Source organism: Anser anser (genome assembly GCF_964211835.1).
Source record: "Anser anser genome assembly, chromosome: 6".
Taxonomy (NCBI): domain Eukaryota; kingdom Metazoa; phylum Chordata; class Aves; order Anseriformes; family Anatidae; genus Anser; species Anser anser.
Window position 1 is genome coordinate 16,850,387 of NC_139726.1, and position 133,575 is coordinate 16,983,961.

The 133,575-nt window shown below is 55.1% G+C and overlaps 12 protein-coding genes across 28 annotated transcripts in view; 5 read left to right on the top strand and 7 right to left on the bottom strand.

Annotated features, from left to right (window-relative positions):
- Positions 1-4,049: 4,049 nt before the first annotated feature.
- LOC310901332 (glycerol-3-phosphate dehydrogenase [NAD(+)], cytoplasmic-like) lies at positions 4,050-21,053 on the top strand. 2 transcript variants are annotated; one of them, XM_083840668.1, is made up of 9 exons: positions 4,050-4,179; positions 4,724-4,847; positions 10,422-10,599; positions 11,980-12,120; positions 13,321-13,459; positions 15,365-15,477; positions 17,010-17,243; positions 17,437-17,543; positions 18,845-21,053. In XM_083840668.1, the coding sequence occupies exons 2-9, from the start codon at positions 4,807-4,809 to the stop codon at positions 18,939-18,941; spliced, it is 1,050 nt and encodes a 349-aa protein (XP_083696794.1). In that variant the 5' UTR covers positions 4,050-4,179; positions 4,724-4,806; the 3' UTR covers positions 18,942-21,053. The 2 variants fall into 2 exon arrangements, with proteins under 2 accessions (XP_083696794.1, XP_083696793.1); XM_083840667.1 differs by lacking the exon at positions 4,050-4,179 and adding an exon at positions 4,310-4,331.
- A 1,798-nt stretch (positions 21,054-22,851) lies between these two features.
- Positions 22,852-39,044, bottom strand: LMLN (leishmanolysin like peptidase). 2 transcript variants are annotated; one of them, XM_083840658.1, is made up of 17 exons: positions 38,748-39,044; positions 38,533-38,630; positions 38,404-38,434; positions 37,654-37,736; positions 37,052-37,169; positions 35,695-35,864; positions 34,902-35,007; positions 34,558-34,652; positions 33,681-33,798; positions 32,326-32,433; positions 30,583-30,659; positions 29,840-29,950; positions 29,026-29,155; positions 28,265-28,424; positions 27,488-27,618; positions 26,539-26,749; positions 22,852-25,240 (listed from the first exon to the last, which is right to left on the bottom strand). In XM_083840658.1, the coding sequence occupies exons 1-17, from the start codon at positions 38,874-38,876 to the stop codon at positions 25,146-25,148; spliced, it is 1,971 nt and encodes a 656-aa protein (XP_083696784.1). In that variant the 5' UTR covers positions 38,877-39,044; the 3' UTR covers positions 22,852-25,145. The 2 variants fall into 2 exon arrangements, with proteins under 2 accessions (XP_083696784.1, XP_083696783.1); XM_083840657.1 differs by having other exon boundaries at positions 29,026-29,158.
- Positions 39,045-39,191: 147 nt separating this feature from the next.
- LOC310901319 (protein mono-ADP-ribosyltransferase PARP14-like) lies at positions 39,192-63,528 on the bottom strand. 2 transcript variants are annotated; one of them, XM_083840638.1, is made up of 17 exons: positions 62,841-63,528; positions 60,439-60,578; positions 60,314-60,347; positions 56,384-56,641; positions 55,606-55,842; positions 52,261-54,554; positions 50,993-51,229; positions 50,504-50,725; positions 49,960-50,023; positions 48,874-49,023; positions 48,113-48,175; positions 46,749-46,916; positions 45,209-45,415; positions 44,515-45,120; positions 43,833-43,978; positions 42,080-42,254; positions 39,192-40,430 (listed from the first exon to the last, which is right to left on the bottom strand). In XM_083840638.1, the coding sequence occupies exons 1-17, from the start codon at positions 63,199-63,201 to the stop codon at positions 40,141-40,143; spliced, it is 5,652 nt and encodes a 1,883-aa protein (XP_083696764.1). In that variant the 5' UTR covers positions 63,202-63,528; the 3' UTR covers positions 39,192-40,140. The 2 variants fall into 2 exon arrangements, with proteins under 2 accessions (XP_083696764.1, XP_083696765.1); XM_083840639.1 differs by lacking the exons at positions 60,314-60,347; positions 60,439-60,578; positions 62,841-63,528 and adding an exon at positions 58,366-58,813.
- Positions 63,529-68,020: 4,492 nt separating this feature from the next.
- Positions 68,021-72,912, bottom strand: GLB1L (galactosidase beta 1 like). Of its 3 annotated transcripts, XM_083840662.1 has the most exons (17): positions 72,754-72,912; positions 71,900-72,072; positions 71,592-71,742; positions 71,412-71,472; positions 71,196-71,290; positions 70,910-71,090; positions 70,770-70,828; positions 70,558-70,679; positions 70,411-70,451; positions 70,030-70,148; positions 69,832-69,906; positions 69,666-69,755; positions 69,454-69,567; positions 69,086-69,217; positions 68,708-68,792; positions 68,577-68,649; positions 68,362-68,500 (listed from the first exon to the last, which is right to left on the bottom strand). In XM_083840662.1, the coding sequence occupies exons 1-16, from the start codon at positions 72,805-72,807 to the stop codon at positions 68,597-68,599; spliced, it is 1,605 nt and encodes a 534-aa protein (XP_083696788.1). In that variant the 5' UTR covers positions 72,808-72,912; the 3' UTR covers positions 68,362-68,500; positions 68,577-68,596. The 3 variants fall into 3 exon arrangements, with proteins under 3 accessions (XP_083696786.1, XP_083696787.1, XP_083696788.1); XM_083840660.1 differs by having other exon boundaries at positions 68,021-68,500; positions 68,577-68,792; positions 72,754-72,911; XM_083840661.1 differs by having other exon boundaries at positions 68,021-68,500; positions 68,577-68,792; positions 71,900-72,045; positions 72,754-72,908.
- Positions 72,913-73,014: 102 nt separating this feature from the next.
- On the top strand, positions 73,015-75,040 carry STK16 (serine/threonine kinase 16). 2 transcript variants are annotated; one of them, XM_083840677.1, is made up of 7 exons: positions 73,015-73,106; positions 73,338-73,557; positions 73,635-73,768; positions 73,860-73,980; positions 74,085-74,180; positions 74,252-74,373; positions 74,452-75,040. In XM_083840677.1, the coding sequence occupies exons 1-7, from the start codon at positions 73,093-73,095 to the stop codon at positions 74,588-74,590; spliced, it is 846 nt and encodes a 281-aa protein (XP_083696803.1). In that variant the 5' UTR covers positions 73,015-73,092; the 3' UTR covers positions 74,591-75,040. The 2 variants fall into 2 exon arrangements, with proteins under 2 accessions (XP_083696803.1, XP_083696802.1); XM_083840676.1 differs by having other exon boundaries at positions 73,023-73,178.
- A 1,006-nt stretch (positions 75,041-76,046) lies between these two features.
- Positions 76,047-85,091, bottom strand: LOC310901331 (tubulin alpha-5 chain). 2 transcript variants are annotated; one of them, XM_083840665.1, is made up of 4 exons: positions 84,975-85,091; positions 77,898-78,120; positions 77,309-77,457; positions 76,047-77,108 (listed from the first exon to the last, which is right to left on the bottom strand). In XM_083840665.1, the coding sequence occupies exons 1-4, from the start codon at positions 84,975-84,977 to the stop codon at positions 76,137-76,139; spliced, it is 1,347 nt and encodes a 448-aa protein (XP_083696791.1). In that variant the 5' UTR covers positions 84,978-85,091; the 3' UTR covers positions 76,047-76,136. The 2 variants fall into 2 exon arrangements, with proteins under 2 accessions (XP_083696791.1, XP_083696792.1); XM_083840666.1 differs by lacking the exon at positions 84,975-85,091 and adding an exon at positions 79,349-79,489.
- On the bottom strand, positions 81,544-85,214 carry LOC310901330 (tubulin alpha-5 chain-like; the record flags this gene model as incomplete). Its single annotated transcript, XM_083840664.1, has 4 exons — positions 81,544-82,609; positions 82,791-82,939; positions 83,114-83,336; positions 84,975-85,214. The coding sequence occupies 4 exons, from the start codon at positions 85,212-85,214 to the stop codon at positions 81,638-81,640; spliced, it is 1,584 nt and encodes a 527-aa protein (XP_083696790.1). The 3' UTR covers positions 81,544-81,637.
- A 5,611-nt stretch (positions 85,215-90,825) lies between these two features.
- Positions 90,826-96,159, top strand: DNAJB2 (DnaJ heat shock protein family (Hsp40) member B2). 5 transcript variants are annotated; one of them, XM_083840671.1, is made up of 10 exons: positions 90,826-90,984; positions 91,887-91,976; positions 92,821-92,930; positions 93,352-93,405; positions 93,517-93,636; positions 93,763-93,852; positions 93,960-94,065; positions 94,190-94,260; positions 94,498-94,719; positions 95,731-96,159. In XM_083840671.1, exons 2-10 carry the CDS (start codon positions 91,912-91,914, stop codon positions 95,739-95,741), a joined length of 849 nt encoding a protein of 282 aa, XP_083696797.1. In that variant the 5' UTR covers positions 90,826-90,984; positions 91,887-91,911; the 3' UTR covers positions 95,742-96,159. The 5 variants fall into 5 exon arrangements, with proteins under 5 accessions (XP_083696797.1, XP_083696798.1, XP_083696799.1 ...); XM_083840672.1 differs by having other exon boundaries at positions 93,520-93,636; XM_083840673.1 differs by lacking the exon at positions 95,731-96,159 and having other exon boundaries at positions 94,498-95,718.
- Positions 96,160-96,367: 208 nt separating this feature from the next.
- On the bottom strand, positions 96,368-105,811 carry PTPRN (protein tyrosine phosphatase receptor type N). Its single transcript, XM_083840643.1, has 23 exons — positions 105,630-105,811; positions 104,110-104,160; positions 103,815-103,928; positions 103,516-103,621; positions 103,211-103,409; positions 102,739-103,063; positions 102,458-102,574; positions 102,299-102,366; positions 101,924-102,213; positions 101,728-101,814; positions 101,557-101,636; positions 101,393-101,457; positions 99,696-99,908; positions 99,375-99,584; positions 99,146-99,293; positions 98,921-98,994; positions 98,604-98,681; positions 98,313-98,432; positions 98,003-98,169; positions 97,242-97,295; positions 97,089-97,153; positions 96,922-96,995; positions 96,368-96,839 (listed from the first exon to the last, which is right to left on the bottom strand). Exons 1-23 carry the CDS (start codon positions 105,727-105,729, stop codon positions 96,768-96,770), a joined length of 2,877 nt encoding a protein of 958 aa, XP_083696769.1. The 5' UTR covers positions 105,730-105,811; the 3' UTR covers positions 96,368-96,767.
- Positions 105,812-106,359: 548 nt separating this feature from the next.
- On the bottom strand, positions 106,360-110,484 carry DNPEP (aspartyl aminopeptidase). Its single transcript, XM_083840692.1, has 15 exons — positions 110,425-110,484; positions 110,206-110,293; positions 110,034-110,122; positions 109,833-109,946; positions 109,556-109,681; positions 109,313-109,443; positions 109,068-109,152; positions 108,675-108,782; positions 108,426-108,503; positions 108,044-108,127; positions 107,663-107,823; positions 107,524-107,563; positions 107,059-107,160; positions 106,814-106,981; positions 106,360-106,468 (listed from the first exon to the last, which is right to left on the bottom strand). The coding sequence occupies exons 1-15, from the start codon at positions 110,428-110,430 to the stop codon at positions 106,418-106,420; spliced, it is 1,431 nt and encodes a 476-aa protein (XP_083696818.1). The 5' UTR covers positions 110,431-110,484; the 3' UTR covers positions 106,360-106,417.
- A 5,550-nt stretch (positions 110,485-116,034) lies between these two features.
- Positions 116,035-121,562, top strand: DES (desmin). The gene is made up of 9 exons (XM_083840693.1): positions 116,035-116,698; positions 118,370-118,430; positions 118,598-118,693; positions 118,782-118,943; positions 119,015-119,140; positions 119,840-120,060; positions 120,174-120,223; positions 120,483-120,565; positions 120,685-121,562. Exons 1-9 carry the CDS (start codon positions 116,148-116,150, stop codon positions 120,724-120,726), a joined length of 1,392 nt encoding a protein of 463 aa, XP_083696819.1. The 5' UTR covers positions 116,035-116,147; the 3' UTR covers positions 120,727-121,562.
- Positions 121,563-123,543: 1,981 nt separating this feature from the next.
- The window catches only part of SPEG (striated muscle enriched protein kinase), a 34,944-nt gene continuing 24,912 nt past the window's right edge, over positions 123,544-133,575 (top strand). For 2 of the 6 annotated variants that reach the window (XM_083840681.1, XM_083840682.1), the window contains exons 1-2: positions 124,131-130,459; positions 133,490-133,529. In XM_083840681.1, the coding sequence (XP_083696807.1) occupies positions 130,427-130,459; positions 133,490-133,529 (73 nt within the window). In that variant the 5' untranslated portion in view covers positions 124,131-130,426. The other 4 variants (XM_083840678.1, XM_083840683.1, XM_083840679.1 and 1 more) reach the window with 4 other exon arrangements.

Genomic DNA, 133,575 nt, shown 5'->3' on the forward strand with positions numbered 1-133,575 from the left:
TTATCATGGTTTGCTTCTTGTTATCTCAGTCAAATGCTATTTCCAGGTGTATCATGATAACAAGATCAGTTTGGAAACCAAGCCAAAGCACTCAGTAATTTTGGTAGGTGAAGCTGTCCTTTGTAATCCGACTGCTCCATCACTATATATGTAAGATCTGCATATGGGAGACCGATACTGAGCTCTTCTTGCTACCAGTTGTCCTATTGTACCTGCATGCTCCTCTAATCAACTCTGCATCCACTTCATAATTTCCAGATGACATCCTTCCTTCTCATTGCTGCCCTGCTGCCTACAGAGTAGGTATATTTGGATTCAGGAAAGTCTCTGTAGGTCTGCTGTCTGGGGTTTGACGTCTATTTTGAAGACAATTAACAATAAGTTACCAGTACGGTTTTCCTTCCAGAAGATGCATTTTTCACTTCTGTTACAGTCCTGTAATATTTTACTATGCCTGAAAACCTTATCCATTGGATTGCAGGAAGACCTAAACGCTACAGACTGTTTACAACTGGCTTCTTGGTCCATTCTGCTTGGATTATGAAAATTGCTTGGAGTTGACTTTGATTTCTATACGGCTAAAATTCAGCCTAATTTTCTGCTAAGTACCTTTTTGGAGAACTTATTTAAGTGTGGGAAAAAATAATAATAATTAAAAAAAAATCTTGCTATCTAATCAAACCAGAAGGTGCAGCAGAGAACTCAACTGAATAGAATGAGTGGAGTAAAAACTTCACTGTTGATTTATTTTCTGTATCCCATGAACTGGTAAAGCCAGACTGCAAGAAATCCATGTGGAAGCTGGAAATGACTTGGACTGTGAGTTCTTAAGGACATAAACTGGCATTGTTTATTTGTATCCAACATCCTGAAGGAGCTACGCTGAGCTACAGGCTGGCTCTGTATAAATGGCTACTACTTAATACCTACAATTAATAGCAATTTTGCATGCAATAATCTAGTGTTTATATATACATTTTAAATTCTGCAAACCTTCCATTTAGAATATAATTCAGGGAAAACTTGTGCCAAAAATTTTTCCACTGGAAAACAAAGAGGCCCGTGTTATATTTGTAATTTTGATGCTAATGCCAGCCAGCAGGCTGTCTGCTTCAAGGCGTGGGCCAGGTGTGGTGCTTGCAGTTTGGGTAGAGGCAGAGTATTAGCTCGAGCTCCATATGCCCATCTAGGATGTGAACTGCAATGCAGACAGAGCAGAACATCTCAGAAAAATACAGAAAGCCTAGTTACGAAAAAAAAAAAAAAAAAGAATGATATACAGAGAAAACTATGCTTCAAACATCAACAGTTAAAGGTATAAACTCAGAGCTGCTCAAAATGGAAACAAATCAGAAGGAAGGAGATCAAGAGGAAAAGGCTTTTAGCTACATCACTATAAAGCAAAAAAAGGAAAAGGATCACCAGCAATGACAGCAGGGTAGAAAGCTGGATAGCTAGAAGCTAAAGGGATAATATGTTGCTTCAGTTTCCATAGGGAAGATAATGCAACCCCGGAAGGCAGAGGCAGCACTGTCAACAGGCTCCAGGGCATGGGTATGGAAATTGCTACATGTAACACCGCCACAAAACTCAAAGCTTCTCACCCTTCAGTTCTGAAGGCTGAATAATCGCTATCAGCAAAATCTATAGGCTGCTTAGCACAAAATCTATAGGCTTTTTAGCACACGGGCTGTAGGGCAAATGAGTAACAAAAGTCGTGGAGGGAAGGAGAAAATGGGTTAAAGTGCAAGATAGGCATGTTAAGTGCAGACCAACCCAATATCTTTCTTTGATAAGATAATTGCTTTTGTGGCCAAAGGAAAACTGGTAAAATCTTATCAGCTTGGACTTTGGTAAAACATTTGATTTGGTATTACTGGGAAACTTATTAGTTAAACTCAAGAAGATGAGGATTAACGTAAACACTATAAAATGCTGAAGGAATCTAGTACAGGGGTGAAAACTGCTGATGGTGCTGATAGCAAAGTTACAGGACTGGAGGAATCTGTCTTACTGAATAATGGCATTGTCAGCTTGGTGCAAAAAATGACAAGTGGGGTAATGAAGTTTGCTAACGACAAAGTTGGGAGACATTTTCAATAGAGAAGAAGTCTTACAGGGAGGACTATATGATTGCTGTGCCCTGGGAACAGACATGGGGTGAAATGTAACCATATAAAATGCAAGGACGTGCACTGAGAGACTAATAACCTAAATGTAAAAATTAAAATTCATCAGCTGTGAACAGAAGAGGAAAAGCCAATGCCCGATGTAGTTATTAAAATAATAAATGCAGGCTTACATGTAGCAAGGCGAGTATTTCCAGGAGAAATTAGTAAATACATACAAGGCACTGGGTGAAACTCCACTGAGGTTTTAGGGCATCATTCAGGTTATCAGTCCTCAGCAAGCCGGGGTTCATGCCGGAACAGGTACAGTGAAGTGTCACCTGAATAATCAGAGAAACAGCAAAGAGGTGATGAGAGGGCATGAGCTTAGCTGAATGAGTGCTGGGAAGGGATACAATTCCTCCCCGTAAACGTGTTTGGGGTGGGCAGAGAGGGAGGAAAAGCACCAGTGGGTACTGCGCTTTACCCTGCCCTCGGTTCGCTCCCCACAGGGCAGCCAGCCCCACATCTCCTCCCTCCCCACCTTCTGCCTGGTGCCTGCCGCGTTTGGCACTTCTCATTCACATCTGTAGGGATGTTAAAAGACCACATCACCCCCATAGAAAGAGCGCACCACTGACAGCAGGTCTGGTTTGTTTGTTTGTTTGTTTGCAGCAGCTGTTCGGCTGATGAAAACCCGTCGGCTTTGTGAACTCCGACTGTTGACATGTGCACAGCCTATTAGGTGCTGAAACAGACCAGGTGAGCGTGGGTGGGGGTGGCTTCGGGAGGGTTGTCTCTGTCCTCCCTACTAAGCGGACCAAGCTTTTATGTCTGCTATGTACTAATGACTCACACTTGAGAGCTCTCCTGGGCTTATGGGAAAAACAAACACTGTGCCTATGTCAGCAAGAACAGATCCTTCTTCTCGCCTGAGGAAACAAGTCATCAGCACAGTCAGTGCTACATGGCTCCAGGGCTCAAATCTGAGAAAGGACCCATTTCTTGTGGCAGTTCTGTGTCCCCGGTTAAAACTGCTCACCCGCTGTCAGTCTCACCCCTGGTCAGTGCAAACCCCACGTGAAGGTCTCATAAATCGATTGATCAAGAGGCTACTGAACTGATATAGCAGCATTTTGTAATTAAAAACTTGCGCTTTAATTTAGAGGAAACCATTACAGTTTGCAATACTCAAGTACTCCATAGACTAGGGACATCTTATGGGGAGGGACTCTTTATCAGGGAGTGTAGTGATAAGACAGAGAGTAACGGTTGGGTAGATTTAGATTAGATATTAAGAATAAATTACTGTGAGGGTGGTGAGGCACTGAACAGGCTGCCCAGAGAAGCTGTGGATGCCCCATCCCTGGAGGTGCTCAAGGCCAGGCTGGATGGGGCTTTGGGCAACCTGGGCTGGTGGGAGGTGTCCCTGCCCATGGCAGGGGGTTGGAATTAGATGGGCTTTAAGGTCCCTTCCAACCCAAACCATTCTGTAATTCTGTGATCTTCAGTTGCATGAATTAGATCCAGAAGACAGCGCTTTGGTGACTGTGTCCACACCCTAGGGGCTGAGGACCCACCAGGACTGAAGAGGTTATGACAAGCAGAGAAGTATCAGGAGGGTTGGTGGCTCCTCTTCACCTCCACATGAGATCTTCACAGGGAGGGGATAAGCTAAAGGGAGAAGAAAGCCACGAGGCACAGAGGAGCTATCCAGCCAGGGAAAGAGCTAACCATGGTGAACAGGCAGGAGAGTGGAGGAAGGTGCACCTAGAACCTCACAGAGCTCCCTGTCAGGCCCCACACGTGCCCAGGGTCCCAGCCTTACCTTCACCTTCAGGAGGCTGTACCCTCAGTGCATCGTTTTGTGGTATTTTCTGTGAGCCCCAGGCACGCTCCCCACCAGCAGGATGCACCAGGCAAGCAGCTGAGCTGCTGTAGCCGAGAGCAGCAGGCGGGCTGAGCTGATGCCTCCCTCCAAAACCACCCACAGGCTCTTCTCAAGCGCTGGCAGCCGGCCTGCCTCTCCAAACCCCTCGTCGCGGAGCCAGGCGCCGCCGAGTCGGGCCCGGTGGGTGCAGGGCACAGAGGCTTGGCAGGGTGGGAGCGTGGGGCTGGAGAAGGCAGCTCTTGGGCTTCAAAATGGGGGAGAAGGCTGCTTTGGAGAGGAGATGGGCTGCCGTGGAGGGCAGAGAGGAGACAATTTGCAGGGAGTGATGGATGGTTAGACCATGTAGGGAAAAAGAACGACGCTGTGCTTCGTCCTGAGGACTTTGATTTGCCGTGCCACCTCGGGAGCTGTGCTGTCGGCTGGGTTTGGCTCTGGGAACGCGCTCCAGGGCTTTGCGAGCCAGCCCCTGGCGTGAGGGACGAGCCCAAGGAGCCCCGCCGAGGGACCCAGCGAGGGACCCAGCGAGCTCCTCACCGAGCCTGGGGCCCTCCGGGTGCCCACCCGGGGTTGCCGCAGCCCAGGCTCGGGCTGAGGCGACCCTCGGGGCCGCCACTCCCCCTCGGGGCCGGGCAGAAAGGCCCGGCGGTGGGGCAGGAGAAGCCGGCGGGGCGCAGGGCCGGGCCGCGGCCCTGGCAGGCTGCCTGACGCCCGTCTTCTCCCGCAGGGGCCGGGCCGGGGGCGGTGCTGGCAGCCGGGCCGGGCCGTGCCGTGCCGAGCCGAACCGAGCCGAGCCGCGGGCACAGCAGCATGTCGCCGCTCCGCGTCTGCATCGTGGGCTCGGGGAACTGGTGAGTGCCGCAGCGCGGGGCGCCGCGCAGGGGACCCCCCCTTCCTTCCTTCCTTCCTACCTTTCTCCCTTTATCTATCGCCTTTTTTTCTTCCCTTTTCCCGTTCCTTCCTTGCCCTCCTCCCCACCGCACCTGCACCGCCGGAGCCGGGCAGGGTGCCCCCTCGGTGCCCGGGGGTCCCGGGGGCTCCGCAACAGGTGCCCGGCGGGTCCCGGGGGGCTCCGGGCTCGGCGAAAGATCTCCATGGTCCTGAAACCCGGCCCTGCCCGGTGGTGTCCCGGCTGAACCTCGTCCCTCCCCCGCTCCGCTAAACACAATAACCCCGGGGAAATAGAAGATTTGGAGCCAGGGCAAAAGCTCCTCTTGCTTTGGGGCTGGGGGTCTCTTTGTTTTGTAAGCTAAATGGGAATTGTCGGGATGCTCGCATCCAGTAAATGCCAGTAACAAAGAGATGCCCGAGCCAATGAGAACTGCAAAAACATGAGGCTTCGACTTGATTTCAGTAAGTGTATAAAGCATTCCCAGCCTGGCACCAGGACAGCGAGATCCCAGAGAGGACCCGAGCTGTGCCTCTGTGGTTGTGTTTGTCTGTGGCAGAGCCCAGGCACTCCACATACAAGCATGGAGCAGCGAGCAGAGCGGTGATGCTGTTCGTACTCCTTTGAAAGAACCAGGACACAGGTTTCATTTAAAACCATGACTTAAATGTAGCCTTCATTTCTGTCATCTTCAGCGTGTCGTTTTGCATCTTGGAGGAGACACAGCCTTGTAAAAGCATTGAGTCCCCAGCTTATCCCTGCCCCCATTTATAAGAATATACCTGCTACTGCTCGGTTCTTTCTAGCCTGGACAAAAACACTGCTTGCAAAAGCTCCTTGGCTCTGGCAGACTCACCGAAGTCAGTAACCCTGTCTGAATGGACTTCGCATCTTACAGTTTATATAACCTAAGCCCAAACAAACCAAACAACATGTATATGCATGTGCTTGTGATTAGCAAACCCAGCCTCCAGGTAGTTCTTTGATTGTTTTTGTACAAGGAGGGCAAGTTCTTTAAGATTTTTTAAATACCTGACAGCTAATTGGAAGCAAATACCAAAAAAGTCAATAGGTGAGGGAGTGGTTGGTCGTGAGCTGCTGAGAACACAGCGTAGTTACAGTGCGGCTCTGGACCCTCCTGCCTGGTAAAATCAGCCCACGGCTTTTTGAGTCCCTACATGCATGACATGCTTCCAGATCACAGGTTCCCCGTGCACGACATCTCTAACATATGGTCTTTCACAAACAACCGTACAGCTAGGCCTTCTCTGGGAACCCACCATCGCACAGCTGGCTCACTGCAGCATCCCCTTCCTTGGCCCTCACGGACCCATCACTCCTGCACCCTGCTTCCCTGACTGCCGCTGTTCCCAAGTCATTCCAGCGCTTGCTTCCCTCCCTTGCCACACTCCTCCTCCTCGCCTTAAACACAGCCTGCATGAGCTGCTTGTTATTGCTTCCAAGCCCCCCAAGAGCCATGGCTGAACATCCAGGAGTCAGCTTTTACCTTTGATCAGCCAACAATTAAAGACTTAGTTACTCTCTTGCTCTCATCCTCAAGCAAGCATCTCACGCCTTTTCCCAAGCTGTTCTCTTTCCATAAAACATTCTCAAAAGCCAGTTGGTTGGTTTTCTTTTTTTTTCTTTTTTTTCACAATGTGTATCTACAAAACTGAAAAGAGCTATGCCATGGAGATACTGAGACCCCAGCCCAGCAAATTGCTTAGTACTATGCTTACTTGTACTACCTGTCTGCCTGGGTTCATCTCTTACTTCCTACCGTACGGACAGACTGTAAAATCTCTGTGAAGTAGATAAATGTTGTTCTCTAGTGTTTAAATTACATCTATGCATAGCCCCTATGGCAGTACAGGTAATCTTAGCACAACACAGAAATATGTTTTTCTTTGGCAAACATTGTCTCCTTATATTCCTCCCGAATATTTGTGCGACAGCTCAGATAACTGCACGTGAGGCTTTCCTGCAGCTCAGAAACATGGCCAACATGTGACACAACATTTTGCAATAGCTAATGTCAGCTGCAGAAGTTCAGCAGGTCACACTGGCTTACTAAGTCAACACTGTCAGGAAACTCATGACTGATGTGGTTAAGTAAAGCAAGTGCTATGTTACATCTTGTAGTTGTCAGCCAGGTACAGGAGGCTTTGCGTTTGTTAATCACGGTTCAGTTATCTGTTTTTAAAAATACAGGTTTATTTCACTGCCTGACCCTTCAGAACCCAAAAGCTCTTCCAATCTAATTATATTCATTTGGACTCTCCTCAGTGAAGATTCAGCTTGAACTAGGCATATGTCCTTACCCTGCACAGATGGCCAGGCTTTTTACTGAGGTGCATGGAAGGAAAATGAGTCAATGGCCACAAATTGAACTGGGGAGGTTCCAAATGGATATACAGGGGGGGAAATCTATGAGGATGATAAAGCAGTGGGACAGGCTGCCCAGAGAGGAGCTGGTCCTTGGGGAGTTTTCAAGACTCAAGTGAACAAAGCCCTGAGCAAACTGATCTGAATTCAGTGTTGTTCCCGCTTTGGAGACCTCTCGGGGTCCATTACAACCTAAGCAATTAAAAAAAAAAAAAGAAAGAAAAAAAAAAGAGGTGGTTGGCTAAGAGAGTCTGAAGGAAGATATGATCCTCATCAAGTATCTGAAGGAGAGAAACAATATCCTTCCCTCTTAGAACAGAAATTCTTAAACTGCAGTAAGATTTAGGTTAGATGTAAGGACAATCTTGCTAACGCTAAGGATAAGGATAGTAAAGCCCTAGGAGGCTGCTCAGGGAAGGGAAGGTAGCGGCTGTAGCTGAGGTCTGTAAGGCCTCCTTGGAACAGCTCCTGTTAGGAATGGCATGAGTACATTTCCTATGCAAGATGCAGTTGAAAGGGATTAGCTGGTTTCATGGGGTCTCTCAGCTCTGTTTTTCACCAGTTCCAACGTGTGTCACAGATACCTTCATATTTGCATATAAAAAATAATGGGTCTTATTTAAATTATTCTTCATCAAAAAAAAAAACCCATTGTATCAATAAGAAATTTCCAAATAAGAGAGCTTTTTTTCTTAGCAATATGTAAATCACTTCCACCATGATTGAATGTAATTGGAGAAGAATAATGATTGGCAGTTTTCACTTACTTTTAAAAACGATCTAAGTAGAGTTCTCAGCTATCTATTAATCTTCACCAAAGAGTTTTGAAGAAATAAAATAGAATGTCAGTCTTCATGTGTGTGTGTCCTTGGTTTTGTTTGCATAAGCAGAGCTTCTCTGCCAAGCCTGTGAAGTCTACTGAGCACTGGCTTCACAGACAAAGCAATTCTTCTTTCCAAGGCTGATTAGTGGTGACTGTAAATTTTAAATGGCCCAAATGAAACAGTGCGTCAGTTTTTGAACTGTTTAATTGTTTCATGGAGAGAGATTTTCCCTGATGACCAGTGGATGCCATTTAAACATTACACCTTGTCTCCCCAAGATTCCCAGAGAAACCAATCAAAAACATGGTGATTTGTGAAGCTAGCTTTATGCCTGAGATACCTTCATGGGTATCTTGTCAGTGGGAGAATACTTGGGCGGAAACATCCAAGCACATTGGTAATGACAGCTCTGCAGGAAGGTAAGCTTTATCTACTGAAAGCTGCAAGTCCCAGTCAGGATTTCAGAAGTTAGAGCTGGAACCTGCATCTTTCAACAGAAGACCACAAAAATTTGGTACAGTCACAGGCCCCCCCCAACTACCCCCCCCCCAAGAAGTCACCTTGATGCACATTCTGTACATCTTCTAAACATTTCTATATTGCAGTCTTTTTAGGTTTGTCTTCAGCTTTTCAGAGTGAAAGAGAATGTTGGGGCTCCACTGGGGCTTTCAAAAAGTTCTAGTCTAAGGAAAGAAAGAAAAATGGAGAGGTGATACTGGGTGTAAGCAGGGAAAGTTATTACCGTTTTGTAGATAAGAAGCAGGTAAAAATCACCTCTCACTAAAGAAGGCTACAACACAACCTAGAAAATGAATTTAGATCTCAAGTCTTAGTGTTTATGTGTAAAAATAACTTTTCTTATTAATACATACTTATGATGGTGAGCCACAATTCCTCTTCAGTTCAGGCCTTGATTGTGCTCGCTGTTGGAGAACAGGGGAAGAGAACCAGAACATAAGAAATTTTACGGATAATACGAACATATGATGTAATTATACGCCTTTCTTTCAAAAAAAATAATAAAGGTTTGCCCTGGAAATATTTACGTACATATTTTACACTCACAAAGGACCAGAACAAATTATCCCCCCTTTTTGTTTTTCTTTTTAATTTGAAAGAACGCATTACAGCAGCTCAGGATATAGCATGCAGTCAACACTGGGAAACTGAAAATTGATCTCAGTAGGGTTTCTTTATAGTTAAAGATTAAGATGAAGCCCTTATTCTTTTATTATTTATTGAGCAATTAGCCTTGTGCAAGCCTGTTACATCAAAAATCAAGTTGAGCCAAGGAAAGCCAGTTACAACATGGCTTCCCTTTGAACCATTCACAGCACAGACCTGACTGGACTTCGTCTTGGATGTACTTAAGACTTTTATCAGTTACAGAAAGCAACTAAATCCTGTTCATGCTCCTAATTGCAGGTATATCACAAGTGAGTCAGAGGACAAGAATGTCATAACTGGAACCCCTCTTTCAGTTATGTTAGCAAAATAGCCAGTACTTTAAAGTAGTATTAAAGCAAAAAGAAGAGGAAAAATAAAAATCACCCTTTCCTACCCCAAAATAATTTAAAGGGCATCAAGCAACATTCTCAGTATTTTTTGCAGATTTTTAATTTTCTCTTGCTAAGAGAATAAGTGAAAGTTCACAAGGCAGCAGTGCTGGATGGGGTAATAAAATTATTGCCTAAACCAAGATAAAAAATGCTCAGCACGACCACGAGTAAACCGGATGGTTCAAATATCTTCAGATATTCTGGATCTTGTTACGCTGATAATTAGAATCACATCTAAAGAGAAATCACCAGGGTGATTTTTTTTCTGAAGATAATTTCTTAGTTTTTATATCTTACATAAAATCCTTATTGCAACTGTTTGGCTATTGGTAGGAACTTGGCATGCATCTATTTTAGATGAGATGCACAAAGACTGGCACAGTGAGATCATTCAGGAGTACTTCACTACCTGGATTATTTCGGAGTTGGTTTTCAGAAAAAGAAAATCTCAGGAGCAAGAGATATTCAATTAGCCCCAGAGAGTATATTTTTAGCGCTGTTGATGGTATATCACACTTCCACTCTGTAATCTTTCTTATGACTCCAGATTCCTTATTAATGTTTTCTCTAGTTCTACTTTTTGTGATTTTAAACTATTTTTTTGTTTTGTTTGATGGAGGGTAATGGATACAGCTTTCTGATAAATTTAGAAGCAGATGAAGCTTTGTAGCACAGGCTTTTTATGAGTTATTATGTTGAAAGTAACTTGTGTTTCCAGTTGGCAATGAAAGTTTGTTTCCTATCAGTTATATCTTTCTTTTTAAAAAGGGGATCAGCCATAGCAAGAATCATTGGCAAAAATGTCCAGAAGTCCAACAGATTCGATCCCACTGTCAAGATGTGGGTATTTGAAGAGATTATCAATGGAAGAAAACTCTCAGAAATAATCAACCAGGAACATGAAAATGTTAAGTATCTTCCTGGATACAAGATACCTAAAAATGTGGTAAGTTGGAAAAAAAAATCACTGATTTTATTTATTTTAATTTTTGATAAGGAAGGCAACAAGTGGCAATCTTTAAACTAGGAAGTAGTTCACCACCTTGTTGTGGTTTGCCACCTAACTCACTCCAGTATTTTAAGTATGAAATATAACTTACTTCTGGGACTTCTGCTCCTCTCTTGTCACGCAATTTCAAACAGCCAACTGTGTCGAATACTGATACATAATATGCCATCCTCCTCCCCAGCATAAATCAGCATATCTCTGCTTGCTATTTCTAGAGCTGCGTATACACAGAGCAGAGAGATTTTTAAGCCCACAGCATCTTCTGGATAAAGAGGGAAAGCTACTGCTCTCCCTTCTTCTAAAAAAGGGAATCAACAGCATGGCTAACAAGGAGATGAACAGTGAGCTAATGGTTTTTGGGTGATGTCAGGATAGCAACACGTTACTAAATAACGCTGCAAGTTCCACCAAAATATAAGGTATTTAATTTTCATATACATTTGAAATACCAAATTATACCTCACTATTTAATCAGCTTAGATCATTTAGAGCTATTGAAGCAAACAAAGGGAGGCTTTTTGGCTGTTCAAGATTTTGCCAAACGACAGAGCTCTGCAAATTAAAGAAAGTAGCACTGCATTTCTAGAATAGCCGTAGTTGTAAAAGGAAGTTAAGATGCTGCACGTGGTGGGTCTCCTTACTTGGAGAGTGGTTATATATAGAACCACATTTAGTGCTGGGATTGCAGTTTTGCACTCCCATGGTTTGAACTTGGCATGCAGCTCTCCTGGGTTCAAACTGAATTGCTGTTGTTATTTTCACAGTCCTGTAACAAACAGATCAACAAGCTTGTTTTCATCATTTGAGAGCAGCTTCATCCTATCTATAACAAAGCCTCTGAGACTTTACCAGCAGAAATCAGCTGGTTGCAGTAAGCCCAGAGGGAGGGCCCCTCACATCTTCAGCTCCAACTGAGGAAAAAAAAAATATTTTTCCTCATATTGTTTCTCTACGTTTTGGAGAGACGGAAATGCTGTCTGTACAGTGCTATGGGCGCGGTCCGCTGTCCTGGCCTCACTTTGCCATTTTCCTTTAGAAACAGCCTTGCTGGTAGCAGTACTGATTCTTCTGCGGGGAATCACACTTGCTCTAAGGCTGAGACTAAGGGCAATATTTTCTCTGATTTTAATAGCAAACTTAAATGCAGCTGCTGTTTCCTTTGTAACCTGGCTTTAATTGTTCTGAGTCACACTAGCATTTAGAGGAAGCTACAGCTTGCTGGTTATTAAGAATGTTGCAGGAATGGTGCTATCCTGCAAGGTGTGAGAACTGTTGCCTGGTGTGAGCGGCTCATTTCCATTGTTACGCTTGTCCCAGGTGGCTGTACCAGACGTGGCTGAAGCAGCAAATGGGGCAGACATCTTAGTATTTGTTCTACCACATCAATTCATCGGGCGAGTTTGTGAACAGATTGCAGACCAGATAAAACCTGGAACATTTGGGATTTCACTGATCAAGGTAAGTTGTCCTCTCCACAAGAATCAATGTGTAAAGAGTAAATAAATATGTTCAACTTAAGGATAGGAACTCCAGCCCTCGCTGCATGCTCTGGGTAAGTATGAGCATTTCTTTCTGCAAGAGTTAAAGCCTCCAAGCCTCAGATAGTCCTTCTGCCATTCATGTGACCAGAGGGGAAGGGATTGGGCAACCCCACTGGGTTAAGAGTAACCATTTTTGTCACCCATCTTTAGCCTGGATCAGTTCCCACTTGGACCAGCACAGAGGTGAAAATGCACAGAGTGAGGGCTGCATAAACTGGCACGGCTGCCAGAAAACATATTCTGACTACAGCCTCAGTTAACTCTTACCTGGACAGAGCACTGGGCCTGAGCACCTGTCCTGAGTACATGCAAAGCTGTTCATGGCAACATTAAAACTGCACCATAACATTAACAATTTTGCAGAACTGAAGCAATTTCATTGTGTAATGAGACGAGTAATCTGTTTTTAAAGGTTAGAGGTGCCAGGTTATCATAACTTTAAAAGGAATTAATATTTTAAGAGAATCTCAAACTAAAAGCTAGAGGCAAAGTGTAGCAATATAGTCTACTGCTTCTCTGTTGATTGTGTTACAGGAAACATCCCATTTAAAATAGGAATGAAGGAAATTTAATTCAAGTTTTCAGACTGGAATATTGGATCCTCTTCCCCCTCCCCCCCCCCCCCAAAATTATATCTTGCATGCAGCAGTACGCAGAGGAAGGGAGGGGAAAGGAAGGAAATTCATGGAAATTTACTTCTTTCTTAAGCTCCAAAAACACAGTGACAGTTCAGTATAACCTTTAATACCAAGGAAGCACTCAGATTAATACTTAAGATCTTGCTAAAAAGCCACTGCTTGTAAGCTTAATTTAAAAGTATGGTTCTGTACTACAGGTGCTTAACACAAAGGAAAAATACAGCTTAAAGAAAACCACCCTCAAGGCAGTAGCATTGGATGTGAGGCCTATGGCAGGGTTAACTCAACTGCACCTTCTCCCTGAACTTTACTTGAGTTTGCAGAGCATTTGTACTAATGGCTAACGCTAGTGAATATAACACCTGGATTCTTCCAATTAAAACCAGGGAGAGCTGCAGGCAATAGGACACCTGCGTTACCAGTGCTTTGCTGCTGTTATTTTCCTATTCTAACAACTTTGACTATCGTCTTTTATTCAGGGGATTGATGAGGGTCCTGAAGGCCTGAAGCTCATATCTGACCTCATTCGAGAGAGACTGAAAATAGAAATCAGCGTGCTTATGGGGGCCAACATAGCCAAAGAAGTGGCTGATGAAAAGTTCTGTGAAACCACCATTGGTAACTATTGCAAAGGGCAAATTATAGCTGCTATCTTCAGTTTGACTTCACCTGTGGCTGGGAAACACGATAGTGTTCTAGAGGCAGCAGTGGAACCACACTGCACGCTGAACTCATTCAAGGAGACAGCACAACTTCCAGGGAGTTTGGTGCTGGCATGGTCAGATTGAAAATGAGAGCAGATTTCAGTACTGAGAACTGTTCGCTCATTTCATCCATTAAAAAAATTACAGCTTAATCCTATTCCTGTAGGAGTTATCAAAAGCCACCTGTCTGCAAAACCCAATGCTGAGTAACTAGGCAGTGATACACTATGTAGTTTAGCTAGAAACGCATAATCAGGAGCTACCTATGTGCTCACACCCCCTGAAGTGTATTTCTCCATCTTCAAATTTCCTTGTTTAAAAAAGCAGCAGTAACATTCTGTTCCTCCCTCTCATTCGGGCTGCTTGCCAAGGCACAGCCTCAGATGCTCCCGGAACTGGGTCTGACCTGACTTGGAAAGTTCGGCCAGCAGCTTTTAAAATCCACTTGATTTTTGACTTGCTTTTTGAAGTCAGCAGATATTAAAGTTACATTCTTCAATAGCTAGCGAAGATAAAAGTTGTTATTGCAGTACTGTTCTATTGCCATGCAGAGGTTATAGTGATAGTGAAAACCGTACCAGCTGGGTATTTGTTGCCTGCAAAGAAACTAGACATGAATAGGACTAGACATGGTTAGGGGAGTTGAGCAATATTCATTTTCTTGGGGATGGTTCAATTTCTGCTGGCCCAGTTTTAAGCCATGCCATGATGATGGCTGTGGAAAGAGGCCTGCTTGCCCCTAGGCTTGTGGGGCCTCAAAGTGTTTCTGCTTTTGGAAAGCCACATAGCCCAGAAACAGTCACCTCAAAGAAAGCCCCTACCATCAGTTATTTTTAAAGGATGAGAAACAAACACAAAGTTTCTCATGAGGTGGGGCAGAAACCCCACAGCCACCACACTGGTGTTACCCCAGAACCCCTCCAGGAGCAACAACCGGAAAATGCTAGAGCCTCACTGCTGAGCTCTCTCTGAAAGAAACAAAACTGCCTCACATAAAAACAAAGTGAAACTCCATTCAAAAATCTTTGCCTGTTGGCCAAGGGCTCTTTGGATAAAGTCAACCTAAACCACTTCATCAAGGGCTTTCTACCCTTCCTCTCACTACCTAGGGCTTGCGCTGTAATGACATGATACATGACCTTAGTAAAATTGGTAACAAAATTGCTCCAGCAGAGCAAACGTTCAACTTCATTATCTGTGGATCTCCTTGTAACTGGGAATTAATTTGGCATTAATCATTTTCACCCCACAATAATACTTAGCAATTACAGCTTTTTACATTTTCAAAGGAACAATTATACTGGGGTGCTGTACAAAGCAATCTGTAAATATTATCCTGTTAAACGTGCAGTAGGGTGGTGCACGGATTGCGGTGACCAGCTCATGCTCACAGCGCAGAGTCACAGGAGCCCCTGGCTCAGCGGACCATGGCTCCAGGGCAGGGCAGGGCGAGTTGAAGGCAGGTTGGAGCAAAAACCCTGAGGAGTCTCATTTTTAATTAGGTCCCTCTCAGTTTAATCACTTGCAAGGTTTGTGGTTATACAAGCTTCCTCAGGCAGACATCTCTGCTAGGGGCTGTCTACTTTTACGCTCTTCAAAGCATTAGTAAGCAATACTCAGTCCGTGCACCAGGACTTGTATATATTTGTATATACTTGTATATATTTACCCTGGCTTCCAGCAGCAGTGTTATTTCCAGTTACTGGGACCACAAAACCTAAGTGGTCCCTGGGACCTTACTTCAGGTTTCAGTTAGTTGTGCATACTGATGTCACTCAAACATTACAAATGCTCTAACTTTCATCTTTCCTTCCCGCAGGGTGCAAAAATGAAAACCAAGGGCAGATCTTTAAAGAATTAATGCAGACCCCCAATTTCAGGATTACCGTGGTGCCTGATGTTGATACAGTGGAGATCTGTGGAGCCTTAAAAGTCAGTGATTTCAAACTATTTCGTTTTCATTAGGGCTAAATTCTACCCTCACCTGAGTCTTCTGTAAGCCACGTGGTCTAGTATTAGTCCGACCACTGTAGGATTGAGTGAGCACAGACAAAACGCGTAGTTCACAGGCCAGCTTTCCAATCTGGAAAAAAAAAAAAGGCAAAATTTACTTAGAGATATAATTGGTGGCAAAACATTTCAAAATAGCTGTATTTTAATTTACCGGTCACCTCTGCTTCTGAGGGCAGAATTTAGTCCCCTATATTTTCTTGTTTTACATTGTACACGCATGGAACAAAGTCTTTTACTATGTACAGTAATTCCAACTAATAACTTATTTTCACAGTTCAAGTAGCAACCCACTAGAAAGTTTGTGTCAGAAGCACCATTCAGTGTTGGAAGCACACCTGTACAGCATTCAGCCATATCCACATACAGATCCCAGACTACATCAAAAGAAATACCAAAATCATCAGGTTTCCATGGCAGGGGCACTTTAGTAAGATTTAGGTGTTGTTTTTCTTAAACATGTCGAAAGTGACTCCAGGCTACAATCTTTGTAGCTTGCATAAATTCAGCCATTTGTACTTTAACGATTCACCTTTCCTTGGAGGAGGGATTACCAGCTAGTGAAGAATGGGTCCTGTTTAACCCAGGTATGAACAAATTATTCACATAGGAATAACCAAAGATTTTGCTTTCAACTACAGACTGGAACTGGGAGTAGTAGAGGGCATAGAGAGGCGAGAAGTTGTTTCTGTTTTGTGGAAAACGTTTTTTCTCCCTGAAGTCGTTCCTTTTGCTAAAACAAACAAACAAAACAAACCTGCAGTGGGGCACATGCACGTCTGGGAGTAAATACTTCAATGGCAGTACTACTAACATGCAACTCAAATGAAATGAACTATGCTTCTTCAGGGACTGCAAACTGGGGGATGCGGAGGGACGCATGCAGGACAACTGCGAAGATGTTTAGGATCTCAAGACATTTGTTTAGATCTGTAGAAAAGGTCAATTCTACTGACCACTCTTGCAGGCAAAAACAAGGTTTCATCTATTACAGCATCAGTACATAGAACCAGTAACTGTTTAAGCTACAGACCAACAGAAAAAAGACAGAGGCATGTCTTCACTGAGAATGGTTTAAACAGTTAAAACAGAAAAGTCAGCGAGCTCCAGCTTGGAACTAGCAGAAAAACAAAACATTAATTGCATGCATGCTACATGATTGCAATGTTACAATATTAAACAAGCTGCTCTGTGTTTTGCCCACTGGAATAACTTTGTAAAGTGGATACTTTATAAAGGCTTTTAAAGTCTAGCAAATTTTCTTCAACTGGAATGAGATGCCTGCCTTCTTCATAACAAACCCATAGCCACTGCGAATTGAACCTGGGGCCTTATTCCAGTGAATCAAGTGCAGACAGATTGGTGGAATTTTCTTGAAGTTTCATGTACGTTGATGAATTGTATGTCTTATCTGACAGTTTCCTTTCGTTCTCTATCCACTAAACTGTTTTTAGAACATTGTAGCAGTAGGAGCTGGGTTCTGCGACGGACTGAATTTTGGTGATAACACAAAGGCAGCAGTTATACGTTTAGGCCTTATGGAAATGGTGGCCTTTGCCAAGATGTTCTGCAGGGGACCGGTATCAATAGCCACTTTTCTGGAAAGCTGTGGAGTTGCTGACCTGATCACTACCTGCTATGGAGGACGCAACAGAAAAGTAGCAGAAGCCTTTGCACGCACAGGAAAAGTAAGAAGGATTTTGAAATATTTTAAACTAAAAAAAATGAAACCCTGTGTTTTAAACTAAAAAAAGAAAAAGAAAAATCCTGTGTAATGATACAATCCGTTCATTACGATCATTAGCTTTTTACCTGCTCAGTAACTGCTGGTATTGCAGCAGTATTTCCTCTGATGCAAGTATTCAGTCTCCTCTCTTCTAGTCCATAGAGCAATTGGAGAATGAAATGCTGAATGGACAAAAACTACAAGGTCCTCAGACTTCGGCTGAAGTCTACAAGATTCTGAAACAGAGAAGTCTGCTCGATAAGTAAGTGCTTTGATTTAAAAAGACAAACAAGAAAAACACCTGACTCAACAGGCATCACCAAGAATTACGAGTGATTCATAAACACGAGTACCATTAAGGAGGTTAACTACCCTGTTATTTCCACAACTGGTTTCTACATCTCGGGCCACCATTAAACTTAGCAAGACTCCTCATTACCATGATCAGTAGAATGGGATGAAGGCAAAACGGTGTTAAAGAAACAAGCCACAGACATATAAGACACCAAAGAAGTCCAGGGGAGCTACCTAGATATCACTGGTCCGCCCTGAACAAGACTGATGCACACATACAGAGTAAGCTTGTGAACATGATCAAAGGGTCTCTCATTCTCAGTATGTCAGCGTTGCAGCAATACTGCTCTCGGTGCAAATATGAACTAAATCATCTCAGTATAAAATTCAGGAGTATGCTTACAATCAAAAAATTGTATACACATTGAATATATAATATGTGCTGATATCAATGCTCTAGTGCCACAAAAGAAGCTAGTGCTGAAATATAGAACTACTAGTAATTGTTTGGGAAGAGGGGTAATAAGATTATTCATAATTTGAAGCCTTTGTCTCAGGTTATACAAAGGAAAGATTAAACTTTCCCTCCATCTTGCAGCCTGTCCTATGTTAGTAATATAAAGAGGTCAAACACTGCTAAACAAATACTTAAAAAAATGTTAGAATATTAACAAATAAAGCAGAAGATAAAAAAAGCTTATTTTGACAGGATGTAAACCTATGTCAAAACTTAATCTAATGAGCATCCCTATAATTACTGTCAATTACAGACTCAGCTCCAAGTCATTCAGTGGTATCATTTATACCACATAATGATGGTAAGACAGCTTACAAGTATTAAAAAAAAAAAACACAACACCTTCAAGCCAAGAAAAGGAAATCATTAAGACATTTCCATTGTTTTGAGTCTTTTTTAGCCTTTCAGATATCAGTTATGAATACAAATAATATATGCATTCTGCGCACAGAAGGGAAAGGGATATATGCACTTCAAGATTTTTTCAGTAAATGAAAACACTGGATAACAATTTTGTCTCCAAAACAGATTTTCTCTGGTGTCACCCTCTCTGACCCCTCCCCCCTCAAATTGGCATTAAGCTCCTCTTTATTGTCCTAACTTCATTCCTACTGCTTTGTTTTTTTCATCTACAATTTACAGTCTTCCAGTCAATGTAAAACAACAACAACAAAGAACTATTTTTTTCCCCACTATAAACATAATGGATGTTTATGTAAAATTTAAAAGGTATTTTTACATGCTTCTTTTAGGTTTCCATTATTTACAACCGTCTACAAGATTTGCTACGAGGGTAGATCGATCCAAGATTTCATCTCATGTCTGCAAAACCACCCAGAACACACTTAGAAGTTTGCTCTCCTCATCTGGTTGTGCTCTCATCTTTTCAGGACTTCTATCCACTCCACAGCAAATAAAGTAGACAAATAGGTTGTGTGGCAATGCTTGCTGTAAAAGCAACACAGAATGTATTTCAGTATCCTCTTTCTGGGGGTGAAAATCTGCCTTTCAGCATTATATCCGAGAACAGGAATCGAATGTAAAAATGTAACAGACTTTGATTTGAGTTAGCAATTTAAGCATTTGCCTATGGTTACTTTCATGTTGATTTCAAACAGTGCCCATCGTAATTTTCATAACAGGAGTTAAATTAACGCACATGAACCTCAGCATTGTGCCTACTAATGCTAGTTAACAGAACAGCACAAGATGCCGAAAAGTTGAAGATCAAAAGAATTACAGATAAAAAAGTTCTTACAGCAGTAAGAGGCAGTCACATCGGCAAATATGGGTTTTCGTAAATCCCCCTCAAACACAAATAGTATAATGTTTTGTATTTTGTGACATTTAGTCCTTCCGTGACTTTATTTCAAAGTGTAAGCCACTTTGGAAAAATAGGTATTGTTACTGTGCTCAGACATACGCAAATGTTTAGCAGATGTATAAATAAAGCAGTTTAAGGGGTTCTGGTGGGAAAGGAAAGAAGGGCTTTTTAAAATTATTATTATTTAGGACACTAGGAATTTTCAGTAGTGATGTGACTTTCATCGTACTTACTGTATTCTGTTGAAACACAGGGAAAAAAAATGGAATAACCGTAAATACATTTATTTGAGCGTCAGGATTTCTGAGCAAGCATTATCCACTAGTATTTATACTAGCTGTGGGGAAAACTGAAGAAGAAATTGACAACTAGAATGCAGGCACAGCTCAGCTTGCATCTTGTATGACACTTATCTTGAGGATGTAAGAAGCAGCAGTGAAACACCCTCTGCATTACTTGACTTTTTATACGTACATGAAAATGACCGCTACAGACGCACAGAATTCCTATAAAATTGTATTTGAAACTTGGCTACACTTCAGCGCTACCAGGAAACTCCACTGGACTGACACCAGTGCAACTCCAAGCATCTTTCCACAGACTGCAACCAACAGACTAATTCCCCGATCCCGCTGTCGCTTAAGCAATTTATCTCACACACTGCACTCCTGAAGGGAGATACCTCTATCTACGTCTGAATTTCACACACAAACTGGTTCCTATATCAGTTTAATTTTGCTACCAATGGCATTCATTTTAGAAGCATAAAAGTTTTTAAGCCGTCTAACTATATTGGGTAATTTTACATACCTGATGTTTTTCAGAGTTAAAGCCATCTATGAAATAAACAGTGTCACATTTTCTAAGCTTGAATACCCTGTTGAAAATACTCATATTTAGAGAGAAGGCAAGCAAACAGGAAGAGTAAGCTACTTCTGTTTTATCTGATTTTCCAAAACAGCGTTTGTTTTTTTTAATCTCTCTGTATTCACTGACATATTTTAGAAAAAAAAAACTACATCATAAAATCCTCTCCTCTATATGTTAGGAGGAATGTTGTTGTCTTTCACATTTATCAGTTATATATATATATATATATATATGTATAAAAATATTACTTATAAAAATAAATAATTTTTAAAATCTCAGTCTTAAAGCTAGCAAAGCTAGCTCTGGTACCAGAAACAGTGGCTGTAGCATCCCTGATCTCTGAAGAGCAGCAAAGGTAGCCCATGGGAAGACTCAGCTGGAGGAACGGAACTGCCTGTTCATGGCTAATAGCTCAGGGCTCTGCAGGGCGATGGAAACATTCCTTTAGCTGAAATGGGAATCACGTGGCCAAATCCTTTATACAGAATTAGGGGAAAAAAAGAAAACAAAAGTCATGACCTTTAATTTCAAGTAAGAAAGCCAAATACGTAATTCTTAAATATCAAATATATCAGGATGGGATAGAGAATTCAGAAACCTCCTTGCTTCACAGGCAGGCTGAAATTCTCATAAGCGATTTATGAGCTAGTAGTAATACTGAACATTTTACGTTAAAGGTATCAACAGTTTAATAAAGTGGTCAGTAAACGCAGGCTTGATGTAATTTCATTTTCAAAATTCTCACAAAATAAATTACTGTTCTACTAGTGGTCTGTTATTGTGCTTATTCGTAGAGCTCAAAGAAAAGGACAAGAAGAGTCAGTTTTCTACAGGCATTTTTATTGATGAACATTTTTTTTCTTCTTTTGTATGACATACTTTTACACAGTAAAATAAGATGACTTTTACTTCATAAATAACAAAAATTAGCCCTTATATCTCAATCCAGTCAAAATCTAAGTAAAATAGTTTGTTCTGTATTTACATTCTGTACCAAAATAGGAAACACATATTCAAAGTCAGCCAGTTCTCTCAAAACAGTTGTTTTATCTCCAAGGTAAGCTTCACATTAAAAAGGCAACACTTGCACTTGGAAGCCTGATGGTGTAAGATCACATCACTTAATATACAAAATAGACCCCAGTCCCAGAGAGCGGTATGTGCAAGTGTTCACCCAAGCATTCAGCCAAGCAAAAGCTGGTTGTTAGATCTTGCAGGGGAAAGACATTGACCTGCTCGGCTGAAAGTCATTCATGGGAAACGTGGGGAAGAAAGGACGTACACATTCCTCTCTACTGAAAGCAGAAAGATTTGCAGGACAGGAAGATTTAAAAACAACTGGCCCTTGCAAGCAAGGGATTGTTGGTATGTCTGCTCTTAGGTGACATCAACCTTCCTAATTTACTAGAGCCCAAGAAAAATAATGAGTTGTGTTGCACCAGCAGTCAGCTAATGGGGGGGGGTCAAGGTTCTGTTTTGGTAATCGACCTATATCCGAGGCCTTAGAGTCTCCCAAGACCTCGTTTCAAAAAGAAATGAACTGCCTGCTTTTCTGTGTTATTTACTCACTGCATACTCCAGCCAAAAGCTATCCTTCCTCCTTGTAATTGTTTGAAACGCTAAAAAATTTTTTCTTAAGTGTGAATTGCCTTGACTTCTAATTGAAATATTAGAAACTTGAACTGCTGGCAGGGACAAAGAAGGCTGCAAGACTTAATTTACTTCCATAGGGAAACATGGAACATATTTTTACAACATTAAAGCAGTGGGCATGTTTTGGCTGCAGATAAACGATTTCTTTATTTCTTAGGGCAGCAAAAGTCCTGGGAATAATGCTAGCTAGCCTGGTGAAAACACAAAAGCTTATTTGGGCTTTATTTAAAAGATTTCACATGTAAGAGATTCAATATGATGGACTTGCCCCTGTGTGTTCAGGAAACTGAAAGTAGCTGCCTGCAAACTTTGTTTTTACTTAAATTTGGTAGTGACTTTTACTGGGGAAACTACACTTAAGGCTACACGAATGGTTGCTTTAAGCTACAATTTTAGCTGTGTTCTACACTCAAAAATGGCTTATGCTCCCTACTATGTTTATTTTGCTCTTAAAAACCCGAGACATGTTTTTACTTAATTCATCTTAAGACTTGGAAGTTCACAACAACGGGTTAGAAGCTTAACTGAAAGACAAACAGAACTGAGGTAGGCAGCTTTACCCGAACTCTTGTTTGACAGTCACCAGCTCATTCTCACCTGAAAGTGAACATGACACACTCCTTGGCAGTTCCACCAAGGCTACAGCTGCTAACTTACTGACAGAAGGTCACCCGCTGGATTTTGCCTACTTTAACCTTCCCTCCCCAGTCCCCTAAAGTCACTTCCAATTCTGCAGTTCACAGCCAGTTTAAGGACTGCATGTCAAAGAAATTACAACTGAAATCTCAGATTATTAAGGCTTTAGTAGTTTCACTTCACTGGACTCACTAATCCAGCTACTCAGCAGGTACTGGTGAATCTGACTACATGAATGCTGACAGCCAGACAGATTTTCCCTGTAGGTACAACGCATTACAGCCTCTTTCTTTAATTAAATGTATACAATTCAGAAGTAGGTAAGCATCAATGTTTCAAGCCATCTTTCAGTTTTCAGTTAATTCTCAGCAAGAGAGGAGAAAAGCCCTGAAGATAAACAACTGCGTAGAAGATAAAAAAATTTCACTTAAATATAACAAATTTCACTTCCACAGACAGGAGACTAGCATATCAAATACCAAGCGCAATAAATTAACACCATTTAAAAATGTTTAACAGTTATAAAGTTAACCAGAAAGTTCAGACAGTGCAAATATTTCACAGTAAGAAAAAATAACCAATAATTTCTTTTCAAGTATAAAAAGCGTTGTTGTTGAGTGATACCATTTAACCTGTATTATTGCACAACAGACAAAAGACAATCACAACCTCTGGGACCTAATACATATTCTCAAACCTTTACGCTTTCAAGGAATCCATTTATACTGACTGTTGATTGTGCATATATTAAAATTATCAGTGTTCACTTACTAATCTGAGTGTTTCTTAATTCAAAGTTGTACACATTTAAAGCATTTGATCCCTAATTTGTATTGCTTCTCAGAAACACCTATTTAAGGCTAACCTAGGCCTTGTTTAACGCAAAGCAAACTGTGCATAACCTGCGCTTAAGAAGGGGAACTAGCCCAGTGCAAGGTACTCTCTCAACCATGATGCCTTCAGACAGTTTTAGGTTGCAGCTTACTCACCTCAGCAGTGTCATAAAAGCATCTTTAAAAAAAAATCTGGTAGGCACAAAGATTTTCTTCAGTATCCTTATGATTACAATGGAAGTTCTTATTAAACAAGCTTAATTGTAGCTAAAGAAATTTTACTCCCTACCCCTTCCATATTAGAAGGGGATCAAGCCTTCGTGTATCATCATCCTTCTCCCATCTTTGTATTTTCAGTGCACCTGGCCCATCTGCTCCCTCAAGTTTTGTACCTTCTCAAGAATAAAATTGGACAAACAGGACAGACAATGGATTGGACCACATAAGTTTCTTTTATGCTAAGCAGGATTATTTGTAACATGTCATCTAGGGTCAGAAACAAAGAAAAACACCTTCACAAGTGTCGTAGAGAGCAGCTGTCCTCAGCAAGACAGATTTTGCTCATTTCCTACCTCAGGTAGATTTTGTCCTCCAAAAGATGAATTTTGTACCAAGGTGTGCCCTTGTGTGGTTCAAAACGTCTGATTCTCTAACATAATCCAAATGCTATAAATTGAGTATTTATAATATCAACTTTATGTCCAAAAAAAGGGGAAAAAAGACAGATTAGACATTTCTCTACATACTCAATACATTTTTTGGCCTAGAGGAGTCAGTATGGTTCTGTAACATTATAGCTGCCATAGCTACTGGCTTGGCCTTCAGCAAAAAGTGAAACAAATGTATTTATGATCATACTATTAAAGAAATAATGCCATTATTTAATAAATAAATAAATAAATCAGAAAACCTCACCCAATTTTACAGACTGGCATCAGTAATGAAATGCATTTGCCTAGCAAATTACTCTGAGAATATTCAAGAATTCGATGTTAATAGAACTGGCACATGCTAAATGAAAATGTGATTTCTATACAGTTGTCATGGTTATCAGTCTGAAAGTCTACTTTGTGCATTCACTAAGGTTTAAATGAACCTCAAGAAGTGAATAACTTACTGCAAACAAACATGAATTCTGAGAAGCCTCAAAGCTACAGAAGCCAGTTGTGGAAACAATTCCCAACAACTGTTCTACTCCATTAAATTATTTTTACTCATATACATTGTAAGAATGGACAAAAACCAAACAAAAAACCTCCCACACCTGTTTGGGTCTGAGTTACTCGCAGTAACAGCAACTGATTTTTACATGGCTTTTGACTAAACCACTGAGGTATATTTCCAGTTTGAGGATGCTTTGCTACCGGTCACGCAGAGAACATAAAAAAAACAACCCAAGTTCTACTACAGAAGAGTTCTCATTTCAAATCTTGATCGAGTTGCCAGGTAGTCTAACACAGCTGGCACAGTGGATCTCGTTACTGTGTCAAAATCAAAGGTTGCAATTCAGGAAAATACTGGCACTTATTGAGATGACAAGGTAAATTTTCCTCCTCTCAAACTCTGTCTGCTTTTGCCAGTAACTCCCCGACTACTGTCTGCACTGATACTTGCCAGGAGAGATGAGGTTCAGGAGAAGACAGCTGCCTGCAGAGACAAAAAAACTCAGTGCTCCACAGTAAGAAGTACAACACTGTGGTATAACGTCTTGGAACATCTTCTTGGTCCCTGCTGAAACTATGCGCAGAGAAATAATCCCGTTAGCAGGGGAATTAAGTTAGCCATCAACAGCCAAAGGGTTACAACCAGGTTAGACGAGCAGGAGCACAAGTCTAAAATAAAAAACAAGACAGCATAAAGCTTATATTTCATATTTAAACAGAAGATAAAATAACCAGAGAGCAAAAACATATTTGTAGTAACCTGAACTGATTTACTTTTAGTTTTCAAGGACAGCAATTCATAAAAGCTGAATAACATGATTTATTCCCTTTAAAATTAAATTAATTTCCGCAATAACTAAGAACAATTAGGAGAACAAATGAGCAAAATGTATCAGTATGGCAAGAAAAGGACAGGAAGTTTACTATGGCATGACTGGGGATAAGCAGCATTTCAGAATCACAGACTCAGAAGACTAGATACATAAGCATTTTATATCTTATGTTATATATAAGCATATTATATAAATGCACATATATAAGCATATATATTAATATATTAAAAAAATCCCCCACATCTCCTAGGATGTGAATCTGTTTGAATTCACACTTGGTGTTTCTCTGGGAGAGGGAGATGTCAGTCTCCTACATTACAGCTTTCTCATGCTAAAATCTGATCTGTAGGAGTCCTTCCACCAACCCCTGAAACGTTGCCATTTCAAAGACAAAGTAACACCACTTCAAATGGTACACACAAACCCAAGAACATGTTGAAAAAGGAATTAAACATATAGGTTAGCTAAACAGGCTTATTTTTTCCTCAAAACCTGCAGTAGAGACAGCACATCCAACAATTATAAAATTGATTAAAGGCTTAAAAATTAGCCTCTAGAGAAAAATACTGTAAAGACTGTTCTCTTTCACTGATTGGCTTTTTACATAATCAACTCTAGACAAAACAGTAACTGGTAGTCAGCAACTTGAGGTTCTTTTCTCCCTTCAAAGAAAAAAAAAGTGACACCTGTCATTTGTGTCCTGGATTACCGTGTTAATATTGTCAATAGTAACTTACACAAGCGAGTACTAATTTTGCACCAAGGTGATGATTTTGAAGGTTATAAAAATGATACGCTCTCCAGAACAGAGAACTGATTTTTCAGAGAAGTTACTATGCTAAATCTAGACTTCTGGGATGATCACCAGAAGCAGACATGACAAAAGTATTTCCATTTCAGACACATTTCTCCTGTATTAGCCACTATCCTCATCCCAGAAACGAAAGTGTGTCTGTACAGGAGAAGACTGGGCACCTTTGCCACCTTCCCTTAACTCCTGCATCTTGGACCTTGAAATAGCAAGGCCACAGCTCTCCTTTCCTGTTCCCCTGACAGTCAGGGCTGACACGAACCTTCAGTGTTCTCAGACATTTCATACTAGGTTTAAGTTCAGCACATCAGGAGACAACCTACCAATTGGTGCAACTCTTGACAAGTTAGAAGCTGGAGGATCCCGCTCTGGGGGACAGGAGTCACAGAAGTCCCAACAGGCTGGACAAATTAGATTTCCAACGTGGATCCAGCCATTCATCTGAATGCTCACAGTTAATACTTGACCTGAGCGGCTGCACAAGTACACAGTGTCCTTGACCCAAACATGCAGCCCTTGTGGAGAACAAGAAACCTTAAAATAAAGGAATAAAAGTAACGTCTGTATTATGATTTATTGGAAATACGTTTGGGGGTTTGGAAGTTCTTTCAATAAGGAAATAAAATATCCAGTAAACAGCCTGCATACAGCATGGATTAAGTGCAGGTATTTTAATGCACTCAGAGCAGCTATTCGTTTAAAAATGCTTTAAAGCACTGACTGTACACTTTTCATGCAATTATATAGATAATCAACTGAGACCGAGTAAAATTCCGTTTCTGCTAATGAGCGTGCTTTTAGAGTTGTGCTGCCTTTGAAAGAAACAGCATTAAGTGAAACAGTCCTGAGAGGAAGGATAATGAAAAGTGACACGTGCACAGTGCTTTCTACTGCAGAAAAATCAGAGTGATTTAACTAACGTAAAACTTCAACAACAGAAGATTCCAACATAACTGTTCTCACTTATTCCTGTGACACTTTGTCCTCAGTTAAGACAGGTAAAGTCCAAGCAAGACTGGAAGTAACACACAAGTCTGCCCAGTGGCCACGCACTTGATTTGATTCATGACCTGAACTACAGACTTACAGTTGGAAAATACTTACTTCCAAAGCACGTCATATAATCTAGTGACTTAAAGGAAGCAAATATCATGTACAGCGCCCAGGTGCATAGTTTTAACAGTCATAACCTGCATTTTGTATCAGACTTCTCCCTTTGGTGTCACTACAAAAACGAAGCAAGCAAAAAACCCACATAACACACGTACTTACTTGGTAACAGCCACTACCCCAGTCAGGGTAGCTGAGTTTCCTCCTGCATTGTTCCATAACAAAAGCTGATTTCTGAATAAGACATACAGAGTTTGGTCCATATTCTTCTGCACCATAGTTTTTGGTAGGATCTAAGGTGGAAAGAACATATTGAACCTCAATTTACTAGGCGAAAAGGAACTCCACATTAATTTAATTTGCCATAATTAGTCACTCTCCACAGGCAATTCCAGGTTTACTTTTGGGATGTTTCAGACCATTAATCATTATATTCAAAACAATAATTCTCAGACTGAGTAAAGCATGAAGAAAACGAAGTTTTTAAAAAGATACTATCCACACTCTTCTACAGAAATGTTTGCTCCCAGGGAGTGCCAGCTGTGATTGCTGGCTTGAGGGGAGAGCGTGTTTGTTCATTTAGCTTTGAGAGAATTGCACACACAGGTAATATCCTGCAGTGTCCTGGAGCTCTGCTATATTGAGAGTTCATGTGCTATTCCAGGAGATAGGCCCATGCTCTGATAATTTGCCAGGCTCCCTGCTTTGCAGGGAAGACTACAAAGGTGAAAAGTAGATTTACTTCCAGAGGCTCCAAAGCAACTGAACAACACTCCCCCTGTAACCTCCGTCTTGTATTTGGATTATTTGAGGATAATTTCTGTAAAACTCTTATGCAATTTTTTATTTCATATATACCTAGGAAGCAAATGCTCACAAGGTAATCCAGATAAACAAATATAGGCCCTTAAATACAAAACTAAAGTCCTGGAAGCATACCTGGTTGGTTTTCAATTATTCTGCAGTCTGAGCTGCGCTGAAATTCACCACTTAAATGCCAACTGAATTCTTGACTGAAGGGACAATAGTCAGCAATTTCTACTGAGCCACCATAATAAGGCAAATCTTCTGCTGGTACTCCATTAAGATTGTCAAAATACTGCAAAAACAAAATAGGCAGTGAGACGGTGCAGAGACAAGTGTACAGCTGTTACTTTGTTGTTGTTGCTTTTACAGCTTTTATTTAATTTATTTTTTAATAGAACCAATCACTAAAGCTGTAAGTATGTCAGCTACTTCTCAGGAACGCTATTAACAGCAACTTAGAATACCCCTGAACCAGATGAACATAGACTATTTAATACATGAGTAATGCACAGAGACACTCCCCAGCCCCGCACTGCCCCCTGTCTCCTCTTGCAATCATAGCCATCTCTGGGAAGCAAATGTCTCGGCATGCAGTGACACAAGGGCACAGATCAGCTGAAGAAATACCTCAGACAAAACATTACAGGGGACTTCTGTTACACAGCAACATTTCCAACTGAAACGTGCTTAGACAGTCAAGCGACATCCTTATTGTTTTACTAACAATCACAAGGCTTTTTTTTTTTTTAAGCCTCCAGGCTTCTTATAATAGAGTACGCATTTTTCACCATATCTACTCTCATCTACTAGTTCAGAAGAAAAAACACACATCCTGGCTGCAAAACACAGTAATGTAAATACTTAGTTATTTAGTAAACTAAGATTCATTATACCTGATATTCCTGAGGTAACTGCTTTGGAAACTTCTGTAAGTTGCACACTGCTACTGCTCTTTGGTCCTGTCTGCAGGTTAACTGCAAAGGATTACTTCTCAAAGTGTCACAGTATGGACTGATTAATTGCCTCCTCAAAAAAAAAAAAAAAGTAACATTAGATTAACTGCTTTTTGTAAATTTAACTATGCAGTTTTTCTGACTATCCCTGCTCTTCTTTATATTTGGTCAATCACATAAAGAAACAGCAATATCTTGTCTGTAGGTTAATTATTGTTATTTGGTTATAAACTTCCTAGTTTAAAGAATATCAGGTCAGCAAACAAAGCCACAATGTGCTTAATTATTTAGTTTCAGTGACATTGTTTTGTAAACTTTGAAGAAAAAATTACAAACAAAACAGGGCTGCTATGGAGCAAATTTACAAGTACTGAAATGAACAAACAAGAAGTATGATAGCCAAAACAAAGCCTATTTCTTGTGCTTTGGGTAAAATCCAGTAATGTGAAATGTTATTGGCTGCATTTACAATTAAAAAGGACAAAATAAGAAAGCAACACTTAGATGAAGTCCTTCCCCTCAACTCCAAAACACAGTTCCCTTAAAGAGCAAATACATTCCTAAGATGCTCGTCTTTGTATTTATTGGTTAAAATAGTACTGTTCTTAATACATTTGGTGTGCTCCTTTTTGGGTGCACTCTGAAGATTCTTACGAGAGCATTGTGTATTACTTTTTACTGAGCTGCATTTGAAGAAGGACAAATGTAATCAAGCATCAGGTCTTCCACCTTTTTTATATTAAAAAAGACTTACTTTTGTTTCTTTTGGTCAATCCAGAACTTACAGCTCTTCATTACAAAGTCGCAGCCTTTATTACGTCCCCAGTCTAATTTCTCCGCCATGCTGTAATTTGCTTTATACCAGCTGTAAAGGTATTTTGGAATGCGAATACAATTTAAAAATTAGAGTTATGATTAATAAAAGAGCAGTTCAAGGTAGTTTATACTATGCCTAAAGGTTTTCGAATGATAAAACACGGAAATAACACTCCTTGCTGCCTAATAATAAGAAGTATGATAATTTCACTATTTTTCAACTCACAATGAGCTAAAAGAAAACTTCATTGTTTATTTGTTTGACAGCAATGCATCTTGGTCTACAAAGGAATAATGCATACAGAAAGATGAAATTTTAGGCAATTTTGCTTTTCTTCCGTATATGCTTTCTATCTACAAAAAGACAAAAAATGTGTGCTACGTGGAACTGACAGAAGACTTACATTAAGAAAAAATAGAAAACAGACTCTGCAAACAGAACTATGCATTGCAGTGCATGCTTTTATGGCTATATTAAGAGTGGTTTTAAATATACCTTGTATATTAATTTTTCTTCGCATAACTCCTTGTCTAATGTCATGCTGGTTATGCCAATTATTTACTGTGTGACAGATGAATAAACACAAGTGCATCAACTCCAAACAACATCAAGTGCAACAAACACACTTGAACAACAACAAAAAAAACCACCACACCATTATTATTCCTATTAACACTTACCCCGTGTCTTCCATTAATGCTAAGGTAATCCTGGAAAAGACTCGGTTCTGTGTATGGGATCCAGTCATAGCTTCATTCTGAAAGTTACAAGTTACTATTAGTAAGCTCCTGAAAAATCAGTATTGTAAGAAAATACCTGCTTTGAAGAAGCATTTCATTTTAGAGCCATGCATTCAAGGGCATAGAAGTTCCAGTCCCTTCTTATTATAGACATTCCATTTCCAACCTCTTTCATAAAAGGGATCAAAGGTATAACACCCTTCCCAGTCTGCCCTACAAAGCTTCATGAGTCAGAAACCTTATTCCAAATTCCAGCTGAACCTTATTCATGGCCAATCTGTACTTACTTTTTCTTTAGGTAAACTAAACTCCTCCTTGCGTATTTATTCATAGCAATCATGCCCCCTTTTCTGTCTTTTTTCTTGGGTAAGCTGAAAGCCAAGCTCATTTAGTGGTATGTTTTTTTGGGTAAGACTGATTTTTAATTTTCCCAATATTTCTAGAAGTCCTTTTCAGGAGAGAAGGACACAGGACTAAAGGAACACAGAACTCTACATGAAGCTTTACTAGTCCAGTAGTGGTATTTTCCATCTTGTTTTAAAATACACTAGCCCACAACATCCTCAAGGAGCAACTCTGGACACGTCTGAGTTTCCTAATCATCTTAACTGACAGTTTTAACACCCATGTGTCTTTTTCCTGCTCAGTCATTTCCAGCTAATAAGCTTCAGGCTTACAACAAAAGTTGCTCACCCTTAATTACACAGCTCTGGGATTCCTATTACCAAACTTTTCTCACTTACTATTTCTTCAGAGTGTAGTCTTCCAGCCTTCCCTCTCCACTAGCATGGCTGGGAAGAGTTACCATCTGCAGACTTCGCAAATCTGGCACTATCACTAAAATATTTAATGAGAGAAGGATCAAGACCAAAACCAAACCATATGGGTTACTTTCCAGATACTAACTTTCTCTGGAAACGAGACTGCTAATAGTGCCCCGTGGGCTAATCTTATTCAATCCTTTAGATTATCCTTACTTTAATGGCAGCCCTTCTAGTTGACTTTGAACTACTGTTCTACAAGAAAGGCTACTGAAAAGCAGGAAAAATCAGCTGTTTTGGTCTCCTGAAATATGTATTTTTTCATGTTTACTTCCACGAAAAGGTCTGTCCTAACGCATTTACCTTATAGTTTACCTTACTTCATACAATAATTAGAAACTATACCTCTGCTCAAAATATCACATAATGTTATAAATAAAAATAAGCTTAAGCGTCAGGAGGAAAATAAGTGTTTCCTTGATCAGATGAGGTTCTGGAATAGGGATGGCAAAACCTAACCTTAATGAGACATGTGAAAAAAGATGAAATCTAGATCGTGAGACAGAACAATCAAAAAGCATGACAAAACTGAATTGACTCAAAGGAATAACCACTTCCCCCTAAAGAGCAAGCTGCCTTCTCAGAAGGGCAAATAGCAGACAAAAGTAAGAGATTTCATTTTTTAGTAGTCATCTTATCTGTAATTCATACTCTGAGATCTAGCAATGAAGTAAAATAATATTTATCTAGAAATTGGACATTTAAGTGTTTCCAGTTCAGCACTGTTTGTGATATATTTCAGTGAGGTATTTTACACACTTATATTTTCAAGGCTCTGGTGAGTACCACTATAAACCTAAAAATGAAGGCAGGGGGAGCAGGCTTTTCCAAATCCCCCTCCATCCCTAATATTAGCACCAACCTCCAACAACCTCTTCTCCCAGTGATTGAGCTCAGTACCCATGCCACCTTGATTTTCAAGCTCCATTCCCTCTAGGATTGGACAATTAAAATGTTTACGAGCTTCTTCCTAGAAAGAAAACATTTCAACACAACTCATAAGTATTTGCGGACAAATATGATTAGAAGTTATTTTCATTCAGTACCTATTTTTTACACTTAGCATATGCTTAAATGGGGTAAAAAAAGTCAGAGGTGTCGGAATCAGAAGGATTTCCAAAAATATTTAAGTACTTTTTTTTAAACATGACAAAATTTTAAATGCATTATTTCGTAATTGTCCTGGTTCCAGTTAGGACAGAGTTAAGTAGCTCATAGTAGCTGGTAGGGTGCTATGTTTTGGATTAGGATGAGAAGAGCGCTGATAACATGCTGATGTTTTAATTGTTGCAGAGCAGTGTTTACACCAGGCCAAGGACTTTTCGGCTTCTTGCTCTGTCCTGCCAGCGAGCAGGCTGGGGGTGCAGCAGGAGCTGGGAGGGGACAGACCCAGGACAGCTGACCCAAACTGGCCAAAGGGGTATTCCATACCATCTGACGTCATGCTAAACAATATATAGGGGTGGCTGGCCGGGGTGGGGGGGCCGGCTGCTCGGGAATAGGCTGGGCATCGGTCAGCGGGTGGTGAGCAATTGCATTGTGCATCACTTGTTTTCTTACACATTATTATTGTTAATACTATTACCATTATCACTATTATTATTATTATTGTTATTATTATTTTCCTGTCTTAATAAACCGTCTTTATCTCAACTCACAGGCTTCACTTTCCCGTTTCTCTCCCCCCATCCCAGAGAGGGAGGGGGGAGGGTGAGCGAACGGCTGTGTGGTGTTTAGCTGCCAGCCGGGTTAAACCACAACAGTAATGCATAAAAATACAAAAAAAAAGATGAAAATATTTTTAAAAGATAAGTATTAAATAGGATTAAATTAAACTAGAAAGACAGTAACAGCACTATCTGTTAAGTCAACAGGAATACCAGGTGCCAAGTCTGCAGGAAAGCCTCTGAAGAGTAAGATTAACAAAAATATCAGTTTTGCTCAACTGTTTACAATTAACTTCCCAATCCCTTCATTGTCTCTTTTATTGAATTATTTATTTCATACTGCCAACCATTTTCCTTCACTTCTTTTTCACCTTGCATAGTCCCTTCCACTAATTATATCATCATAATTATATAGTCTTTGGGCCATACATTCAGGAAAAAAAAAAACTATTTAAAGTTAACTTATTACTGCTTAAAAAGAGTAAGAAATACTTGTGACTCAAGAATGTGATGGCATACAAAGCATATAACTAAGTTAATCAACACTTACAACTACACGAGGTGTTACCAGAAGGTGAACAGTATGGCGAAGCATTTGGCCACCACGTACATCCCATAACCTCACCGCTTTATGAACAACCTTATCGCTCCACTGATACAAACCTAGACTGTAAGAAGAATGTGTTAGTTACAGATCTTTCTGATAAATACATGCTACTGTGCAAAGCTTTATCTCCATTAAAACCCAGAATTAAGAAGAATCTCCATTTCTTTCTTTGTGAAGTTTCAGTTGACTATGCAACACTTCTCCTTTGTAAGATACATTATAACCTTTGTAAGATTTATTATATAGCCAACTGTGATCTAACATGCCAAAGCAAGATTACTAAAAAGATGTCTGTAGACTCAAGACATATTTTCTACAGTTATCAAAAATGTACTGTGAATTGTTTATTCAATAACAAGTCAAAAATCAAGCAGCTGACTACAGGCATTGCCGTTTCTGCGCAATTATAGACCTCAAATGATACATGCCTCAAAAAAAACTACCTCCACTGACATTAGACAGACTACAGAAAATGTAAGACTGACATTAGACAGACTACAGAAAATGTAAGTCCCAGTTGAGTGAGGTGCTCAGAAAACCTCAAAATTTAAGCAAGGGTTGTTGTAATGCTTAACCTCAAGCTTCCTGATAAATAAAAATTGTGTCTTAAATCATTCCCATGCATTATAAGGTGTTTAATACCAACGTAAAGGAAGACTAAAATAAAAATAGAACAATGTTTGAACATAACAAATACAAAGAATTCTAATAAAGGTATCAAGTTGGATTTTCAACAGGCTCACAGCAAGAATATATCTAAAAAGGCAACCTGAAAACATCCTTCACTGGGAGTACTGAGAGGTCCAAAAATATGAAATACCTTTCATTAAAAGGAGGGAGTCCATCTGCGTATCTTGTTGTCAAAGGTTTTCCATCATCATCACGATAAAATGCAAACAGTCCAGCAGAGAAACCCTGCAAGTTAAAAATCAAACAGAAACCTTCGGTAAGACATTTACACACCAAGTCAAATGCCATGAAAAGTTCTCGTACGTAGCAGGTAGACTTGAAGTACCACACCTCAAGGCTATTAACACACAAGTTGAAAGAGGCAACACAAGAGCTTAACCCCTACCAGACACACTTCTCTTGCAGTAAGCTGGACAGATGTGAGGGGGAAGGCACAAATTTCAGGGAAATGTATTCTGTAACACCAACCCTTACCAGTGCATGGATAATCTCGTGTTTCACTGTAGACAACATGCCAACAAATTCCTGAGCTTGTGTTGAAATCATGTTTGGACACAAGTTAGCATATCCTGCTATTGGCCTGGAAGACAGTTTTAAAATTATATTGTTTTCAGTAAAATACTAGCAAATTCAATTCATATTCACTTGAAGAGGCAGAAAGCAACACTGGAAACTAAAGACTAATGTAAAAATAAGTGCTTCTAGATAAGTTCCCCTAACTAATTATAACTAGTCTGTTAACAATACTGTTACTTTATTGCTAAAATAGGGGAAAAGGAATGGGATCAGTCTGTATACCAATATGCTGCACAGATGTTACTGACAACAGTATAGGAGAACTGAATTTCAGGTGTAGTCATTATAGAGGTACAATGTGTCTGTTAAAATGACTACAGCCAAGTGAGAAATAAAAGCCATGTAAGCAGGGTCTATTTGCATTTTTCTTTAAGTTTTTGAAAGTATGACATTTTTTTCAACAGAAGCAAGATTGTGAGATAAAATTCAGACTGTAACAGAAAATTACTTTTGACTTAGATGTCTCAGTTTTATGAGTTAAGCGTTACCTGATTGTTCTGTGCTTTTACGTGAATACAGCATTTGTCATTATTTCAATGCTGTGCTGAATATAGCATTTGTCATTACATATATTATAGCACTTGTCATTATTTCAATACTGTACTGTCCTATACACTACACAGGCAGACAATTCAACTCCATATATACAACTGAAAGTTTAATTAAAGTTTGTACCAGACAGAATACTTGCCTGTCCATTTCCGCTTCCAGTTGGCAGTAGGCTGCATATGCAATGATGTTCTCATGGCCACACCTTTCAGTAGTGAGAGCACTGACGTAAAGCACAAAGTCAGCATCTCGAACCCCTTCTTGGTCAGGTAAGCCAAAGTGCCGTTCGTTCTGATTGTACACCCTGCATTGCTTTGACAACGTTCAAATGAAACAATTAAAATATATCAGCTATGATAGAAATTTTGTAGAACAAAACACATCTAGCTTGAAGCCAAGAATAAACCCCAGCCTATGATAGCTGAAGACGAAAAAATTCCCTGTGACAACAGTAAACAAAACCAGAGCCAGGGAACGACTTTCAAATGACTAGCCATTTTGATTAAAAGCTAGGAAGGTGGCAGCTGTTGAAAAAAAGGCGCTTGCCAAGCTAGATCAATTAAAAAGTTTTGGCTCACAGGAATAGTATATACATAAGCTGACATTGCATTTCACATTTAATGCAATATATTTTTAATGCTGCAGTTGAAATGTCAAGCTAAAAGAAATCTGGTGATCACATACTGTAGTCGAATCAAAAATTCATGCAAGAAAACAAGTTAGAAGCATTTCCTGCACCGTGCTCCTCGTTCATCGAATACCACTGTTTTGATTCAAAAAATCAAAACTTATGATTAATTCTGTGAAAATCTGACTAATTGACTGAGGAGAATAATGAAGCAACTAGATGCTATTTCATAAGCTTTGAATCTCATTATGTGTATACAGTTTGCTATATCACAGACTTAAAGAACGGTAAACATTCCAGTTTTCCATGACTTTTGGTTCAACATCATAAACTAAAGACACTCTTGCTAACTGAATTTGAGTGACAGAATAGAACAACTTGAGTTATCTCCTGCAAAATGAATTGCAGAATCACAGAATGGTTTGGGTTGGAAGGGACCTTAAAGCTCATCTAATTCCAATCCCCTGCCATGGGCATGGGCACCTCCCACCACACCAGGTTGCCCAAAGCCCCATCCAACCTCCAACCTGACCTTGAGCACTTCCAGGGATGGGACAGCCACAGCTTCTCGGGGCAGCCTGTTCAATGTCTCACCACTCTCACAGTGAAGAATTTCTTCCTTATATCTAATCTAAACCTACCCTCTTGCAGTTTAAAACCACTACTCCTTGTCCTATCACTACACTGCCTGATAGAGAGTATATATACCTTTAGGGATCGGAAGGTTGTCATAAGGTCTCCTCAGAGCCTTCTCTTCTCCAGGCTGAATCACTTATGAGTCACTTACGTACTAGCAGTACTAACATTTTAAGTAGTTTCCACAAACTGCAATCCTCCAAAGGTTAAGGAGCACCTGGATGGTTTCGCTTACCTGGAGGTGTTTTTCAGGAACTACAACTGGCCCGCACCTAGTATGGTTTGCACAGGCCACTCGGCAGTATCTGTGAGGGTCAGCTTTCCTCCTTAAATATTGGTTTGTTGCACACTGCCTTCAATCAAACATGAAAGACAGTTAGCACTGTTTTAGAATTAAAAGGAAACTGTAGCATAATCTTACAGCATCCAACAACACTGTAATACGCGTTTAATATAGCAATGTTGTAACTTCCATGCTGAAAAACGTTATGCTACTCTGGCAGACAATACTTCCAGTTGTTAACAGAGTATCTACAGGTGCAAAAAAAAAAAAAAAGATTTGGAACAGGTTCATAAACAGGGGTACACATAAAAGGAAATAAGCAGCATAATACTCTTTAACATCTCTGATACAAAAAATATAGCTGTTGATCACGGAAGGTCAGCAAACTTGTGCATTCTCCTTCAATAGCATCTCCCACCACTGGGCCAGATGGATCACTGGTCTGATCCAGGAGAACATTTCTTATGCTCTTATTCTATTCTTACTTTAATGTCTACACAATGCAACATTAAATATTGAATGCAGTAAGTGATTTTCAACAAACTTTTACATACCTGCTTAGCAATATAGTACCTGCTGATTTGCGCACTTGAAAAGTCTTCTCCAAGTAAGATATAGCTTGTGGAAAAAGTTTGTTCTAAATAGAACAAAAATAAAAGTCACCCAGTGGTAGTGCAGACATAGCTTACAAGTATTAACTACCAAGGTACAAGAAACTTGCTAATGCTGTGGTATAGCAGAACAGCAGAGATCCAGACTTCCAAGTTCCGAAATATTTAGTTCCAACATTTCCATATTTTGTTATTGGAATGACAAAGCAAGATGGAAGCCAGTATTAATTTGAATGTACAGCTTCAAAGAGGCTGACTTTATTTCAGCCCCAATCTTACAGGTCACTGGGAACTGTCCATCACAAATTTCCCTGGAGCTTCTGTCTCCGCGATCTCTAAGCCTGACTGCTGCCCTCTCTTTTACTGCCTACTTGCACAATAAATCAAAAGACGCCAGCAGACACATTTAAAGTACTCCTAACAGTATCAAAAAATAATAATGAAAATCCTTTAAAAAACCATACAGATACTGCTTATTGACACCTTTGTGTGCTGGGACACAGTAAGCACCTATTAAATAATAGGTAACGTAACAGTGGGAGGATTTGGGAGAGAGAAACAGTCTGTACCCAAACCCTGGTTTCCCTGACCAGAGGATATGAAAGCGCTGGTATCCACAGCCTTAATCACATCGATAAAGCCTTGACTTCACCCACGTACGTAGAAATAAAAGAGGGAACAAACACAGCGTACCTTTATAAGGTGTCTTTTCTCTGGTAGCAAACTGTTTAAAAAGAAAGAAGGAAAAAAAAAGATCGTTAGCCGATAGGGTTTGCACTGCGGGATAAGGACAAAAAGGGGTCACCGCCACACCATACTCACTCCTCCACGCTCCTGTCGTACACGATCTTAATCCGCAGCCGCTGGCCCACGTCCCTCCTGACGAGGCGATCCTCCGCGAGGGGCACCCCGTAGACGACCTGCCGGCGGGGAGCAAAGCCGTGGGCGCCGCCGCACCCTCCCCTCTTGTTCTCCTCACGGCCCCGCCGACCCCAGCCCCCGAGCTTCCCCCCCCTCCCCAGCCGCGCCGGCCTCACCTCCCCGCCGCCGGGCGGCCGGTGGTGACAGGACGAGGAGCGGGGCGAGGCGGCGGCGCCCAGCAGCAGCAGGAGGAGCGCGGCCGGCATCGCCCAGCCCGCGGCCCCGCACCGCCCGCCGGCGGCCATTTTGGCTGCCCCTCCGCCGCGTCGCCATGGAGGCGGCGCCGCCCGCCAATAGGAGAGCGCTGAGCGGCGGGGAGGGCGGGGCGGAGGCGGGAGGCGGTGTCTGATTGGGCGGCGGCGGCCGCCTCAGGGCTGTGGTAGAGGAGTTGGGGGGGGCAGTGCCCGAGTCTGTCACAGAAACACCCGAGAACTGTTTTGTCTTTTAAGCTTCTTACTAAGTGTAGCACCACTGTAATATCAACATATTCCAAAGTAACGGAGCATTTCTACCCGAAGTGCGTTCCCTCATGTAGAGCATGACCCAGCAACGCAACATCAGCTATTTGTATCTACCTTTATTAAAACCAGGTATACAAGGGGGTTGGTTGGCAGTTGCAAGATCATCACTGGAAAAGTGCAGTTAGCGAAGAGTTCAGATGTGCAAATATCTCTACTTACTTGCTTTACAGAGCTTAAAAAATTTTCCTACAGTTTGAGCATGGTAACTAAGTACATCCCTATAGGTGAAAGTGCAGAGCGGTTCTTCTACAGGGGGGTTAATGTTGCAATACCGTCCCAAAGAAATTAGAGTCCCTCTTTACTATCTTGAAAATTCCAGGAGCAATGACTTTGTACGTGGTTGTACGTAATGCAGAGAACACATAATGTCCATAATGCCCCTAAGAAACAGGTATGAATTTAGGAAATTAGGGAATCACAAAGTATGCCATAACAAGATAAGGCAGCGGTGAAACGATGAGTGCAAATTCAAAGTTCCATCTCGGATTTTTGTTTTCATGACTCTTAGCACCCAAGGTCTGTGGATCCCCAAGAATGACTGAACACTCTGCTGGAAGACAAGGTTATTCCCACTGACACCAAGCGTTTTCAATAAATCTTCACAGGCAGCCACTCGGTGCTTTCTGGTGAACACTAGAAGTAAGGGTGTGCTTAGATGCATCCCCTACTTCAGGCCACAGGGAATTCAGAGCAGCTGCCCTTCCCACCAGTTCTCATCTGCCTCGCCTAGGAAGAAGTCTGGGCTGGTGTCACAGCTCTTGCATACATCTCTGCAAAACTGAATTTGAAATGTGAGTACTGAAATAGTACATTCTAAAATATTTGCTTGCCCTGGCCTCATTGCACTGATAATTTGAAGACTTACTTAAACACATGGATAGATAAACAAACATTTCAAAAAAAACTAAATGTAAAGAACAATCAAGAATGGCCCTGTTACTTTCTATACATAAAAGGCACCACAATATTCCAGACTATTAAGAATATTTTATCTCCTGAAAGTAATAAGGTATTCTGGATATGCCTGAATGTCATTAAATATGACAAACATCTTTGGTGAATTGATGTTATCAACCACGCTGTCATAGAGGTTGGTAGGATCTGCTGAACTTTTTGGTGGTGGAATGATTAGTCCTCCGCTCCCAACACAATATTCTCCAGTGAGGACCCGAGCCTGGTACATGTATTTTCTGCCATTCGTATCTGGTCTTGAATAAGTATCCTGAGCAGAGTAACTTGCATCAACAGCAAAGTAGGTTCCATTCCCAATGCTTGCAGCTGTTTGAAAAGACATTTTCAAATATAATTAGTATTCTTATTCCTATAAGAATTTCTAAAGCTCCCTTTTTTTTTTTTTTAATTCTGTAGAAGTTATACATTGGCTACAGTTTACCAACACAGGTCTAGTAATAATCCCTTCTATCAGAATCAAACGTGAATCCCCTTAGATATCAGGTAAATATCAGCAGAGCTATCAATAACCAGGTTTTCACTGCCCTTTCCTAAGGGTAAAAGAGTTCCTCTGTCTGTTTAGCCTAGTGCAACCTACCAAATTACAATTCTTCAGAGTCTTTTCAACTTAAAGTGACTACATAATTGTAATTACAGTTTTCTAGTTACACTTCACAGCAGGAAGTTAGAGGAATCATGTTCCTTTGTCTGATCTGGATTTCGTTTTTTCTGACACTGATAGAAAACTGTTCAAGCCAAATAGGTCCGTCCTATCTGGGTGCTCTAATCTTTGGTAATTTTAGATGGCTACCCAGTCTGACAGAAGAAGGAAAGCGTGCCTTTCCAATTGCAGATCATGGCTGAGATGGAGAGGTAGATGTCAATACTTGCAGGCTGAGGGAGGACATGAATCTAGGTCTCACATCCTGAGTTAATCTAAGTTCCTGGCATCAAAAAGCAGGAAAGCAAAACTATGTTTCCTCTGGTTACGTTTTGAAAAGAAATGGTGGCAGCTATTTCTGTCTGTACACAGCCTCACTCAGTGTGCATATCAGGCTTCGTTTTCTCAATAAAATTTCAGCCTAGAGGATCCAGACAGAGAAATATCTACTTTTTAACACTTCAGCCTGGTCTGAGTTCATCAGATCTGAGTTAAGCTGTCCAGGTCTCTCAAGATCAAGTCAGCCATAGGTATCTCCTAGGCTAAAAGTCTAGTCTTAAGGCTTTCTAACTTGCCTAGTTTCTCCCTAAGTCTTAAGGCAGAAAGCATTACAAACAAAAAGTAAGGACTTTGGAAGTAAGGTTGCAGAACCTTTAAGAGCAACTGGCACCTTGCAGGCCAAGTCCCACTTCCTTGGGTCCTGTCCTTCTTCTCTGAATGCCACCAGAATAGAAACATTACATTACTGTACTAGAGGAACTGGACAAGACAATCTTTAAACTGATGCAGACAGTCTTTCAGCTAAATGTTTAACAGTTGCCCCCAGCAACTATTAAAGGGGAATAATTAATTCATTAATTTCAATTGATTTAATTTGCATAGAAAAGGTAGGGGAATGGGATCTTCTGACTGCTTGTGCTGTCATCTTTGGAAGCAACAGAAGCATCTGCACCTCTACTTCGCTAGCTGGATTTGCCTACGATGAAAGGAGATACCAGCAGCTAGTTGGTATCTTATCCAGGGATGCTAAACAACAGTCCCCATTCCTCTCTGCAGGTAGATAATACAAAAGATTTCTCAAAAGCTGCCTAGGTTTGATTTCAGCATGGGAAAGCCTTCTTTGATACCCTGGAAACAGGGAAATTCACAAACAAGGGGTTAATCAGACAGGTTATTTCCTCTGTCCATGCAGACTGTTCTCTGGTGTTGTTTATTTTGTTCTCCAACTTTACTTCATTTTTATGTCATGCTGACAGTACTATAACTAGCACTGCATAGAAATTTAGGAAATTAACTGCTTTGGATAATGACTCACCATTCAATCCAGCAAAACCACGATTAAATCCATTGTAGTTGATTGTGCTCAATGAGGATGCAGCTGTCCCATGAAACAGCAACTTCTCATTATCTTCATTTTTGTTCTTCGAACACAGAGATTTTTTTTTGATTTGGTAGGTCTGCCAGAGGAAGGGATTTTGTATTCTTTCAATCTGCAAAGTTACAAAAAAAGAGCTATATTTATGCTAGTAGGGATCAATATTTATAATGACAGCAAAACAATAAAAGCAAACCAAACTGAAAGAACGACAGTAATTTTCACTATGCCCTGTTAGTGCCGTTTGGGTTAGGGGACTGAATGTATGAGCCTCCTGGAACGCAGAAAGGGAAGTAGCTTACAAAAGGGTTTTGAGCTTGGTAATTTTTGGCATACATTTGTCTTGCCTACTCTGTCAGTTACACAGGCAGCTATGGTAGCGGTGCACTGGTACTTTTAGAATAGGATGCTTTACCACCATGAGAGGAAACAGGGCTTTGATGCGAGATGCATCCTATACATCCTAGTCATCCTTACTGATGACTTTCCCTCTAAAGGGCAGGCTGTAACAATAGCATTGTATCAAACTTTAGTTTCTTTTCTAGACCTCAGTATGGAAACCATAATTACTTCCTTTAGTTTGTAGCTTTGCAAATCCTATATAAAAATTAATCAGTGGGAGTATCGAAGTTGCTGGTTCCCTATGCCAACAAAGTGAATATGGCTTAGGAGGAAACTGTCTGCATCCAAGTATAATCATAGAGGTATTGCTGCAAGAGCTTTCAATTTTAAATGGAAAAAGACTTCATGTCATTACCTGATTTCTGTCCGTTGTACACTAATATATTGCTCTATTCCCATTTTAGTGACCATACTCATTAGATAAAATTTTTCAAACAGATGCTCTCACTCTTAATTTCATCATATTTTCTCCTACTTATAGCCCCTCTTGATTCTAAAGAATTCCATCTTCTCCCTGGCAATTAAATCGCTGTACACTGTTTTACAGGCATTTCAATAAAAAGGATCAAATTATGGCACTTCAGTTCAAACCAGCACCCTAGCTTGAAAGGCTCTGCCTGGGACTGACAGGGCAGAAGTCCATTCCTCCAGCAGTAAAATAGTGAAAAACTTTATGAGCAGCCTGCAAGGACAGGGCTGCAGAGAGCTAACTGGGCAGCAGGCTCTCCCATTAGGAAAAAAACCTGAAGAATGACCTCTCTGCAGCCCCAAATGTTTCCCAAATCTCCCACAGGACAGATTCCTACCCTACAGATCGACAGGCATATGTTCTGCATTTGGTGATTAAATCTTGTCAACTTCTGGCAATGAAATGAACTGCAGAAGAGGAGGCAAAGTTTAATCCAATGCATAGCTGAAAGACAAAACCCTTTTTCTCTCTTAAATTGTATTTCTAATATATAATAGAACTTTCAGAATTAAAAGGACAAAATATTTGTTCATGCTTCCATTTGGATGTACATAATCGGATGTACCACATTAACTAGCAAATACCACGTTAGTTTGAGAGTCAGCTTGAAGACTGAGGGTCACTCATTTTGCATTACTAGGAAGGCAGAAATGGCCCTGCAACTCGTAGGAAATTTCATTTGATTTATACCCACACTGTACAGTGTTGAGGAGACTGACATGGAAGGTGTTTTAGGTTGCAGACACTTTACAAACAGACATTTAGAAAGCATATTGATGTTTTTAGCCCCAAAGTTCACTTTTTTCCCCCATAGGATTTCACCTTCTCTATGACAAGGTTGTGACAGGTATTCTGAAACCTGTTCTGAACTTCCACATATTCCTGACACGATGGCTTGAGGGTAATGAGTTTGACTCGTTCATCTTGCATGTCTTCCCACTTTGCGGGGAGCTCTATTGACTGCATATCTGAAAAACAGGACTTGAATTATTATCAGAGATACCTAGCTTGGTTTAGTAGGTGTCTTACAAACTCGACTGCTTGCAAGGAGCTGAGAGGGCAGTACATTATGCAATACTTTATTCCAAAAATGTTCTCTCTCTTCAGTGTATCACTGGTACCGTTAAGACTAAATTATTTCTAGTTTAATTATCCCCATACCAATACCTAACCAAAACAAGTTTGAGAACCACAGAAGAATTATACTCATTCTTCATGCACTACCTCCTTTGTCAGACTTAAGCATGAAAACTATGCTCACCAGTCGCATACGTATGGATAATTTTTGTATTTAAAATAAAAGTTCTGATTTGGATCATACGTACCACTATGAATTACGGAAGTAGAACTGCTGGCTATGGCATGCCCAGCTAAATAAATAAATAACTGAATAAATAAATAGGGAGTAGCCTACTTCTTTGGAATACCTATGTTTGTAATTATCAGAATTATCATTCAATAATCTCTATTAAAGGTTTTTCTGATCAACAAAGCTGTAAGTTACCTTCATTCTTTGGCACTCGTTGAATGTTTATAGTACTTCCTTGGTCATCACTAGCCTGTAGAGTATTCAGATCCACCACATAGTTCTTCTTGATAATTCTGACAGTAAAATGTGTTTTTTTAGCTATTTTGGCATCCTCCAGCTGCATATTTGTCAGTTTATCAAAAGCAACAAATTTATCGTTTCTTTGATACCTCCATTCTACTAGGTTATAAACAAGTTCTGACTTGGACTGTTCTTCTTGAGTATCCTTTATTTTTTTGATCATTTTCTGAATTTCCACAGAAACCTCAAAGACATCCCTGCTAAGACCAGAAATTTTAATGCAAGGGGGAGAACAGTTCTTCTCAAGCTGAATGGTAACATGTTTTCTTCTCTGGAGATCTGTCAAAGCCTCAACTTGTTTCTCATTAAAACTTTCGATTAGCTCATCTGAAATACAGTTTTCAAACTGCTCCTTTAAAATTAATTTTATTATCCAAGACTCAGTTGCATTCACATTTTCTTGGCTTTCTCCACAAATTTGAAATGTAACGATATCAACTTTCTTCTCCAAAACCAAGGGCTTTTTCTTCTCAGCGGATGTTTTTCTGCCCCAGAAAAATGCTGTAAAGAAATATACGTTAATTATTAGTTTCATTTAAAAGATCTTTAGTTTTGTGAGCCCAGGCACATGGAAAACCCACCTACTTACATTTTAACAAAGAGATCAATGATTCTGGTGTGGATGAATTTGAATCTTCTCTTTTCTTCATGCTTTCATAAAAGTCCTTGAGCATATTTGTCTGGAAGATGACTATTTTAACTTCTTTCAAATGCTGTACCGTTCTTTTGCTTGCAAATTCCACTATAGCATCCAACATCTCATCAGCTACCTTGGCTGGACTCTGTCCTGCCTGACCTAAACAAAAATAAAAGACACATATCAGACGGTGAGCAATATTTAAATGAAGGCAGCATCCGGAAAGCAGATCACATCCCCAGCTCACACAGATCGGTGTCACTGCTCTCCCACTACGCTTTCTGACTAAAGCCCACTGCCTGACCTGAGCATTACATCTAAGTTTGGGAGTTCCAAGAGCTGACACCCAATGCACACTTGGGAAGACATTCTGGGACTCTCCCTCAGTTTACTCTGAAGCTTCAATGAGCACTTCAGCCCTAGCATCCCCTAGATTTCTAAACCCCACCTTCATCTCCTTCATTTTGGGTTGACCTGTGTGGTGCCAGGAGTTGGACTCGATGATCCATGTGGGTCCCTTCCAACTCGGGATATTCTGTGATTCTATGATCACTATCTCTGTCTGCGTCTTTAAACTGGGTACCAAAGCCAAGCCATATTAAATTCAGTGCGGGATTTTGGCACAATCCTGCAGCCTATTTCAACATAGAAATGGGAACATAAAGCTTGAAACATTCCCTTTCACTCCCATACACCAAACCTGAAATGCAACCTAAAGCTTGTCCTGAAACATTGCTGGGACCCTTGCAAATTTCAGCCACAACATTCCTTGGAGAGCCGCTGCAGCACCAGCACACAAATGACATTGGGAGGCCAGGGGACCTGCCGTAACCGTTACTGTGGAGTCCAAACACTGACCCACAGACCAAGCTCCTACCCTAATCTAGAACACTGAGCAAGGAACAAGTCAAAATTTCTTTTTTCCAGTCAAGAGGAACTTTGGACTGAGAAAGACACCCTACTTTCTTCAAGGCCTGCTTCCTAAACTAACCACAAGCGTAAGCCCAATAAACTAGCCTGCCTTTAGCCCCCTGGTGGAGTAGGTAGGCTGAAACAGAACCCGCAGGTATTCTGTACCCAACCCACTGTTTCTGTAGTCAGACAGGAAGGGTTTTGGTCTCAGAACTCCATCTCTCTTCATATACAACCCCCAACCCCAGACCTTCTGTGGGACTGAAATCCCAAAGCAAACTCTATGGGAAGTTTGAGGAAAGGTGCGGGGTGGCCAGCTGAGGCACACGGTCTCTTTGGGGGGCAGAATGTCTTTTCTGAAGCAGTATCTTTTCCTTACCTGTTCCTGTTTTTAAAAAAGCAGCATTTTTCAAATGTGCTGATGAAGTTTGAACTGACCACAACGAACTTTCACAAAATAACAGTTTACACAGTTTCTTGTAAAAGTCTACATAACACCTCTATCAGAGGTGTTAATTTCATCCCAGTTTCTGAAATACCCCCCAACACAGCCCTGATCGGTTTCTCAAGAAATACAAACCTGTTCCAATTGCTGGGAAGGCAACAGATGTGTACATCCTTAGCTCACACTCATTAAGCACTTTGGAGACCTGATTCTTCACATTGATGTTGTGAATCAAGTGGATGATTTTACTGCACGACAGTTTGCCAGAATTTGTAGTAATAAAACCATTTTGAACCTGCCCAGCTGGAAGAGAGAAGATAAAAAAGGAGACACAACATTTTCAAAGAGGCTATTTTCTGATAAGACAACTGTTTATACTGATGCAAGTGTACAGTGGAGTAATAAATACTAGGAGTGGAAAAAGTAGAAAGAAATCCACTGTGTGCTTTATTATCCTGCTTTTAGTTGATTCGAGTTTTCTCTGTAAATATTCTGTTTTCAGATTTTCTTGAGACAGTAATTCAAGTGATTGTGTGTTTTCTGTTTGACTGCAATATCCTGGGTTCTTTCCTACAAAGTAGTTTCCTATTAAGTAAGACTTAACAATTCACGTTCAATTTAAATACAGCTCACTTTTATTTAAAAGCATACCACTGGAAATGTGCACAGTTCATTTATAGGTGGAAGTCTTTTTTTTTGTGTCACTTATTCCTTGAAAGCTCAAACTGTTATTCTGCAGAAGAGCTGAATGTTTAAAATATTGTCATTATTTTAGTGACCAACTGATTTAAGAATCATGGTATGGAATCTTTAAAAGACTTTTGTGTTTTTGAGAGCAATAAATTTGGTTATGAACACCTACAAATGGCATCATATTACGAGGATGAATGGTCCCATGAACACAGAGTTACATACCACTTCACTAGTCACAAAGGTAATGACTGATTGTAAGATGCTCTGCTTGTACTGAGATCAGACTGATAAACAGGGAGAGTTTGCAGAGTCAAAAGTGGGGAAAAATATCCAAGAAACTCCATCCTGAAAGTTATCTTCTGGACTCACAACAGGAACGTTTTGTTTTTGCAAGCAGAACACAGTTTTGCAATCATTATTTCAATTAAAAGTAACTGTGTATTTGTGAATATAAAACCAGATTTGCTATTAGCTCTTAAAGAGCAAGTCCTGCACCTGCTTGTCAAGGGGACTGTTTCTGTTCTTAAGTCAGGAACATGCCTGAGTAATTTCAGAGGACAAAAACTTATATTATTTTCCAAGCATTTATTAGCATCAGAAAACTGTATTGAACTTCTGTTTGGTTGTGAGAACAGAAATTCTCAAAGTGTGTGTCAGGGCAATGGGACTTTTCAAAATTCCTAGAAGTGTGAACTTATTTTTTTAAGATAAAATAATTATGTTATCAGTATAGAGAGTTATAACAACAACATTAAGTCTTTGGAGAGAAGAAACAAAAATCTAATTAGAAAATGCATTTAACATACCATACTGAGCACATTCTTCTTTCACCTGGGAACCAGCAGCATCCATAATTGCTTTGAAAACCCCTTAAATTACACCAGAAAAAAAGCATACACATTCATTAACTGAGCTATTTCTACTCAAAGCTCTAGCCAAATTCTGTACCCTGTGAACCCCCCTAAATTCTCAGGGTTCAAGATCTACCAAAGTGTAAAAGCTTGCCAGTTCCTTTGAATTCCCTCTATGACACACTGTACTGAATGCAAAGAGAACACTGCCTTCATTATTAATAAGAAATCATTAAAAATGACTTGTTTCATTGTTCTACCAGACAACAGTATGCCCTTCACCAAACCCTCCAATTGCTTTGAATTATATCATTTGGTGTCCTTCATTCTTACAATTCACAATGTCACCAAAGAATCTTCTGCTTTTTACAAGTGGGTTTACTAAAGCAGAGCTTTGGCTTATATTGAAATATATTAGAACAAGAGCATTTTTACAGAATTATATCTGATCTCAAGAATCCCTTTTTTTAAAAGCATTTTTAGTTTTAAACTAGAGAAATCTCTACAGACCTCTTCTGAGTAGTTTGGAACCTACATGGAATATTCAGAATATGCTAAAACATTTTACTATCTATTTCCTGACAAATCACCACTTTCTATTTCACATCTGGAGAATACTTCATAAATGTTTCACATATGAACAATTCTTTCGCTTTCCCCCTCCTAAAAGCTAGCACAAATTTAACCACTAAATAAATATTTATTCAGTGCAATACCTGATGTGGCATCAAATGTTGGGTTTGATATATTTACAATAACCTCTGTAGCCTCCTTCGTAATATCTCCACTATTTACTTGGAGCATAATGGGACCAATCTGCATTTCATAAACTCCCAATACTTCAGTTGAAACAGAACTAATGAAATCTGCAAGGAAAAGAAGAGCATCTTAAAACATTTCAATTCTAGTTTGGGGTATTATTCTCATTCGTTGATGGAAACTTTAACTTCTCCTTTTGAGGAGTTTACTGCCTACTTCTCTTTATTCAATTTCTGAAAGCAGGAAGGTGCAGTATTCTTCTCATTTAAATAATGTGAAAGCGAAACCAGTTTGATTCCTGTAAGTTCATGCAATATCAATTCAGAAAGGACCGTTGGGGTTATCTGATCAGACCAGCTCTGGAAGAGACTTTCCTGCATGAACTCTTAAATGACATGGAGCATCCAACTTAAGCATTACCAGTGATGGAGATCCTACTACACCACTTTTCTACATTATTTCATCTTTACCCTTACAGAAAGGATACCATTCCTTATTTCTAGTCTGAATGTATCCAATTCATATTTTATCTGCACACTCTTAACATTATCTCACTGATACTCCCAGTAAGTGAGAAAAAAAGAGCTATATATTCTTCAGAATAAGTGTCTGGTGTTGATGCAGTTCACTCCTATGATTTTGCTACTGTGTCATGCTACTGTCAATGCGTGGAAAGGAAATTATCCATTCTGTATTACCCCTATACGGGAGAGAAAAAGTACAGAAATACATGTTAGTTATGGCTTACTTGGCAATGTGATGCCAAGTTCTCGTACCCTTTGAGTTGGAGTATTATTGGTTCTCCTACCAGGATATCCTCTTCCATGTAATAAGGCTGGTCTCACTAAGGGATGAGCATGCCCTCAACAAAAGAAATTCCTCTTCAATATTTTAACAAACAGAATTTAAGAATGATGGTCCATTAGGAGGAAACAAATGCTCTACTTCTGATGACATTTCATCTGTTTCCTAGTAAGAATAAAAACACTTTGCAGTATTTACATCCCCCCCCGTGTCCCACCTCCTGTCCCTACAAAACTTACTTGGCTGTGGTGCTGCATTACTGCAATTCTCAGTTACCCTATGTTCTAGTTCTCTGGTAAAAGCCTAGGAAGAGAAAAAAGGTACTAAAGATAGTATTTCAGGGTTTATATACCAAATATTTCTAAAATTAAAATTAGCAGTCACGTAGCTCTTGTTGCATTTTACAGTAGTAAACGCTACTCTTATTATTAATCGTTAGGTATCATTAGCAATAGTGGAAGCCTCAGTGTGGACAGCGTGATAACAGATACGGTCTTTGCATTGCCAGAACTGGCAATTGCCCTGTGAAGAGATTAATGAGCATCTTCAGGTGTTTACAGCGCCAACAGCGAGGCAAATTTTACCTGCAGCTTGTGCTTGCTGACAGTTTACAGTTCAGAGATGTTGAATGAGATACCAGAGTGCCATCCCCTTTTCACTGGCCCAGAGTAGTAAGAAAGTGCTAAGTTATTACCTTAAGAAAGCAATATGTAGCTAAAATACATTATTAAGGTTGGACTAGAACATTGTGTAACACGGATGGCTTTCCCTGAGAAGACCTACCTGAATGTTATCCGTATCATTTGGGTGCAAGACAAAATGAACTTCCTGCAGAGTCTTCAGAGTGTGACTGCTACTGAACTTGAATACCTCATTAAACATTATCTTAGAGACAACAGTTTTAGGAAATCCAAATCCTCCAGTTCCAATAGCTGGGAAAGCAATTGAATTCAGTCCAAGTTCTTCAGTTTTCCTCAAGCAGTAATTGACTACGTCTTCTAGGATCTGTAAAACACAGCAAAGATCATTTTTTTATTTTTTATTTTTTTAGAAAAAAAATACACACTTGTTTCATGTGTTATTAGATCTTTAGAGACTATGCTGGTATAAAAAAATGGTTTTAGTCCATTAGGGCATCTTTAGGTTCACTGAAACAGAAGTAAATGGAGTCAGTTTGCCTAAAACAACTATTTTAAATGCTGAAACTTCAGGATGGGGTCCAAAGTGAATCTGTTTTCAAAACCAAATATTGTAAAAATAATTAAAATGTACCTTCAGGGACTGTCCTTTTCCTCTGTCCCACCCAGGAAGTACAGCATGAAGCACGAACTTGCAAGCCAGAGCACATCCACCGGTACAGAGCACATTCACTTGCCCATATATATGTCCTTGTTTTTTCTTGTCAAACTCTGCATGGAGTTCTGGTCCAGCCTTTTCCAGCAAGGCTTTGCAAAGAGGCCCTACACCAAACTGCAGATCTGTGCCAACGCTGTTGACAACAACATCCGTCTGCAACAAAATCACAACAGAAATATCTATAACCAGGAGAGATCAGGTCATCCATTGCCAGTAAACGCTGAGCCGCCAAACGCTGAGCAGAGGTTAGGCTGTGACTCACCTCATCTTGAGCAGATGCCTGTGTCTGGGCAGGTGAAACAAACCCAGCCCCTGCACTCTGCCTTATCCCCTCTCCCCAGACCCAAGCCTTTCCGACATTTCCTTGTTGATGAACTGCGGCTGCACTGCTCCTTCTCCAGCATCATCACAAGATACAAGATGTACGTGTTGTATAAAGCACATGTGATGTATAAACTTTAATGTATCTTTCCTCCCTTTCACTGAAGTGGGATTGTATACTCCTGGTCAGAAAAGCAGCATCTCACACACCAAAAAAAGGTGAAAGAAGGTTGCTGTGCCTTCATGTAGTAAAACAGGCAGATCTCCAAAGGCTGTTGTTTGCTTTGTAGTTCCACTGGAGGTGTTTTATTTACAAGTTATTTAAAATTTGTGTCACACTGAGATTTTTTTTTTACATCTAGTATTGCTCTTCTGTTGGAACAGGCTTTTACAGACACCAAAATGACAGGGGAAGCAACCAATATTGGAAAGAAAAAAAAAAGTCTATACTTTGGCAAACAAGCTAATCTATGGGACTGCTTTTCTGATTTCCCTTAATATCTAGCCTAGCTAGCTACAGATCACATAAATACTCCTAGAAAGTATTATAGTATTTCCCTTTTAGGAAAAAATCTATCTGTTTTACATGTTGATCCTACATCTGGAGAACAAATAAAACCTAGCTAGGAACTTAACATTCTAAATTCATGGCTGCCCTCTAGAAATGGCTTCAGAATGACAGATCCTAGTCTGATATCTGTCAATTCTGCCATCTCGATTCCTCGTTTGGCAGGCACGTGGTCTCTGTTTCCCTACATAGCAATTATCTTGTAAAACAATATAACCTAATGTGCTTCCTCTTCTACTAACATTTCAATAAAATCTTCACATGAATTTAGAGGAGTGGAAAATTAAAGACCTACCGTGGCATCCTTAATGTTCTTCTTCTCCACTCTGATGAGCAGTCCTTCATTTGTTGTAACCACCTGCTCATCGTCTCTAGCCTCCTGAAGAGCCTCTTTTCTCTTCTTCTGGCCTTCCTGCAGTCTAGGACTTGTAGACTGTGTTGGCAGCAGGAACAGGGAGAATGACTTAGGTGTAAATATGTTTTTTACAATCTCACTCAGAACCCGTACCTTATCCTCTGTGATATCCACAAGATGAATCTCCTTCAAGCTGCTTTTCCCCCTGGATTCTTCCAAGGTTTCCTTGATGGATGACACAATTGAATTTGCAGATATCTGCAGTGGAAAGCCAAAGATCCCTCCACTTACAGAAGGGAAAGCTATAGAACGATGATTATGTGTTTCAGCTAGTTCTAGGCTCTTTTTAACTGCTTCTTTCAACAAATGCATGCACTTTTCTGCTTCATCCTTCCTCCACCTGCACACAACAGCATGAATGATGTTTTTGCAGGGGAGTTTCCCAGCACTTGTGATAACTGCACGCCCAGGCTGCAATCCCTCATTCATCCTCACCAGCTCATCATACTCCATTTGCAGCTCTGGACCTGCCGCTTGTAGCAGCGCCTCAGCAAGGCCACCGATGTGTTTCAAGTCTTCGTTTGATGCGCTCACCACAACATCAGCTGGGTAATTGCACAAGTTACCTTTATACACTGCTATTTCAACTCCATCTGGCAGGGTTTGCTTGTAGTGGAGCTTTCTCTCCTCTTTATCACCAACTTTCTCACTCTGTTGCTGATGTTCTTTTTCTTTCAGACTAATCAAACAGTTAAATTTCTGCTTTGCCTCTAAAACAAATGAATCTTTCCTCTCAGTGAAGAACTCTTTGGCTCCTGGTTTATCAATCGGCACATCTTTCCAGTAAAGGGATGAGAGAATTTTTTCAAGTAGGGTGACTGCTTTCAGCACTTCTCCTTTTGGTCCGCTCAGGGAAATACACAGTGTCTCGGTGTGAAAGTGCACTGTCACACCTTTTTTTCCCAGTTCTTGATAAACACCAGATTTTTCCTTCTCTACAAACTGCAGTACTGCCACTGACTTAGCTGGGATTACTTTTTCCACGTGTGTGTTTCTATCTATAAAATCATAAAGATTCTGATAGACTTTTTCTACAGTCTTAGAAAAGCCAGTAATAACCACTCTACTTTCTTTTCCGACATGTTCATCAATGACTACAGTTTCCTGGGAAGAATTGTACTTCTTATGCAAGAAGGCAAGCTGACGACTCCACTCCTTCTTTTTAATGACTGCAGAGTCTTCCACGTCAATGCTTTTGTATGCTAAGCCTGTCTTTATTTGCTTTTCTGCTTCTAAAAGATCTTTAGGAGAATCTCCATATAGCACCACAGTATCATCCTCAAGCTCATAAAAGGCATTAATATTTTTCACAGTAAATAATGTGTCTGACATTGTTTTATTATTTTCACGCTGTAGGTATAGGAAGACATAGTGGTCAATGTTAATTGATGTGCGTGGCATATTCAGCACCCTTTCCAGTAAGTCAGCTTTGATTTTATATACTTCTGCAGGTAATCCACACAACTGAACTGTTTTTATTGTGTCATCATAGAAGATCTTTAAGTGCGGATATTCTTTGTGAATATTCTCTTCTAGCCCAGCATTGCGCAAAAGCGCGTATTTCCCTGGGATCACCGACACAGAAATTTCTATACTTTGTTTTTTCCTTTCACTTTCCTTCATGGCTTTTTCCATGCATTTTCTCACTTCTTTCTCTGCACTGTCCACTGCTGCTCTGGTGCCTGCTATCACCACCGTCTCCTCAGAAATATCAGTTGTGATCAAAGCACTGCCTTCCACCAGTCTGTTTTTCACATCTTTCCAGTCCGCTGAATTTACTTTACACTTTATAGCTGTGTAATGTGACATGATACGTGAGAACTCAGTGGAAGCATCTTGCTTCCATGTCTTAACCAACTTAACCATTAGCTTCTTCTGCTCAGACATAGATGATGATGGACACAACGTAATTTCCGGGTTCACGCAATCTGTCTGTGGCCATTTTATACAACAATGGCAAATTGCCATTTCCTGGTTTATGTCTTGTATCAGTCTGTCTTGCCTTTGTAAAAATTGCCAGACATAGGGATCTAGTGGTACCACAACAGGGTCTGGCATCTTGATAACTGGTCTTTCTTCTCCATATAGAGCTGTTCCCAGGGAGTGGTAATATGGATGCACAGAAATTGGAGTCTGTTCAAGTAAATGCTGCTTTTCCAAAACAGTCTTTAGATCTAAAAGTTAAATAAAATAACTTGTGGGTTTTTTGCATTAGAAGGAGCTGTTTTTATGTCTTTCTAATTTCCCAAACCACTCTGTAGGTGTGGCTCCAAGTAGTTTAGTAAATATGCTTATGCCTTTATTTTCCTGTGCCTGGCTTTCGTTTTCTAAGGGAATCCCAGAACAGAGCAGGGCCAAATCAAGTTATTACTGTGAAACGTACCTTACCTTCAGCCTAAAATAAAACTCATTGTCCCAGTATTTTTTTTCCAAGTTGGAACAGACAAAGAAAAGGAATTATAAAGTTGACAGGGACTTAAAACCACATTACCACAAGCCAAATTACATATTAACTTAATGTACAAAATATTCATAAGCAAATACAGAATGTCAGAAGAAAAGCAATCACCTGGCATTTAACTAATGCTAAAGGAATTTACTAAATCAGGAGTCTCCTTACATAGAGGTATTTACCAGAGCTTAGGCTAACAGCAAAATTGGGCAGTGATTCCACCCAAGGAGTAGTAACAAGACCGTTATTTAGCTTTATACTTCACAGATAATGAAGAAATTTGACCTTAATTAGTTTCTGAAAGCTAACTGTGAAAGTCCAAGTCATTAACAGCTCCTGCTTCCTCTACCACCAAGAACAATTAATGTTGTATCAGAGACAAAAACTTCTGTAAAAGGGAAAAAAACACCCATGGGAACAACCCATGCACAAAGCAGGCCTTAAAGTGAACTCCAGGTAACTTAAAAAAACAGAGAGATTCTGAAACCCTGCACGTGCAGCAGTATTTCTAAACCCTGAGATCTGACCCAGAATTTACTTAATGCTCGGTCACAACACCTGATAAGACAGGATCAGAAAGATGCTCAAACTACTGGCCAGGGTTTGAGCAGGAGCTGCAAATCACTTCTCAAAAAGGCACAGGACGGCGTACGCTGGTTTTAGCAACAGGAAGCCAGGCTTCTCCTAAAGCCCAAATTTTGGTAATTTTCTTTCAGGTCCTCTGCCTGGAAGCACCTTTCTCAGCTTAGGTAAGGGACAGAGACAGCCATTACCTTTGTGATCACAGAAAGTAATGATAGCTGAGCTCTCCTCAGGGAGGAGCTGGATGTCTGACACGGGCCCACCTCCGTTTCGTGCACTCTCGAAATAAACTGTGATATAGTCTGTGGAAATGTTATCTGGTATGTTTTCAGCCTTGATGCTGCAGGTCACTTCAAGAAGCCTGGCAGTCATGTTGAATTTTTTGAATCTTTTGTTCTGTTCACATTTGTTGACAAACTCTTGAGTATCTGTAAACAGAAAAAGCAGTATTAACTGAACATGTTTTCCTGAACCCATATCAGTCCCAGCTATCACTTCTGGCATAGGAATGAGCTGAATCTACTTCTCCTGGTATGTGAAACAGAGCTGCCTTTGGTGCCGAATAACTCTGTGTTGCAATAAAAAAGGGGAAATGGACACAGTCATGTTACTTTCTGCTATCAATTACTGCTATGTTTCTGGTCCACTCTTATTCATCTCTTGCGTATACTAAGCACTTCTCACTGTTTCATTGTCCTCTGGAACTGAGACAAAGACTGAAAAGACAAAAACAGGGAAACATTCTCTTCCAGTTTCAGTTTATGAAGTTGTCATAGTCTTTTCTTTGTAACATTTGGAGCACAGACATTGTCATGGAGCTGTATATAAAGTTTTCATCTTCCTTGAGAGACTACAGCCCAGATATGTTTTTGAAACTGTTTGAATCTCTAACAGGAGAGGAATTAGGCTCTGAAAGCCACTATCCGTACATATACATGGAAATAATTGACAGAATTCACAGTGACTTACCAATACTTTTTAGAAAAGTAGCTACAGCAACATTTAATTCAGGTATCATTTCCACAATGAACTCATCATCTACACCTAAGCCGCTGATGTTCTCCAACAGCATACTTATGTATTTTGCATTGCATCCTTGTACATTTTCAAGCACCACTGAAGGCGACATCTCTGCAGACTTTTCTGCAATGCTCTCCACAGAGTGAGATCTCTCCTGAAGGTCACTGTCTGGAGGAGAACTCTCCGTCTTCTGCAAGGCTTCTGCATCTTTTTTAACAGAAAGAGAAATAAGCCATATTACATATCAGTACACGCTTCCTGGAATAAATGTATGTTACTTTCTCTCCTTTCTATGAAGAGATATTGTCTAACCAAACATATACTGCAGGGCACCCTGGGACATTTTGGGATCTAAAACAGCCTAGAGGTGATGTTCTCTCTAGCCCCAGTCATAACTGGAGGTCAAGGTTGCTGCTGAAAGGGATCTGAGTGAACAGATTTTAACAGGGATACATGAACAACAGAGTGGATCTGGAGAATACACAGAAACTGTAAATGAAATGTAGCCAGACTAACCCAGGCCATGATTTTATATGGGTCAGGTAATGGCAGTTTAGCTTAGAAGAAGGTTGCATCAAATGAACATGTACACCAGACAAGCAAACAGAGTCCTCAGCATCTGCTGACATCTAGCTGTGGAGTGCTTGCAAGCAGCCTTTGCTTTTTCCATCTGCTCCCAAAGAAAAAAAAAAAAAAGTATATGCTGCAGCTGCTCACAGGAAAACCCTGGAGAGTCACCGCAGTGGGTGGGTGACCACAGAGAAGAAAACCACACTACACATAAAAAAAAGGGTCCACTGTGGGGAAGAGGGGACACTGCTGGTACAGGCAAATTCCACCAACCGTAGCAGGGGGACCCAGTCATCCTGGTGGTAACCGATGTACCAGCGGAGACACTGCACCGTCTGAGGGGCTGCAGGCAGTCTCCTTAGTGGAGCAAAAATATCCACGAGTAAATGAGTCCACTGACACAAGCACTGCTGTGCGCCTCCAGGATGGGGGCAAGTCCGTGATAAAATCCAGTGAAATAATTTGCCACGGCCCCTCGAGCATTGGTGAGGGCTGTAAGAGACCCTGCGGGTTCTGCGTCGCTCTCTTGGCCCAGGCGCAGACGCAACAAGCCCCAGCACAGCTCAGTACGTCCGCATGCACTACAGGCAGCTCTGTGTGACTGGACACAAAGCCTTCTGGCGAGCACCATGCCCCGCTGCCAGCACAGCACAACAGCACTGAAGGACCTGCGGGCACAGCATTTGGCAGGGACGTACAGCTGCTCACCACAGCACACCCAAACATCCTTTTCCCGCAGGTCCTCAGAAGCATCCCCTGCCCCAGCCTGCACGGCCCAAGGATCACCAGCCATCACCCGACACACGGAAATTAAAAAAGGCATCAGCTGGTGCAGCCACAACAAAGTTTTGCAGAGGAGAAATGACGGGGGGCAGATTCACCTCAGCAGCTCTCTCTGGGGCTGCCTGATGTTACGGGGCACGCACCCCACCGTTCTACTTGCCGGGACTATCAGCGGCAGCAAACAGGAACTGAGGGAGAACAGTTGCCCCACGAGCCAACAGGGGGCAGAGGGGCTTTTCAGGTTCCTGACACACTCCAGATTTCAGCGGTCTGTGAGAAAGAACCGAAGAGGGCTCAGCAGGACCCACCAGAAGATGCTTCCACCCAGCAACCACCTCTGGGGCCACCACCCATGCAAACAGAGGCAGCTTTCCTCTCACTGTCCCGACAGACAAGCGTTGCTTTGCTTATGCTCAAAAGTATCCAGCAATCCCTAAACCCTGGGACAGCGCCTGACAGATGGCTCTGGGGGCTGACCAGGGTCTCCCAACGCCACCGGAGCCCCGCATCGCCACTGCCGCAGGCCCCCAGCACCCCCATCCCTCAGAGCCACCCCTACAGCTTCTCCTTTGCCTCACCCAGCACCAGTCCCGGCCCCGCAGCGTCTTCTGCCCCTGCACCCGCTGTGGGGGCAGACATCTTCGCCCCGCGGTCCCCTCGGGGGTCTCTGCTGGCAGTGGGAGCAGGCCCCAGGCAAGAGGGAGAAATCCAGAGTGATGGGGCTGGAGCTGGCGGACGCGCCAAGAGGCCGCGCCCTGCTGGCTGGGCGGTTTTATTAGTGACCCTGACGTACAGCAACAACTGATACCACAGCCACAACATTTACAGAAGACAGGCTCCTTCAAAGGCTTACCAGCATAACCCTGACAAGAGAAAAACAAAAGGCACAGCTGCAGAAGCCACAGCTCTATGCACGCTACTGCGATTTTACTCCTCTCCAGATCGCTGGAATCAACTATGCCACCAGGCCCAGCGAAGAAAGGGTGAAAAAGTCCAAAATGAAAGCTAGGCTGATGAAACCAAAGAATTAAATGCAGCATCTGGAGTGTTTGGAGTGTTTTGTAACACTCATACTGACTTTAAAGATCCTTTATGGTATAACTAAAAAAAAAAAAAAGCACATGTCAACTTTGACATCGAAAAGAGGAGAAACATACAAAGTAGCTTTGAACAGGAAGCAAAATGTACGAGCATAAGCACTGACAAACTTTCTGATGAACTAGTCTTTCTTGGTGGCTAAGTGTTTACTTTTCACCGATGCAGGTGTATTTTGATGTGCAGTACTGTGTTCTAGAAACATGACTGCTTCTTGAGTCATAAAACTTGCTAGAATATTGCTGAAAGAGGATCTAGGCAAGCTCACTGAGATACTGGGGAGATGCGCCATTTTACAAAGCCTCCTAACTGCAAGGAGTACAAAAACACCAGGTCTGGGATTAAGACCTTCCATATAGGCGCTTATATGTTCCTGTCTCCTTTTAGAGCAGTTATGCAGGATATGAGAACTAAATCCCTCTCTAAAGATGCTCCTCCGGTGAAAATGGCTAAGCCTGGCAAGGTGAACTCCATCCTTGGTGAACATACCTGGCTAGTTACGCTTCCTTGTATCACATGAGCCAGGTTGCCAAACTCAGAAATAAATTTTCAGCACAATTCCTGTCCCAGTTTTGGCTGCGATAGAGTTAATTTTCTTCCCAGTAGCTGGCATGGTGCTGTGTTTTGGATTTAGGATGAGAATAATACTGATAACACATCGATGTTTAGTTACTGCACAGTGCTTACACTGAGTCAAGGACTTTTCTGCTTCTCAGCGAGGAGGCTAGGGGTGCACAAGAAGCTGGGGGGAAGACAGGCAGGAGAGCTAACCAAAATACTCCGAAGGGATATTCCATACTATAAGATATCGTACTCAGCAATAAAACTAAGGGAGTTGGGCAGGAGGACCGGCATTGCTCAGGGACTGGCTGGGCATTGGTCAGCTGGTGGAGAACAATAATGTTGTTTAACACTTGCTTTTTTTTTTTTTTCTCTTTTCTTTTTTCCCTTTCTTATTAAACTGTATCTCAACCCACAAGTCCTCTCACTTTTACATTTCTGATTCTCTTCCCCATGCCACCGCGGGGGAGTGACTTGAGTGCTGTGTGGTGCTCAGCTGTCTGCCAGGTTAAACCACAACACACTGGGCCTGGGATTAAGACCATCCATACAGGTGCTTATATGTATAGCTTATTTTAGAGCAGTTATGCAAGATATGAGAACTAAGCACCTCTCTGGAGATGCTCCTCTGAAGAAAATGGCTATTTCAGAAGCTAAAACCAGACACATGATCTAAGTCTGGGAAGGTGAACTCCATCCTTGGTGAACACGCCTGGCTGTTTATGTTTCCCTGTATCACCTGAGCCAGGTTGCCAAACTCAGAGAGAACATTTCAGCACAATTCCCCACAGAACGGGAGATCTGTGTGAAGAAAAGCACTGGTTTTGTTCTACAAAGAATCATCGCACAGAGAGATGGATAACATTTTACCTTTTCTTTGAAGGTTGCTCATGGCATCCGGAGCCTAAAATAAAATTAAAGCAAATTATGAATGACTGCTTCGGCACTCTCATCATTGTTTCAAAACTCTAGTTAGGATAACAATTTTTATTCACCTCTGTGTGAACTAATTTTTCTTCAAATGCTTCCTCTTTGGTAGCTACTGCTGTTTCAAGCTCCGTGACGATCAACTTCAATTTTCCTTGTATTCCCAAATCCAGCTCATGAGTCTGTCTCTCAAGAACACGTTGCTTCACTAAGGAAAATCAAAGAAAACAGTGACAATGTGAATAGAAATACAACTTTATAACTTAAATCATGTGGCACACCCTACTGCAGCACCAGAGTCCCAGGACTGTCCCCATGCCTCTCACACCCTCTTCCAGCCAGCGCCAAAACAACGGCATGGGGATGTGTTCCCTCACCTTACCAGCTGGGGAGAGTCAGCAGCTGGGAAGCATGATAAGATAGAAAAAAATATATATAAATATATGCACATATATGTATGTATATTTAACATAACTACAACTAAATGCTTTCCACACTGCTGCATGTTTATGTTTTATATTTCATATTTCTAATATATATCTGTAATCGTATGTTAACTTCGATTAATAGATTTTTTTTATTCCAACTACAATTTAGAGAATATTACTGTGCATCAAATTTAGTAAACGTGTATATATTGATCTATATAGAAGATTCATACAACCACAGAATCATTTCAGTTGGAAAAGACCCTCATGATCATCAAGTCCAACCATCACCTAGCGCTACCAAGTCTATCACTAAACCATGGTCCAAAGCACCACGTGTCTCTTAAATACCTCCAGGGATGGCGATTCTACCACTTCCCTGAGCAGCTTGTGCCAATGCCTAACCACTCTGTGAAGAAATTCTTCCTGACATCCAACCTAAACTTCCCCTGAGGCAACTTGAGGGCATTTCCCTGCATCCTGTCGCTTGTCACCTGAGAAGAGTCTGAAACCCACTTCGCTCCAACCTCCTTTCCAGTAGTTATAGAGAGCGATGAGGTCTCCCCTCAGCCTCCTTTTCTCTGGAAACAACAACCCCCCAGCCGCTCCTCATACATCATTTGCCAGTCCCTTCACCAGCTTCCTTGCTCTTCTCTGAACGCATTTCAGCAACTCCGTATCTTTCCCGTAGTGAGGGGCCCAAAACTAACACAGTACTCGAGGTGCAGCCTCACCAGGACCGAGTACAGAGGGACAATCCCTTCCCTGGTCCTGCTGGCCACGCTGTTTCTGATGCAGGCCCGCACGGCATCGGCCTTGTAGGCCACCTGGCACACGGCTGGCCCACGTTCAGCCAGCGGCCGACCAGCTCCCCCAGGTCCTTTTCTGCTGGGCAGCTTCCCAGCCCCTCTTCCCCGAGCCTGTGTCGCTGCGTGGGGTGGTGTGCCCCAAGAGCAGCACCCGGCCCCCAGCCTTGTTGAAGGCCGTGCAGCTGGACGTGGCCCATCAGTCCAGCCTACGCAGGTGCCTCTGCAGAGCCTCCCTCCCCTCCAGCAGGTCAACACTCCTGCCCAGCTTGGTGTCATCTGCAGCCTTACCGAGGGTGCACTCGATCCTCTCATACAGGTTATCGATAAAAACGTTACACAAAACCAGCCCCAACAGCAAGCTCTACGGAACACCACCAACGGATTTAACTCCATCCACAACAACTCTTTGGGCCTGGCCATCCAGCCACTTTTTTACCCAGCAAACAGTACATCCATCCAAGCCACGAGTGGCCGGTTTCTCCAGGAGAAGGCTGTCAGAAACAAGTACCAAACGCTTTGCTAAGTCCAAGACCACAACACCCGCAGCCTTTCTGTCGACCACTAAGCGGGTCATCTTATCATAGAGGGAGACCAGGTTGGTCAGGCAGGACCTGCCTTTCGTAAAGCCGTGCTGACTGGGTCTGATGGCCTGGTTGTCCTGTATGTGCTGTGTGATGGCACTCAAGGTGATCTGATCTATGGCCTTCCCTGGCACTGAGGTCTGACTGACAGGCCTGTAATTCCTTGGATTTATTAATTTGTAGCCTACTAAGCCTTAATCAAGAAGCCACCTAGAGGATAGTACTAAGCACTGAATTTAGACGTATGAATTTACGTAAATCCATATATTGTATATTCTATATTACATGTTATAGGGTCCATATTATGCATTATACAGTATATATATCTGCGTAGCACGTATGAGATGGTGAATCACGGAGAGGTTCGGGTTGGCAGGGACCTTAAAGCCCTCCAAGCCCCCCACCAGCCCGGGCTGCCCAAACCCCATCCCGCCTGGCCTCGGGCACCCCCAGGGACGGGACATCCGCAGCCTCTCTGGGCAGTACCCCACAACTTACAGTACAAACAACAGCACAACTCAGAGCGTGCATACACATAGAAATCCTGCACGAAGTCACCGCTCCTGAGTTACACCTCACCTCACCGAGGCCTCATCCCAGCACCTCCCCGTCCCCTCGCTCGCCCCCGGGACCCCTCAGAGCAAACCCTCACCGTCGGGGCGGGCGAAGCAGACGAGGAGGTGGCCGGGCCCATCCCGCAGCTCGCACTCGCCGCCGCCCGAGCGCTTGTGGCTCTGGAAGTAGAGGAGCAGCTTCTTGCGCAGGGCGGCCGGCGGCTCGCCCGCGCCCCAGTCGCCGCGCACCAGCAGCGGGAAGGCGGCCGCCCGCGGCCCCGACATGGCCGCCCCGCGGCCCCGTCCCGTCCCGTCCCTCGGCCCCGCCGTCCCCTCCGCCTTTCGCTTTCGTTTCCCCTCGGGGCGGGTCCCGAACATTTCCCGGCACGCAGCGGAGCCGCCGCCGTCGCCCATCGGGGCGAGGCCTGAGGTGGGCACCGGCCGGGCGGGGGCCGCCATCGAGCTCAGCCGCTCAGCGGCCGCGCGCCTTCAGCCACAGCGCGCCTCAGGCGTTGTCACGGTCACAACGCTTGTGTTTCCCCACCAAAAACGAGTTTCTCCAGGGCTGTTAACCCCAGCACCTGTCACGCTGCTGAGACAGCGACCGCCTGCGTTTCTAACAGAGGTCTTTCTTTGTGTCTCTTGGCTTCAAAAGGAAAACTTCAAGCATTTGGGCCCCTGGCACTTTGCCGTTGGTGACTGTTCACGGGGAGCTCCTGAGCCTGCACCTGTACAAACCCCCACGGCCTTTCCCTGGGAAAGTGGCACGCTGCTCCTCGCTGCTGTGCTTGCAAGGCTTTTCCTTTAACCATACTTGTTTTTCTTCACAAATGCAGTAACCTCCCACACATCGCTACAGCTGGAGTTATCTTCTTCAAGGTCCCGCACTTGGGCCGTGAAAAAGGAGTGTTTTCCAATTAAGAGCCACTGAGTCACTGCACATCCAGTAATGATCAAAGTTCTTCCAGTCTTCTGAAGTTCAGCAAGTGTCCCCACCTCTGTGAGTATAAAAAGTGAAAGTTTGAAAGACTAAAGAGAAATTGGAATGTGAAAAGAGTTTATATCATGGCCAAGACAGGCTATGAGTGCTTGGTGCTGTAAACCGCACTCACTTGAGGGCTTTTTGAGCACTGTTTAGTTAACTGCATTACCCTCTTTAACCCGAGATAAATACATATCCTTTCAATCTGCAAAACAGTATTAATTCTTAATAAAATCTTAATAAACCCTTAATAACACTGGAGAAAAGCTAGTTGCTTTTAGAACCCCACGTGAAGTTTCATTTTTGAATGGCTGCAGGGGACATGTGAAAACTATATTAGCAAAAACTTCCAACTAGTAGCAACCTAAGTATTAAAAAGAAGTAATTGATAATTGTCTCCTAATCATCCAACCGAATAAAAAGACAAACCTGATAAATTCAGCAGAGCCAAGAACTGCTAAAAAGTTGGAGGTGCTGCAGCATTCTGCTTTCTCAGTAGACCTCATGACACCTGATGCTGTTAAAAGTATTTTTTTTATTGTCAGTAGGCTATAGAGATTATATTGCTCTGATTCTCCCCCCACCCCCAATGAAACTCTGAACATTGGCTTGGTTAATGATTAGGTCTTTGAAATGAACTATTTCCTCAAGCCTTGTCAAAAAGGCCTTAACCCAACGAAACAAACACACAAACAAACCTCCCCTCCCCTATTCCAACACACGCACCCCGTGCCTTTCTTTGCCCTGTTCTTTTCTCCTTAACATCACAGGAAGGGCACTACAGGTAGTGTACAAGAGCAGGAACACCTTCCTTACGCTTATTTTCTTGGCTCTCTCAGGCTATACCTAATTAATTTGGGTATTAACTAATTGCAGAAGGTTGGGTGAGGTTTACAAATCCTCTTACTGACATGCCCGGGAGGGCTATCATATTAAAATCAAGCAACACCATATTAGAGAATTCAATCCCTAAGTAGTTGCCTGTAAGTGAACTTTTGAAAACCAATGCTAAATATCTCGAGAGATTGTTTTAGACAAACACAAGCCGTTAACTACAATTAGTTCGTTTATTGAAATCCACAGTAAATGACAGTCAGCATTATAATTAATGATAGCTTCTCATACTCTATCAGAAATGCAACGCCATGCAGTCAGTGGTTGAGAGAATGTCTCTTTCAATCCCCCAACAGCACTACCCACTCTTTATTGCAACTAGGATGGCCAGAGTGCTGCATAGAAAGGCCAAGATAGTATAAAGGGGGTGGACAGGTGTAGGATTTCTACTGAAAACTACTGTTAGGTTACATGTCAAATTGAACACCTGTTAGATACGTTCAACTGCTCCAAGTGGAAAAAAGTAGTTTATGGCAGTGCTGTCAAAAATTGCTAAAGGTTGCTTAAATATAAACAAGCTTTAAGAAACTAATTTGATAAAACTATTTGTTTTCACTAATATATATATATATACATATATTAATGTGCAGGACAGATTTATAAAATGAAGAGACATGCAAACTTGGCTGCAATCAAAATGCTCATGTAGTGAAAGTGATAAGGTATTCTGGGTAAGCTTGAATGTCATTAAATATGATAAACATGGATGGATTGTTTCCATTATCAGTTGAACTATCAAACAGATCCATGGAGTTGCTAGCACTTTTTGCTGCTGGAGTAATTGATCCTCTTGTCCCTTGAGAACATTCTCCAACAAGTACTCGAGCCACGTACATGTACTTCTTTCCATCCACATCTGGTTTAGAATAGGCGTCGTGGGCAGAATAGCTGGCATTAACAGCAAAGTTCATTCCATTTCCAAAGTTTGCAGCTATAGTCAGAAAAAAAAAGTGTATTTCATTAATAACAATCACTTATCTGCCAAGAGATTCACAGGCTCTAATGACGGCAATATGGAGATTTAACAAAACAGAACATTTTGCATACAAGGCAAGACTACACAGAGGACATGAGTTATTCCTAGCCCTATTCAGGGAAATGAGCAGTTTTGAAATTCACATTACTGTGCATTCCAGCATAGCTCCAATTAAATCCAGAGTTGTTAATTAAGGTTAAGGACTCCTTACCTGTCCCATGAAACAAAAGCTTCTTGTCATCTCCACTGACATTTTTCTCAGCCATTTGATGCTTTTTTATTTGGTAGATCTTCCGCAAAAATGGGTTCTGTACCCTTTCAATCTGCAAAGTTTGAAATTAAGACTTTTTCTTTTTTTTTGAGCTTGTTGTCATGAAAAGCATCAGTGTAGCAACAATTCAGTGTTCCAAGATTCTACTCCTAGCTACAACACATGTAGGCTACATTATAAAATAAGTTAGGCACATCACTCCAGACTTCAGCACAACAGATAGCAGAACCCAACCCAAAATGCAACAGGGAAATAATATGGGATAGTTTTGTGTATGACCCAGAAACTTGCAAAACACCCACCTGCCAAGCACATATGGGTTAAGGCAGAAGATGCTCTGCTCTACTATAGCAAAAGTGATTTAATGAAACTTTAGAAGCAATTGCTTAAGACTTGCTCCAAATACCTTAACTTGATGCAACGTCAAATTGATGCTGATTAAAATTGGTAAAACAGATGGCATTACTGCCACTGATCTCTTATTCTTTGGGGAAACGTCCCGAATAACCTCTCATGTAACTTGACTGCTGAGTAGTTGATGCCTATGCAAAAGGGACACTTACATGCAGAGGTGTGCAGCCTTGTCACTTCAGGAGTAGCTAATGCTTGAAGCTAATAGCTTGACTGCAAAAAATTTACTGGATACCAACGTAATGTCAAAACTGGCTTCACATAATCAAGCCAGCTCAAATCAGGGTTACCCTCTGGAGGATTAACACACTGGCAAGCAGTCTGGCACATGCTTCTATGCTACCAGAAGTGAACAGTCAGTAGTGCTCAAACAGGAAGTTTTTCAGGAAGAGTATTTGCGTAGACCTAAGCAATAACAGCCTTCATTAGCAAATTGCTTTTCCCTTGTTTCTGGACAGGGAATCCCCTCTGCTTGCTGAGTTTTGACACTTGAATAAGCAGAAGAGAAAAATGCATAGTAGCTACCTGAACAGAGACCATACACACAGGCACTTCCATTAAAATCACCTGACTTGGCATGTTTTCAGCATTGTAAGTCTTGTGTCAGAAGCAGCTTCTTCTTGAGAGTGGAGATATTTTGCAACAGGTTTGAAGGTCATAAACATCACATTAAATACCTGTGCAGGTATTGAAAGTTTTGTGCATCCTCTTCAGACAATTAATTATAAACATAAGTCAATCAGGAAAGCAGATAAAACTGTGTCTGCTTCTTTTCCCATAGAGTCTTGTCCCATAAGTCCTAACAGGATTTATTTTTCCACTGTTTACTAGTCGTTATTCATGAGTTGTTATCAAAGTATTTATGCTTAAAATGGTAACGTGCTTTTACCTTTTCAATTTCTAGAAGCTGAAGCTGGTCTTCAGAAACCTTTCTGCCACCTCTCTGTAGTCCTTCGTTTCTGGTTTGAGTTCCACTACCTTGAGTTGCTGGTTTTGCTTATCATCCCACGTTTCAGGGAGCACTGTGGTTTCTTGATCTTCAGGAGAAACACAATCGATTACTCAAATCCCCTACTTAAAGAGAAATACGGTCTGCTACAACCCCCTCTGAAAACTTATACACCTAGCTTATCACTGGTGCCTGTTGGCTTTTGTCACCCAAGAGTATTTCTTTTAAAACCAACCAACCAAAGGAGTAGGGAGTTTCAGTTTCCAGGTTGTCATTGCACTGGCAGTTGATGTGCCTGAACGGGCACATGTCTTCTGAGTGGACCTCCACACCACACTCTTTCCTACTTGCCTTATTTTGCAGGCTTTCAAACCACATACGTTTTCAGCCTTACTCCCCATCCACTGGGTTTGCTGTTCACTAGCTGAATTTGGTCTACAAATAAATGCCTCTTCTGAGAGAAGAACCCAAATTCACTGTTTTTCCCTCTTGGTCACACAGAGGATATGGTAGTGGGTTGCTAGTGAAGACAACAGTAAACATGTATTTTCTCACTCAGGGAAGAGGAAAGTTGCAGGTAGAGAGTTGCTCCCAGTGACGGAGCTCAGTGTACGGGCTGATCCCCCTCCTGGTGACCGGGAAACCCAGTTTTGGGGCGAGGAATCGCCCTGGCACTTGCACCTGCACGGTGTTGAGGAAGCAGGGAGGAAGCATAGCAGCAGCAGCAGCAGCGCTCACCACACACCTGACCCGGCAAGAAACCACTGCAGCCGGGGGATTACTGGGAGACACGGAGGCTCTCAAACGGTTTATTGCAAAGGGTTCCCGCAGGAGACACAGGAGAAGGAGCACAGTCCTCTTTGGCTGTGGCTTCTTTACTCCTTGCCTCCTCTTCGTCCTCGTAGGAGTCCAGGCCCACCTCCTCGTAATCCTTCTCCAGGGCAGCCATGTCCTCACGTGCCTCAGAGAACTCGCCCTCCTCCGTGCCCTCACCCACGTACCCTGGTGTGCACAAGACACATACCAGGCACACGACAGCGCCTGGCAGCCCCGCGTTTATTCTGCAGTCCAGGTGCTGGGGCTGAGGGTCCTGTTGAGAAGGGGTTGGTCGAGGAAGAGCAGGAAGGGGGTGGGAGGTGCTCCCTCCAGCTCCAGCACCGTGATGTTGTTTGGGCAGCCAACACGCAGGACTGAGCCAGGCACAAAGAGGGTCTGCTGGGGCCCACGGCGGGGCCAGTACCGGCCCAGGTTGAAGCCGTTTATCCACAGCTGGCCCTGGAAGAGGGAGATGGGACTGAGCTGTGCCCCTCTCCACCCCCTCATCCGCTCTCCTCGCTCTGCACGACCTTACCTTGCTCCAACCTGGGAACTTCACAAAGGTGTCCCAGGCAATGCCAGGGGTCTCAAAGGTCCCGGTGTAGAAGGCTGGCCCCGATCTGCCCCTACCGCTTGATTGTGGCAGGGCAGCGTGGGGCCAGCCCTGCTGGACGGCAGCGTCTATGGCCAGGGGGTAGATGAGCCAGGTGCTGAGCGGGCTGGAGTCCAAGGAGAGGTTCCCCAGCAAGCCCTGTGGTGGAGGAGGAGGGAAAATGAGGCAGTGGGGTTTGCCCTGGGAACGGAATAGGATCCTATGGGAGCGGCTGCACGATCCTGGCTGCCACAGCACCAGGAGAAGGCGATGCCAATCCCACTGCTTTATCCTGGTCCCGCGGGGTTTGCCCCCTGCCCAGGGTCACACCGGTGGGTGGGTGCAGAGGAAGGGGGAGACAGTGCAAGGTTAACCAGGGAGCAGGGCTCAGGGTGCCCGGATAGGGTCTGTGGGAGGGGGCAGGAGGGGGCTGTTTGGCTGTTTCCCCTCACCTTGAAGTCGCTGAAGTTGGCCCCGAAGCTGAGCCTGCCCATGTTCTCCAGGAGCACGTCCAGCGCGTCCCCTGCCCTGCCGGTCACACGCAGCGTGGTCTGCCCGTCCCGCTCCAGCGTCCCCTGGTACTCCTGCAGACACAGGGTGGTCAGCGCTGCCTCCCCACACCCCGGTCCCACCGCCCCAAATGCTGCCAGCACAGCGTCCCGCTGCCTTCTCCCCCCAGAGCCAGCCCAGGGCTGCCTGCTGCCCCCAAAGGGACACAAACGGGCCAGCGGGGTGCCCCTCGGGGGCTCAGTGGGGCTCTCAGCACCCTGCCTGTCCCCGAGGTCCTGGCCCTGCACGTCCCCCCTGAGAGGCACCCCACCTTCTGCAGCATCACGTAGCCGCGGTCGCGGACGCCGTGGGGAGGAGCGCTCAGCGGGGCCGGGGCCGGGACGTCGCGGGGCAGCTGCGTGTGGTACAGCACAAAGCCATGGGCCTGCAGGGCAGCACAGAAAGGGAAAGGGGGCTGCCGTGAGCCCCTTTCCCCCACCCCAGCGTCTCTCTCGATGTGCCCCAGTGCGCCCAGCCCCTCACCTGCTTTATGGCCTCGAAGGTGAGGGGGAACTGGCTGCGGATGGGCCCGGAGGGGGACAGGACATGCAGGACGTCCAGGAGATCAGCATGCTGCAGAGAGGAAGGGGAGCTGGGCAGCCGGGCAGTGCCGGGCAGGGGCCACACAGCCCCCCGAGCCCGCACTCACCTTGTGCAGATCCACCCGGCCGTAGGCATACTTGGGGGTGGCGGGGGGCATCGGGCCCACGGGCAGGGGCTGGAACTGAACGGCAGGCTGTCAGGGGGCCCTCGGGGCTGAGGGGTCCCCTGGGACGAGCAGGGAGATGTCCCTGCCCTGCCAGGTCCTCCCGTGCCCACTGCTGCCCCCTCCTGCCCTGCTCAGCACCTTGCTGATGACCGTGCGGATGGCAAACAGCTTCTCCGTGGGGTCTCCGGCCTCCGAGAGCGGTGCATCGTAGTCGTAACTGGTGGTCACTGGTTTGTACTGGGCCTTTAAGTCAGCACCTGGCCAGGGAAGCGATGGGCGCTGCAGGAAGGGGCTCTCCGGCACAGCCTGGACCCCAGCCCTGGGCTGGCCGCAACGCAATGGGGGCACGACCCAGAACTGGTGGTCTTAGGGTCAGAAGGAGTCCCCAGGGGGACAAGCTGGGGCTGGGGGCCAGCGAACCCCACGGGATGGAGCGTTAGCCTGGAGCAGGCCCCTGGGTGCCGAGGAAAGCCCCCCACCCCAGCACCACTGCGCGCCCCCCAGGCAGCCCCCACTCACCGCTCCAGTAGGCGAAGTTGGTGCCCCCGTGGAACATGTACCTGCGTGACACCCAGCGAGCGCCCTCAGCACCCACACACCAACCCAGACCCCCCCGCTGCCCCCCCGGGGCCCAGGCTGCGCCCCCCGCCCCGGCTGGCTACTTGCATGTTGACATTGGCTCCCAGCCGCAGCATGTCGGCGAGCCCCCGGGCCACCTGCGCGGCGCTGGTGCTGGCGTGCGCGCCCCCCCAGTAGTCCAGCCAGCCCGTGTAGTACTCGGAGTTCACCTGGGGGGGCAAGGGGCCGGTGACATCCCCCAGTGACCCGCTCCCCAGGCAGCCTAGCCTCCCAGCTCGCCCTCTCCCTCGGTGCCTCACCAGGGGCCCCCTCGGCTCGATGCTGCGCTGCGCGCCGAACGCCTCCGTCACGTTGGAGTCTGCAGTGGGAAGAAGACGAGAGGTTGGAGCAGGAGGGGAACGGGACCCCTGTCCCCTCTCCTCCTCCACCTTGGCGGCACCTGGCCCGAAGTCGACGGTGGCGTAGAGCCCCTGCAGGGTGCCGCAGCGCAGCTCCTCCGCCCGCGCGCCGTCGGTGGTGAAGAGCAGCGCCTCGCCGCCCAGCAGCGCTCGGAAGGAGCCCAGCAGGTGCCGCAGGTAGTCGTAGTCGCAGGCGTAGTAGCTCCCGTATTCGTTCTCCACCTGCGAGCCGGGCACGATGCAGCCGGGTCCTGACGGGCACCCAGCTCCCCCCATCCCTCCCCCCAAGGCACCTGGGGGCACCCCGGCAGCCCCGCAGCACCCCACCTGCACGCTGATGATGTTCCCCCCGTGCTGGTAGAGCCGAGGCTTGATCTTGGGGAGCAGGACGTGGAGCCAGGAGTCGACGGCTGCCAGGAAGGCTGGGGGGACAGGGCGCAGCTCAGCCTGCTAGCAGCCCCCCGGTCCCGGCGGATGGAAATAATCCGGGGGGCGCTGGGAGAGGGGGCAGCACCACGGCTCCGGCCCCGTGCTGAGGCTCACCGGGGTCGGAGGAGCGCAGGACGATGTCTGATTTCCACAGCAGCCAGGCAGGCAGGCCACCCTAGGGGAACACCCGCAGCAGCACGAGAGACAAACAGCTCAGAGAGCCCCAGAGGCGGGCCAGCCCCGCCGTGCCCCCCCAGCCACCCATCACCCCCAGCGCGGGGCCACGGGCCTCACCATCTCCCACTCGGCACAGATGTAGGGCCCCGGCCGCAGGATCACCAGGAGCCCCAGCTCCGCTGTCAGGTCCAGGAAGGCTTCCACGTCCCGGTCCCCGGAGAAGTCGTACACCCCCGGCAGCGGCTCGTGGTAGTTCCAGGGCACGTAGCTGGGGCGAGACGGGGATGGCGACTGGGCACGCACGGGGGGAGCCCAGGCACGTGTTGTGCCCGGCAGGGGGGTCCCAGAGCTCAGCGTACGGGCTGATCCCCCTCCTGGTGACCGAGTAACCCAGTTGTGGGGTGAGGAGTCGCCCCGGCACTTACACCTGCACGGCGTTGAGCCCGCTCATGTACATCTTGAGCAGCCGGTCGCGCCAGGCGGGGCGCGGGACGCGGGCGTAGTGGATGCTGCCCGAGACGTAGCGAAAAGGGGTGCCGTCCTTGCGGAAGCAGTCCTGCTCGTAGTCCAGCTGGAAGGAGCGCGGCGGGGCGGTGGGCTGCGGGGAGAGGCAGGGCTGCGGATCCCCAAAACGCCCTGCACGGACCCCGAGGACCCTTCCTCGACATGGGGCAAGTGACGGGGCCAAGTGGGAGGAGATGGTTAGGGGTTGGGGGTCTAGGGGGTTGGGGTGCAGGGGTTGGGGTGTGGGGGGATTGGGGTGCAGGGATTGGGGGTGCAGGGGGACTGGGGTGCAGGGGGACTGGGGGTCTATGGGGTTGGGGTGCAGGGGTTTGCGGTGCAGGGGGTTGTGGGTGCAGGGGTTTGCAGTGCAGGGGGTTGGGGTTTAGGGGACTGGGGTCCGCTGCAGGGGCTGAGCGGGGTGGCTACAGCAGGAGGAGACAGTTAGGGGTTGGGGTGCAGGGGGTTGGCGTGCAGGGGATGAGGATGCAGGGGGTTGGGGGTCTAGGGGATTAGGGTGCATGGGTTGGGGGCGCAGGGGGTTTGGGGTGCAGGGGGTTTGGGGTGCAGGGGGGTTGGGGGTCTGGGGGATTAGGGTGCATGGGTTGGGGGTGCAGGGGGTTGGGGGTCTAGGGGATTAGGGTGCAGGGGTTGGGGGTGCAGGGGGGTTGGGGGTCTAGGGGATTAGGGTGCATGGGTTTGGGGTGCAGGGGTTGGGGGTCTAGGGGATTGGGGGTCTAGTGGGTTTGGGCCTGGGGGTTTGGGGTCCTCCACCGACCTGGGCGTGCAGCAGCCCCGCAGCCAGCAGCAGGGCGAGGCCCGGCAGCCCCATGCCTGCGGGCGGGCCCGGCGCGGCGCGGAGCCGCTCACCGCGCTCCCTCCCGCCTCTCTGCGGGGTCGCACAATGGCGGTGCCCCCCCCCGCTTGGCCCCGCCCCCTCCCGCCAAGCCCCGCCCCCTTCCCGCAAACCACGCCCCCTCCGCAGTTACCGCCCGTTCCAACGCGCCGCGCCCATCCCGTTAGGCCCCGCCCCTCGCGCCAAGCCCCGCCCCCCCTCCCGGCGGGTGGCGGCGGTGACGCGCGCGGCGGCGGCGCGCGGCGATGACGCGCGCGGACGATGGGGCAGGCGCTGTGCGTGTGCTCGCGCGCCACCGTCAGCCTCGGGGGCGCGCGCTACCTGCTGCTGCACCGCCTGGCGGAGGGGTGGGCACGGGGGGGGGGGGGGGGGGGCTGTGCCGGGGGGGGGGCGCTGAGCCCGCAGGGGGCCGGGGGGGTTCGGGGGGGGGTACCCCAAAACGGGCACCCCCCCCGCTCCCCTTCCCCGGGGACTGCCCGCCCCAAACGGCGCTCGGCTCCCCGCAGGGGCTTCAGCTGCGTGGACCTGGTGGAGGGGCTGCGTGACGGGCGGCTGTACGCCCTGAAGCGCATCGTGTGCCACGACGGGGAGGACCGGCAGGCCGCCCTGCGCGAGGCGGAGATGCACGGCCTCGTGCGGCACCCCAACGTCCTGCGGCTGGAGGCCCACTGCCTGGTGGAGAAGGGCGCCAAGCACGAGGCCTGGCTGCTGCTGCCCTACGTCAAGGTGAGGCGGGCGCGGAGCCCCCGGCCCCGCGCCGCGTGGGGCGGCGGTGGAGGCGAGCGGCCGCTTGCTTTCGGCAGGGGGGGACCCTCTGGGGCGAGGTGGAGGCGCTGCGAGAGAAAGGGGCCTTCATGCCGGAGCAGCGCGTCCTCCTCATCCTCCACGGCATCTGCTGCGGGCTGCAGGCCATCCACAGCAAGGGCTACGCGCACAGGTAGGGGCTGCCAGCCCTGCCCGTGGCGGGTACGTGGACATCTGGGGGGCCGGAGGGTGCCCGGTGACATTTTTGCCCCCCCCCCATGCAGGGACCTCAAACCCACCAACGTGCTGCTGGATGAGGACGACCAGCCCGTGCTGATGGACCTGGGCTCCATGAACCGGGCCCGCATCGAAGTCACCAGCTCTCGGGAGGCCGTGGCCGTGCAGGTGGGTGCCCCATGGAGGGGGAGCACCCCGGGCCTCATCCCGCTGCTCACCCCTGCCCCGAGCCCTTCGTCGCTTCACTCACCCTCCCCTCTGCCTCTCTGCAGGACTGGGCTGCCCAGCGCTGCACCATCTCCTACCGAGCCCCGGAGCTCTTCACGGTGCCCAGCCAGTGCGTCATAGACGAGCGCACGGATATTTGGGTAAGGATCTGGCCCCCTCCTCCTCTCCACGCCATGTGGGGGGGGGTTGCCCTGACCCCACCGTGCTCCAGTCCCTAGGCTGCGTGCTGTACTGCATGATGTTCGGGGAGGGCCCCTACGACATGGTCTTCCAGAAGGGTGACAGCGTTGCTCTGGCGGTGCAGAACCCCATCGCCGTGCCCCCATCTTCCAGGTGAGGCACCAGGGTGGGGGGCCGGGCCCAGCTCCCCGTGGCAGGGCCGTGCTGACCCCTCTCCCTCTCTCCCCGCAGGTACTCGGCCGCCCTGCGCCGCCTGCTCTCCTCCATGATGATGGTGAACCCCCAGGAGCGGCCCAGCATCGACGAGGTCCTGCAGCAGCTGGAGGGGCTGCAGCCCGCGCCGGCCGGCCAGGTCACCACGTGCATCTGAGCCCGTCCCACCCCGCGGCGGCACAGGCCGAGCCGGGAGAAGAGCAGCTGCCCTCGGCCCTGCTTCCCTGCAGGGCTTATTTCAGAGGGGATTTCTGCACCTGGGGGAGAGCTGCTCCGTGCCGGAGGTGTGTTGGACTTGGAGCGTGGCCTTTGGGGCTGTGTGCTGGGGGTTTGTGCCCCAAACGCTGTTGCTGGGGGCTCGCACAGCCCAGGGCTGAGCCCCAGGACTGGTACACACGACCTGCTGCTAAACACAGGCGCTTACAGAGGAGCAGGGTGTCCAGCACGGCACCCCAAGGGGGCACTCCTGCCCAGGGCAGAGCCGTGGTTGGGGCCCAGCCTGGTGCTGGAGTGAGGCAGGGGGCAGGCGAGACCTGGTGCCTGCTCCACCGCCGCCCTCAGCGCCTTCGTTGCCTTGTGTTTTGAGTAAAAGATGTTCTTTATTGCAGAGGTGTGGATGGTGTCCCTGTTCCTGCCGGGGCATGGGGTGAGCAGGCAGCCAGAGCCTGCAGCCTAGCGCTGCCGGAGGGGAAGGGCACGGGAGGACAGCCCTGGTGGGTCGGCACAGCCACAGCATTAGCATTAAGCAGGGAAAATTAATCTCCGGCCCCAGCGTAGATGAGATGGATGAGAGTTAACACAAATCTCCCATCTACAGCTGGGGCTGGGCACTGCAGTGCAGGCCCTCCGAGGCAGCACCAGCAGGAGAAGGGGGCTCAGCACAGTGTAAGCACAGGGCAGGGAATGGGCAGAAGGAGCAGCAGCCCAGCTTTATGGGACAAGGACAGCTCTGGGACAGCAGGGCCTGCTCTGCAAACACCCCAGCGCGACGAGCACCCGCAGCCTAGTAGCTGGGAGGGCTCACTGGGACACACAGCAGGTGCAATGCCCGCAGGCGAGGGGGGGGAAAATAAACAATGCATCCAAGTGGTTTCCACAGGGAGCGTTCTCCTCCTTTAATCCTCCACCACAACACGGCAGTACAGCAGCCACAGGGATTCACAGGCTGGGTGCCCTCGCAGGGTGCACCCGATGCACCGCAGAGCTTGGGCACGCCCCTCGCCCCGTGCTGTGGCTGCAGGGGCAGGGGCGCGGGGCTGCTCCCTCCGCTCCCAACACACTCCTTCCAGCCCAGCCCACCTACCCCACTGGCTGCACGTGGCGAGATGTCTCAGCAGCCACAGATGTTTTGTTGCTCTGGCTGAATGTGCTCCTCTGGGCTCCAGGTGCGAAGCAGGGCCATCCACAGGAGGAAGCGGTACCCACCCTGCCTGGACCAGGGAGCAGTGCGGGACGTGCGCTGTGGCCCTGGGGACACTTACTTGCGTGGGGAGCGAGCTGAAACAGGAGAAAGAGCAGAGCACGGGGAGGAAGCATAGCAGCAGCAGCAGCAGCAGCAGCGCTCACCACACACCTGACCTGGCAAGAAACCAACGCAGCCGGGGTGTTACTGGGAGACACGGAGGCTCTCAAACGGTTTATTGCAAAGGGTTCCCGCAGGAGACACGGGAGAAGGAGCAAGGTCCCCTTGGGCCGCGGCGTCTCTACTCCTCGCCCTCCTCTTCATCCTCGTAGGAGTCCAGGCCCACCTCCTCGTAATCCTTCTCCAGGGCAGCCATGTCCTCGCGCGCCTCGGAGAACTCGCCCTCCTCCATGCCCTCGCCCACGTACCAGTGCACGAAGGCGCGCTTGGCGTACATCAGGTCGAACTTGTGGTCGAGGCGAGCCCAGGCCTCGGCGATGGCCGTGGTGTTGCTCAGCATGCAGACGGCGCGCTGCACCTTGGCCAGGTCCCCCCCCGGCACCACGGTGGGCGGCTGGTAGTTGATGCCCACCTTGAAGCCCGTGGGGCACCAGTCCACGAACTGGATGCTGCGCTTGGTCTTGATGGTGGCGATGGCGGCGTTGACGTCCTTGGGCACCACGTCCCCGCGGTACAGCAGGCAGCACGCCATGTACTTGCCGTGCCGAGGGTCGCACTTCACCATCTGGTTGGCCGGCTCGAAGCACGAGTTGGTGATCTCGGCCACCGACAGCTGCTCGTGGTAGGCCTTCTCTGCAGAGATGACGGGGGCGTAGGTGGCCAGGGGGAAGTGGATGCGAGGGTAGGGCACCAGGTTGGTCTGGAACTCGGTCAGGTCGACGTTCAGGGCCCCGTCAAACCTCAACGAGGCGGTGATGGATGAAACGATCTGACTGATGAGGCGGTTGAGGTTGGTGTAGGTCGGGCGCTCGATGTCCAGGTTCCTGCGGCAGATGTCGTAGATGGCCTCGTTGTCCACCATGAAGGCACAGTCCGAGTGCTCCAGGGTGGTGTGGGTGGTAAGGATGGAGTTGTAGGGCTCCACCACGGCGGTGGAAACCTGTGGGGCAGGGTAGATGGAGAACTCGAGCTTGGACTTCTTGCCGTAGTCAACAGAGAGGCGCTCCATCAGCAGGGAGGTGAATCCGGAGCCGGTGCCGCCTCCAAAGCTATGAAAAACGAGGAAGCCCTGGAGGCCCGTGCACTGGTCAGCCTGCAGGGAGAGAGAGAAGCATGAGATTGCTCTGCTGCTGATCTCCCCGTCAACACCTGCCTGTCCAGACGTCCTTCAGGACCTGCTCCACCCCTGCCATGAGCAGCTGCAGACCCCTCCCAGGGCACAGGGGGGCTCTGACCCCCGGCAGGACGACACAGCCCAGCCCAGGGGACACGTCCCCAGCAGCAGTTACCCACCAGCTTCCGGATCCTGTCCAGCACTTGGTCGATGATCTCCTTGCCGATGGTGTAGTGCCCGCGGGCGTAGTTGTTGGCAGCGTCCTCCTTGCCGGTGATGAGCTGCTCGGGGTGGAAGAGCTGCCGGTAGATCCCAGCCCGCACCTCATCTAGGAGAGATCGGGGAGAGCTGAGCCTGGCGCAGGCTGCTGGTAACAGCCAGGCTGGTGCGAGCCCCGTCCCTCGTCCTCCTCCCAGCTCCACCTGCCCGGGGCACAGCCCAGGACCCGCATATCACTGGGGCCACCGCGGGCAGCAGGTTTCTGCTCCAGACGGAGGTGGCTGCCACCTCCCTGCGCAGGAGCTCGGCTTCTCCCACCCGTGGGAGCTGCTGTGCCGGTTGGGCTGGTTTCTCTCCGCACACACGTGCAGAGCGGAGGCTACCAGCACCGCTGCCTCCAGGACATTTCAGTAACAAAGCCGGTGCGGAGCTTTGTGGCTTCTCCTGGGGTTACGGGTTGCAGGACACCCTGCAGGGAACGCACAGCAGCCGCTCACTGCCCACCCGGGGCTGCTCCCGTGTCACACACGGCCCTGCCCCGGCGCTCACCGATGACGGTGGGCTCCAGGTCCACGAAGATGGCCCGCGGGACGTGCTTCCCGGCGCCGGTCTCGCAGAAGAAGGTGGTGAAGGAGTCGTCCCCCCCGCCGATGGTCTTGTCGCTGGGCATCTGCCCGTCGGGCTGGATGCCGTGCTCCAGGCAGTACAGCTCCCAGCACGTGTTGCCCATCTGGACGCCGGCCTGGCCGACGTGGACGGAGATGCACTCGCGCTGGGGAGGGGGAGGCAGGGTCAGAGCCTGGCACGGCGCCCTCCGGCCCACCCCACGGGGGGCCCTGCCTGGTGCCGGCGCCCCACGGCCGCCCGCCGGGGAGCACGCTTCCTCTTGCACAAGCTACGTGCCGCCGAGCGGCCCCGCTCTGCCCTCGCTGCCCTCGGGTTGGGACCTGGCGTCCCTCCCGGCGGCCTGGCCATCGCTGCGTGCCGCCAGCCGTGCACACGCTGCCTCGGGCCTCCCGGGCTGCCCCGGCAGCCTCAGCCCCTTCCCCACGTCGTGGCAGCCCGACGAGCTGACGCGGGCACATTCCTGTCCCGGAGACGCAGCCAGCACGGGGGAGCCCCAAAACTTTCCTGCTCCGGAGCTGGGCAGGGGGCTTTGGGACAGGGGGGCAGCACGGGGACTCCCCCGGGGGTCACTCAGCCCTGTCCCCAGGCTGCAAAGCCCTGGGATGGGCAGCGGGCAGGGGACATGCCGGTGGCTCCCTGGCACCCCTGCCCCGGCTCTGGCACCGTGCTGGGGACGGTGCGGCACCGCCGCGGGCACCCCGGGGAGGGCGAAGGGCTCCTGGCCCCGGGGTGCGGGGCCGGGGGGGCCGGGGCCGAAGGGCAGCGGGGCCGGCCCGGGGCAGGGCGCTGCGGCTGCTGGCACGGCCCCGGCCCCCGCCGGGACTCTAAATATAGCCCCGGGCCCCCGGGACAGGGCGCGGGCGGTCGCCGGCTTTGGCCAGCGGCCCCTGCCCGCACCGCCGCCGCCAGAGCCCCCGCGGGACGGGACGGCACGGGATGGCACGGGACGGGACGGGACGGGGCGAGCCCCCCGCTCCCAGCCCCGACGGGGACCCCCCGGTGCAGCGGGGGGGGAACCGAGCCGAGCCCCCCGGCCCCGGTGCCCGGCTGCCGCCTCCCCCCGGCACCTGTCCCCGTCCGTCCGCGGCCACCGCGCACCGGGCGCCACCGGAGGGGTCGCGGCCACCCCCCCCAAACCGGCGCCCCCCCCCCCCCGCGGGGGCAGCGGGGACGGGTCCGGGGGGACACCGGGAGGACACCGGGGGGACACCGGGGCGGCGGGGGGCGGCTGCCCCCAGGCAGGGCCCGGTGGGGCTGCCCAAGGTCACGGTAGGGAAGGAGGGGGCGCGTCGCGGTGGCTCCGCCGTGCCCCCCGCCGCTACCGGGGCGCCCCCCCCGCCGTGCCCGGTGCCCGGTGCCCGGAGCGCACTCACCATGCTGCGGGGGGGGCCCGGGCTGTCCCGGCGGCTCGGTGCGGCGGGGCTCGGTGTGGAGCTGCGGCTGCTGCAATCCCCGCCGCAGCGAACTTCTTATAGCGGGGAGGGGTCTGGTGCCGCCACGCCCCCCTCATTTGGGTACATTTGCATGCGGGGCGGGGGGAAGCTCCCCCGGGGCGGCGGGAGCCTGCCTGGGTCCCTGCGCACCGGGGGGGGGGACCCAAGGGTGCCGGGGCTGCGGGCACCAGGAGGCAGGGCTCAGCCACGGGACAGGGTACAGCAGCCCCATACCTGCTCTGCCACCAGCCCCCCCTCACCCCAAGCTCTGCTGGGAGCTAACCCCCCCCCACCCCTACCCCAAGGACTCCAGGGCTGCAGCACCTGGGTCCCTAGAGCAGGAGAAAAGAAGAGAAACAAGTGAGAGATGAGGACCAGGTCTGGAGATCAGAGTACCCCAAAACGTCCCTCGGCCATCTCAGCACTTGGGGATCCTCTGGCCAGGGGCTGCCGTTCCCCGAGGGGGGGGACAGGCAGGCAGCGCCGGGCACCTGCTGAGACTAAGGAAGGGCACAGCCAGTCTGGGCTGCGGGGCTGGAAAGAGGGGTGGCTGCACCCATTTGTTGATACCCAAGTGACTCCTCGTGCCTGCACACACAGAAACCCCTCTGGGGGAGTGCAGCCCCCCCGGGGCCAGGGCTGGTGCTGCTGCTGGGGATGTGTGAGCCACTGCCAGCCTCACTGGCTGGGGAAAAGCAGACCCCAGCACTCCAGCCTTGTGCACTGAGCACGGCAGGGAGAGGGCTCTGTCCTTGCCATCAGGACATGGTCTCACACAGCACTCCCTGCCCTTGGGGACGGGGGCTCTGCTACCTGGGAATATGCCAGGAGAAACTGCTGGGTACCCCCTGCAGTGGGGTCTAAGGCAGAGGTGCAGGCTAGCCTTCAGAAAATAATAATAAAAAAAAAAAAAACAGGAGCTGCGGTTGTGTCCTGTGTGCTCCTGGCAGCAGCCAGGTCTCTCCGAAGGCACGGGGAGGAGTTACCGATGCAGCGGGATTACTCCTGGAGGAGCAGGGTCCTTCCTCGCCCCGCACTCAGACCTTGGCAAGGAGCTGTGGGGAGCAGTGCCCAGCACGAGGGGCAGCAGCTCCTGCCCTGGCGCAGCGGCCGGCACCGCTCAGTCTGAGCCTGGTGCTCCGGACACGGGGAACGGCGCCAGGAGCCACGGAGCTGCCCTGCGCACTGGGACATGCGCCTGGCCCCGCTCCAGGAATCGGTGCGGCCCGCTGCTGGCTCACACTTTCCCCTCCAGCGGACACGGGTGCATGCCGGGAGCAGGAGAGCAGCGGAGGACAGCCCCCGGGGGTCAGCGTAGCTGGAGCATAAGCGTTAAGCAGGGAAAATTAATCTCCGGCCCCAGCGTGCTGGATAACGGGTAACACAAATCTCCCGTTTGCAGCTGGAGGAAGGAGACGAGGTCTGGACGTTCGGGCACCAGGCAGCACAGGGAGAGGTCTCAGCGTGGTGCCAGTGGCAGAGTCAGGCTGGGAGCAGGCACAGGCACTGCCAGAGCCCGTGGGTGTGAGGGAAGGGCTGGCAGCAGCACTGCCCTGTCCTGACAAAGAGGGAAGAAGGGAGCTGCTCCACCAGGATGTGCCTATGGCATCCCCAGAAGCTACCATAGGAGAGGCATAAAATGGAACCAAAAGTCATGGGGCTCCTTTGAAACCCTCTGGCATCAGCTCCAGCACAAGAACAAGCAATGGCCAGGCTGTAACTACTTTAATCCTTCTTTCCAGTTGAGTTCAGCCTCCTGGGGTGCCTTCCCAAATCCCTGCTCACAGAGACCAAGAGCACACTGAGAAGACTCAAAACTATTGCAGGCAGCTCCAAGGGGAGACATTTCCCTCTTCTTCCTTGCCCTTTGAATTCAGGAACAGAGCTAGGTTTCTCTCCCATCACAGCATCAGGTTTCCTCCTGATCCCTTTGCTGGACATGGCTGGGTTTTTAACCAGAACATGCTGTGTGTCCTCTCCTCCTCCCCCAGGTATGGGGCTCCTGCCTGTGTGGGGAGCGAGCTGAAACACGAGCAGGAGCAGAGCAGGGAGGAAGCATAGCAGCAGCAGCAGCAGCAGCAGCAGCGCTCACCACACACCTGACCTGGCAAGAAACCAACGCAGCCGGGGGGTTACTGGGAGACACGGAGGCTCTCAAACGGTTTATTGCAAAGGGTTCCCGCAGGAGACACGGGAGAAGGAGCACGGTCCCCTTGGGCCGCGGCGTCTCTACTCCTCGCCCTCCTCTTCGTCCTCGTAGGAGTCCAGGCCCACCTCCTCGTAATCCTTCTCCAGGGCAGCCATGTCCTCGCGCGCCTCGGAGAACTCGCCCTCCTCCATGCCCTCGCCCACGTACCAGTGCACGAAGGCGCGCTTGGCGTACATCAGGTCGAACTTGTGGTCGAGGCGAGCCCAGGCCTCGGCGATGGCCGTGGTGTTGCTCAGCATGCAGACGGCGCGCTGCACCTTGGCCAGGTCCCCCCCCGGCACCACGGTGGGCGGCTGGTAGTTGATGCCCACCTTGAAGCCCGTGGGGCACCAGTCCACGAACTGGATGCTGCGCTTGGTCTTGATGGTGGCGATGGCGGCGTTGACGTCCTTGGGCACCACGTCCCCGCGGTACAGCAGGCAGCACGCCATGTACTTGCCGTGCCGAGGGTCGCACTTCACCATCTGGTTGGCCGGCTCGAAGCACGAGTTGGTGATCTCGGCCACCGACAGCTGCTCGTGATATGCCCTCTCGGCCGAAACAACCGGGGCGTAGGTGGCCAGGGGGAAGTGGATGCGAGGGTAGGGCACCAGGTTGGTCTGGAACTCGGTCAGGTCGACGTTCAGGGCCCCGTCAAACCTCAACGAGGCGGTGATGGAGGAGACGACCTGGCTGATGAGGCGGTTGAGGTTGGTGTAGGTCGGGCGCTCGATGTCCAGGTTCCTGCGGCAGATGTCGTAGATGGCCTCGTTGTCCACCATGAAGGCACAGTCCGAGTGCTCTAAAGTACTGTGCGTGGTAAGGATGGAGTTGTAGGGCTCCACCACGGCGGTGGAGACCTGTGGGGCAGGGTAAATGGAGAACTCGAGCTTGGACTTCTTGCCGTAGTCAACAGAGAGGCGCTCCATCAGCAGGGAGGTGAATCCAGAGCCGGTGCCGCCTCCGAAGCTGCGAAACACGAGGAAGCCCTGGAGGCCCGTGCACTGGTCAGCCTGCAGGGAGAGACGAGTGAGAGTCTTCCACGCACTGACTTTAGTGGAGGGAAGTGTCTGAGTTTCACTTGGGCTAATGCAGACCCCTGCCAGGGCACAGCAGGGCCTGCTGCACGCTCCCACCTCCACCGCAGTGATGGATCCCAGCCCAGGGGACACGTCCCCAGCAGCAGTTACCCACCAGCTTCCGGATCCTGTCCAGCACTTGGTCGATGATCTCCTTGCCGATGGTGTAGTGCCCGCGGGCGTAGTTGTTGGCAGCGTCCTCCTTGCCGGTGATCATCTGCTCGGGGTGGAAGAGCTGCCGGTAGACTCCTCCCCGAACCTCATCTAGGAGAGGTTAGCACAATATCAGAGGCCGTGGGGTAAGGTGGCAGGAGACACGCTGGGTTACTCCTAGCACTAGTGACCACCCTCACTGCCCACCTGGGGCGTGCAGACAGGAACAGGAGAGCAGTCAGTGGCTGCCCCCCATGCCGCGCACAGCCCTGCCCCGGCACTCACCGATCACGGTGGGCTCCAGGTCCACGAAGATGGCCCGCGGGACGTGCTTCCCGGCGCCAGTCTCGCAGAAGAAGGTGGTGAAGGAGTCGTCCCCCCCGCCGATGGTCTTGTCGCTGGGCATCTGCCCGTCGGGCTGGATGCCGTGCTCCAGGCAGTACAGCTCCCAGCACGTGTTGCCCATCTGGACGCCGGCCTGGCCGACATGGACGGAGATGCACTCGCGCTGGGGAGGGGGAAGCATGGGACAGAGGTCAGCAGGGACCACGATGGAGCTGCTGCAGGCATCGAGGTGCCCACAGGAGCCTTGCGAGCTTGTTCATATCGCACTGCCCTACAGCGCAGTGCCTTCATCCCAGCCCGCTGACCTGACCAAAACCCCATGCTCTGTCTCCCATCGCCGCACTGCCCACCTGGGGGGGATGGAGACCCATCTGCTGGAGCCGGGGACACCAGGCCAGCACGTTCCCTGCTCTGCCCCAGCCAGAAGCCCTGGCAGCACCCAGGGAGCACCTTCCCCATTGCATGAGCGCTCATGCAGCTGAGGCTGGGGTCCCGCGGCAGCTGCCATGCCCCTGGTCATCTGCTGCACCTACAGCATGGCTGCGGGCTGAGGTGGCACAGCACCGCCCGGACCCCAGAGCTGGGGGGTGGCGGCGTTGGGAACGGAAGCCCAGCATGGGGGGAATTTGCAGCAGTGAATGGTTGCCATGCTCGGAGGCTCCGCTTCCCTAAATTAGCTCCGGAGTGGGAGGCGTTAGCTCAGTTTGCAGCTGAGCTGAAGGGCTGATGCAGGAGGGTCCCCTACAGCGCAGTGCCCCGGGGAAAGTGCGGCTGAGGTCAGTCCTGCAGCCTCCTTCCCTCCTTCCCTCCAGGTGAGGCACCGCAGAAGCTGCAGCCCTCTCGACAAGCACCAAAACGCCCGGTGCCTCGGTCCTGTTGTTGCCAAGGGTTGGATGCGTCATCAGGCACAGCCGAGGCAGAGGAGCATCCAAACCAGACCGGATTTCCAGAGCAGCCAGTGCCCCGCTGTGAGTCAGCTGGCAGGAAGGCGCTGGAGCCATTTTGTGCGCAGGGGTACGGCAGCGACGGCCGCCCGGGGAGGCTGTGCGGGTCACGGCACGCACGCCCTGGCTCTGTGCGTCTGGGGAGCTTTCTGAGCTGCTCTCCTGAGGCTGTAGTGACAGGGGTAAGCCTTGGTACCCTTCGTGAGGACCAGAAGTCCATCTCTCCTTCCTTCCCAAAGCTGAGGACCGAGGAGTTCCCCTGTCCCCCCCAGCAGGTCCGTAGAGGTTTGGTATCACAACGAGCCAACGGGGAGGAAACTCCAGGACCCCCAGCAGAAGCGTGCAGCCAGCGCTGCTGTGAGCACCCTGGGATGGCCAGAAGAAAGACACGGGACAGGGCTCCTCGCTCTGCCTTCCCTCCCCGACAGGCCTGGGGCAGCAGGCAGGGCGCCGGGGCACCCCGATGCTCTCCAGAGCCGGAGCTGGCACCACGGCAGCAGGGTGGGGGGCGAAGATCCCAGAGCTCGGCTGCGGGGTTGCAGCCCGGGAGCCCGGCAGAGCGGGCACAAAGCCCTCACGCCGTGGGACCAGGGGCTGTCAGAGGACGGAGAAGGAGGCGCGGTGACGGGTTCGGCCAAAACACAGGTCTCCCCGCGCCTCGCCCAGGAGCCGCCAGACGCCAGCAGCTCACACGGCTGCAGGGGGTGCTCCGAGGAGCCGCCGAGCGCCTGGGTGCGAGCAGAAGCTGGGCAAAGGCTGAAACCCGGCAGGGGGGGCACGCCGGGTGCCAATGCCCGGACACCCCGGGGGGGGCCCTGCCCGGGCTGCCCGGCACCTCGGGGCGCCCCAGCACTCACCATGCTGCCGCTCCGCTCCGCACCGCTCCGCACCGCTCCGCACCGCCTCTCCCGGGGCTGCCGCAGCTCCGCACGCCCGGCCCGGCCGCGCCGCCGCCTTATACCGGGGGCGGCACCGTGGGCTCGGGGCGGGCGGCCCCGCCCGCAGCCTTTGCATAAATTCGCATGCATCGCCTGTATTTCGCTGGAGTTTGTGTAGGTGAGGCTGGGCGCGGAGGCAGGGCCACCGAGGGGCGGCATCGCCAGCTCCCCGCCTGGCAGGGGGCACAGGAGGGCTGCGAGGCTGCTCCTGCACCCGCACGGGCTGGTCCCGGCAGGGGGGCTTCCAGTAACCTCAAGGGGGGTACCCGCTGGGACTTTTCTTTGCTGTGATTCAGTGATGGCTGCTCCATCCTACGCCCCGCCAAATATTTGCAGCATCCACCGCGATGCAGAGCCAGCCCTGCCTCTGGCTTAATGAGTTTTCACTGAAAGGCGCCGTCATCTCTCAGCTCACGCTGAAAGCTGAAGGCTGGACGTAAATCACCCACTCACAAGGGTCCTTCTTTGTGCCTGAGTCACCTGGAAGGTGTCACCTTCGCTGATGAAGGCGTGCCGAGTGGCTGGAGGCAGCGGTACGGCTGTGCCTGAGCAGCACATCCTGAGCCCTGCTGAAATGGCCGAGCCAAATGATCAAGGTGGGCTTCGTCAAGCCAGCAGAAAAAGGCGTTTTTCCACAGATACCCCTGGTTGTGAGCACTGCCGGAGCTGAGCAGGGCGCTGTGGCGACCGTATGGCTCTGGAAACGCCCAAATCTCCTGTGCTATAAATGTCCTTTGAGTGACCTCAGAGATCAGCAGATAACACGGGGCTTGCTGGTGCACACAGTGCAGGGGCGTGAGGCAGTAACGAGGCATCAGCGTTTGAGCCCTGTAAGTTAATGGATGTGAAGGGGAGCGGTGGGATCATCTTTCCCCACGAAAACCTTTGCCAAGGCGCTCGCTGAAGTACGTCCTAGATGGCAAGACGTCGGTGCTGACTGGGTGTCTCCTGGCACCGTCCCGACTTTTGCCAATTAAATCTGGGGCGTTTATAGCGTGAGTCCTTCGCAGCACAGGTTGGAACACACGCAGCGGAGCTAGGCAGCGGGCGGCCTTTCAGGCGAGCAACAAGACTTGGGCAGTTCACCCAGCTTTGGAAGATTTGTTTGATAATCCCATGGCACCTCGGGGTGTTAAATGATGTGATATGTCTCCGAGAGGTGCCGGGATCTGCTTATATACCATTCTGGTAGGGAGCTGGGGGTGAGGCAACACTGATTGATCATTGCTGTGAATGCATGCTCGTGGTGAAAAAATATCGTTCAGATGCTGTTATGTTAAGAGCAGGCTGGCAGGGAGTGACAAGGGAGCCATGAGTGATTCTGAGCCACGCACGGCCACGCACTTCCCATCTGAAAACACCGAACAGATGTCTGAGCCTTTCGGAAATGCTGCAGAGCAGCTGGCTAAAGCTGGGCAGCAGCGATCAGCCGGATCGTCAAGGCTGTGGGAAGTCACTGAACTGACGTCGTATAAACTGACGTCGTATTTGACTGGGAAGCAAGCAGAAAGTGTAATGACAAGCCCAACAAAACGCTAACGCGTGTATTCATCCCAAGGATATATTTGCAAGGAGCAAGATCCAGCAATGGAAATTTTTTTCTTTCATCAGTGAGTCAGAATTCAACAAGCTCTTGATGGAAGAATGAGAAAAACAGGTTGGAGGTAGTGCAGGTGGCAGAGCCCCTGCTTGCTGCTGCCTGCAGAGCCTGGACACCGCTACGCGAGGAGGAGGAGGAGGAGGAGGGGAAGAAGGAGGAGGAGGAGGCAGCGTAACATTTTGCAGGTCTGCAGTGCCTCCAACAAAGGCAGACCCTGCCAGGGACTTGCCACTCGCAAGTGCCTCGCAGCCTTGCAACAGACCCCCGTTGTTTATGGCACTAAATTTAGAGAGTGAATGTATTTCTTAGTTCCTGATTTACGCTAAAAAGCCCTTTGTTGCAAGTTATTATGAAAGGTTGTCTCTTGGTGGGAAAACGCACTTCTCACCAGAGGAGAAGTGCTGCTGCTAGTAGAGGAACTGCTGCCAGCAGAGCTTGCTGTCCCCAGAACAAAACCTCTTCCAGAAATCTGTTACCTGGTCCCACTGGGCCAAGCTGAGACTCAGCAAAGGCCTTAAAGTGTATTTAAGGCAGATGCAGATAGGAAGGGATTCGTTTTCTATGCGCTCAGGTGAGAAGATACATGTTTGAGACTTGCTGGCTGTAAGGGCGTTGAAGCACGATTGTCCCGGGGGCCAAGGAGTCTTCCTTTGTGGATGTCTTTGATAACCAAGCGTGGCTTCTGCTCCAGAAGAGCGGATGGGATGCAGAGCACCGAACTGATCCGGCAGGAGCTATCTCTGCTGGAGCTGAGCTAGAGCAGCGTAATTGCTGGTTCAGATAAAATGAAGTCAGTTGTGAAATGCCTGCTGCATGGCCCGGAGCGTGCGCGGCGTTACAGGAACAATAAAGCTAATTCCAGATCTCGCCGCAGTCCTAAGCCCTGAATCACCGGGCGGCAGCGAGGGCAGGGAGGCGCTCCCAGGGCCGCAGCCTCTCACCCGCGCTCGTCCCCAGCCTGCAAGGCTACGAGGGCCGGGCGGACGAGTCGGGACTGGCCGTCCCTGGGGTGCACCAGCCCTGCGTGAGCAGCCTCCCTCGCTCAGAGGCTGGCTGCGTGTCACCGCCTTGCCTCACGTCCTGGGAAAAGCGGCTACACACCCACGGGAGTGAAACAAAACCTCGGCTGGCTAATTGCGGTGACTTCACGGCGGGGCTCTGAGCACGCCTGGCGTGAACCAGCTGCCCCCAGGCAGGTGATGGAGGGGCTGAGCCCGCCGAGGTGCCCCACGCTCCTGGGTACGGGCAGCAAGGAGGAGCCGGCGCTGCTTTCCCCTGCTCTCTTGCCGCTGGGAACAGACAACGAATCCTGCGTGGCCGGGTGATGCTAGAGCTCCTGGAGGGGCTCATTGAAAGGGGTTTGGACAGATGTGTGTAAGGGGTTTTGCACGTGGTCCCTTCTACGTTGTGCGCAATGCAAGCAGCTTGTCAGCCAGAGGGCAGGGTATGAAAGCAGCCTGGAGTCCCGGGGATTGCTGCAGAGTCGTTAAAAGCGGAAAGATGGTGCTGGCGGCTGGCCAGACACCAGAGGATTTCAGAGGGAAACAGTTAACGAGATAAAAGATGCATTTAATAACCGGGGCGGGCAATGGCTCCCGGGGCGCTCCCCTATGCAGCACGGCTCCAGCCCGGGGTGTCCGACTGGGTCCGTGTGGAGCCAGGAGCTGGACCCCGTGATCCTTGTGAGTCTCTCCCAACTCGGGATATGCTGACACCACCTCACCAAGCTGTGTTATCCCCCCATTTTCTTAGCAGCCATCTCCTGTCACTGTGGGCCATGAACACCCCCTGGGGCTCCCCACTACGAAGGCCCCAGCAGTACACGTCCTGGCTGACAAGCACAGATTTGCTATTGATGCACCCGGTGCGTCCTTAGCAGTGCAGGATAATAAATGGGCTGGCTTGGCTCGCCCAGGTAAATCCTCTGCTAAAACACAGAAAGCAGCTCTGGAAGGCGAGGACGTGCCACTGCCTCCAGCAAGCCGCTGCGCTGCTCTGCCACCCGCAGCATCCGAAAGTATCTCCTTGAGGAACCTCTCTCGCTGCAATATTATCCTTTGCTTCTTCCGTGGGACTGGAAAACGGATTATTGTAGTCCTCCTTGCAGCAATGTTGGGATTTATGTGAACTGTCACCATTATCTCCTGCCAGCTTCCAAGTCAGGGTGTTGTGCCAGCAGTGCTGATCTGCATCGGCCAGACGTGCAATCATGCTGGAAAGAGACAACACATTTGCATCGCAATACCTGCCCTCCCCGAGACAAGACTGGTCAGTATTAAACGCATTTCTTCAGTCTTTGATTCTTTGCTGACACAATCCAAATTCTCTCATTTTTTTTTCCTCCAGCTTTATCAGTAATCTAGAGTTTTCTGGTTTGACTGACTTATTTTCTTAACTCTTGGAGTGATTTCTGTCCTTCAGAATTACCCTACTTTTCCTAACTCTGTTCAAAATTACTACTAACAGCTCTACAAGACCCTCAGTCAGGTCCACTAATAATCCCAGCGTGGCCCTGATGAATTGAAAACGTTCATTTTAGCAGGCGATGCTTTACTTGCTGTTTTGTGATGGGTGGTATCAGAACTACAGCCTTCTCCATCGCATCCACAGCACTGCACTGATATTTAGGCACCAATGGCTACGAAAAACAGCAGAACGCTGAAAATCCCCCTCACCTCTCCTGGGGAGATTTGAAGGGATTTGAAGGGTGGTGGGGTCTTGGGAGCGTGTAGGCACGAGCATGTTGGTGTGCACACGAAATCAGCTGCGGTGCTGCCTGGGCACATGTGTGCGCTCACGGCAGATAACCTACTTAATCACGCGCTCCTGCCACCTCCACCCGCCGCAGACTTTGCTGATTTAAAATCTGCAAACACCTCAGTTTTGCCTGGGCTTGGCTCGGGCAGCAGCCCTGGCGTCAGCGCTCACGAGCAGTCCCGCGGGGTGGTGCCTCGCGCGCACAGCCTGGGTCTGTCGGGTTGCTGAAGCCAGCCCAGAGCAGGGCCCTGCTTGAACAAAAGTCACCTTGCCGCGGCTGTTTCTTGCTTCTCCATCCTTCTGCACCTGCTTCTGCTGAAAGCACCAGGATGACTTTCCCCCCCTAGGTTTGGGCAGGCTGCCGGGGAGAGCAGGGCATCGGGAAGCACAGGCACAGCTGGCCAAGGGTGCTGCCATCGGGATGAGTGGCACTGCCTCCTGAGATGGCTTTTCTCCTCTCCGGGAGCCCACCGGCCTGCTGTGGCTGTGCTTCCCGGTGCGTTGCATGGGGAGCTGCCACGGGGAGCTGGGAAAGGGAGGGGAGATGGATGAATGTGACGTGGGACCCTGGCCATGCAGCTCCCTGCACAGTTCAAAACCCAGCACTACGAATGCTGTTCCGTAGCCTGCGATAATATCGTCCTGTAGCACGTAACCGCCAGTTTTGAGGAGGCTGTGGAAAGGGTTGCGTTCTGAGGAAATCAAAAGCTGAAACGTTGTGCAGTGCTGAAAAGAAAAAAAACCCACGTCTCTTACCGCGCGGCTTGCACAATTATTATAGCAAGGTTTCTGATGCAATTCAGCTGACTTCCTGAGATAAGGGGCGACCGGGACTAAACAGAAACGTTCCGTCGGGGTCGGGCCTCACTCCCCCCGCAGCTCTCCCCCCGGCACGCCCGGGGCGCTCTCCCTGCCCTCTCCTTTTCGCGAAGGCAGGCGGGGCGCTGCGGCCGCAGCGGGGCGCTCAGCGGCGGCACCCCGGGCTCCCGTCCTGCGGCTCCCCCTGGTGCCCGGGCCAGCCCGGTGCCGGCGCTGAGTCACCCCCGCCGTCCCCGCCGCTGTCCCCGCCGCTGTCCCCTCCTGGCGGTGCCAGCAGGGGCTGCGCCGGGCGGTGCCTCGGCGCCACGGGCCGCGGGGGTACCACGGGAGGCGTGCGCCCCGGCGGGGCGGCCGCGACCCCGCTGCGGGACACGGCTGGGACAGCAGCACCGAGGAGCCCCGTCCTCCCGTCCTCCGGTCCTCCGGTCCTCCGGTCCTCCCGTACAGCGGGGAGAGCCGGGGCCGTGCCCGGTGCCGCCCCGGGGGGACGGGGGGACGGGGACCCGGGGACACGGGGACGGTACGACGTAACGCCCCGGCCCCGCTCCCGCACCGACTCCCCCCTATGACCTCACCGCCGTGAAAGGCGGCCCCAGGACGTCACGAGGCGGCCGCACTTCGGTTGGCTGCGGCCGGTGCTCGTCAAGCAGCGGGAGCCGCCTCCAGCCCCCGCTGCGGCCCGGGCCGGGGGACGCGGGACGCGGGGCGCGGGCGGCCCGGTACGGGCGGGGAGGGCTCGGCTGCGGCAGCGAGGTGGGCACGGCGCCGGGGGGACCGGGCTGCGGCAGGGGGGCGGCGGGGCGGGGGCGCACGGGGGGACCGGGGCGCACGGGGAGCGGGGACGCGCTTGGAACAGGGGCGCACGGGGGGACCGGGGCGCACGGCGGGGAGCGGGGACGCACGGGTCCGGGCCCTTCCCGTGCGGCCGGTGCGGCGGTGCTTCCCCTGCCGGTGGCCTAGATCCGCTGGCCGCAGCCCAGGGCTGCCCGCCGGTGGTGGGGGGAGAGACGGAAACTTCCAGCAGCTGCGCAGCGCCCGTCACACCGGGCCGGGCCGCTCCCCCCGCGGCTGGCGGGCGGCGGGCAGGGCGCCGTGTTTACAGCCCGGCCGGGGGCGGGCCCCGTCCCGGTGCCGGTGCCGGTGCCAGCGCCGGGCAGGGCGAGACGGAGCCGCCGGCCCCTGCTGCGGCTGTGCCGGGGCGGGGGGGCACCGGCCGCTGCCGTGCCGATCGTGCCGCCCTGCGGAGCCCCTGATCCGCTAAGGCCTGATAGCCGCTAAGCGCCTTATGGCGGGGAGGGGGTGGGGGGAACCGAGGGCAGCCTCCATACCCCGCCCCGTCGGGGTGCAGTGCACCGGCATCCCTTGCCTGGGTGAGCTGCGGGGCTGGGGGGGGGCACCCGGTGCGGGGCGGGGGGATTTGGGGAGGGCGCAGCCGGGGACAGAGGTGACGCAGCTGCCGGGAGGGGGGCAGAGAGCGGCGCGCCCCCGGAGCTGACAGGGATGCTGCGCGAGGTTCGGGGGGGGGTGGCAGGTTGGGAGGCAGCCAGGGCGGTGGGGAGGGTCCGCGCGGGACGTGGGGACGGGGGGACAGCCCGCGCGTGCTCCCGCGGCGCTCCCGTTGCCCTGCGCTGCCTGACCCTGCCGTTCCTCCCCAGCGTCCCCGCGGGACGGCCGCGCGTCATGGTGGACTACTACGAGGCGCTGGGCGTGAGCCGCAATGCCACCGCCGACGACATCAAGAAGGCGTAAGCCTGTGCCAGGCGTGGGCTCGCGCCCTGGTGCGGCCCCCCGGCCTTTGTTTCCGTCCGTCTAACGGCGCGGGTTGGCGCTGCCTGTCCGTGCAGAGGCCGGGGCGGCGCTGCACAAAGGCTGCCCTTGTTGGGGTTTGGTGCCCTCGTCCCTGGTGCCAGCGCAGGGCTCGGGATGGGCACAGAGGTCCTGCTGGTGCTCACGAGGGTCTCCTTGTCCCCTCCGAAGGACACGGGGGTGGCAGAGGACGGCTGGCAGAGCCAGCTTGGGAAGACCCCTCCTTGCCAAGAGCTGTGCAGCAACCCAGAGCCCTGACCCAGCTAAAAGGGGGAGAGGGAGAAAAGTCGATGAGAAGCCGTGTGGCCGGGTGCTGGGAGAGCTCGCAGAGCCCAGCCGTGCCCCCGGCACAGCCATGGCTGCGTGCCCAGGCATCCTGCAGCGAGCAGAGCCCAGCACAGCTCCAGGGACCCGTTAGCCCCCAGGGAGGGACAGGGTGTGGGGACCGATGCCCGAGCTGGCGTGCCACATCGACCCGCTCGTCCTGCCCAGCCAGCGGAGGGGAGCGGGATGCCTGGGGCCATCTGAGGGGGTGGGAATAGACAACAGCTGTGGGAGGGTTTGTGGCTGATACGGGTGACATTGCAGGGAGGGCAGGAGCAGCGAGTCCACCTCTGTATGCACAGGGCCTGCGACCAAAGCTGGGGTGAAGCGCTGAAGGGAGAGGCTGTGAATCAGGAGGGCATCGGGGGCTGGTTTAAACCTCGGGAGCTGCGAGCGCTCAGAGGGGCTTGGCTGGCCTGGGGGCCGTGGTGTGCCCACCGCTGCCTGTCCTCTGTGCAGGTACAGGAAGGCAGCGCTGAAATGGCACCCAGATAAAAACCCCGACAACAAGGAATACGCCGAGCAGAAGTTCAAAGAAATTGCGGAGGCCTACGAAGTGCTGTCAGACAGTAAGAGGCCACGATGCTGTGCCGCGTGTCCCCCCCCCCCGCCCTTGGGGCTGCTAACCCTGACACCCCGTGTGTCCTGCTGGGCTCACCCGGCTGGCACCCCTGGGCTGCGTGAGAGCCCCCGTCCCCAGGAGGCAGCAGGTCTCTCCTGCAGCCTGTGGGGCTGGGCTGCCTCCTCACAAAAAGGCTCTCGTGAGCGATGGTGCCCAGGGGGAGGTCTCCCCGCTGGGGCTGGCGCAGCCTTGACCGGTGTTGGGGGCTCAGGGGGAGCAGCGGGGGCTTGTGCCACCCCCCTTGCCTCGCTCCCCACTGCTCTGCACCCACCTTGGCTGTGGGAACATCGCCGCTTCGTGCTCGTGCTGCTGCTTTCGGGCCCAGGCCTGGCTCCCAGCTCCCCCCCAGCCTCCCTCTCTTCTTCCAGAGCAGAAGCGCGATATCTATGACCGCTATGGCAAAGAGGGCCTCATGGGGGCAGGTGAGTGGGGGCAAAAGAGGGCTACAGAGGGCTACTGCACCCCCTGGAGCTCCCGCCCTCTTGGGGGTCCCCACCCCGGGCTCCGCTTAACCCTCTGCCTCTTCCCTCCAGCAGGACCGGGGGGCTCCAGGGCCGACGCCGGGGCCCCCGAGTTCACCTTCACCTTCCGCAGCGCCCACGATGTTTTCCGGGAGTTTTTCGGCGGGCGAGACCCCTTCGCTGACTTCTTTGGTGCGTGTGGGGTGGGAGGGGGACAGGGGCCGGGGCTGGGGTCCTGGGGCAGCCGTGGAGCTCGGGGACGGTTGGATGCCGTGGGGTCTGGGGGCTGCTGCTGAAGGGGGGCTCCCTGCCTTGCAGACGAGATGCTGCCCTTCTCCGAGCTGCGAGGAGCTGGCCACCGGCACCACGGAGGGGGCCACTTCTTCTCCCCGTTCCCTGGCTCCTCAGGTAGGGGTATCACCAGCCCCCGGTGCTGCTCACGCCTGGGCAGCGCCCGGTTTGCCCCCGTGTGCCCCGAGCCCCGCGGGCACTGATGCTGTGGCTCCCTCCTGCAGACTTCTTCGCCTCGTCCTTCAGCTCCGGTGCCGACGCGGGGCTGGGTTTCCGCTCCGTCTCCACCTCCACCACCTTCGTCAACGGCCGGCGCATCACCACCAAGCGGTGAGGGCCCCGGCCGTGCTGGGAGCTGCTCGCACCCTGCTGCTTGCTGCCGGGGTGCTTGGGCCGCCGGCTGACTGACTGTCTGTCTGTCTGTCCGTCCGTCCGTCCGTCTGTCTGCCTGCAGGATCATCGAGAACGGGCGGGAGCGCGTGGAGGTGGAGGAGGACGGGGAGCTGAAGTCGATCCACATTGACGGTGAGAGGCTGCTTCGGGGCTGGCCGTGCCACCTGCCCGCGCCCCTTTTTGGGGACCCCCTCCTCCCTTAGCGGGGCCGTGGGGTGCTGCGTGAGAGCTTGGATTTGGGCAGGTTTGGGATTTTTGAGCAGGGGGGGGACCCAACCCGGCTCTGCGCTGGGGTGCATGGAGCAGGGGGGGGACCGGGATTTGGGGAGGTTGGGACCCGGTGCCAGTAATCCCCCTCCCGTCCCACAGGTGTCCCAGACGACATGGCGCTGGGGCTGGAGCTGAGCCGGCGGGAGCAGCAAGCCTTCCCCAGCCCGCGCCCCCCCTCGCCCCCGCCGCCCGCCCCGCACCGGCCCCAGAGCTCCTCGCCCGTCTGCCTCTACACGGACAGCGAGGACGAGGACGAGGACTTGCAGCTGGCCATGGCCTACAGCCTGTCCGAGATGGAGGCCGCGGGGCACCACCGAGCAGGTGGGCACGGCCCCAGTGCCCCCCCAGCCCCGGGGGGCAGCCCCGGCCCCCCTGCCGCCGGCACGGCCCGCAGGAACCGGGGGGGGCCCGAGCGGGAGCCCCCCAGGGCTGGCAGCCCCTTGGCACCGGGGCACGAGCCTGCCCCCAAAGCGAAGCAGTGGCACTGCCACCTGCTGTGAGCGCGGGGCCGGGGGCTGTGCCCCCCCGCCACGAGCAGGGCCCTCTGTAGGGCACGGAGGGGAGAAGGGGTGCGCGGGGTTCAGCGCGGCCCCGTTACGGCGGGGCTGCCCGCGGCTCGGCTCCTGCCTCCCCCCGGCAAGGGACGGGGTCTGTGCCCTGCCTCCTTGCTCCTCCCCGGGTGGGCAGGCGGCTGGGGGGGGCCTGGAGCTGGGGGGGCCGCCAGGGTTAGGCTGGCTGCTGGGTGAGGGGCCCTCGGTGGGGTCTCGGTGGGACGGGCAGCTCCGTGCCCCGGCTCCCGGGGACCGGGGCAGGTGGGTGCCTCTCCCCCTGCCTGCCCTGCCGCCGGGCAGGGGCTGTGACAGTGCCCCCCCGCTGCCGCCCCCCCCGCCTGGCCTGGGTGGGCCTGGGGAGGGGGCTTCGGGGGTCTCCCTCCTCGCAAGGAAGGGTGTGTGCGTGCGTGGACTCTGCTTGGTGCCTCGTGTCTGGCTGGACGCCGCCGCTCCTGCCTTCACCTCCTCCTCCGTCCCTCCTGCTGCTGACCCTGCCTGCCCCCCTGCTGCCTCCCCACCACCACGTACCCCCCTTCTCCCACCCCTCACGCACCCCACAGGGCACTGGCAACCCCCTGCCTTGGCCCGGGGGGGGGCACCCCAAAGCTGTGATCCCCCCCCGGCCGCGCTCCCACGGGGAGGTGGGTGCCAGCTCGGCTGTACTGTGCCTTGGCTCTCCTCCTCCGACCTTCCTCCTTCCTTCCCCACGTCCCACGCGCTCCCAGCACTGGGTTTCACCGGTCGTGTTGTGTCCCCCCCCCCCCTCCGCTTGTCTCCCCAGGTGTGTTCTGAGGCTGCTGCGCCCGGGGGACCGCGCACGCCCGCTCGCCCACGGAGGCTCTCCGAGCCAGGACTCCGCTTTGTCCCTGCACGGCCACCCCCTGCCACCCCCTTCCCCAGCACCCCCTGCCTCCGTGGGGTTGGGGGGGGGACGGGCCCTATGGCCATGCAATACTTGGGGGATTTTGGGGGGGGGTGAACCTCGAGCGTGCCCCGGGGAGGCAGCAGAAGGGGGTGATGGGGGGGCTGGAGCAGGGGGTGCTGTAGCTTAGCCCCAGCTGGCTGCTGTTGGGGTGCACCCGAGGGGTGGGGGGATATGGGGGGGACGGGGGGGCAGGCAGCGAAGGGCAGCAAGGCAGCAGTACCAGGCTGTGCCCCCGTAGCCCCCCCAGACCCCGTCTGCCCACAGCAGTCAATAAACTGTTTGCAGGAGCTGCTGCATGTGGGGTGTCTCTGGCGTGGGGGCAGCCCCAAAGCGGGGTGCAGGGTTCCCCCCCTGCCCCTACCTGGGGGCAGCTCTGGGCTCTGCAGCACTGGGGGGGGGGGGGGGCAGGCTGTGCTCCCGGGGGTGCTTCAGAGCCCGCCACCCCTGCGTGTCCCCCCCCCCCATGCCCACACAGAGGGAGGCCAGGCCGGGCTGCAGCTGCACCAACGCGACACGAGAACTTTATTCACATCCAGATACAAAATTATATTTCTCTAGAAATTTCTCTTCTGCTCGAGTGACGAGGTGGGAACGACACGGAGGGGATGGGGGGGGGGGCAGGACCAGGACCCCAGCGCAGCGCTCCCCCGGCTGGGGGGGGGGGTGAGGACGCGTCCCCATGGCACCATCCCGGCATCGCCCCCCCGGCCCCTCCGCTGCAGGGGACGAGAGGCAGGTCCTGCGGCAGCAGGGGGGGCTCGGTGCCACGGGGCAGGGGGGGGCAGCGAGCAGCACAGACAGCATTTACAGGGCGAGGAGAGCGCTCGAAGCCAGAGGGCAGGGGGTTGTCGGGGGGTGGAGGAGACGAGAGGGAAGGTGGGGGGTCCTTGCCATCACTGCGGCAGTGCCTTCAGGATGGCGTTCACCTCCTCGGCCACGGCCGTCAGCGCGAACTCAAACTGGTCCTGGGGGCGCAGAGGGGGGGGGTGAGCCTGGGGGCAGCCCCCGCCCGGGGCTGGGGGCAGCCAGGGAGGGGGCCTGGGGTACCTTGGTCTGCACCATGCCGGGCCGCTGGTCGCGGATGTGCTCCAGCGTGGCGGCGATGTCGATCTCCTTCACCCCTGGGGGAGAGGCACGAGGAAGGGCGGGGGTCAGGGCTGAGCCCCCCCCGCCGCCAGCCAGAGGGGGCAGAAGCGCCCGCGGCACCGCCGTACCTTTGGCCATGCGGTTCAGGACCATGTCGACGAGGATGTAGGTCCCGGTCCTGCCTGCGCCATCACTGCAAGACGCGGGTGTTTGGCACGGGGTGGCCAGCGGCGGGGGCCAGCCTGTCCCTGCCTCGCAGCCCCCCCCGGCCCCAGCGGTACCTGCAGTGCACGATGATCGGGCAGGAGCGGCCGCGGTAGCACTTGTTCACCTTCCTGCAAGGACAAGAGGCAGCGGCACATCAGCGCCCTGCCCTGCCGGGGGCAGGCTGCACCGAGCAAACGGGGGCAGCGACGTGGCACGGGGGGGGGGGGGTCCGGCCCTCGGCTCCTGCCACCCCCCTGGTATGGGACGGGGGAGAGCAAGGGGGGGGGGGTGGCTCTGGTCCGGCGGGGGCACGAAGCCGCGTGCCGGCCCCGGCTGGGCTCCCGGCACGCTCCATGCAGCAGGCACGGCTGCCAACGATCACTTTTGTGACTATGCAACTGGAGCCAGATTACTAGCTGCAAATCACAAAAATGACGCCGGCAGCTGCGAGAGAGGGACAGAGACAGACAGAGAGACAGAGCGCGTGAGCGGGGCGACGTGCCCGGACAGCCCCGGTGCCCCCAAAAGCAGGGTCCCTGGCCCCAGCAGGAGCCCCCCCCCCCGGCTGTAGGTGAAGCCGGAGCTGAGCCACGAGGTGACCAGTTCTGTGCCTGCCCCACGGGGTGTTTCTTCTGGCACCCAGGGCTGGGGAGGGTGCCAGGGCTGTGCCATCCCCACCGTGAGGGCTGGAGAGCCCCCAGCCTCTTCCCCTGGTGGCTCGTCCCTGTCCGTCGCCCCCCGCCACCGCCAGCCCCCAGCCCCGGAGCCGAGCTGCGCCCCCCCCTGCCCGGACACCGGTGCCCCCCCCCCCCAACCCGGGGGGGCTGGCGCTCACCTGCGGAAGTCGAGGAGGGGCCGGGTGGTGGCGGGGATGCCCTCGGCCGGCCAGCTGAGGAAGTGGAACTGCGTCAGGGTGCGGGTCTCCTGCGACTGCACGTTCTTCAGGTAGAAGCTGCGCACCAGGAAGTCCTCGCACCAGATGTGCTCCGACACCAGGTTCACCTGCCCGGGGAGGGGGGGACGACACACGGGATGGGGGTGACAGGGGCCGCGGGGGAGCCTCGCACCGCACAGCCCCACGCTGGAGAAGCAGGGCAGGGCGGTGCTCCCAGGAGCCCCCAGGGATGCTCCCAGCCCTCGCTTGCCTCGTAGATGTGGTACAGGGAGGAGCCCTCGTCCGGCCAGTAGCGGTCACACTGCTTCACGCTGTCCTCGGCCAGGGGGCTCAGCATGACGATGACGGTGCAGCCGTGCTCCCACACCATCTGCGCGCACAGCGCCGCGGCCGTCACCGCCGGCGGATGGCCCAGGCACGGTGGCCGAGCTGCTGGGACCCGGCTGGACCGCGGCGAGCGGCACCAGGGCCAGGGCAGAGGAGCCCCGGCTGCGTGCGTGGGGCAGCCCCCCCCGTCCCCAGATTGCCGGGGGACGCTCACCTGCCAGAAGTCGGCGATGGTGTGGGACAGCGGTCCCTGCGTGGCGATGTACGCCGGCATCCGCGGGTCGTGCTCGATCTGCAGGGGGAGGGGGGGGGGTCACGGGGATGTGGCACCGGGAGGGGCTCCGGGGGGCAACAGGGCTGAAAGGGAGCTCCAGCTGCCACAGCCGGGGGGGATGGATTTTAACATCCGAATCCTGGGATGGGTATGCCCTGGGATAGCCCAGATGGCTGCACGCTGGGCCTGGCCCCACCTCACAGAGCCAAGCCCGTGGCAAGGTGGGACCCCCCGTGGGACCCCCCCCGCTCACTCACGATGGGGCTGGCATTGATGAAGTCGCTGCGGGACGGGTTGCTCTCGGCTTTCAGCTTGATCCGCACGTGGTCATCTGGGGAAAAGGAGCCGGGGAGGCCGTCAGCACCCAGGGCAGCACCTGCCAGCTACCTGGGGCACACCGCAGCATGCCTCGGCCTCAAGCATCCCCCTGCCCCTCGCGGCCCTCCTGCCTCCCCCCGGCAGCAGGCCCCCGGGCCGCTCACAGGGCACGTAGTCCGGGTTGCGGTTCTTCTTCAGGTTGGCTTCGCTCTGGGCGACGGAGCAGACGCTGGGCTCGGCCTGGTAGGCGCACAGAGCCTGCCACTCCTTGGCCAGCCGGTCCCGGTTGCGGAGGTGGTCCTCCATGTAGGCCTGGCACGGAGAGAGGCGGCGGTCAGCCCGGTGACGGGGGGGGGGCCCTCGAGGGGCCGTATCCCCGCCGGGGGGGCTCACCAGGATCATGTGCCCGGTGGAGATGTCCATGTTGGACTGGACGGGCTCCTCGCACCAGGACGGCGTGCTGCTGTGCGAGCTGGGGCTGGGCTGCGGGGCGTCGCTGAACTGCGACGAGACGCTGCTCACCCGCGACGTCTCCGCCGGCGCTGCGGGGGCCTCGGCGCGGCCGAACAGCGACTTGGTGGCCATGTGCTGGCGGCACAGCTCCTGGGGACACCGGCCAGGACCCCAACCCTCAGCTGTGGGGCACCCCGCTGCGCACCCCCCGAGCAGTGCCGATGCAGTTTGGCCGCATCCCGCGGCGCCCAGCACCCCTACCTGGTACTCGAGGGTGCTGTCGGCGGCACCCTCGGGCCCCAGGGCGGCCAGGCGCTCCTTCTCCCGCTGCTTGGCGTGCTGCCGGAGGCAGAAGGCCGCGGCGGCCGCGATGGAGACGCCGGCCACGCAGGCCAGGGCGATGAAGGTCAGCAGCACCGAGTGGAAGCCGTCCCCGAAGCGGGAGGGGTGCGGGTAGGCAGCCGCCTCGTTTCGCTGGGGGCAGAGCCGAGCAAGGATTAGCGGGGGGCATCTGCACGGGGGGGGGGGAAGACCCCGTTCTGCATCGTTTTTGGGGGGCTAAAGCAGAGCGAGGATGGTCGGGGCTGTGCTGCTCCTCCCAGCACACGGCTGGGGCGGAGCTGGTGCCCCCCTGGGGACGTGTGTGCCGCGGTTTGCACCCGCCTGCATGGCGCACGGCTCGCACTCGCGTCCCTGGGGATGCAGGGGGGTGCAGCCTGCATCCTACCGCTCCCAGCACCCGGGGGCTGCTCCCTGGGCCCCCCCAGCCTGGGATGCCCCATTCCTGGCCCTTCCGTGGGGCAGGAGCCTGGGCTCAGCGCGCTCCTGCCCCATCCACCCCAAGAGGCTGAACCTCCTCAACCCCTCATCCCGCACGCTGTGGCAGGAGGGTGCTGAGCCCTCGCTGGATGAACCCCCCCAAGGCTGAGCCCCCCTTCTGCCGGGTCCGGGGGCAATCCCCCCCCCCACCCCAAAAAAAAAAAACCCCACACACCCAACGCGGCGCCGGAGCCCGGCATTACCTCACTGCCTCGGGCTGCCATTGGCCACGGCCCGGCGAGGTTACCGGGGGGATGCGGCGTCACCGCCATCACCATCCTCACCGTCACCAGCCCCACGTCACCCCCCACGCTGCCGGGGATGCCCCCGCCCCGGGGGGCGAGGGGGAAGGCCCCGGGGTGGGGGGGGGGGGCACAGCTTTTTGCCACCCCCCTCCCCAAGGGGACCTCGGCTGCGGCGAGCATGGTGCCAGCAGCCCTGCGTGAGGCCCCCACCTCTCGTCCTGCCCCCGCACCGAGCCCGGAGCGGGGCCGGGGACCGAGAAGGCCCCCGCAGCGAGAGCGGCTCCCTCACCTCCCGGCTCCTGCCGCTCGTCACATCCAGCGGCGTTGCCATAGCGATGCTCCACGGTGCCCACGGAGCCCAGGGCCCCCCCCCACGGCCTTCCCCCCACCAGGGCCCCCAAATCTCTCCGCAGGGGAGGACGGGTGGGAAATGGGGACCTGTGGCTCGGGGCTTGCTGTACCCGCCCCCAGGCTGCAAACGCGGGGGCTGTGCTCGGTCCCCACCTCTGGCCCCGCTCCCCGCCCCAGGAGACGGCTCCCGAGGTCCCAGAGGGGCGCGGGGAGGGGGTGCCCCCCTCCCAGCAGATGGCGGCTGCTCCATCCCTGCCCCCAGCTGCTTTGCTGGTCCCTGGGGGGACGGCGTTTTCCCTGCCTGGTCCCCAGGGTGCTGAGGGCACAGCGCGGAGCTAGGACGGCCAGGCCCTCGCTAGAGGAGGGTGCACGGGCTGTAGGGAAGTGAGGGTACGAGATCAGCCCTGGGGGGCGCAGCCTGTAGCCCCCCCTGGTCCTGGAGGACGCCGCCCTCTGCTCCCCGGGGACCCCCAGAGCCCCACGCTCACCGCAGCACCCCGCTGCCCGCCCCGGCCCCGAGGGACAGCCCCGCCGTGCCCCTACCTCTCCCACTCCCGTCTGCACGATCTTCAGGCCCAGCTCTGCCTCCAGCTCTGCCTTCATTTGCTCTGCGGACGGAAGACGCTCAGACGGAGGGCAATAAAAAAAAAAAAATGGGGGGGGGGGGGGGGCAGGAGCAGGGGAACCCCAGCCCCGAGCCCACTCACCAGCCCGGCTGGCCACGTCGGCCAGCGAGAGGTTCTGGGTGTTCTGCCGGACGCGGAAGGTGAGCGCAGGACCCACGACGCTGCCGGGGGACACAGGGTGAGACCGGGGCGTGCAGACCCCGTCCCCATCCCCTCCGCTCCTCGGGTGGCCGTACAGCCCCGCTCCCTCACCTGATGTTGATGAAGCTGGCGGTGGAGAGGTGCACGCGCTTGGCGAGGAGCTCCAGCAGCCGCACGCCGGCGGCCAGCCCCAGCGGCCTGCGGGGAGCAGAGGCAGGGTGAGGAGGGGGCTGCAGGGGGGGGTACACGGCCCCCATGCCGGGGATGGGGTCTGCACATGCTCAGGGAGCCCCGACGTGGCTCTCACTTCTGGTCCGTGACGATGTAGCCGTACTCATCCGGCGGCCGCGTGCCCCGCTGCGCCCCAGCGCCGTCCTTCGCCTCCGTGTAGCTCTTCTTCTCCACCGCCACCAGTGTCCCGGGGCCGAGCGTGTCCCCCCCGCGTCCCCGCTGCGGCTCTGCTGGGGGGGCTGGCGAGTAGCCCCCCCGGCCCCTGGGCACATCCGCGGGGGAGCTGCTGGCTGTGGTTTTGAGGGGCGGCGCCGCGGAGGAAGGGGGCACCGGCTCCTCTCCGTGCTGCATGTCCCCTTCTGTCACCTGGACGGAGGGGAAGGGAGGCGCTGGGACCCCCGGGGGGAGCCCTGGGGGGGCTGCGCCCCCTCCCCACGCACGCACACCCCACCTGCGGCACGGCAGCGCCCTGCTGCACGCTGACACGTTTCGCTGTGGGCGCTTCGGGGCTGGCAGCACCTGGGAAGGGGAGAGAGGGAGATCCCACAAGGAGCCCCAAGGAGAGGCAGCACCCCGCGCCCCACGCTGCGAGACCCCACGCCCGACTCACCAGAGCTCTGGAGCAGCTGGAGCAGGGCGGAGAGGCTGCTCAGCTGCTGGGGGCTCAGCTCGGGCAGCCCCAGCCCGTAGCTGGCCAGGAGGGAGGCCAGCCTCTTCAGGGAGGCATCTGCAAGAGGGCGCAGCGTCAGGTCGGAGCCCTGCAGCGCCCAAGGGCTCGGGAAGCCGCAGGCAGGGGTTTGGGGCGGGATATGCTGCTCACAGGCTGCACCAGGGGGCTAGCAGGCGTGAAGGCAAACGGGATGGAGAGCCGGGACCGGGAGGAACCCATACCTGTCTGCGCGAGGGGTGGCTGGGCGGCCAGGGGCGCCGGCTGCTCCCGCTCCTCCACGTCCCTGAAGTCTCCAGGAAGCCGCAAGCCGTGCGGGAGCCGGGTGCCGGGGGGGTCCGTGCGGCCGTTCTTCTCCCGGGGCAGGGAGAGCATGCCCAGGTCCTGGAAGAGGTGCCCCCCGTCCGCCCCCGGCTGCCCGCCGTAGGAGGGCACGGAGCCGGCCCCAAAAAGGGCCTGGGCAGGGACCCGGCCCAGCAGCGAGGCGGTTTCAGGGCTCTGCCTGGCCGTGCTGCCGGGCAGCTGGTGAGCGCTGTCCTGGTAGCCGAACTGCAACCAGAACCGTGTCCTCGGGTCACAGCCCGCCGCGCTCCCACCGCCCCATCCCCGGCACCGGGATGGTGCCGGGGGCGCAGCAGCCCCCTGCCCATCCCCACCTTTCTGGCAGGGGGGGCGGAAAGGAGAGGGGCTGCACACCTTGTGGTAGGAGTAGGGGTGCAGCAGGGCCTCCTCGTAGCCCAGCTGGGGCGGCGGGGGCAGCAGGAGGTGCTCCAGGTAGCGCTGCAGCAGGGCGGCGGGCAGCAGCGCCGGGGGCTGCCCCACGTGCGGGGCCGGGGGCACGCCGGGGGCCGGGGGCAGCAGGGCTCGCCGGGGGGAGCCGCGCAGGGGCAGGAACCTGGGAGGGAACAGTGCGGGGTGACCCTCCTGGGTACGGGGTGCCCCCAGCCCCGTTTGGGGGGAAGGCCCCGCAGGGAGGAGGCTGGAGGGTGGCCCTGCCCTACCTGTCCCTGGCCGCGGGCTCCAGCGAGGGCGGCGGGCGGAGGCGGGGGATGCGCTCCATCTCCTGCGAGATCACATACTGGGTGACGCCGTCCTGCCACGACAGCCCTGAGCGGGGAGGGGGCCGTGAGACACCAGGAGGCTGCCCTGGGATCCAGCTGGCCCTGCGTTCGGCCCCATTCCCCCCAGGGTCAGCCGCATCCCTGCTCACCCCGCCCCAGCCTCGGGCCAGCAGGACCCCAAACGCTCCTGCGCCCCATCGCGCCGCTGCACAACGCGGCCTGACGCCCTGCCCCTTCACCTTGTGCCATGAGGTGCCGCAAGACATCCTGCAGGCGCTGGAGCACCGGGGAGGTGACCTGGAAGTAGGGTCTGTCCTGCGCCGAGCCCACCTGGCACTGCCCAAACAGCCCATCTGCAACAGAACGGGGCGCTGGGGCACGGGGGGCAAGCAAACACCCCGCGGGGGAGAAGGGGGGCACCTTTCTCCTGCCGTGCCCCCCCCCCCACGGCACACCCCAAGTCGCCCTGCGTCCTCCCCAGCTCCTTGGAAAGGGCCGGGAGATGGGACCCCCCCGGCGCCTCCAGGCACTTACCCTGCACACACACCTCCTGGGGGGCGCACAGCCTCCGGTCAAACAGGCAGCCTGGGGCGGACAGACAGACAGACAGACAGAGCCAGGACGGTCAGAAAGGGAGGGGGGCAATGGGGTTTGCTCAGCAGCAGCAGGACGGGCACCTGCCTGGGGAGCTCTGCTCTGCGCGTAAGCACCACGGGGGCACAGAGGTGTCCGCGGGGGGCAAAGCCTGGTGGCACGGGGCCCCAGCGCACGCCTCCCCCTGTCCCCAAAGCCACGAGGGGGGCTCTGGGGGTGGGGGGGGGAAGCCCGGATAGTCTTTGGGGTGCCCGGAGCAGTTGGGAAGGGACGGCTGGGAGCCGCAAGACCCCGTCTGTCGCCCACCCACACGTGGCACTACGAGGCGGGGACGCAGCCCCGCGCCCCGCTACGCGGGGACCCGCTCTGCCTGCGCGGGGGGACCCCAGGCACGCAGATGGGGCGGGGGGGGGGGGAGAGGGGGGCTCTCCGCTCGTTTCGGGGGGTGGCACTCGGGCGGGGGGCGGCTTCCCCCTTCCTCCCCCCCGCATCTCGGTCCAAGACCGTCAGCAGCGAGACGGCAGCAGGCGATGACTCAGCCCCGGATGGCGAGGAAGGAACGAGAAAACAACCGGGGGGAGGGGAGGGAGGGGCCCGCCGAGCCCGCCGCGGGGGGGACGGGGGCAAGTGGGGGTGCAGGTGTTGGGGGGGTCCCCCAAAAACCCCCAAAGCCCGGCACCCGCGGGCTGCGCCGCGCCACCTCCCGGGGGGGGGACACAAACGGGGGGACGGGGCAGCGAGCGGGGAGGGGGCGGCGGAGTGCGGGGGGCTTTGGCCCCGGAGGGGTGAGAGGGGGTCCGGGGGAGGGTCTCGGGGGGGGTCCCCGGGGCGGGGGTCCCCGGGGGTGCCGGTCCCGGGGCGGCGGGGCCGGCCGGGCGCTGTCCGCGGTGCTGAAGCGGCGCCGCCGCGTCCCGCCGGGGGAGGCACCGGCCCCGGGAGGCCGCCCCGGGCAGGGCAGGGCTCGGCCGCGGCCGCTCCGGCGCCGTCTCCGGTTGCTCCCGGGGCTGGCGGGACCCCGCGGGGCGGCCCCGAGGCGCTGCCGTCCCCGCCGGGGTGGCCTCGGGGGCGATGGACGGAGCGGCACCGGCCCGCCGGTGGTGAGTCAGCGGCTACCGTGCGGCCGGTAACGGCACCCGGTGCCCCGGAGCCCCGGGCGGGGGCCGTGCAGGACGGGCGGGCGGGTGCACCGGCGGCTCTCGCCTCCCGGCAGAGGGCGGCCAAAGGGCGCCGGGGTCCCGGGGGGGGGGGGGGGGGGGGGGGGGGAACCGCCGCCGCCGCCGCTCGGTACCGCTGCCCCGGCCCCCATCCCGGCGGCACCCCGGGGCCCGACCCCGCCGGCCCAACCGGCCGCAGCGGCGGCCCTCCCGCCGGAGCAGCGGAGCTCTCCCGGCGCCGGTGCCGGTCCCACCGCGCAGGGCCACCCCCGGCGAGCGCCCCCCGTCCCGGTGCCCCGGCCTCACCGTGCGCGGCGGTGGCGGTGGCGGCGCCGCCGGCCCGCAGCAGCCCGCGGGCGGCCACGAGGAGGAGGCAGAGCAGCGCGCGGAGCAGCCGCCGCCCCATGCTCCGCTCACGGCCGCACCATGGCGCACCCGCCGCCGCGCCCCCGCCGCCGCCGCCGCCAACCCGCGCCCCGCCGCGCCGCGCCGCCGGCCACGCCCCCCCGCCGCCGCCCCGCCAATCGCAGCCGGCCCGCCGCCGTGCCGCGGCCAACGGGAGGCCGCGGCTTTTTTCTCTCCCCCCCCTTCGACGGGGCGGAGGCAAACCCGCCGCGCCCCGCGCCGCCGCCAATCGCTGCGTCCCCCGGGGCCGGCCACGCCCCCCCGGGGGTGTGTCGGCGCGCCGCGCCGCCAGTGGCTCCCGCCTGGGCCACGCCCCCGGAGCCGGGCCAATGGGCGGCGAGCGCCGGGCCACGCCCTCACACCCCGGTCCCGCGGGAAAGCCGCCGTGGCGCGCCCGGAGCCGGAGCGCGGGAACGCGGCAGCAGGGGGCTGCGGGGCCGGGCGGGCACCGCCGTGCGCTGTGCACCCCCCTCTCCCCCGGCACTGCGGGCTCCTGGGGCCGTCCCGCACCGCCCCGTGTCACCTCCCGCCCTGCACCCCCACCGCTGGCCCCCCCGGCCCGGGCGGCTCCGCGCCCCCCAGGACCCACGCCCCTCTTTTCCCACTGCAACCACACGCACGGACACGCTGCTGAGACAAGAGGAGCTTTAATCGGGGCTGAGCCCCCCCGGGAAGCCCCCTCGCCGCCCTCAGTCCCCCAGCAGGCTGCCGCTGACGGCTGGCAGGAGCTCGAAGAAGGCCTGGAAGGAGGCAGCCCATCAGGAGGAGCAGGGGGAGCCCCCCGCCGGGGAGGGGGCATGGCGGCAGCGCGGCCCCCGCCTCGCACGGAGCAGGACCACGTCACCATAGAAACCCAGCGCTGAGTCAAGGCAGCGCCGGTTGCCATAGGAACCATTTGGGGATGGCAGGCACCGGGAAGGCTGGGATGGGGGGGGGGAGGCGAGGGGGCACCGCTGGAAGCGGGGAGCACGGCAGGGTGGGACCCGAGCCGGGGGGGGGATGGGGATAAAGGAGTGCGGGGATGTGGAGCAGTGGGGGCAGGGGTTCGAGGGGAAAAGGGGAGTGGGGGGGGGCACCGGGCTCACCTTGAAGAGGGTGATGCTCTGCAGCACCCCCGAGGTGCAGCACATCTCGCGGATGGAGTGCATGGCCAGCTGCGGGCAGCCCATGTCCAGCACGCGCAGCCCCAGGCGGGACGCCAGGATGGGGCCGATGGTGGTGCCGCAGGGCGTGTCGTTGCGCACCATGAACTCCTGCGCGGGGACACGGCGTCGGCGGCTGCCCCCAGCGCCCCGCAGCCCCCCTCGGGGGGCCCAGCAGGGCCACTCACCTGCAGGGGGACGCCCACGCGGGCGGCGATGTCCCGGATGACCGCCTCGGTGACAGCCGTGGAGGCGTAGCGCTGGTTGCTGTTCACTTTGATGACGGGGCCCTGTGCAAGGGAAGGCACGGTGAGGCCTGGGACCGCACAGGGGCATGCTGTGCACCTGGGCTCAGGAGTGCCCGGGAGAGAGGCACGCTCAGAGACACCGCCACAGCCCACGCCACCGGGCCGTTCCCTCCTCCCTGGGACAGCCCCACGGGGCCGGCCCCAGCCCTGAGCCAGGAAGGGCTCCAGGGCGAGGGCTGCAGTTCCAGGCAGCTAACTGCGGATACGTGGCACAGCGGAGCCACGAGGCAGGACAAAGTACAAACGCTGGAGTTGGACCCGGGGCTGCACTCTGGGGAGCGGCTGGGTGCCTCGTGCTGCCGCAGGACAGCACCGGGTCTGGCACGAAGCAGAAGCCGTGCTCACCTTGTGGAAGGCTGGCCGATGGTTCTCCTCGTGCTTGTCTCTGCAAAAGAGCAGCACGAGTTTCATGCCGCAGCCCTCCCTCCTGCCGCTGGGAGAGAGGTGTCCCCCCCGGTGAGGGGCAGGGCTCCCGCATACTCACACATAGTTGGGGTGCACGGCGTGGGCCATGTCAGCGCTGATCATGTAGGACTTGGCCACAGCCTCCTCAAAGGCCGTGAGGTTTTGCGGCGACGCCGAGATCCGGCGCAGCACCAGCTCCGTCAGCAGGGACTCCGCGCCCTGCGCGCTCTCTGACCCCACCTGCCAGGACACCATCAGCACACCGCACCCAGCGCCACCCCAGGGGACAGCCGGGTGACGGGGTGCTCCCCCCAGCCCGCAGGCAGGCTGCCAACCACACCAGGCTTTGTGGTGGGGTGAGCAAAGCCTGTCTTGCCCCTCAGGTCCTGCCAGACACCGGCAACGGAGAGCAAAGAGGACGGAGCCCTGCTGTGTGGCTGCCCCCTGGCTGTGCCCTCACCTCCTCGTTGTCGTAGAGCGCAATGAGACGCACGTTGGGCTCCTGGGAGAGGGAGGAGGGTGCTGAGCATGAGTCGATCAAGGCCTGGAGGCATGGAGGAGGAGAAAGGGCACCAGCCTGAGTGCCAGCCCATCGCAGGAAGCTCAACACCGAGCTGGTGGGAATTTCCCCAGGAGAACCCAAAGCACCAGGGAGAGGAGCTGTGAAGCCGGCACCCTTGGGAGCTGCTGGGCACGCCACACATGCAGCGCAGCCCCCATCCAGCCCCGGGTCCTCTGACGAGCAAGGCCCCCCTGGGAACCAGCTCATGGCTCCACTAAACCAAACCAAGTCCCCTGGGGGCCACGTTGCAGTCCCAAGGCTCCTTTCCTGCTCCGCTCACCTGCAGGGCACAGTAGCAGCTGTGCAGGTTGTCCAGGCGCGGGGAGAAGATGAACTCGTCAAAGGCACCACCGAGAGTCTGCAGGCAGAGGGCGAGGAGCAGGACACGAGCTTCGGGTCACCAGAGGTAAGCTGGATGTGTCCCAAACCCGGCCCCTCACGAGCCACCTCCTCGCAGCGGGCCCGGCTCCCAGCGGAACCTGTGCAGGCACGCTGCGGGCGGGCAGGGGAGGCTCCTGCCCCTACTCACCGCCGGCTGCGTATCCGCCAGGCACAGCTCCAGCTCCACGATCTGCTCCGGTTTCACCCCCAGCTGGGTGCAGAGCAGGGAAAGCAGCACGGGGCTGTGCCGCTCTGTCTGGGAAGGAAGCAGGGCTGTGGGCAGGCCACCGGGAAACCTCCCCGCCACGCCACCGCCCCTGGGAGCACAGGGAAGCCACCCGTGACAGCTTTACGGGGGCTGCCCCCCTTTCTGTGTGACGGCTGGGAACAGAGCACAGCGGAGCAGGTGTGCAGTGTACGTGGTGAAGCTCGGGGTTACCAGCAGGGAACGGGGAGAGGGGGAACCTGAGGGCTGGCAACCAAAAGGTGGCACATGGAGGTCCTGGCACGAGCCTCCTCCAGTCCTGGACGCCTAGCTCACCTGGGCGGCAGCGTTGCACGGTGTGCCCTCCATGAGCACCTCCTTTTCCAGCTCCTCCTGCACAGCAGTGGCCAGAATGGGGACCCTGCGGGAAGACGGTGCCGTCAGCAAACGGGGCTTTGCTCAGCCCTCCCGCTCAGGTCACACACGAGCGTGCCCTCCCGGCGTGCCCGCCCGGCTCCCCAGGGAGCCACCGCCTCGCCGAGCGCAGCGAGGACACAGCGAATGTTAAGCACAGGACTTACAGGTGGTGCTCGGTGTTGGGCCCGAAGCTCTCATTGACGCTGCGCTGCAGATGGATGGCCAGGTGGGGGATGCGCAGGACGGGCCGCTCCACGTGCACCAGGCGCTGCTGCAGGCGCCCCGTGCCCGGCTCCTGAAACACAGGGAGCACTGCTCGGCCGCCCTGCGGGGCCACGGGGGCAGCAGCGGGCCCCGCTCGGGGTGAGGGCATGCACCCGAGCCACCGTCCCCGCGCCGGGGCTCACCTTTACGATCACCCTCCCTGCCACCGTGAGGTCGCGGTCGAACCAGGTGTTCCAGATGCCCCCTCCGTAGGTCTCCACTCCGACCTGCACCGTGCCCACCTGGCCCCGCTTGGAGCGCCGCTTCACCTGGGTGAGGGCAGAGACGTCACCGGCACCGCGACGCCCCGGGGGGCTCGGGTGGGCACCGGGCAGGCCCCGCTCCGGGAGGCATGGGGGCTCCGGGGGAGCTCCCCTTTTGCCCACGAAGCGTGTCCGGGCGCTGCTGGCGCTCGCTCACCCTGAGGCAGGGGCTGTCGGTGTGCGCCCCGAGCAGGCTGAAGCCGTTCCCCGGCTGGAACCGTCCTCCGACGGCGAAGGCGATGAGCGTCGAGTGGTTCCTGGTGACGAAGTACTGCGGGCAGAGGCGCACGGTGAGGGTCCCCACCTCGCCGCCACGGCTCCCCTGGCGGGGAAGGGGACGCCCGAGCCCCCGGCCCACCTTGCTGGCGGGGCGGATGTCCCAGTGCTCCGTCTCCTTCAGCTCCTGGAAGCCAGCCTGCAGCAGCCGGCTGCGGCACTCGGCCACCGCTGCGGGGGGAAACGGCGCCGTTACCGGGGGGCTGGGGGGGGTTTGGGGAGGGGGATGCAGGACGGGGGGGAGGGTTCCTTACCATGGTAGGGCGAGGGGCTCCGGTTCACGAACCTCACCAGCTCCTGCGCCGCCGCCTGCACGGCCTGCTTCGGGGCTTGGGTCGCCGCCTGCGGGGACCGGCACCGGGGTCACCCCGCGGCTCGGACGTCCCCAGACCCCCCCCCAGCCGCTCCCGGGCGGCGGCTGGACCCCCCCCTCGGGGGGACCCCGTCCCCGCCAGCTCCCTCCCGCCCGGTACCTGCATGGCCGCCACCGCCCCGGCCCGGCCCGCCCCGCGCCCGTGCGCCCCCCGGTGCCGCGGAGGACCGGAGGCGGCGGGCAGCCCTCCCCCGTCCCCCCCCCACCGCTGCCGGGGAGCGCCGGGCGTCCTGCGTCGTGCTCCGGGCACCTTGCACCGGGCACCGGGCACCGGGCACCGGGCACCGTCCCCCCGCACCTTGCGCCCTGCGCCCTGCGGGGACGCGGTGCCCAAGGGTGCTGCAGCTGCCGGCAGCGTGCAAGCAGGGGGTGCCCCCGGGGGTTGTGCCCATCCTGCCCGGCGCCGCAGGGGACTGTGCGCGCTGGGTTGCTCTGGGGTCAGTCGCTGGGGGCACGGCTCCCCGTGGCACTGCTTCACCCCGGCTTCAGCGCCGCCTGGGCCTTGCAAGGAGCAAGCCCCCGGTGCCACGTCCACCAGGGGACCGTGGCCGCGGGCGGCGGCGCTGCCCGCCGTGCTGCGCCAGCTGGGGCAGCCCGCAATGGGAGCACTCGGGGTGGCTCCTGCTGACCCCGGCACGGGTCGGGGTCAGCAGCATGAGGGCTCCCACCAGCACCCCCATCGTTTCCCAGCAGGACTCCGTTTTCCCTGAAAGCAGCGTGGCGCAGGGTGGGACGCACGTGGCAGCCCGTGAGCGGTACAGAGGGGCCGGGTGCTGGGTGCCAGCCGGATTCCCAGCTCCTGAGTCACCAGCACGGGCACCGTTAGCCTGAGACGTCGTCCGTGTCCAGGGGACTGGAAACTGGCGGTCCTGCCGCCCCTGACCCCGGGACCTGCCGTGCCGGCAGCTCACGACAGCTCCGGATTTATGCTCCCAGCCCCCAGCACCTGCCTCTCCCCCCCCCGGAGGGGAACAAGTGCCCCCACCTCCTGGCACCCCGCGAGCAGACAGCTGGGGGGTCTCCATGTCAACCGCAGCCACTACAGCAAAACACAGGGCCCGGTACTGCACCAGGGCAGGGCTGGGCGCCCAGCACCCCTTGCCCTTCACCCTCCCTCTGAGGGGACCCTGTGCCACCGTCCCCCTGCTCCTCCTGCCACCATCACCCCCACCGCTACGGGCACCCGGCTGCTTGGGTCCCAGCTCTGGGGACATTTCCGAAGTGGGTGCCTGCATCAGGTGTGTCCCCCGGAGCCCACGGGGACCCCAGGATGGACTGTAGGATGTGGGTGCCCTGGATGGATGTGTCCCCAGTGGCTGGGTGTGGGATCGGGGGGGTGCCCTGGGGCTGGGGTGCCCGGGGTGGGGGTGCCCGGGGTGGGGGCGTGGGTGAGTGGCAGTGCCGGGTGTGGCCCCTGCCCAGCCCCACGGTCGGCGAGCAAAGGGCAGCGCCTTGGCATGCGGCAGCTATTCTTGGAGCCACGGGGGCTTCCCGAAAAAGCTCCCGGAGTCTATTTCTGGGCACTCTCTGGCTCACCCCTGGCTGGGTGCTGGGGTCTGCGCAGCACCTGCCGCGGCCACCCCCCGCCCCATCAGGAGGATCCGCCCCTGCCCCCGAACCGCCGTGTCCCACAGCCCCCCCGGTGCCGCAGGGAGCCCCAGGCAGCCCCATCAGCCCCCCGGAGCAGGCTCCAGCTCCTCCTCGGGGTGCTTGCACCCCGCTGCAGGGCTCATGCATGTGCCCAGGGGCAGCTGGCGGGGAGCAGGGTGCTGAGCAGTGCAGGGAGCAGCACGGTGCGGGCTGGGCACCGGGAAGCCTTCCCTGGGCTGGCTGGTGGCTCTGGGAACGGGCGGCCAGCGCTGAGCCCCACTGGAAAGAGTTAAGGGAGAGACGGCCCGGGCTGGGTGTGTAAACACAGCCCGAGCTCCGGGAAGGGCCGCCCCTCCTTCCGCAGCCCGGACCCCTGCTCTGCCAGGACGAGGGCCGGGGTGGCACCCGCGCTGCCGCCCAGGAGCGGCGAGAGGCGCCGAGCCCCCAGCCCGGGCCACGTGTCCGGGCATGGGGAAGTGAAATCAGCGCCCGGCATTGCTGCGGGCTGAGCGCACGGCCTCCGCGCCTGACGTGAGCCGCCAGCCACGCCGGGCAGCGGGCACTACCTCATCTCACTGGCACGGCTGATGCCGTCGAGGCCATGCAGACGGATACCCCCAGCATCCTCCTGGGCCATGGGGGCGGCCAGTTACCGTGGGTCCGTGCGGCCTGCGAGGGCAGCTGGGCTGCATCCCCACGGCCACGGGGGGAGGTGACAGCCCCCAGGGACCGCGGGGGCAGTGGGGGATCCCCTGTGTCCCCTCGGGATGTGGGTCAGGTGAACACCACCAGCACCACCGTGGATCCTGGGGGCAGCTGGGTATGACCGATCAGTGCAGGCATCCGCAGGGACTCTGGGGGCAGCCGGTCTCCTCCAGCATCTCCACAGGCCCTGGGGGCAACAGGTCCCCCCCGGCATCCTCATGGACCACAGAGGCAACAACTTGCCCCAGATACCTACGTGGACCACGGGGGGCAAGCAAGCACGCCCCAGCATCCCTGTAAATTACAGGGGATAGCCGGCCACCCCCAGCATCCACACGTGCCGTGGGGTCAGCCAGGCCCCCCCAGCATCCCTGTGGCGCTGGGGGACAGGCAGTGGTCCCCAGCACCCCCACGACCCGGGGTCAGCCGAGGGGAGCAGCGGGCGGTGGGCTGCAGCCTGCGGCGCACCCCCAACCTCCTGGGACCCCGGCACGCTGCCTGGGCCGTGGTCCAGGCAGGGAAGGAGCGCGATCTCCTATTTAGACAATAGCACGCGCCCCGGGCCTGTCAGCGCCGGGGAATGGGCGCACGGTCCTTCCCTCTTAGGGTAAAGGCGCCTGGGAGGCTCGTGGCTGTAAAAGGACCGGGACGCAGGGAGAGGGCCGGGGGCCAGCAAGGAGGGGGTGGACGCCCTGGCTGCTTCATTCCCATCCGCCCGGTCACCCCTGCTCGCCGGGCGGGAGGCGGGCGTGGGGGCGCGCAGAACCAGAGCGGCCCCGGCGGCACGCGGTGCTGCGGTAGGGCACCGGGGAGGAGCCGGCACCCCGTCCCCGCACCCTGCCCGGCTCCAGGCCCCCGGTGCCCGCAGCCCCGGGGAGGCTGTGCGCGGCTCCCCGCGCTCCTTAAATCCTGGGGGAGCAGCGGGGAGGGAGGGCCGGGGAGGAGGGGCGGCTGCGGGATGCAGCTGGCTTGGCTCACGGGCCTTGTTTGACATTCCAGCTCCCGACGTCTTCCCGCTGCGGCCTCGTCCCAGGGCCCTGCGGGAGCTGGGGCCAAGCCAGCACTGGGGCCTGGGGCCCCGTTCCCAGGCTCGGGCTGGGTCAGCCTGGCCTGGGCTGGAGCTGCGTGGCCGCTGGGTGATGCTGGGCATCCTCCCCAACTGGAGGGACCCCACGAGCCCCTGCCATGCCCCTGGGGTGCAGGGAGGAGTTAGCCCCCCAGTGTGGTGGAGGGTCCCTCTCTGGGGGTGCCAGTCCACCCCGACCCCTCCTTCCCGCTCCTCCCCGCCTCTTTCCTGTGCCTGCTCCTCGGGGAAGGGGATTTCCTAAGAGGCGTCTGCCTGTCCACGCCAGCCGCAGGGCCTCTGCCCTCGCAGAGATGTCCCGGAAGGCTGTCGGGGCGGCTGAGGAAAGGCCACTTCAGAAAGTTTGTCCCAGAGCAGGATCGGCACGACGCGGCTCCTTAACCCCTTGGAACCACTTCCCCTGCGCCCAGCGGTGCCCAGGAGCACCCCAACCCTGCCGGCAGGATGGGGTCACGGGAAGGGGCAGCAGAGCAGTGGGGCTGGGTCCCTGTGGCAGCGTGGGGACCCACGTGCCCCTCTGTGCCCGATCCAGGGGCTGGCATCCCACCCTGCCTGCCCGAGGCGGCGTGGGGACAGGCAGGGCACACGTGCGGGGTCAGGGATGCGCCGGGCACTCCGGGAGCGGGGCCAGGAGGAGGAAGGATGCTGTATGTTTTTCCATCTTCTTCTCCCCCCACCCCTCCCACCCCGTGCTGGGATGAAACAGCCCCATCTGGAAATACCTTCCCTTTTAAAGGCAGGCTCCGCCAGGCAGCGTGCACCGTCCGGGAAGCCACGGCATTACGCTGTGTCTGAGCAGCCTGGAGGGGCTCCAGAGATTGAGAGGGCTTGGGGGGGGGGGGGGGCACAGCCTAGATTTGGGGCCTCGAGCTTCTGCCCACCTTATGGCCACGGCACCCAGACCCTCGCTGTCCCCCCCCCAGGCTGGCAGGGAGCCGGGGCAGCGGGGGATGCTGCCGCCGAGCCCTGGCACCGCTCGGTGCCCCGCTGCAGCCGGCGCAGGGGGCCAGGAGGTGCGCGGCGTGCGAGGCTGAGCGCTGCTCCTGCTGCTGAGTCACCACGCGCCCGGTGGCACCGCCGTGCCCCCCGCCAGGACGTCCCAGGGACAAGTGGCACTGGGGCTGTGCCAGCCGCTGTCGCTCAAAGCAGCCTGGTTTGGGCAGGGCGGGGGGTCAGCGGGTGGGCAGCGGGGCTTGGGGAGGAGGGGGCGCCCCAGCACAGCCCCACTCTGGGAGGTTTTGGAGAGTTAGGGTAGGCGTTCTGCTCCCCGAAGCACTGTAGGGCGAAGGGGAAAGCTGAGGAGACAGGGCAGAGCCTGCTGCTCCTGGGGACATCGCCCTGCTCTCGGGGTGACGGGGACCAGGGAGGTGTTGGGGCTGCTCCGGGCAGGGTCCCCGTCCACGCTCCCGGCACAAGAAGGGTTAAGAGGGTGCCTCCCCCGGCTATAAATACCACGCCTGTCCCACGCGGATGAGTACGGAGGCTATTTTGGTTGGGTGCCTGCTGCTTCGGGAATGTGCCGGAGCTGGGACCCGGGTGATGTCACCGTCACCGAGCGCTCCGCACCCCGGCACCTGCTCAGGGTCACTCAGCACCTCCCCGCGGGTGCCCGGCCCCACCTCGGACCCTTCTGTGTCAGAAAGGGGGGGGGGTCTGCCTGGGGGGTCAGCCCGAGCACACTCAGGGCAGGGCCCCCCACGTTGCCCCCTCCAAAGGGCCCCCCCTGTGTCCCCCTCTCTGTGGGGCAGGTCTCGGGGGGGGGGTCACTGTTATCTGGCCCCAAGCGGGGAGCTGAGACTGGGCCTCTTGCCATGGGGCAGGTCAGGGTGGTACCAGGGACATTTAGGGGTGCCCGGGGACATTTTGGGGTGCCCACGGCCTATTTGGGGAGTGTGCCAACCAGGACATGGGGTCTGGGCTCCAGGAGGGGCAAGTGATGGTGCGAATGGCTGAGCCCCCTTCTTTCCCCCCAGCACCATCTGTCTGCCTGGGCACCCCTGTGGGGGGGCACTGCGCCCCATTGGGGATCTGGGGGGGGGCCACCATCCGCTGCCCCCGATCCTCTCCTTGTTCCCCCAGGGACGCTGCCCAGGATGGGGCAGCATGAAGGGGGTCCATGGGGGTCAGTCAAACTAACAAGAGGTCTGGGGGTGCCCAGGGGTGCCCAGGCAGAGGTGTGAGCCACGGGGGGGCCGTGAGGAGGCCGTGGCCCTGCGGTGCCCGCAGGTGAGCGTCGGGGGGCGGGGGCTGGCAGCCGTCCCCCCCAGCATCCCCCAGCTGTCCCGGAGCAGGAGGGGCCGGTGATGTCAGCAGGATACAAATAGCGGCGCCGCGGGTCCCCTCCCGACGCCTCGCCGAGCTCCGGCCGCTCGCCAGCCCTGCTCCTGCTCCCTGCTCCCTGCTCCAGCCTCGCCGCTGCCGCCGCCGCCGCCACCGCCGCCACCATGAGCCAGTCCTACTCCTCCAGCCAGCGGGTCTCTTCCTACCGCCGCACCTTCGGCGGCACCTCCCCGGTCTTCCCCCGCGCCTCCTTCGGGAGCAAGGGCAGCGGCAGCTCCGTCACCTCCCGCGTCTACCAGGTGTCGCGCACCTCGGCCGTGCCCAGCTTCTCCACCTTCCGCACCACCCGCGTGACGCCCCTGCGCTCCTACCAGAGCGCCTACCAGGGTGCCGGCGAGCTGCTGGACTTCAGCCTGGCCGATGCCATGAACCAGGAGTTCCTCCAGACCCGCACCAACGAGAAGGTGGAGCTGCAGGAGCTCAATGACCGCTTCGCCAACTACATCGAGAAGGTGCGCTTCCTGGAGCAGCAGAACGCCCTGATGGTGGCCGAGGTGAACCGCCTGCGGGGCAAGGAGCCCACCCGCGTGGCCGAGATGTACGAGGAGGAGCTGCGGGAGCTCCGCCGCCAGGTGGACGCGCTGACCGGCCAGCGGGCACGTGTGGAGGTGGAGCGCGACAACCTGCTCGATGACCTGCAGAAGCTCAAGCAGAGGTGAGGGGGGCCCTTGCCTCTCCGCCCCGTGGCTCCGTCCCTGGGGACGGCTCCATCCCCGGGTACTGCTCCCCGGCACCCCCTCGGGTGCTCGCTGCCGTCGTAGTCCCGCTCCTCCATCCCCTTGTCCTTGCCCCATCTCCCTGGCCACGGCGCTCGCCCATCTGCCCCACGGTCCTGTGAGTCCTGGGAGGGAGGAGGGCACCCGCGCCCCCCTGTGCCGGTGCTGAGGCTGCCCAAACCACGGCACGGGGTGAGCAGGAGAGGAGAGCCACGGCCGGCACACACCAACCCTTGTGAAGTGCCCAGGGAGCACCCAGCAGGGAGGACGTCCCCGGCAGAGGGGGGCGTCCCCTGTACCCTCCCTTCCCAGATGCTGCAGCAGGGCTGGGGACCGGGCCGTGATGGCACGGGACCCCCAGAGCTGGGGGATCAGGGATCCCTGCCCTGTTCACACCAGGAAGGGGCAGCCAGCCCGTGAGTGTGCTGAGCTCCGGGGGATGGACAGATGGAGAGATGGACAGACAGACAGATGGACAGGGGCAGCCGGGCAGGCGGAAGCAAGATGGGTGGGAGGGGGGTGCTCCACCGGCTCCGGATGCGAAGGAGGGAGCGGAGGAAGCGGCCGTGCTTCCGCAGGCCGGGGGTGCCAGGTCTGCCCTGGGTGCCCGTGGTGCCAGGGGAGCCGCAGGGACCCCCCCGGCCTCCCCAGGGATGCTGCAGGCCCTGCTGGGGCTGGGGCTGGGGGGCACAGCCAGAGGGATGGCTGTGCTGAGGGACTCCCAGGGGTCCCCATGGCACCAGGCAGCACCCCTGATGCTGGGGGCTTCTTCCCCCCGGCTGCTGTGCCACTGTGGGGATGTGGACGAGGGGGGTGGTGTACCCAACTCCTGGGGTGAGCCAGCCTGCTGCCCCCCACCCAGAGCAGCAGCCCCTGCCCCAGACAGGCAGGGGCAGCAGCTGGAGCTGGGGCCCCTGATGCAGTGAGGCTGGGGGCCGCAGGGCTCTCCTGCCACCCTGCTGTGCCAGCTCCTGGAGGGATGACCCCAAATATCAGGGGAGGAGCAGGGCACGGGGCAAACGGGTGTCAGGTTCCTGCTGCCCTCTGTGCCAGCACGGCTGGGCATCGCCGTCCCCCTGAGGCTCTGTGAGCCACGTCCTGGGGCACCTGGTCCCCTCCCTGGGCACAGCCCAGCCAGGGGGCACATCCCAGAGCTGCCCCCACACGCCGGCACTGCCCCCCTGTCCCGTGGCATTGAGGAGATCCCAAAACCCAGCGACCCCCTGTGGCTCCCTCCACTGCCCCGTACCCCGAGCTGTGTGCCCAGCTCACTCTGCTGCCGTCCCCACGAAGGGCTCAGCCGGCGGCCGTCCCTCAGGCCCCCCGTGCCCCCCGGCTGCCGGCCACTCGTCCCTATAAGGGCCGGGGCAGTGAGCGTGGCACCGAGCTGACCTCATGCCTTTGTGCTCCCGCTGCCGATGACTATAATAGGGAATGGGAGGAAGAGCCCCTGGCCCCCCGCCAGCCCTCCCTCCGCCTGCCGGGAGCGCAGGACAATTCACCCTGTTCCCACCAGGCCACGCCGGGCTCGGGGACAGCAAGCGGGGACACCAGCACCGGGGGACAGGGCTCCATCCGGGTCCCCCTAATGCCCCCCTCTCTGCCCCTAGGCTGCAAGAGGAAATCCAGCTGAAGGAGGAGGCTGAGAACAACCTGGCCGCTTTCAGAGCTGTGAGTACCCGCGCCCCCCCACTGCCTGGCCACCTGGCGTGGCTGGGACCCCCGCCCTCCCTGTGCCCCTGCTGGCACCAGGGCATGGCCACGGATGCAGCTTTGCTGCTCCCAGCCCTGGCACCCCACGGGGTGCTCGTCACCACAACCTCTCCGTGTCCCCCCAGGACGTGGACGCGGCCACGCTGGCACGCATCGACCTGGAGAGACGCATCGAGTCCCTGCAGGAGGAGATCGCCTTCCTCAAGAAGGTGCACGAAGAGGTAGGTCCCGGGCAGCCCCGCTTCCCGCGGGCACCGCTGGGGTCGGGGATCGGGGCGGGTGCCCTGACGCGTCACCCCGTATCCCCAGGAAATCCGGGAGCTGCAGGCCCAGCTGCAGGAGCAGCACATCCAGGTGGAGATGGACATCTCCAAGCCCGACCTGACGGCTGCGCTGCGAGACATCCGCGCGCAGTACGAGAGCATCGCCGCCAAGAACATCGCCGAGGCTGAGGAGTGGTACAAGTCCAAGGTGCGGGTCCGGGCGGCCGCGGGTCGCATCCTGCCCGCTGCCTGCACCCGCTGACCCCAGCCTCTCCCCAGGTGTCCGACCTGACGCAGGCGGCCAACAAGAACAACGACGCGCTGCGGCAGGCGAAGCAGGAGATGCTGGAGTACCGGCACCAGATCCAGTCCTACACCTGCGAGATCGATGCCCTCAAGGGCACGGTAAGCCGCGGGCAGCACGGAGCAAAGCCTGCCTCCCGGGAAGGACGTGCAGCTCCGGGGTGCTTGGGGACCTCGGGGGCTCCTCCCAGCTCTCAGAGCTGCTGCCGTGGGGGATCATTCCCCACATTTGAGCCAGCTGTGCCTCCCCTGGCTCCGCAACAGGTTTTGGCAGAGCCCGGGTGTCGATGCAGGACGTGCAGAAGGTGCCCCAGCACGGGAGGCTCCAGGCAGACCGGAGCAGGGCACAGGGTGTCTGGTTGCAGGGTGGGAATCACAAACAAACAGGGCACAGCAGTCCCGGTCTGGCATGGGCACGGTCATAGGAGCCGGCCAGGAGCCACCAGGGTGGCAGTGCCCCCCCCCGGCAGCTGTCCTGTGCTCCTGCACCGCTCCCCACCCTCCAAGGGACGGCCTTGCCGGGGCGCTGGGCTCTCCTCCCTCCTTACGGCCCTGCTAGGGGTCGTTTTGGCACCCTGGAGGCTCCGGGGCACCCTGGGTGAGGCTCTCACCCGCTCCCTGCCCAGGCTGCTGAGGGTGACAGCCCCACATCAGCTGGACCCTGAGGTCCCCATTGCTTAGGGTGCCCCAAAAGCACCCCACATTGCAGATCCAGCCCCTAGAGCCCCAGAATCGAGCCCAGCTCCTACCCCAGGTGCCCCCCAGCCCCCCCACCCTGCTGACCCCCCCTGTCCCCCCCAGAACGACTCGCTGATGCGCCAGATGCGGGAGATGGAGGAGCGCTTCGCGGGGGAGGCCGGCGGGTACCAGGACACCATCGCGCGGCTGGAGGAGGAGATCCGGCACCTGAAGGACGAGATGGCCCGGCACCTGCGCGAGTACCAGGACCTGCTCAACGTCAAGATGGCCCTGGACGTGGAGATCGCCACGTACCGCAAGCTGCTGGAGGGCGAGGAAAACCGGTGAGAGGTGGAGGGGGGCAGGACCAGACGCCAGCGGGGTCGGGGTGTGCGGGTGGCTGCCACCCCGCCGCGTGGGCTGGCGCTGAGCTCTCCCTGTGTCCGCGTCCCTGCAGGATCAGCATCCCCATGCACCAGACCTTCGCCTCTGCGCTCAATTTCCGAGGTGAGCTGGGGGGGGGCACGGCCCCACCGTGGGGGACACACCTCGGCTGGCTTCGGGCAGGTCCTCGGGGGTCCTGTGGGTGCTTGCCATGAGCTGGGGGTGAGGGGGGGGTGACCCAGGGCTCCCGGAGACCCTGGCCATCGCAGGGCACGTGGAGAACGGCCCCGCTGCCCGCAACCCAAACGCCCCCCCTGTGCCACATATTGCCCACGGTGGCCGTCACCACGGCGGGTGTCACCCCCTTGTCCCCTGCCCGCAGAGACCAGCCCGGAGCAGCGCGGCTCTGAAGTGCACACCAAGAAGACCGTGATGATCAAAACCATCGAAACCCGGGATGGGGAGGTGAGCACGGGGCCGAAGGGGAGGCGGGGGCCACGCTCGGTGCCTCGCCCCCTCTCGGGGCTGGGGGCTGGGGCCCGGGGGGGGGCCACCTCAGCACCTCACGCCGCCTCTCCCCGCAGGTGGTGAGCGAGGCGACCCAGCAGCAGCACGAGGTGCTGTAGACGACGCTGCCCAGCGGCACCTTCCGTCCCTTCCTCCGTCCCGCCGCCCCGGCGCCCAGCCCCTGTCCTGACCCCCATCTCCCCCGTCCTTCCCCCCCCCGCCCCCCGGGCACGGCCCGGGCTCCCCCCCCTACACCCCCGGGCTCTCTCCTTCGGCTTCGCAGCGCTTTGCAGCTTGGCAGCCAGCGTCAGGATCAGGGCCGGGCCGGGGGGCGGCAGCAAGGGACGGAGGGGACAGGCAGGACGGGGTGGGGGGAGCAGGTGGTGGCCTCGGCCAGCTCGCCGGAGAGCCGGAGGGTCCCAGCAGCGGGTTCTGGATCCCCCCGCGCCCCGCAGCCCCCTCCCCATGCCGGGCACAGGCTCGGGGTCGGTCCCGCAGGAGCAGGACCCGTCTCCCCGTGCCGGCATCGCCGCCCGCCCCGGAGCTGGCGTTTCTCCTGGGGGGGCCGCAGCGATGCCGGGGATGGGGAGAGGCTGGGGTGCACCCAGCCCGCGTCGTCCCCCGCACCGGGGGGGCCGGGGCCCTGCGCCCCCCCCCCCCCGCCCCAGAGGCAGCCCCGAGGGGCTGAGGGCAGCGCCCGGCCCCCCCGTGCTGGGGGTCCCCGGCAGCAGGAGGCTGCGCAGGGGCGGCCGGGCTGGGTGAGCCGAGAGGAAACCCGTAGGTGGACACGGGAGAGAGGAGGAGTGAGTGAGTGGGAGAGAGGGGGGAGAGAAAGAGAGGAGCCGGAGAGAGGCCCGGGGGCCAGGGCAGGCGCCCCCACCCCTCGCCCCACTGCACCCCCACCCCACCGCGTGTACGTGACTCTTCAGGCGGCTGAAATAAACAGCGGAGCATCGCCTTGCCTCCGAGTGCAAATCTGGGGGGGGGGGGGGTTGGACGGGTGGGGTGGTGGGGTGGCGGCACCCGGGGGGCATCGCAGGGCCCCCCGCTGCTGAAGCAGAAGGGGTGAGGGCCAGCCCTGCACGTCCCCCTGCGCCATCACGCAGGGTCTCCCCGAAAAGCGGGTTGCTCGCGCTGCAGGCACCCCAAAACATCTCTCTGCCCGTGGCTGTGGGGTTCCCAGTCCCACTGCTGGGGGTGTCCCGAGGGTGCTGAGCCCTGCGCAGGTCCGCAGGGGCTCTGGGGTCACCACGGGGACCAGCCAGGCGCGGGGTGCTGCTGCCACCGGCGGGGACGGGGCTGCCACCAGGGAGGCAGCGCAGCCCCCCGGGCCTTGTGCCAGCGTGGGGATCCCCAGATTTGGCTGCGGGGCCAGGGAGGGCCGGAGGGGGTCGGACCTCAAGGGCTGCGTCCAGCAGGTGGCCCTGTGACATCGAGCACGGCCCCGGGGAGGGATGACACCAGGCAGCCCCATCCCTGCCCGGCCGGCAGGGCCGGGGCTCTGCTGCAGCTCCGGGGCAGGCAGGGCTGGGGGCACCTTCCCCTCCTTGCCCACCTTGTCCGTGGCTCCAGCCCCCTCGCAGCCCCGTGCCCCCCAGCACTGGCTGCCCCCCTGTGCCAGCCGCCCCCTCCGTCACCTGTGGGGCCAAGAGACCGAGCTGGGGGGACAGGGAGGGGGAAGAGCATCCCTCGGAGCAGAAGAGGTGCCCCAAGGCTCTCAAGCTTTTCCTCCAGCCTCCAGACCCCTGGGCTCTCCGCAGCCCTGGCTGTGGGTAGCAGGGACCCCCACCCCGGCACGTCCCAGGGCATCCCGGCTGCCCGCCAGCCCCCCTGGCACGCGTGCCGCCAGCCCTGGGGATGTGCCACTAATGACGGTGCCCTTGGGCTGGTGGCCGCGGGCTGTGCCGCAGCCAGCCGGGGGAAGCGGTGTGCCGTGCCGTTAACGTCCTGCTCGCCCAGATTTACAGCCCCTGGCGAGGGCGGCCAGGGCCAGGTGACGAGGCGGGTGCCATAAATCCACCGGTCGGGGAAGCCCTGCCTTGCCCGGGGGTGGCGAGGCGCCACGCGGGGCTGCTGGCTGCAGGGAGCCCAGCGTGTGGGAGCCCTTGTGGGGCACCCCAAACCCCGACAGCGGGGTGCTCCTGCTCCTAGCACGCCCTGGGTGCTGCGAGCTGGGGCAGAGAGGCAGGGCTCAGAGAACAGAGGTTTTGCTGCTTTCACAGGGCTGGTTTGGTGACAGGAGGGACGTGGGGACCCCCAGCCAGCATCCCTTTGCTCTCCATGCCCGCGGCCCTTCTCGGGGATGGCATGGAGGGCCCTGCGGGGCCGGATCCTGCCCAGCCTCACCGCCAGCCGGCCCCCGGCTCCTGCGCGGGGTCTCGCGTTGCAGGAAGCATTACGGTGTCCTTTCCCTCCGCATGCCACCAGGGTCTCTCTGTCCTGATCCGGTGACACAGCCGGGGATGGGGAAGGCTGGTTCCCCCCCCCCCCCCGGCCTCGCTGCTAATATGGAAAGGCCCTGGCCCCTTTCTATCTTTGCAAGCGGAGCTGTGCTGCAGGGCCGGCGCGGCGGGCGCGGAGAGGGGGAGCCCGGCCAAGGAATGTGACATATCAGAGGCAGCTGCCACTTGAGGAGAGGGGGCAGAGGGAGCGCAGCTCTGCGGGGGCCGCGCGGGACGGGCGAGGGGGGGACGCCACGGCCCCAGCGCCGGGGCAGCGCCGGCACCCGCGGGACCCGCACCGGGGCAGGCGGCGGAGCAGGTGCCGAGGCGCGGGGAGGGCCGGGGTCGCGGCGGAGCATGGGGCGCGGGCGCGGCACCGCGTGGGGCGCTTGGTGACCGGCGACGCAGCGAGCAGCAACCTGAGCCCCCGGCCTAAAAATAGCCCCCAGCTTGCCCACGGCGCTGCGACCTTCGGGGCTGCGGCCGGCCGGGGGGAGGCACCGAACCGGACGGCACCTGGACCGGGGAGCCGCCTCGCCGCCGGCGCCCCTTGGCAGGCACCCAGCGGCCCGAGAAGAGAAGAGGGGCGCGGGGCTGTGGGATTGGGGCCGCAGGGCTGCCAGAGCGCACCAGGGAGCCGTGCGCCATGCACCGGGCGCGGGCACGCGGCGGCATGAGCGGGGCCGGCGGAGAGCCCGGGCGGCCGATGGGGAGAGCAGGGGCAGCCCCGCCGAGCCCCGGCATCCCCCCGAAGCGCGCCAAGGTCACGGCGGAGCAGGGGGTGGCCGAGGGGGGCCCCGCTCGCCTGGCGGCGCCGGCCTTCGTGCGGAAGCTGAAGAACGCGGCCATCGGCACCGGCTGTGACATCCGGCTGCGGGTGGTGGCGGTGGGGAACCCCCGGCCCAGCCTGCGCTGGTACAGGAACGAGGAGCAGCTCGCCCCGCGCGAGGAGGAGTATGGCACACTGTGGATCCGGGACAGCAAGAAGGAGGACGCTGGCGTGTACACGTGCATCGCCGAGAACGAGCGGGGAGAGGCCATGACCAGCGCCGTGCTGGCCATCATCGACATGGAAGGTAAGGACTGCGCGGCTAACAGCACCGCTGCTCCGGCTTCCCCACGGACACCGGCAGCCCCGCGCCGAGTGTGGTGGCTGTGCTTTGCAGGTTTCCCCCATGCTGCATGCCATGGAGATAGCCGGGGCTGGGCTCTGCCGTGCCCACCCCGCTGCAGGCAAGGGTCCCGGTGCCGGCAGCAGCGGGGCAGCTCGGTGGCCTGGGAGCGAGCATGTGGCTGCAGCACCCGCTGCCAGGCCGGGCGGGGTGCCAGCGCTGGGCATGCAGGTGGTGGGGGCATGTGATGGTGAGCCTGCGTGGGGCAGCAGGAAAGAGAGAGAGACAGAGACCACCCAGTCTGGGCACATGGCACCGGCGGTGCCACCTCCCGTGGCCCCCGCCACCCACCCGAGCCACCCCTGTAGGCACAGATGGCCGTGGCGTCACTGGTGGGCACTGGGGGAACTGGGACACCTGGGTGTGGGGAACTGGGGGAGGAGCCTGATGAAGGGGGGAGGAGCCCGTGCACTGCAGTGGGCGGGGCCTGGTGGTTAATTAACAGTGGGAGGAGCCAGTCATTGATGAGTTTTCAGAGCCCCATGGTTACCTTGTGCTCACGGATGCAGCCCCTGCTGCTTGGGGACAGATGCCACATCCCTGGGGCACTGCGGGGACGGCAGCGCTGTTGGGGAGCACGTGGTGGTGCTGCTCGGAGATGCGCATCGGCGTGGGGACAGCGATGGCACTGTCCCCATGTGCCACTGTCCCCCACTGTGCGAGGGCGGCTGTGCTGAGCCTTGAGGCTGCGGGCGAGGAGGGCACCGGGGTTTTGCCAGGTGGGGCATCAGGAGCCCCCAGCTGGGGGAGCATCCCTGTAGGGTGGAGGAAGGCGTTCCTGCTGCCAGGGAGCCTGCTGTGGGGACAGAAGTGCATGGGAGCGGTCGTGCCCGGAGGTGTGGGATCGCTGCACGTTGCACCACTTTGGGGATGGTGGTGCTGAGGGGACACAGAGCACGGTGCTGTGTGTGTGGAGTGCCGGAGGCTCCCTGCACCCCGGGTTTCACCCTGCTCTTGCGCTCTGACGAGCAGCGTGTCTCTGCCTGGCGCCACGAGCCCAGGCCCTGCCTCTGCCCGGCCGTGGCACCCCCTGATTTCCCCCGGTGCCCGTTCCCGTTGTGCTGACGCACTCCTCCCTGCTCCCGATTCCCAGCCTCCGGCCCTCGTGGCCACGTTTCTGGAGCAGCTGAGGGAGGCGCGGAGCAGCCGGGGCTTCGAGCTGGGTTAATGTCACCCTGTCCCAGGCGCTCCTCCGGGCTGGTGCTGGGGCTGCGGGCATGCTCTGCCTTGAGCAAACAGCCGCCAAAAAGCCACCCCGGGGGCAGAGACGTGGCTCTGCCCTGCCCCGGGGCACAGCGCTCTCTGTGCCGTGCTGCAGCAGTGCCCGAGGAGTGCCGCGTCCCCAACCCTTTGCTGGGGGTCTACAGGAGGGCGTGGGGTGGAGTTTAATGCCCAGGTGCAGAGGGACCCGTGCTGGAAAGGCTGGGGAGGCAGTGCTGAGGTGGTGGTGAGGGGGTTTGGTGGGGGTCTGCAGGCGCAGCACCCCCACGAAGCGCCAGCCCTATAGCCTGGCCCCGTGTGCGGGCCCTGGCACTCGGCGTGTTGTTCCCCTGAGTCCATTTTGTCCGTGCCGGGAGCTGTGCGGTGAGACGGGTCATCATGTGAAATGGAGGAGCCGTGCCATGGCCCTGCACCCCCTGTCCTGACACCCTGCCAGGCCCCGGCGCCTGCGCCCGCCGGCATCCAGCACGGAGGCTCCGGCTGCTCGGGGGGCCCCAGCACCCCTCGGGGAGACCCGGCTCTCCAGGGGCCATGGGTGTCCCACTGGTGGCAGAGGCAGCCCGTGCCAGGCAGGGACACCCTGTCCTTGTTCCCTGGGCGCCCTGCGGGTCAGGCTATGGCCAGGCGAGTGCAAGGTGCCCCGGCAGGATGGGGTGCTTCTCTGGGCTCGGGGGCCCTGTCCTCGGTGTCTGGGGGGTGCAGAGGACTCTGGTGGGTGCAGAGCCCTGTCCTCTGCCTCCTCCTCCTCCCCCTGAGCTGCAGCTCTCCATGGGGCTGACGCCGGCTCTCCCAAGGTGGCTCAGGTCACGGCTGGTGGGGTGGGGGGGCTCCGCGCTGCCCGGCTCCGCGCTCAGCCCCGGCAGGTCCTCCTGCACCGGCTCTGCATTCCCCCTTGCTCGCACGAGCCCGATTTAGCTCTTCTAATCCCTTGCCCTGAATCTGTCGCTCCACCCCACTAATGATTTTCTCCCGCTCCCCTCCCAGGTCCCCTGCGTGTGTCAGCGCCTGGTGTGGGGATCGGGGAGCACGCGCGTGGGGCTGGCCAGGAGGGGCTCCCCGGGGTGGGCTGGCCCCCCTGTGTCCCACCCTTTTGCCTCTGCAACACCAGTGCAGGTTCTCCCTCGCTTTCTGGCCCTGTGGGTGCAGGTGGGGCATGGTGTCCCCTCTCCCAGTGGCACCAAGACCAGGTTGCTCTCGGGTCTCATGGGTCTGCAGACCCCAGACCCTTCTGGGCAGCCCTGGAGCTCCCCCAGGTCCCCACGGTAGTTCCATTGTCTCCAGGCCCGCTAATGCCTGTATCACTTCTCAGCTGCATCTCCTGAATTTTTCCCCGTAAGCCGGATTAAATCACCTCTTAAAAACTCCAGCTAATCTCCTTTTAAAGAGCCGAGCCCTCCCTCGCCGTGCCAGCACCGACCCCTCCTCCCCGCCGGGGCTGCGTCTTATTTCAAGGTTGGCTTTGCCCGTCCCGGCTCCCGGCGCAGGGTCTCTCCGCTCGCCTCCACCTGCACCCAGCAATCAAGGTGCCCTGTAACCTTTCCTCCTGGGGGAGCGGGCTGGGCGCAGGGGCAGGGGAGGCACACGGGGCTGTCCGTGTGCGGCGGCCCTGCACGGCCCCTTCCCTCTGTCGGTGCTGGGGGTGAAGCCTTCTTGCAGCGTCAGGGACGCCCTGGGGGCTCTGTGCATTTTGGCACGGCCCACGCAGTCTGTGGCTGCGGTCCCGGCCCCCCCTGTGCCACCCCAGACCCCTGGTTTCTTCCCCTGCTGTGGGGCCTCTGCGGCTGGTGGCGTGCGGTGGTGGTAGCCCGGTGGGGACGGCCATGCCGACAGTGTCCCCGGTGGCTCAGCACCTCTGGCCGTTTATCTCGGTGCCTAATTTTAGGCCCTTACTTCGCAGAGCTGTGTCTGCGCCTAGTGCCAGGTGCCCCTTTCCTCCGGAGCCCCTGCCAGCCCTGCGGAGCACCCTGGGGCTGCACGCAGCCTAACGCCTCCCTTTGCCTTCACCTCCTTCCCGTGGCACTCTCCGGGGCTGCCTCGGTTTCCCCTTGGAGCTCTGCCCCATGTCCCAGCCGGGGCTGCTGTGCCCACCCTGGCCCCACCATGGGGTGGGCTCCGAGTCTGTGGGGGCTGCCATGTCCCACCTGAGCCTGGCACAACTGGTGCCACCTCGGTTTCAGGGACAGGTCCCCAGGCCGGGCTGTGCAGGGGGGACGGAGCCCTTGGGGATATCCCCAAGGTGGCTCTGCCTGCAGCCACCTGGGCATGGGGCTCGCACGGTGGCCCCTGGGGCCGGGTCCCCTCCTGGGGCACAGGGGACCGGGCAGGGGAGCAGCGTGTGCAGCTGTCCAGTCAGTCACCTCCACCCCTGCCCTCTCTCCCGCTGCCGGGGGGTTATTTTTGCTGAGGAATGTGCCGTCCCCTCGGATTCTCGCGGGCTGCAGGGCTTGTGTTACAACGCGAGAGGCCGAGACCCGGGCCCGCGTGCAATAAATATAGCACCGCCGCTCGGGGCTGCGTGTGGGACCACGGCCCCTTCCTCCTCCCGGGGCTGCCCCCCGGCTCCCACCGCTCCCTGCCCTGGTGGCACCGGGAGAGGCTTTGCTCCTCCTGCCCCACCGCCCGCGCCCCTCCGGCACCGTGTCCGCTTCCCCCTGTGCCCTCTGCGCCCGGTCCCTCGGCCACGGGGTGCTGGCAGCAGGGCTGGCAGGGCGGGGAGGAGATGTCCCCTCCCATCCCACCCCGTGCCCGGCACCCGCAGCCAAGGTCACATTGCCGTCCTGCGTCCCCGTGTCCTCTGCCTGCAGCGGGCACCGTGCGCTCAGGCATCCTTCTAGCGGCAGCAAGGGGACGGGATGCTGGGGAGCTGGGGTGTCCCTGCCTGTCCCCACAGCCAGGCCGTGCCACAGCGTGCTCCATGGCAAGGGGACAGCCAGCAGAGCAGTGGTCTCTGGTGCTCCGGGGCCACAGAGCTGCTGCAGAGCTGTCCCACCCTGTGACAAGGGATGGAGCAGGGGGATGATGGTGACAGGTTTATAGCCTGGGGGAGTGTGTGGCACGCTCAGGACCTGCTCCCCAGTTCCTGGGGACGTGGGCACTGCTTGCACTAGGCTTGGTGACACTCGTTCCCGAAGGTCTGTCCCCATGCAGATCTTACCTGCGCAATGCCTTTGCATCCCATGCTGTCCCCAGCCTGGAGGATTCCCCTTCCTCAAGCCATGGGCAGCACCGTGCTGAAGCCTGCTGTGCTTATTTCCCCCTGGGAAAAAAATAAATCTCACCCCCCACCTCCTGCCCACCTCTGCCGGGCATCCCCAGCACAAACACGTGAAAGGTTCATGACCAGCCCTCCTCGCATCCCAGCCGGCTGCGTGCACCCACGGCCACCAATTACTCAAGCACTCAGCACCACCAAGACCACGGTGCTGGTGGCCACAGCCGGTGGCCAGTCGGTGATGCAGCATGTGGCAGGGGCAGGATCCATGCCGGGGGAGTGCAGGGGAGACCCGGCAAGGCGTGGGGCTTGCAGGGTGCTGCTGCCTCTGGAAAGGGGACTTTGGAGACCGGCAGCAGGTCCAGCTCCTCCAAAGTCACCCAGCTGCTCCCAGGGGTGCAGCATCCCTGTGGCACTGCTGGGGCCACTCCTGGCGCCGTTCCTCGGGGATGGCCAGGCAGCAGATCCGCGGCGGCAGGGAAGGGCTGCGGGCCCGGGGAACCGATGGGGCGGCAGGTGCTGCGGGGGGGCTGCGCGGCAGCAGGGTGACACCCAGGTGTGCGGCCAGCCCCCGCACCTGGGGGCTCCGGCTCAGGGGTGCCAGGCTGCGGGGGACAGCAGCGTCCCCTGGCTCTGGCAGGAGGTTCCCTTTGTGCCAGCTCCGGCGTTCGCGTGACTCGCCTGACGTGCGGGGTCTCCGTGGAAACCCCGCAGCATCACTCGGATCGTGGGGCTGTCAGAAATGTTGTATAAACAGCTCCCTTTGTGCTGGGTAATTTGCAAGTTATTATGAAGCCATGAAAAGCTTCACGTTGGGAGTCAGGGGCTGGCAGGAGAGCTGCCGTGCGCCCCGGTGTGCGTGGTGCCCGCGTGCAGCGCGGCGCGGGGGGGCCTCCTCCCCAGGGGACAGGTGAGCAGCACGGGGACAGGGAGGCTTCCAGCCGCGTCCCCACGGGTGTCCCGCGGTGGGAGGAAGCAGCGTGGCTGGCTGCTGGGCAGGGAATTTGGCAGCCTCTGGGGGAACCCGGGGAGAGCGGGGGCAGGCGGGCAGGGCTGGGGAGGGCGCGCAGGGGTTGTGCTGGCGCCCTGGGGACGCTCATGGGTGGCTCAGCAGTGCCGGGACCCAAACCCACACCTTGGAGAGGGTCCTGGTGGTGTCACCCATGGATGGAGGGCTTGGGGGGGGGGTTGCTGAGCAGATCTGGGCTGGGCACCGTTGTGGCACCAGAGCTGGCCTGTCTGTGGGCACGTTGGGGACGGTGCGTGGACATTATCTGCCTTGGGGTGCGTGTGGGAGCCCCGGCGTGGGCTGCGCCCCACGGTGCCGAGCGCAGGAGGGCAGGGAGCCTCTGCCCCCGGCGGCGGGGCAGGGACAGCGGCACGGCAGGGCACGGCGCTGGGCAGGGGGCTCAGAGCCCCGCGTCCCCCGGGGCCGGGAGGGGGGTGCGGGACGTGTGCGCCCCTCGCCCCCCGCCACCTGCGCCGCTGCCGCTGCGTGCCGGGGCTGGCGGGGAGGCGGAGGCGGAGGCAGGCGGGGGAAGGATGGAGGGAGGAGCACTCCAGTGATGCTTCATGCTCGCAGCTCCAGCCCTCCCGAGAGCCCGACCTGGCGAGCCCCTTCCTCTCCCTCGGCCGTGCCCGGCTGCCGCCGCGGAGGATGCTCGGAGGGGCTCCGGCCCCGCGCCGCGCTGAGCCCGGGCCCCCCGCCGGCAGCGGGCGGGCGTCCTGCCGGGCCTGAGCCGCCGGGGCCGGGCCGCCGGGGCTCTGCAGAAGCATGAAGAAGATCTGGGTGAAGAAGCGCTTCCAGGTAAGGGCTCCGGGCTGCTGCGCCGCCGAGCGCCCGCAGGAGGAGGCAGCGGGGAGAGGGAGCGCGCCCGGCGCACGGGGGGTCCCGGCCCCGCGCTGCGCCCCCCCGGGGCTTCGCCAGCCCCAGCCCCGCCTGCAGAGCCGCCGGCGAACGGGGCCACGCCGGTGGTGCCCGAGAGGAGCGGAGGGCAGGTGCTCGGCGCCGCGTTGGGCACGGCCCCGGGCCCGGCGGCGCGGCTGTGAGCCCCCGAGGGGGGGTCCCCCCCAGCCGGCCTCTCCCCTCCCTGCCCTCCGGAGCAAACGGAGGCGGCTCCGTGGCCCCCCCGGCCCCGCCGCCGGTGGTCACGGAGCTGGAGCCGAGGCTTTGCATGCGTCATCCCCTCCGCGTCAGGAGCATGCCTGGCACAGGCAGAGCTCCTCCGCGGGCCTCGCCGCACGCTCCGCCGCTGAGCAAGGAGCAAGGACGTCACTCGGCCCCGGCGGGGGGGGAGGATGGGGGCCATCCTTCCAGGAAGCCCCCCCGTGGGGCACGCCAGACCACCCCGCTTCTCCCCCCGGTGTGGGGCACGCAGCCACCCTGCCGCCACCCCGCCCGGTGTCCCCGCAGGGGCCGGGGAGGGGACGTCACCCGCAGTCCCCACCGAGGGGTGCGGGATGCGTTTGGGCACGCGGATGCCCCGTGCCGTGGTGGGGAGGTGACAGCCCTGCCCAAAAGGGGGCATCCTTCTCCCTGGGGCACCGCCCGGCTGCCCCATCTGCCATAGGGCAGCAAGCCCAGGGCCACCTGCGTGGCAGGGCAGGGTCCTGCCTCACCGGCTGTGCGCTGGGGACACCAGGAGAGCCACCCGCGCCTCCCCATGGCCCCTGTCCCCGTCTGTCTCGCAGCCAGTGGCACCAGCACCACACGGTGCTGGGCTCCATGTGCCCAGCTCTGGCAGGCTGCGAGGGCTGTGCTCCATGGCCCCGAGTGCCCCTTCTCCCCCACCATTCCCCTTGACCCCACGGCCATGGCTAGGGATGGAGAAGCCCCCACCAGGACCCCCGTGTGGGCAGGACGTGGGGGGAAGCGCGGCAGGGCCAGGTCTCACCCCACCGCGCAGCGGGGCAGGGCTGCAGCCAGGTGCTGATCCCTGCTGCCTCCTTTCCCCCTCTCCGTGGGCACAGAGCGGGCTCCGGGGGGGCTCCCCCACCCCTTTGTGCAGGCTGCAAATGAAAATCCCAGGCAGGGCGCACATCCCCCGCTCACCGCTGGCCCATTCGCCCAGATCCTGGCCCCGCGGGGTTTGTCCCGAGCTGCTCCTGCCCCCTTTCCACCTCCTTCCCGGGGCTGCTCCCCTCCTCGAAAGCAGCAGGGCAGCAGCTGGGAGGTGACCCTGCGTCACCCGGAGCGGGGCTGGGTGCTGCTCCCTGCCGAGCCACGCGTGGGTGCTGCGCCCCGGGGGGGGTCCGGGCGGTGGGGACCTGTTGCAGGGCGGAGGGGAGCACCCCATAGCCCTGGGGGAGGGAGCCCAGCCCGGCCCCACCGGGTGCAGCCACCAGACCCGATGGGGAGCCGGTGGCGCCAGTCCCCGGGGAAGCCAGGAGAGCACCCGATAATGGCATTCAATTGCATTTTCATTTTTTAATGGGGGAATTATCCGCCGATGGTGCAGTTAATCACTCATATATCTTTCCCTGGCCTGGAAGACGGGCTGCCAGCCAGCACCGGCACAGTCAGCCGAGGAGGGGAGGTGAAGCCTGGCTCAGCCTGAATACAAATGTGTCTCGTGCAGCCGCTGCCCTCCGGCCAGCGCCGCATGCAGGGAGGGGGCTGGGGGAGACCCCTCGAGCTGCCCACCGCCAGGGGCTGCCGCTGCAGTGGCAGCAGCTTGGGGGCTTGCAAAACGAGCCTGCTGCCCTTGCAAGGGCAACTAACTGCTGGCCGTGCCCGGCTGCCTGTCTCCGGGGGCGTCCGTCCCTGGGGGCTGTCTGTCCCTGGGGCTGTCTGTCCGTCCCTGGGGCTGTCTGTCCGTCCCTGGGGCTGTCTGTTTGTCAGCTTGCTTGGGAGCTGTGGAGAGGCAGGAGAGGCTAGGAGAGCCTCTCTGAGCTCCAGGCAGGGAAACAAGGGCACAGGGTGTTAGTGTCCCAGGGGGACCCCGCCGCCCAGACTGCTGCTGGCAGCCCAGCCCTGCCTGTCTGCACGCCGCATCCCCTGCCCTGCCTGCCGTGAGCTCGCCGGGCTCGGCAGCCGGGTGGCCCGGGCTGGTCTCTCCCTTGGCAAGCGTGTGTCCAGCCCCGAGCCGTGGCGCGGAGGAGGGCAGGGAGCTGGCAGGGAGCTGCTGGCACCTCCACCCCGTGCTCCCATCTCTCCTGCCCAGACAGCGCGGGCGAGCGTGGCTCCCACGCCCCGTCCCTGCGCGGGCTGGCCGTCCCGTGCCACTTGTGCCAGGCGGCCTCTCTCACGGCTGGCACGGCCACCGCCGGGCTGGGGGACGCTGTCCCCGTGCTGGGCCCATGCCCGGGGCTGAGTCTGGGCCAGAGCCTGGAAGACGCTTGGCTGGCTCGGTCCCCGCGCTGGCGCAGGCGGTGGCTTCGAAGGGGCTGCGGTGCGTTTGGGCACCCGCCTGGGCGAAGCCCTGCTGCAGGCAGCGCTGGGGCAGGTGGGGTGCACGGTGTCACCCCTGGGCATGGGCAGTGCGTGGAGGCTGCCAGGCACCCATGGGCAGGCTATAGGGTGGGTTTTGGGTGGGCAGCAGGGCCGTGTCAGGGGCTGTTTATGTGTCCTGAGGGTGCCCAGGTGTGTGCCAGGAGGGGAGCAGCACCGCGGGGTGTGCGTGTGTGTGTGTGGTTGTGTGCACAGCTGGGCATGCGCCGCACGTGCCCACCTACACCCGTGCACGGCTGCGTGCGGGGGGTGTGCGCCCGGGGGCGTGCGCCTGCAGGTACCCCGGGGGCGTGCAGCGCGAGCGCGTGTGAGCGGTGCCGCGTGTGCCCGCGGGCGGGCGCGGGGGGCCGTGCCGTGGATAACGCTCTCTTCTCTTTTCCTTTGCAGAAGACCGGCCACTCACGGCGCTTCGGGCGCTTCACGCATGGTGCGTTGAGTTACCAGGATCTGGCCCCGCTGCCCTGCCGGGGAGG

What these genes read in the sequence shown, in the direction of transcription:
- LMLN (XM_083840657.1), bottom strand. Translation starts at nt 38,876, where the DNA reads ATGGCCGCCGGCGGGCGGTGCGGGGCCGCGGGCTGGGCGATGCCGGCC. An exon ending in GGCCGCCCGGCGGCGGGGAG is followed by an intron (nt 38,631 to 38,747) that starts GTGAGGCCGGCG and finishes CCCCGCCGGCAG; the next exon opens with GTCGTCTACGGGGTGCCCCT. An exon ending in ATTGACCAAAAGAAACAAAA is followed by an intron (nt 29,159 to 29,839) that starts GTAAGTCTTTTT and finishes TTTTTTTTTGAG; the next exon opens with GAGGCAATTAATCAGTCCAT.
- PTPRN (XM_083840643.1), bottom strand. Translation starts at nt 105,729, where the DNA reads ATGGGGCGGCGGCTGCTCCGCGCGCTGCTCTGCCTCCTCCTCGTGGCC. An exon ending in ACCCCTACTCCTACCACAAG is followed by an intron (nt 103,064 to 103,210) that starts GTGTGCAGCCCC and finishes TTCTGGTTGCAG; the next exon opens with TTCGGCTACCAGGACAGCGC. An exon ending in GCCAGCTTCATCAACATCAG is followed by an intron (nt 101,637 to 101,727) that starts GTGAGGGAGCGG and finishes GTCCCCCGGCAG; the next exon opens with CGTCGTGGGTCCTGCGCTCA.
- DNPEP (XM_083840692.1), bottom strand. An exon ending in CGTGCAACGCTGCCGCCCAG is followed by an intron (nt 108,783 to 109,067) that starts GTGAGCTAGGCG and finishes CTTCCTTCCCAG; the next exon opens with ACAGAGCGGCACAGCCCCGT. An exon ending in TGGCGGATACGCAGCCGGCG is followed by an intron (nt 108,504 to 108,674) that starts GTGAGTAGGGGC and finishes CTCTGCCTGCAG; the next exon opens with ACTCTCGGTGGTGCCTTTGA.
- DES (XM_083840693.1), top strand. Translation starts at nt 116,148, where the DNA reads ATGAGCCAGTCCTACTCCTCCAGCCAGCGGGTCTCTTCCTACCGCCGC. An exon ending in AGGAGTGGTACAAGTCCAAG is followed by an intron (nt 118,944 to 119,014) that starts GTGCGGGTCCGG and finishes GCCTCTCCCCAG; the next exon opens with GTGTCCGACCTGACGCAGGC. An exon ending in CTGGAGGGCGAGGAAAACCG is followed by an intron (nt 120,061 to 120,173) that starts GTGAGAGGTGGA and finishes GCGTCCCTGCAG; the next exon opens with GATCAGCATCCCCATGCACC.
- LOC310901331 (XM_083840665.1), bottom strand. An exon ending in CCTGGAGCCCACCGTCATCG is followed by an intron (nt 77,458 to 77,897) that starts GTGAGCGCCGGG and finishes GATCTCTCCTAG; the next exon opens with ATGAGGTGCGGGCTGGGATC. An exon ending in TGGACAGGATCCGGAAGCTG is followed by an intron (nt 77,109 to 77,308) that starts GTGGGTAACTGC and finishes CTCTCCCTGCAG; the next exon opens with GCTGACCAGTGCACGGGCCT.
- GLB1L (XM_083840660.1), bottom strand. Translation starts at nt 72,807, where the DNA reads ATGGGGCTGCCGGGCCTCGCCCTGCTGCTGGCTGCGGGGCTGCTGCAC. An exon ending in GGGCTCAACGCCGTGCAGGT is followed by an intron (nt 71,743 to 71,899) that starts GTAAGTGCCGGG and finishes GTCTCGCCCCAG; the next exon opens with CTACGTGCCCTGGAACTACC. An exon ending in CACCGTCGACTTCGGGCCAG is followed by an intron (nt 70,829 to 70,909) that starts GTGCCGCCAAGG and finishes TTCCCACTGCAG; the next exon opens with ACTCCAACGTGACGGAGGCG.
- LOC310901332 (XM_083840667.1), top strand. An exon ending in ACAAGATACCTAAAAATGTG is followed by an intron (nt 10,600 to 11,979) that starts GTAAGTTGGAAA and finishes CGCTTGTCCCAG; the next exon opens with GTGGCTGTACCAGACGTGGC. An exon ending in TTGGGATTTCACTGATCAAG is followed by an intron (nt 12,121 to 13,320) that starts GTAAGTTGTCCT and finishes TCTTTTATTCAG; the next exon opens with GGGATTGATGAGGGTCCTGA.
- DNAJB2 (XM_083840673.1), top strand. Translation starts at nt 91,912, where the DNA reads ATGGTGGACTACTACGAGGCGCTGGGCGTGAGCCGCAATGCCACCGCC. An exon ending in CTACGAAGTGCTGTCAGACA is followed by an intron (nt 92,931 to 93,351) that starts GTAAGAGGCCAC and finishes CTCTTCTTCCAG; the next exon opens with AGCAGAAGCGCGATATCTAT. An exon ending in AGAGGGCCTCATGGGGGCAG is followed by an intron (nt 93,406 to 93,516) that starts GTGAGTGGGGGC and finishes TCTTCCCTCCAG; the next exon opens with CAGGACCGGGGGGCTCCAGG.
- STK16 (XM_083840676.1), top strand. Translation starts at nt 73,093, where the DNA reads ATGGGGCAGGCGCTGTGCGTGTGCTCGCGCGCCACCGTCAGCCTCGGG. An exon ending in GGGAGGCCGTGGCCGTGCAG is followed by an intron (nt 73,981 to 74,084) that starts GTGGGTGCCCCA and finishes GCCTCTCTGCAG; the next exon opens with GACTGGGCTGCCCAGCGCTG. An exon ending in GCCGTGCCCCCATCTTCCAG is followed by an intron (nt 74,374 to 74,451) that starts GTGAGGCACCAG and finishes CTCTCCCCGCAG; the next exon opens with GTACTCGGCCGCCCTGCGCC.
- LOC310901319 (XM_083840638.1), bottom strand. Translation starts at nt 63,201, where the DNA reads ATGGCGGCCCCCGCCCGGCCGGTGCCCACCTCAGGCCTCGCCCCGATG. An exon ending in TACTTTCTGTGATCACAAAG is followed by an intron (nt 54,555 to 55,605) that starts GTAATGGCTGTC and finishes TTTAACTTTTAG; the next exon opens with ATCTAAAGACTGTTTTGGAA. An exon ending in ACAACCTTGTCATAGAGAAG is followed by an intron (nt 42,255 to 43,832) that starts GTGAAATCCTAT and finishes GTAACTTTGCAG; the next exon opens with ATTGAAAGAATACAAAATCC.